Raw genomic sequence first — 144,179 nt, forward strand, 5'->3', positions numbered from 1 at the left:
TGCTTCAAAACATAGACAGTAAGATGTGTCAGTTTTCTTGTACTTGAGTCGGCATTGTGAATTTTGTATTCGATTCCGATGCAATTTCTTCTTTTCGTCGTCAATAGGAAGGTCCACGGGATACAGTAAACCTGAAGTGAAGCATCGGAATCTAAAACCGGTCTCACAGGACAGGTTCAAATCATAGACAGTAAGAAGAGCCGGTCTTCTTAAACTTGAGTCGGCATTGTGATTTTTGTATTTAATTCCGATGCAATTTCTGTGTTTCATCGTCAATAAGAAGGTCAGAGGGATACAGTAAACCTGAAGTGAAACATCCGAATCCATAACTAGTGTCACAGGAATGTTTCAAAACATAGACAGTAAGAAGAGTCAGTTTTCTTGTACTTAAGTCGGCATTGTGCCTTTTGTATTGAGTTCCGATGCAATTTCTGTGTTTCATCGTCAATAAGAAGGTCAGAGGGATACAGTAAACCTGAAGTGAAGCATCGCAATCTATAACTAGTTTCGCAGGAATGGTTCAAAACATAGACAGTAAGAAGAGCCACTCTTCTTGTACTTGAATCGGCATTGTGCCTTTTGTATTTAATTCCGATGCAATTTCTGTGTTTCATCGTCATTAAGAAGGTGAGAGGGATACAGTAAACCTGAAGTGAAGCATCTGAATCTTAAACTAGTGTCACTGGAGTGGTTCAAAACATAGACAGTAAGAAGAGTCAGTTTTCTTGAACCTAAGTCGGCATTGTGCCTTTTGTATTGAAATCCGATGCAATTTCTGTGTTTCATCGTCAATAAGAAGGTCAGAGGGATACAGTAAACCTGAAGTGAAGCATCGGAATCTATAACTAGTGTCACAGGAATGGTTCAGAATATAGACAGTAAGAAGAGTCAGTTTTCTTGTACTTAAGTCGACATTGTGCCTTTTGTATTGAATTCCGATGCAGTTTCTGTGTTTAATCGTCAATAAGAAGGTCAGAGGGATACAGTAAACCTGAAGTGAAGCATCAAAATCCATAACTAGTGTCACAGGAATGGTTCAAATCATAGACAGTAAGAAGAGTCAGTTTTCTTGTACTTAAGTCTGCATTGTGATTTTTGTATTTAATTCCGATGCAATTTCTGTGTTTCATCGTCAATAAGAAGGTCAGAGGGATACAGTAAACCTGAAGTGAAGCATCGGAATCTAAAACTAGTGTTACAGGAATGGTTCAAAACATAGACAGTAAGAAGAGTCAGTTTTCTTTTACTTAAGTCGGCATTGTGCCTTTTGTATTTAATTCTGATGCAATTTCTGTGTTTCATCGTCAATAAGAAGGACAGAGGGATACACTAAACCTGAAGTGAAGCGTCGGAATCTATTACAAGTGTCACAGGATTGGTTCAAAACAAAGACAGTAAGAAGAGTCAGTTTTCTTGTCCTTAATTCGGCATTGTGCCTTTTGTATTTAATTCCGATGAAATTTCTGTGTTTCATCGCCAATAAGAAGGTCAGAGGGATACAGTAAAACTGATGTGAAGCATCGGAATCTATAACTAGTGTCACAGGAATGGTTCAAAACATAGACATTAAGAAGAGTCAGTTTTCTTGTACTTAAAGCGGCACTGTGCATTTTGTATTTAATTCCGATGAAATTTCTGTGCTTCATCGTCAATATGAAGGTCAGAGGGATGCAGTAAACCTGAAGTGAAACATTGGAATCTATAAATAGTGTCACAGGAATGGTTCAAAACTTTGACAGTAAGAAGAGTCAGGTTTCTTGTTCTTAAGTCGGCATTGTGCCTTTTGTATTGAATTCCGATGCAATTTCTGTGTTCCATCGTCATTAAGAAGTTCCGAGGGATGCAGTAAACCTGAAGTGAAACATCGGAATCTATAACTAGTGTCACAGGAATAGTTCCAAACATAGACAGTAAGAACAGTCAGTTTTCTTGTACTTAAGTCGGTATTGTGCCTATTGTATTTAATTCCGATGTAATTTCTGTGTTTCATCGTCAATAAGAAGGTCAGAGGTATACAGTAAACCTGAAGTGAAGGATCGAATCTATAACTAGTGTCACAGGAGTGGTTCAAAACATAGACTGTAAGAAGAGTCAGTTTTCTTGTTCTTAAGTTGGCATTGTGCCTTTTGTATTTAATTCCGATGCAATTTCTGTGTCGCATCGCCAATAAGAAGGTCAGAGGGATATAGTAAACCTGAAGTGAAGCATCGGAATCAATAAGTAGTGTCACAGGAATGGTTCAAAACATATACAGTAAGAAGAGACATTTTTCTTGTACTTAAGTCGGCATTGTGCTTTTGTATTTAATTCCGATGCAATTTCTGTGTCTCGTCGTCAATAAGAAGGTCCAAGGGATACAGTAATCCTGAAGTGAAGCATCGGAATCTAAAACCTGTCACACAGGAAAGGTTCAAAACGTAGACAGTAAGAAGAGCCAGTCTTCTTGTACTTGAGTCGGCATTGTGATTTTTTGTATTGAATTCCGATGCAATTTCTGTGTTTCGTCGTCAATAAGAAGGTCAGAGGGATACAGTAAACCTGAAGTGAAGCATCGGAATCTATAACTAGTGCCACAGGAATGGTTCAAACATAGACAGTAAGAAGAGTCAGTTTTCTTGTACTTAAGTCGGCATTGTGATTTTTGTATTTAATTCCGATGCAATTTCTGTGTTTCATCGTCAATAAGAAGGTCAGAGGGATACAGTAAACCTGAAGTGAAACATCGGAATCTATAACTAGTGCCACAGGAATGGTTCAAACATAGACAGTAAGAAGAGTCTGTTTTCTTGTACCTAAGTCGGCATTGTGCCTTTTGTATTGAAATCCGATGCAATTTCTGTGTTTCATCGTCAATAAGAAGGTCAGAGGGATACAGTAAACCTGAAGTGAAGCATCGGAATCTATAACTAGCGTCACAGGAATGGTTCTAAACATAGACAGTAAGAAGAGTCAGTTATCTTGTACTTAAGTCGGCATTGTGTTTTTTCTATTTAATTCCGATGCAATTTCTGTGTTTCATCGTCAATAAGAAGGTCAGAGGGATACAGTAAACCTGAAGTGAAGTATCTCAACCTATAACTAGTGTCACAGGAACGGTTCAAATCATAGACAGTAAGAAGAGTCAGTTATCTTGTACTTAAGTAGGCATTGTGCCTTTCGTATTTAATTCCGATGCAATCTCTGTGTTTCATCGTCAATACGAAGATCGGAGGGATACAGTAAACCTGAAGTGAAGCATCGGAATCTATTACTAGTGTCACAGGAATGGTTCAAAACATAGACAGTAAGAACAGACAGTTTTCTTGTACTTAAGTCGGCATTGTGCATTTTGTATTTAATTCCGATGAAATTTCTGTGTTTCATCGTCAATAAGAGGGTCAGAGGGATAAAGTAAACCTGAAGTGAAGTATCGGAATCTATAACTAGTGTCACAGGAATGGTTCAAAACTTAGACAGTAAGAAGAGTCAGTTTTCTTGTACTTAACTCGGCATTGTGCCTTTTGTATTCAATTCCGATGCAATTTCTGTGTTTCATCGTCAATAAGAAGGTCGGAGGGATACAGTAAACCTGAAGTGAAGCATCGGAATCTATAACTAGTGTCACAGGAATGGTTCAAAACATAGACAGTAAGAAGAGTCAGTCTTCTTGTACTTAATTCGGCATTGAGCCTTTTGTATTTAATTCCGAGGCAATTTCTGTGTTTCATCGTCAATACGAAGGTCGGAGGGATACAGTAAACCTGAAGTGAAGCATCGAAATCTATAACTAGTGTCACAGGAATGGCTCAAAACATAGACAATAAGAGGAATCAGTTTGCTTGTACTTAAGTAGGCATTGTGCTTTTTGCATTGAATTCCGAGGCAATTTCTGTGTTTCGTCGTCAATAAGAAAGTCAGAGGGATACAGTAAGCCTGAAGTGAAGCATCGGAATCTACAACTAGTGTCACAGGAATGGTTCAAAACATAGACAGTAAGAAGAGTCAGTTTACTTGTACGTAAGGCGGCATTGTGCCCTTTGTATTTTATTCCGATGCAATTTCTGTGTTTAATCGTCAATAACAAGGTCAGAGTTATACAGTGAACCTAAAGTGAAGCATCAGAATCTGTAACTAATGTCACAGGAATGGTTCAAATCATAGACAGTAAGAGGAGTCAGTTTTCTTGTACTTAAATCGGCATTGTGCCTATTCTATTTAATTCCGATGCAATTTCTGTGTTTCATCCTCAATACGATGGTCACAGGGATACAGTAAACCTGAAGTGAAGCATCGGAATCTATAACTAGTGTCACTGGAGTGGTTCAAAACATAGACAGTAAGAAGTGTCAATGTTCTTGTCCTTAAGTCGGAATTGTGCCTTTTGTATTTAATTCCGTTGCAATTTCTGTGTTTCATCGTCAATACGAAGGTCAGAGGGATACAGTAAACCTGAAGTGAAGCATCGGAAACTATAACTAGTGTCACAGGAATAGTTCAAAACATATACAGTAAGAAGAGTCAGTTTTCTTGTACTTAAGTCGGCATTGTGACTTTCCTATTTAATTCCCGTGCAATATCTGTGTTTCATCGTCAAGAAGAAGGTCAGAGGGATACAGTAAACCTGAAGTGAAGCAACGGAATCCATAACTAGTGTCACAGGAATGATTCAAATCATAGACAGTAAGAAGAATCAGTTTTCTTGTCCTTGAGAAGAAGGCATTGTGCCTTTTGTATTGAATTTCCATGCAATTTCTGTGTTTCGTCTTCAATAAGAAGGTCAGAGGGATATAGTAAACCAGAAGTGAAGCATCAGAATCTATAACTAGTGTCACAGGAATGGTTCAAAACATAGACAGTAAGAAGAATCAGTTTCTAGTACTTAAATAGGCATTGTGCCTTTTGTATTGAAATTCGATGCAATTACTGTGTTTCGTCGTTAATAAGAAGGTCAAAGGGATACAGTAAACCTGAAGTGAAGCATCGGAATCTCTAACTAGTGTCACAGGTATGGCTCGAAACATAGACATTAAGAAGAGTCAGTTTTCTTGTACTTAAGTCGGCATAGTGCCTATTGTATTTAATTCCGATGCAATCTCTGTGTTTCATCGTCAATAAGAAGGTCAATGGGATACAGTAAACCTGAAGTGAAGCATCTGAATCTATAACTAGTGTCACAGGAGTGGTTCAAAACATAGACAGTAAGAAGAGTCATTTTTCTTGTTCTTAAGTCGACATTGTGCCTTTTGTATTTAATTCCGATGCAATTTCTGTGTTTCAACGTCAATACGAAAGACAGAGGGATTCAGTAAACCTGAAGTGAAGCATCGGAAACTATAACTAGTGTCACAGGAGTGGCCCAAAACATAGACAGTAAGAAGAGTCAGTTTTCTTGTACTTAAGTCGGCATTGTGACTTTCCTATTCAATTCCGATGCAATTTCTGTGTTTCATCGTCAACAAGAAGGTCAGAGGGATACATTAAACCTGAAGTGAAGCAACAGAATTTATAACTAGTGTCACAGGAATGGTTCAAAATATAGACAGTAAGATGAGCCAGCCTTCTTGTACTTGAGTCGGCATTGTGCCTTTTGTATTTAATTCCGATACAATTTCTGTGTTTCATCGTCAATAAGGAGGTCAGAGGGATACAGTGAACCTGAAGTGAAGCATCGGAATCTATATCTAGTGTCACAGGAATGGTTCAAAACATAGACAGTAAGAAGAGCCAGTCTTCTTGTACTTGAGTCGGCATTGTGCCTTTAGTATTTAATTCAGAGGCAATTTCTGTGTTTCATCGTCAATACGAAGGTCAGAGGGATACAGTGAACCTGAAGTCAGGCACCGGAATCTATATCTAGTGTCACAGGAATGGTTCAAAACATAGACAGTAAGAAGAGCCAGTCTTCTTGTACTTGAGTCGGCATTGTGCCTTTAGTATTTAATTCAGATGCAATTTCTGTGTTTTATCGTCAATAAGAAGGTCAGAGGGATACAGTAAACCTGAAGTGAAGCATCGGAATCTATAACTAGTGTCACAGGAATGGTTCAAAACATAGACAGTAAGAAAAGTCAGTTCACTTGTACTTAAGTCGGCATTGTGCCTTTTGTATTTAATTCCGACGCAATTTCTGTGTTTCATCGTCAATAGGAAGGTCAGAGTAAAACAGTCAACCTGAAATGAAGCATCGGAATCTATAACTAGTGTCACATTAATGGTTCAAAACATAGACAATAAGAACAGTCAGTATTCTTGTACTTAAGTCGGCATTGTGCCTATTCTATTTAATTCCGATGCAATTTCTGTGTTTCATCGTCAATAGGAAGGTCAGAGGGATACAGTAAACCTGAAGTGAAGCATCGGAATCTATAACTAGTGTCACAGGAATGGTTCAAATCATAGACTATAAGAACAGTCAGTATTCATGTACTTAAGTCGGCATTGTGCACTTTGTATTTAATTCCGATGCAATTTCTGTGTTTCATCGTCAACAAGAAGGTCAGAGTTATACAGTAAACCTGAAGTGAAGTATCAAAATCTGTAACTAATGTCACAGGAATGGTTCAAATCATAGACAGTAAGAAGAGTCAGTTTTCTTGTACTTAAGTCTGCATTGTGATTTTTGTATTTAATTCCGATGCAATTTCTGTGTTTCATCGTCAATAAGAAGGTCAGAGGGATACAGTAAACCTGAAGTGAAGCATCGGAATCTAAAACTAGTGTTACAGGAATGGTTCAAAACATAGACAGTAAGAAGAGTCAGTTTTCTTTTACTTAAGTCGGCATTGTGCCTTTTGTATTTAATTCTGATGCAATTTCTGTGTTTCATCGTCAATAAGAAGGACAGAGGGATACACTAAACCTGAAGTGAAGCGTCGGAATCTATTACAAGTGTCACAGGATTGGTTCAAAACAAAGACAGTAAGAAGAGTCAGTTTTCTTGTCCTTAATTCGGCATTGTGCCTTTTGTATTTAATTCCGATGAAATTTCTGTGTTTCATCGCCAATAAGAAGGTCAGAGGGATACAGTAAAACTGATGTGAAGCATCGGAATCTATAACTAGTGTCACAGGAATGGTTCAAAACATAGACATTAAGAAGAGTCAGTTTTCTTGTACTTAAAGCGGCACTGTGCATTTTGTATTTAATTCCGATGAAATTTCTGTGCTTCATCGTCAATATGAAGGTCAGAGGGATGCAGTAAACCTGAAGTGAAACATTGGAATCTATAAATAGTGTCACAGGAATGGTTCAAAACTTTGACAGTAAGAAGAGTCAGGTTTCTTGTTCTTAAGTCGGCATTGTGCCTTTTGTATTGAATTCCGATGCAATTTCTGTGTTCCATCGTCATTAAGAAGTTCCGAGGGATGCAGTAAACCTGAAGTGAAACATCGGAATCTATAACTAGTGTCACAGGAATAGTTCCAAACATAGACAGTAAGAACAGTCAGTTTTCTTGTACTTAAGTCGGTATTGTGCCTATTGTATTTAATTCCGATGTAATTTCTGTGTTTCATCGTCAATAAGAAGGTCAGAGGTATACAGTAAACCTGAAGTGAAGGATCGAATCTATAACTAGTGTCACAGGAGTAGTTCAAAACATAGACTGTAAGAAGAGTCAGTTTTCTTGTTCTTAAGTTGGCATTGTGCCTTTTGTATTTAATTCCGATGCAATTTCTGTGTCGCATCGCCAATAAGAAGGTCAGAGGGATATAGTAAACCTGAAGTGAAGCATCGGAATCAATAAGTAGTGTCACAGGAATGGTTCAAAACATATACAGTAAGAAGAGACATTTTTCTTGTACTTAAGTCGGCATTGTGCTTTTGTATTTAATTCCGATGCAATTTCTGTGTCTCGTCGTCAATAAGAAGGTCCAAGGGATACAGTAATCCTGAAGTGAAGCATCGGAATCTAAAACCTGTCACACAGGAAAGGTTCAAAACGTAGACAGTAAGAAGAGCCAGTCTTCTTGTACTTGAGTCGGCATTGTGATTTTTTGTATTGAATTCCGATGCAATTTCTGTGTTTCGTCGTCAATAAGAAGGTCAGAGGGATACAGTAAACCTGAAGTGAAGCATCGGAATCTATAACTAGTGCCACAGGAATGGTTCAAACATAGACAGTAAGAAGAGTCAGTTTTCTTGTACTTAAGTCGGCATTGTGATTTTTGTATTTAATTCCGATGCAATTTCTGTGTTTCATCGTCAATAAGAAGGTCAGAGGGATACAGTAAACCTGAAGTGAAACATCGGAATCTATAACTAGTGCCACAGGAATGGTTCAAACATAGACAGTAAGAAGAGTCTGTTTTCTTGTACCTAAGTCGGCATTGTGCCTTTTGTATTGAAATCCGATGCAATTTCTGTGTTTCATCGTCAATAAGAAGGTCAGAGGGATACAGTAAACCTGAAGTGAAGCATCGGAATCTATAACTAGCGTCACAGGAATGGTTCTAAACATAGACAGTAAGAAGAGTCAGTTATCTTGTACTTAAGTCGGCATTGTGTTTTTTCTATTTAATTCCGATGCAATTTCTGTGTTTCATCGTCAATAAGAAGGTCAGAGGGATACAGTAAACCTGAAGTGAAGTATCTCAACCTATAACTAGTGTCACAGGAACGGTTCAAATCATAGACAGTAAGAAGAGTCAGTTATCTTGTACTTAAGTAGGCATTGTGCCTTTCGTATTTAATTCCGATGCAATCTCTGTGTTTCATCGTCAATACGAAGATCGGAGGGATACAGTAAACCTGAAGTGAAGCATCGGAATCTATTACTAGTGTCACAGGAATGGTTCAAAACATAGACAGTAAGAACAGACAGTTTTCTTGTACTTAAGTCGGCATTGTGCATTTTGTATTTAATTCCGATGAAATTTCTGTGTTTCATCGTCAATAAGAGGGTCAGAGGGATAAAGTAAACCTGAAGTGAAGTATCGGAATCTATAACTAGTGTCACAGGAATGGTTCAAAACTTAGACAGTAAGAAGAGTCAGTTTTCTTGTACTTAACTCGGCATTGTGCCTTTTGTATTCAATTCCGATGCAATTTCTGTGTTTCATCGTCAATAAGAAGGTCGGAGGGATACAGTAAACCTGAAGTGAAGCATCGGAATCTATAACTAGTGTCACAGGAATGGTTCAAAACATAGACAGTAAGAAGAGTCAGTCTTCTTGTACTTAATTCGGCATTGAGCCTTTTGTATTTAATTCCGAGGCAATTTCTGTGTTTCATCGTCAATACGAAGGTCGGAGGGATACAGTAAACCTGAAGTGAAGCATCGAAATCTATAACTAGTGTCACAGGAATGGCTCAAAACATAGACAATAAGAGGAATCAGTTTGCTTGTACTTAAGTAGGCATTGTGCTTTTTGCATTGAATTCCGAGGCAATTTCTGTGTTTCGTCGTCAATAAGAAAGTCAGAGGGATACAGTAAGCCTGAAGTGAAGCATCGGAATCTACAACTAGTGTCACAGGAATGGTTCAAAACATAGACAGTAAGAAGAGTCAGTTTACTTGTACGTAAGGCGGCATTGTGCCCTTTGTATTTTATTCCGATGCAATTTCTGTGTTTAATCGTCAATAACAAGGTCAGAGTTATACAGTGAACCTAAAGTGAAGCATCAGAATCTGTAACTAATGTCACAGGAATGGTTCAAATCATAGACAGTAAGAGGAGTCAGTTTTCTTGTACTTAAATCGGCATTGTGCCTATTCTATTTAATTCCGATGCAATTTCTGTGTTTCATCCTCAATACGATGGTCACAGGGATACAGTAAACCTGAAGTGAAGCATCGGAATCTATAACTAGTGTCACTGGAGTGGTTCAAAACATAGACAGTAAGAAGTGTCAATGTTCTTGTCCTTAAGTCGGAATTGTGCCTTTTGTATTTAATTCCGTTGCAATTTCTGTGTTTCATCGTCAATACGAAGGTCAGAGGGATACAGTAAACCTGAAGTGAAGCATCGGAAACTATAACTAGTGTCACAGGAATAGTTCAAAACATATACAGTAAGAAGAGTCAGTTTTCTTGTACTTAAGTCGGCATTGTGACTTTCCTATTTAATTCCCGTGCAATATCTGTGTTTCATCGTCAAGAAGAAGGTCAGAGGGATACAGTAAACCTGAAGTGAAGCAACGGAATCCATAACTAGTGTCACAGGAATGATTCAAATCATAGACAGTAAGAAGAATCAGTTTTCTTGTCCTTGAGAAGAAGGCATTGTGCCTTTTGTATTGAATTTCCATGCAATTTCTGTGTTTCGTCTTCAATAAGAAGGTCAGAGGGATATAGTAAACCAGAAGTGAAGCATCAGAATCTATAACTAGTGTCACAGGAATGGTTCAAAACATAGACAGTAAGAAGAATCAGTTTCTAGTACTTAAATAGGCATTGTGCCTTTTGTATTGAAATTCGATGCAATTACTGTGTTTCGTCGTTAATAAGAAGGTCAAAGGGATACAGTAAACCTGAAGTGAAGCATCGGAATCTCTAACTAGTGTCACAGGTATGGCTCGAAACATAGACATTAAGAAGAGTCAGTTTTCTTGTACTTAAGTCGGCATAGTGCCTATTGTATTTAATTCCGATGCAATCTCTGTGTTTCATCGTCAATAAGAAGGTCAATGGGATACAGTAAACCTGAAGTGAAGCATCTGAATCTATAACTAGTGTCACAGGAGTGGTTCAAAACATAGACAGTAAGAAGAGTCATTTTTCTTGTTCTTAAGTCGACATTGTGCCTTTTGTATTTAATTCCGATGCAATTTCTGTGTTTCAACGTCAATACGAAAGACAGAGGGATTCAGTAAACCTGAAGTGAAGCATCGGAAACTATAACTAGTGTCACAGGAGTGGCCCAAAACATAGACAGTAAGAAGAGTCAGTTTTCTTGTACTTAAGTCGGCATTGTGACTTTCCTATTCAATTCCGATGCAATTTCTGTGTTTCATCGTCAACAAGAAGGTCAGAGGGATACATTAAACCTGAAGTGAAGCAACAGAATTTATAACTAGTGTCACAGGAATGGTTCAAAAAATAGACAGTAAGATGAGCCAGCCTTCTTGTACTTGAGTCGGCATTGTGCCTTTTGTATTTAATTCCGATACAATTTCTGTGTTTCATCGTCAATAAGGAGGTCAGAGGGATACAGTGAACCTGAAGTGAAGCATCGGAATCTATATCTAGTGTCACAGGAATGGTTCAAAACATAGACAGTAAGAACAGACAGTTTTCTTGTACTTAAGTCGGCATTGTGCATTTTGTATTTAATTCCGATGAAATTTCTGTGTTTCATCGTCAATAAGAGGGTCAGAGGGATAAAGTAAACCTGAAGTGAAGTATCGGAATCTATAACTAGTGTCACAGGAATGGTTCAAAACTTAGACAGTAAGAAGAGTCAGTTTTCTTGTACTTAACTCGGCATTGTGCCTTTTGTATTCAATTCCGATGCAATTTCTGTGTTTCATCGTCAATAAGAAGGTCGGAGGGATACAGTAAACCTGAAGTGAAGCATCGGAATCTATAACTAGTGTCACAGGAATGGTTCAAAACATAGACAGTAAGAAGAGTCAGTCTTCTTGTACTTAATTCGGCATTGAGCCTTTTGTATTTAATTCCGAGGCAATTTCTGTGTTTCATCGTCAATACGAAGGTCGGAGGGATACAGTAAACCTGAAGTGAAGCATCGAAATCTATAACTAGTGTCACAGGAATGGCTCAAAACATAGACAATAAGAGGAATCAGTTTGCTTGTACTTAAGTAGGCATTGTGCTTTTTGCATTGAATTCCGAGGCAATTTCTGTGTTTCGTCGTCAATAAGAAAGTCAGAGGGATACAGTAAGCCTGAAGTGAAGCATCGGAATCTACAACTAGTGTCACAGGAATGGTTCAAAACATAGACAGTAAGAAGAGTCAGTTTACTTGTACGTAAGGCGGCATTGTGCCCTTTGTATTTTATTCCGATGCAATTTCTGTGTTTAATCGTCAATAACAAGGTCAGAGTTATACAGTGAACCTAAAGTGAAGCATCAGAATCTGTAACTAATGTCACAGGAATGGTTCAAATCATAGACAGTAAGAGGAGTCAGTTTTCTTGTACTTAAATCGGCATTGTGCCTATTCTATTTAATTCCGATGCAATTTCTGTGTTTCATCCTCAATACGATGGTCACAGGGATACAGTAAACCTGAAGTGAAGCATCGGAATCTATAACTAGTGTCACTGGAGTGGTTCAAAACATAGACAGTAAGAAGTGTCAATGTTCTTGTCCTTAAGTCGGAATTGTGCCTTTTGTATTTAATTCCGTTGCAATTTCTGTGTTTCATCGTCAATACGAAGGTCAGAGGGATACAGTAAACCTGAAGTGAAGCATCGGAAACTATAACTAGTGTCACAGGAATAGTTCAAAACATATACAGTAAGAAGAGTCAGTTTTCTTGTACTTAAGTCGGCATTGTGACTTTCCTATTTAATTCCCGTGCAATATCTGTGTTTCATCGTCAAGAAGAAGGTCAGAGGGATACAGTAAACCTGAAGTGAAGCAACGGAATCCATAACTAGTGTCACAGGAATGATTCAAATCATAGACAGTAAGAAGAATCAGTTTTCTTGTCCTTGAGAAGAAGGCATTGTGCCTTTTGTATTGAATTTCCATGCAATTTCTGTGTTTCGTCTTCAATAAGAAGGTCAGAGGGATATAGTAAACCAGAAGTGAAGCATCAGAATCTATAACTAGTGTCACAGGAATGGTTCAAAACATAGACAGTAAGAAGAATCAGTTTCTAGTACTTAAATAGGCATTGTGCCTTTTGTATTGAAATTCGATGCAATTACTGTGTTTCGTCGTTAATAAGAAGGTCAAAGGGATACAGTAAACCTGAAGTGAAGCATCGGAATCTCTAACTAGTGTCACAGGTATGGCTCGAAACATAGACATTAAGAAGAGTCAGTTTTCTTGTACTTAAGTCGGCATAGTGCCTATTGTATTTAATTCCGATGCAATCTCTGTGTTTCATCGTCAATAAGAAGGTCAATGGGATACAGTAAACCTGAAGTGAAGCATCTGAATCTATAACTAGTGTCACAGGAGTGGTTCAAAACATAGACAGTAAGAAGAGTCATTTTTCTTGTTCTTAAGTCGACATTGTGCCTTTTGTATTTAATTCCGATGCAATTTCTGTGTTTCAACGTCAATACGAAAGACAGAGGGATTCAGTAAACCTGAAGTGAAGCATCGGAAACTATAACTAGTGTCACAGGAGTGGCCCAAAACATAGACAGTAAGAAGAGTCAGTTTTCTTGTACTTAAGTCGGCATTGTGACTTTCCTATTCAATTCCGATGCAATTTCTGTGTTTCATCGTCAACAAGAAGGTCAGAGGGATACATTAAACCTGAAGTGAAGCAACAGAATTTATAACTAGTGTCACAGGAATGGTTCAAAATATAGACAGTAAGATGAGCCAGCCTTCTTGTACTTGAGTCGGCATTGTGCCTTTTGTATTTAATTCCGATACAATTTCTGTGTTTCATCGTCAATAAGGAGGTCAGAGGGATACAGTGAACCTGAAGTGAAGCATCGGAATCTATATCTAGTGTCACAGGAATGGTTCAAAACATAGACAGTAAGAAGAGCCAGTCTTCTTGTACTTGAGTCGGCATTGTGCCTTTAGTATTTAATTCAGAGGCAATTTCTGTGTTTCATCGTCAATACGAAGGTCAGAGGGATACAGTGAACCTGAAGTCAGGCACCGGAATCTATATCTAGTGTCACAGGAATGGTTCAAAACATAGACAGTAAGAAGAGCCAGTCTTCTTGTACTTGAGTCGGCATTGTGCCTTTAGTATTTAATTCAGATGCAATTTCTGTGTTTTATCGTCAATAAGAAGGTCAGAGGGATACAGTAAACCTGAAGTGAAGCATCGGAATCTATAACTAGTGTCACAGGAATGGTTCAAAACATAGACAGTAAGAAAAGTCAGTTCACTTGTACTTAAGTCGGCATTGTGCCTTTTGTATTTAATTCCGACGCAATTTCTGTGTTTCATCGTCAATAGGAAGGTCAGAGTAAAACAGTCAACCTGAAATGAAGCATCGGAATCTATAACTAGTGTCACATTAATGGTTCAAAACATAGACAATAAGAACAGTCAGTATTCTTGTACTTAAGTCGGCATTGTGCCTATTCTATTTAATTCCGATGCAATTTCTGTGTTTCATCGTCAATAGGAAGGTCAGAGGGATACAGTAAACCTGAAGTGAAGCATCGGAATCTATAACTAGTGTCACAGGAATGGTTCAAATCATAGACTATAAGAACAGTCAGTATTCATGTACTTAAGTCGGCATTGTGCACTTTGTATTTAATTCCGATGCAATTTCTGTGTTTCATCGTCAACAAGAAGGTCAGAGTTATACAGTAAACCTGAAGTGAAGTATCAAAATCTGTAACTAATGTCACAGGAATGGTTCAAATCATAGACAGTAAGAGGAGTCAGTGTTCTTGTACTTAGGTCGGCATTGTGCCTTTTGTATTGAATTCCGATGCAATTTCTGTGTTTCGTCGTCAATAAGAAGGTCGGAGGGATACAGTAAACATGAAGTATCTCAATCTATAACTAGTGTCATAGGAAAGGTTCAAATCATAGACAGTAAGAAGAGTCATTTTTCTTGTTCTTAAGTCGGCATTGTGCCTTTTGTATTTAATTCCGATGCAATTTCTGTGTTTCAACGTCAATACGAAAGACAGAGGGATTCAGTAAACCTGAAGTGAAGCATCGGAAACTATAACTAGTGTCACAGGAGTGGCTCAAAACATAGACAGTAAGAAGAGTCAGTTTTCTTGTACTTAAGTCGGCATTGTGACTTTCCTATTCAATTCCGATGCAATTTCTGTGTTTCATCGTCAACAAGAAGGTCAGAGGGATACATTAAACCTGAAGTGAAGCAACAGAATTTATAACTAGTGTCACAGGAATGGTTCAAAATATAGACAGTAAGATGAGCCAGCCTTCTTGTACTTGAGTCGGCAATGTGCCTTTTGTATTTAATTCCGATGCAATTTCTGTGTTTCATCGTCAATAAGGAGGTCAGAGGGATACAGTGAACCTGAAGTGAAGCATCGGAATCTATATCTAGTGTCACAGGAATGGTTCAAAACATAGACAGTAGGAAGAGCCAGTCTTCTTGTACTTGAGTCGGCATTGTGCCTTTAGTATTTAATTCAGAGGCAATTTCTGTGTTTCATCGTCAATACGAAGGTCAGAGGGATACAGTGAACCTGAAGTGAGGCACCGGAATCTATATCTAGTGTCACAGGAATGGTTCAAAACATAGACAGTAAGAAGAGCCAGTCTTCTTGTACTTGAGTCGGCATTGTGCCTTTAGTATTTAATTCAGATGCAATTTCTGTGTTTTATCGTCAATAAGAAGGTCAGAGGGATACAGTAAACCTGAAGTGAAGCATCGGAAATTATAACTAGTGTCACAGGAATGGTTCAAAACATAGACAGTAAGAAAAGTCAGTTCACTTGTACTTAAGTCGGCATTGTGCCTTTTGTATTTAATTCCGACGCAATTTCTGTGTTTCATCGTCAATAGGAAGGTCAGAGTAAAACAGTCAACCTGAAATGAAGCATCGGAATCTATAACTAGTGTCACAGGAATGGTTCAAAACATAGACAATAAGAACAGTCAGTATTCTTGTACTTAAGTCGGCATTGTGCCTATTCTATTTAATTCCGATGCAATTTCTGTGTTTCATCGTCAATAGGAAGGTCAGAGGGATACAGTAAACCTGAAGTGAAGCATCGGAATCTATAACTAGTGTCACAGGAATGGTTCAAATCACAGACAATAACAACAGTCAGTATTCATGTACTTAAGTCGGCATTGTGCACTTTGTATGTAATTCCGATGCAATTTCTGTGTTTCATCGTCAAGAAGAAGGTCAGAGGGATCCAGTAAACCTGAAGTGAAGCATCGGAAACTATAAGTAGTGTCACAGGAATGGCTCAAAACATAGACAGTAAGAAGAGTCAGTTTTCTTGTACTTAAGTCGGCATTGTGACTTTCCGATTTAATTCCGATGCAATTTCTGTGTTTCATCGTCAATCAGAAGGTCAGAGGGATACAGTGGACCTGAACTGAGGCATCGGAATCTATATCTAGTGTCACAGGAATGGTTCAAAACATAGACAGTAAGAAGAGCCAGTCTTCTTGTACTTGAGTCGGCATTGTGCCTTTAGTATTTAATTCAGATGCAATTTCTGTGGTTCATCGTCAATAAGAATGTCAGAGGGATACAGTAAAAATGAAGTGAAGCATCGGAATCTATAACTAGTGTCACAGGAATGGTTCTAAACATAGACAGTAAGAAGAATCAGTTTTCTTGTGCTTAAGTAGGCATTGTGCCTTTTGTATTGAATTCCGATGCAATTTCTGAGTTTCGTCGTCAATAAGATGGTCAGAGGGATACAGCAAACCTGAAGTGAAGCATCGGAATCTATAACTAGTGTCACAGGAATGGTTCAAATCATAGAGAGTAAGAAGAATCAGTTTTCTTGTACTTAAGTAGGCATTGTGCCTTTTGTATTGAATTCCGATGCAATTTCTGTGTGTCGTCGTCAATAAGAAAGTCAGAGGGATACAGTAAACCTGAAGTGAAGCATCGGAATCTATAACTAGTGGCACAGGAATGGTTCAAATCATAGACAGTAAGAAGAGTCAGTTTACTTGGACTTAAGTCGGCATTGTGCCTTTTGTATTTAATTCCGATGCAATTTCTGTGTTTCATCGTCAATAGGAAGGTCAGAGGAATACAGTAAACCTGAAGTGAAGCATCGGAATCTATAACTAGTGTCACAGGAATGGTTGAAAACATAGACATTAAGAACAGTCAGTATTCTTGCACTTAAGTAGGCATTGTGCACTTTGTATTTAATTCCGATGCAATTTCTGTGTCTGATCGTCAACAAGAAGATCAGAGTTATACAGTAAACCTGAAGTGAAGTATCAGAATCTGTAACTAATGTCACAGGAATGGTTCAAATCATAGACAGTAAGAGGAAACAGTCTTCTTGTACTTAAATCGGCATTGTGCCTATTCTATTTAATTCCGATGCAATTTCTGTGTTTCATCGTCAATAAGAAGGTCAGAGGGATACAGTAAACCTGAAGTGAAGCATCGGAATCTATAACTAGTGTTACAGGAATGGTTCAAAACATAGACAGTAAGAAGAGTCAGTTTACTTGTACTTAAGTCGGCATTGTACCTTTTCTATTTAATTCCGATGCAACTTCTGTGTTTCATCCTCAATACGATGGTCACAGGGATACAGTAAACCTGAAGTGAAGCATCGGAATCTATAACTAGTGTCACAGGAATGGTTCAAAACATAGACAGTAAGAAGAATCAGTTTTCTTGTACTTAAGTAGGCATTGTGCCTTTTGTATTGAATTTCGATGCAATTTCTGTGTTTCATCGTCAAGAAGAAGGTCAGAGGGATACAGTAAACCTGAAGTGAAGCCACGGAATCTATAATTAGTGTCACAGGAATGGTTCAAATCATAGACAGTAAGAAGAATCAGTTTTCTTGTCCTTGAGAAGAAGGCATTGTGCCTTTTGTATTGAATTTCGATGCAATTTCTGTGTTTCGTCTTCAATAAGAAGGTCAGAGGGATACAGTAAACCTGAAGTGAGGCATCGGAATCTATAACTAGTGTCACAGGAATGGTTCAAAACATAGACATTAAGAAGAGTCAGTTTTCTTGTACTTAAGTCGGCATTGTGCCTATTGTATTTAATTCAGATGCAATTTCTGTGTTTCATCGTCAATAAGAAGGTCAATGGAATACAGTAAACCTGAAGTGAAGCATCGGAATCTATAACTAGTGTCACAGGAATGGTTCAAAACATAGACAGTCAGAAGAGTCAGTCTTCTTGTACTTAAGTCGTCACTGTGCCTGTTGTATTTAATTCCGATGCAATTTCTGTGTTTCATCGTCAATACGAAGGTCAGAGGGATTCAGTAAACCTGAAGTGAAGCATCGGAAACTATAACTAGTGTCACAGGAATGGTTCAAAACATAGACAGTAAGAAGAGTCAGTTTACTTGTACTTATGTCGGCATTGTGACTTTCCTATTTATTTCCGATGCAATTTCTGTGTTTCATCGTCAATAAGAAGGTCAAATGTATACAGTAAACCTGAAGTGAAGCAACAGAATTTATAACTAGTGTCACAGGAATGATTCAAAATATAGACAGGAAGATGAGCCAGCCATCTTGTACTTGAGTCGGCATTGTGCCTTTAGTATTTAATTCAGATGCAATTTCTGTGTTTCATCGTCAATAAGAAGGTCAGAGGGATACAGTAAACTCGAAGTGAAGCATCGGAATCTATAGCTAGTGTCACAGGAATGGTTCAAAACATAGACAGTGAGAAGAGTCAGTTTTCTTGTACTTAAGCAGGCATTGTGCCTTTTGTATTGAATTTCGATGCAATTACTGTGTTTCGTCGTTAATAAGAAGGTCAAAGGGATACAGTAAACCTGAAGTGAAGCATCGGAATCTATAACTAGTGTCACAGGAGTGGTTCAAAACATGGACAGTAAGAGGAGTCAGTTTTCATGTTCATAAGTCGGCATTGTGCCTTTTTTATTTAATTCCGATAAAATTTCTGTGTTTCATCGTCAATAAGAAGGTCCATGGGATACAGTAAACCTGAAGTGAAGCATCGGAATCTATAACTAGTGTCACAGGAGTGGTTCAAAACATAGACAGTAAGAAGAGTCAATTTTCTTGTCCTTAAGTCGGAATTGTTCCTTTTGTATTTAATTCCGATGCAATTTCTGTGTTTCATCGTCAATACGAAGGTCAGAGGGATACAGTAAACCTGAAGTGAAGCATCGGAAACTATAACTAGTGTCACAGGAATGGTTTAAAACATAGACAGTAAGATGAGTCAGTTTTCTTGTACTTAAGTCGGCATTGTGAATTTTCTATTTAATTCCGATGCAATTTCTGTGTTTCATCGTCAAGAAGAAGGTCAGAGGGATTCAGTAAACCTGAAGTGAAGCAACGGAATCTATAACTAGTGTCACAGGAATGGTTCAAATCATAGACAGGAAGAAGAATCAGTTTTCTTGTCCTTGAGAAGAAGGCATTGTGCCTTTTGTATTGAATTTCGATGCAATTTCTGTGTTTCGTCTTCAATAAGAAGGTCAGAAGGATACAGTAAACCTGAAGTGAAGCATCGGAATCTATAAATAGTGTCACAGGAATGGTTCATAACATAGACAGTAAGAAGAGTCAGTGTTCTTGTACTTAAGTCGGCATTGTGCATTTTGTATTGAATTCCGATGCAATTTTTGTGTTTCGTCGTCAATAAGAAGGTCAGAGGGATACAGTAAACCTGAAGTGAAGTATCTCAATCTATAACTAGTGTCACAGGAAAGGTTCAAATCATAGACAGTAAGAAGAGTCAGTTTTCTTGTACTTAAGTCGGCATTGTGCCTTTTGTATTTAATTCCGATGCAATCTCTGTGTTTCATCGTCAATAAGAAGATCAGAGGGATACAGTATACCTGAAGTGAAGCATCGGAATCTATTACTAGTGTCACAGGAATGGTTCAAAACATAGACTGTAAGAACAGACAGTTTTCTTGTACTTAAGTCGGCATTGTGCCTTTTGTATTTAATTCCGATGAAATTTCTGTGCTTCATCGTCAATAAAAAGGTCAGAGGGATAAAATAAACCTGAAGTGAAGTCTCGGAATCTATAACTAGTGTCACAGGAATGGTTCAAAGCATAGCCCGTAAGAAGAGTCAGTTTTCTTGTACTTAAGTCGGCATTGTGACTTTTCTATTTAATTCTGATGCAATATCTGTGTTTCATCATCAAGAAGAAGGTCAGAGGGATTCAGTAAACCTGAAGTGAAGCAACGGAATCAATAACTAGTGTTACAGGAATGGTTCAAATCATAGACAGGAAGAAGAATCAGTTTTCTTGTCCTTGAGAAGAAGGGATTGTGCTTTTGTATTGAATTTCGATGCAATTTCTGTGTTTCATCCTCAATACGATGGTCACAGGGATACAGTAAACCTGAAGTGAAGCATCGGAATCTAAAACTAGTGTCACAGGAATGGTTCAAAACATAGACAGCAAGAAGATTCAGTTTTCTTGTACTTAAGTAGGCCTTGTGCATTTTGTATTGAATTTCGATGCAATTACTGTGTTTCGTCGTTAATAAGAAGGTCAGAGGGATACTGTAAAACTGCAGTGAAGCATCGGAAACTATAACTAGTGTCACAGGAATGGTTCAAAACATAGACAGTAAGAAGAGTCAGTTTTCTTGTACTTAAGTCGGCATTTTGACTTTCCTATTTAATTCCGATGCAATTTCTGTGTTTCATCGTCAAGAAGAAGGTCAGAGGGATACAGTAAACCTGAAGTGAAGCAACGGAATCTATAACTAGTGTCACAGGAATGGTTCAAAACATAGACAGTGAGAAGAATCAGTTTTCTTGTACTGAAGTAGGCATTGTGCCTTTTGTATTGAATTTCGATGCAATTACTGTGTTTCGTCGTTAATAAGAAGGTCAAAGGGATACAGTAAACCTGAAGTGAAGCATCGGAATCTATAACTAGTGTCACAGGAATGGTTCAAAACTTAGACATTAAGAAGAGTCAGTTTTCTTGTACTTAAGTCGGCATAGTGCCTATTGTATTTAATTCCGATGCAATTTCTGTGTTTCATCGTCAATAAGAAGGTCAATGGGATACAGTAAACCTGAAGTGAAGCATCGGAATCTATAAGTAATGTCACAGGAGTGGTTCAAAACATAGACAGTAAGAAGAGTCAGTTTTCATTTTCTTAAGTCGGCATTGTGCATTTCTATTTAATTACGATTCAATTTCTGTGTTTCATCGTCAATATGAAGGGCCATGGGATGCAGTAAACCTGAAGTGAAGCATCGGAATCTATAACTAGTGTCACAGGAGTGGTTCAAAACATAGACAGTTAGAAGAGTCAATTTTCTTGTCCTTAAGTCGGAATTGTGCCTCTTGTATTTAATTCCGATGCAATTTCTGTGTTTCATCGTCAATACGATGGTCAGAGGGATACAGTAAACCTGAAGTGAAGCATCGGAAACTATAACTAGTGTCACAGGAATGGTTCAAAGCATAGACAGTAAGATGAGTCAGTTTTCTTGTACTAAAGTCATCATTGTGACTTTTCTATTTAATTCCGATGCAATTTCTGTGTTTCATCGTCAAGAAGAAGGTCAGAGGGATACAGTAAACCTGAAGTGAAGCAACGGAATCTATAACTAGTGTCACAGGATTGGTTCAAATCATAGACAGTAAGAAGAATCAGTTTTCTTGTCCTTGAGAAGAAGGCATTGTGCCTTTTGTATTGAATTTCGATGCAATTTCTGTGTTTCGTCTTCAATAAGAAGGTCAGAGGGATACAGTAAACCTGAAGTGAAGCATCGGAATCTATAACTAGAGTCACAGGAATGGTTCAAAACAGAGACTGTAAGAAGAATCATTTTTCTTGTACTTAAGTAGGCATTGTGCCTTTTGTATTGAATTTCGATGCAATTACTGTGTTTCGTCATTAATAAGAAGGTCAAAGGGATACAGTAAACCTGAAGTGAAGCATCGGAATCTATAACTAGTGTCACAGGAATGGTTCAAAACATAGACATTTTGAAGAGTCAGTTTTCTTGTACTTAAGTCGGCATTGTGCCTATTGTATTTAATTCCGATGCAATTTCTGTGTTTCATCGTCAATACGAAGGTCAGAGGGATTCAGTAAACCTGAAGTGAAGCATCGGAAACTATAACTAGTGTCACAGGAATGGTTCAAAATATAGACAGTAAGATGAGCCAGCCTTCTTGTACTTGAGACGGCATTGTGCCTTTTGTATTTAATTCCGATGCAATTTCTGTATTTCATCGTCAATAAGGAGGTCAGAGGGATACAGTGAACCTGAAGTGAAGCATCGGAATCTATATCTAGTGTCACAGGAATGGTTCAAAACATAGACAGTAAGAGGAGCCAGTCTTCTTGTACTTGAGTCGGCATTGTGGCTTTAGTATTTAATTCAGATGCAATTTCTGTGCTTCATCGTCAATAAGAAGGTCAGAGGGATACAGTAAACCTGAAGTGAAGCATCGGAATCCATAACTAGTGTCACAGGAATGGTTCAAAACATAGACCGAAAGAAGAGTCAGTCTTCTTGTACATAAGTCGGTATTGTGCCTATTGTATTTATTTCCGATGCAATTTCTGTGTTTCATCGTCAATAAGAAAGTCAGAGGGATCCAGTAAACCTGAAGCGAAGCTTTGGAATCTATAACTAGTGTCACAGGAATGGTTAAAAACATAGACAGTAAGAAGAGTCAGTGTTCTTGTACTTAAATGGGCATTGTGATTTTTACATTTAATTCCAATGGAATTTCTGCGTTTCATCTTCAATAAGTAGGTCAGAGGGATACAGTAAACCTGAAGTGATGCATCAGAATCTATAACTAGTGTCACAGGAATAATTCAAAGCATAGACAGTAAGAAGAGTCAGTTTTCTTGTACTTATGTCGGAATTGTGCCTTTTGTATTTAATTCCGATGCAATTTCTGTGTTTCATCGTCAATAAGATGGTCAGAGGGATACAGTAAATCTGAAGTGAAGCATCGGAATCTATAACTAGTGTCACAGGAGTGGTTCAAAACATAGACAGTAAGTAGAGTCCGTTTTCTTGTACTTAAGTCGGCATTGTGTCTATTGTATTTAATTCCGATGCAATTTCTGTGTTTCATCGTCAATAAGAAGGTCAGAGGGATACAGTAAACCAGAAGTGAAGCATCGGAATCCATACCTAGTGTCACAGGAAAGGTTAAAAACATAGACAGTAAGAAGAGTCAGTCTTCTCGTACTTATTTCGGCATTGAGCCTTTTGTATTTAATTCCGAGGCAATTTCTGTGTTTCATCGTCAATACGAAGGTCGGAGGGATACAGTAAACCTGAAGTGAAGCATCGGAATCTATAACTAGTGTCACAGGAACGGTTCTAAACATAGACAGTAAGAAGAATCAGTTTGCTTGTACTTAAGTAGGCATTGTGCCTTTTGTATTGAATTCCGATGCAATTTCTGTGTTTTGTCGTCAATAAGAAGGTCAGAGGGATACAGTAAACCTCAAGTGAAGCATCGAAATTTTTAACTAGTGTCACAGGATTGGTTCAAAACATAGAGAGTAAGAAGAATCAGTTTTCTTGTACTTAAGTAGGCATTGTCCCTTTTGTATTGAATTCCGATGCAATTTCTGTGTTTCGTCGTCAATAAGAAAGTCAGAGGGATACAGTAAGCCTGAAGTGAAGCATCGGAATCTATTACTAGTGTCACAGGTATGGTTCAAAGCATAGACAGTAAGAAGAGTCAGTTTACTTGTACTTAAGTCGGCATTGTGCCTTTTGTATTTAATTCCGATGCAATTTCTGTGATTCATCGTCAATAGGAAGGTCAGAGGGATACAGTAAACCTGAAGTGAAGCATCGGAATCTATGACTAGTGTCACAGGAATGGTTCAAAACATAGACAATAAGAACAGTCAGTATTCTTGTACTTAAGTCGGCATTGTGCCCTTTGTATTTAATTCCGATGCAATTTCTGTGTTTAATCGTCAATAAGAAGGTCACAGTTATACAGTAAACCTGAAGTGAAGCATCAGAATCTGTAACTAATGTCACAGGAATGGTTCAAATCATAGACAGTAAGAGGAGTCAGTCTTCTTGTACTTAAATCGGGATTGTGCCTATTCTATTTAATTCCGATGCAATTTCTGTGTTTCATCGTCAATATGAAGGTCAGAGGGATACAGTAAACCTGAAGTGAAGCATCGGAATCTATAACTAGTGTTACAGGAATGGTTCAAAACATAGACAGTAAGAAGTCAGTTAACTTGTACTTAAGTCGGCATTGTGCCTTTTCTATTCAATTCCTAATGCAATTTCTGTGTTTCATCCTCAATACGATGGTCACAGGGATACAGTAAACCTGAAGTGAAGCATCGGAATCTATAACTAGTGTCACAGGAATGGTTCAAAACATAGACAGTAAGAAGAATCAGTTTTCTTGTACTTAAGTAGGCCTTGTGCATTTTGTATTGAATTTCGATGCAATTACTGTTTTCGTCGTTAATAAGAAGGTCAGAGGGATACAGTAAACCTGCGGTGAAGCATCGGAAACTATGACTAGTGTCACAGGAATGGTTGAAAACATAGACTGTAAGAAGAGTCAGTTTTCTTGTACTTCAGTCGGCATTTTGGCTTTCCTATTTAATTCCGATGCAATTTCTGTGTTTCATCGTCAAGAAGAAGGTCAGAGGGATACAGTAAACCTGAAGTGAAGCAACGGAATCTATAACTAGTGTCACAGGAATGGTTAAAATCATAGACAGTAAGAAGAATCAGTTTTCTTGTCTTTGAGAAGAAGGCAATTTGCCTTTTGTATTGAATTTCGATGCAATTTCTGTGTTTCGTCTTCAATAAGAAGGTCAGAGGGATACAGTAAACCTGAAGTGAAGCATCGGAATCTATAACTAGTGTCACAGGAATGGTTCAAAACTTAGACATTAAGAAGAGTCAGTTTTCTTGTACTTAAGTCGGCATAGTGCCTATTGTATTTAATTCCGATGCAATTTCTGTGTTTCATCGTCAATAAGAAGGTCAATGGGATACAGTAAACCTGAAGTGAAGCATCGGAATCTATAACTAGTGTCACAGGAGTGGTTCAAAACATAGACAGTAAGAAGAGTCAGTTTTCATGTTCTTAAGTCGGCATTGTGCCTTTTTTATTTAATTCCGATTCAATTTCTGTGTTTCATCGTCAATAAGAAGGTCCATGGGATGCAGTAAACCTGAAGTGAAGCATCGGAATCTATAACTAGTGTCACTGGAGTGGTTCAAAACATAGACAGTTAGAAGAGTCAATTTTCTTGTCCTTAAGTCGGAATTGTGCCTTTTGTATTTAATTCCGATGCAATTTCTGTGTTTCATCGTCAATACGAAGGTCAGAGGGATACAGTAAACCTGAAGTGAAGCATCGGAAACTATAACTAGTGTCACAGGATGGTTCAAAACATAGACAGTTAGATGAGTCAGTTTTCTTGTACTTAAGTCGGCATTGTGACTTTTCTATTTAATTCCGATGCAATTTCTGTGTTTCATCGTCAAGAAGAAGGTCAGAGGGATGCAGTAAACCTGAAGTGAAGCAACGGAATCTATAACTAGAGTCACAAGAATGGTTCAAAACAGAGACTGTAAGAAGAATCAGTTTTCTTGTACTTAAGTAGTCATTGTGCCTTTTGTATTGAATTTCGATGCAATTACTGTGTTTCGTCATTAATAAAAAGGTCAAAGGGATACAGTAAACCTGAAGTGAAGCATCGGAATCTATAACTAGTGTCACAGGAATGGTTCAAAACATAGACATTATGAAGAGTCAGCTTTCTTGTACTTAAGTCGGCATTGTGCCTATTGTATTTAATTCCGATGCAATTTCTGTGTTTCATCGTCAATAAGAAATTCAATGCGATACAGTAAACCTCAAGTGAAGCATCGGAATCTATAACTAGTGTCACAGGAGTGGTTCAAAACATAGACAGTAAGAAGAGTCAGTTTTCTTGTTCTTACGTCGGCATTGTGCCTTTTGTATTTAATTCCGATGCAATTTCTGTGTTTCATCGTCAATACGAAGGTCAGAGGGATTCAGTAAACCTGAAGTGAAGCATCGGAAACTATAACTAGTGTCACAGGAATGGTTCAAAATATAGACAGTAAGATGAGTCAGCCTTCTTGTACTTGAGTCGGCATTGTGCCTCTTGTATTTAATTCCAATGCAATTTCTGTATTTCATCGTCAATAAGGAGGTCAGAGGGATACAGTGAACCTGAAGTGAAGCATCGGAATCTATATCTAGTGTCACAGGAATGGTTCAAAACATAGACAGTAAGAGGAGCCAGTCTTCTTGTACTTGAGTCGGCATTGTAGCTTTAGTATTTAATTCAGATGCAATTTCTGTGTTTCATCGTCAATAAGAAGGTCAGAGGGATACAGTAAACCTGAAGTGAAGCATCGGAATCTATAACTAGTGTCACAGGAATGGTTCAAAACATAGACCGAAAGAAGAGTCAGTCTTCTTGTACATAAGTCGGCATTGTGCCTATTGTATTTATTTCCGATGCAATTTCTGTGTTTCATCGTCAATAAGAAAGTCGGAGGGATCCAGTAAACCTGAAGCGAAGCTTTGGAATCTATAACTAGTGTCACAGTAATGGTTAAAAACATAGACAGTAAGAAGAGTCAGTGTTCTTGTACTTAAATGGGCATTGTGATTTTTACATATAATTCCAATGGAATTTCTGCGTTTCATCTTCAATAAGTAGGTCAGAGGGATACAGTAAACCTGAAGTGAAGCAATGGAATCTATAACTAGTGTCACAGGAATGGTTCAAATCATAGACAGTAAGAAGAATCAGTTTTCTTGTCCTTGAGAAGAAGGCATTGTGCCTTTTGTATTGAATTTCAATGCAATTTCTGTGTTTCGTTTTCAATAAGAAGGTCAGAGGGATACAGTAAACCTGAAGTGAAGCATCGGAATCTATAACTAGTGTCACAGGAATGGTTCAAAACATAGACTGTAGGAAGAATCAGTTTTCTTGAACTTAAGTAGGCATTGTGCCTTTAGTATTGAATTTCGATGCAATTACTGTGTTTCGTCGTTAATAAGAAGGTCAAAGGGATACAGTAAACCTGAAGTGAAGCATCGGAATCTATAACTAGTGTCACAGGAATGGTTCAAATCATAGACATTAAGAAGAGTCAGTTTTCTTGTACTTAAGTCGGCATTGTGCCTATTGTATTTAAGTCCGATGCAATTTCTGTGTTTCATCGTCAATAAGAAATTCAATGCGATACAGTAAACCTGAAGTGAAGCATCGGAATCTATAACTAGTATCACAGGAGTGGTTCAAAACATAGACAGTAAGAAGAGTCAGTTTTCTTGTTCTTACGTCGGCATTGTGCTTTTTGTATTTAATTCCGATGCAATTTCTGTGTTTCATCGTTAATACGAAGGTCAGAGGGATTCAGTAAACCTGAAGTGAAGCATCGGAAACTATGACTAGTGTCACAGGATTGGTTCGAAACATAGACAGTAAAAAGAGTCAGTTTTCTTGTACTCAAGTCGGCATTGTAACTTTCCTATTTAATTCCGATGCAATTTCTGTGTTTCATCGTCAATAAGAAGGTCAGAGGAATACAGTAAACCTGAAGTGAAGCAACAGAATTTATAACTAGTGTCACAGGAATGGTTCAAAATATAGACAGTAAGATGAGCCAGCCTTCTTGTACTTGAGTCGGCATTGTGCCTTCAGTATTTAATTCCGATGCAATTTCTGTGTTTCATCGTGAATAAGAAAGTCAGAGGGATACAGTAAACCAGAAGTGAAGCATCGGAATCTATAACTAGTGTCACAGGAATGGTTCAAAGCATAGACAGTAAGAAGAGTCAGTGTTCTTGTACTTAAGTCGGCATTGTGATTTTTGTATTTAATTCCGATGGAATTTCTGCGTTTCATCTTCAATAAGTAGGTCAGAGGGATACAGTAAACCTGAAGTGATCCATCGGAATCTATAACTAGTGTCACAGGAATGGTTCATAGCATAGACAGTAAGAAGAGTCAGTTTTCTTGTACTTAAGTCGGAATTGTGGCTTTTGTATTTAAATCCGATGCAATTTCTGTATTCGTCGTCAATAAGAAGGTCCATGGGATGCAGTAAACCTGAAGTGAAGCATCGGAATCTATAACTAGAGACACAGGAATGGTTCAAAACATAGACAGTAAGAAGAGTCAGTTTATTTGTATTTAGGCCTGCATTGTCCCTTTTGTATTTATTTCCGATGCAATTTCTGTGTTTCGTCATCAATAAGAAGGTCCAAGGGATACAGTAAACCTGAAGTGAATCATCGGAATCTAAAACCGGTCTCACAGGAAAGGTTCAAAACGTAAACAGTAAGAAGAGCCAGTCTTCCTGTACTTCGGTCATCATTGATCGTTTTGTATTTAATTCCGATCCAATGTCTGTGTTTCATCGTCAATAAGATGGTCAGAAGGATACAGTAAACCTGAAATGAAGCATCGGAATCTATAACTAGTGGCACAGGAATGGTTCAAAACATAGACAGTAGGAAGAGTCAGTTTTCTTGTACTTAAGTCGGCATTGTGCCTTTTGTATTTAATTCCGATGCAATTTCTGTGTTTCATCGTCAATAAGAAGGTCAGATGGAGACAGTAAACCTGAAGTGTAGTATCGGAATCTATAACTAGTATCACAGGAATGGTTCAAATTATAGACAGTAAGAAGTGTCAGTTTTCTTGTACTTAAGTCGGCATTGTGCCTATTGTACTTAATTCCGATACAATTTCTGTGTTTAATCGTCAATAAGAAAGTCACAGTTATACAGTAAACCTGAAGTGAAGCATCAGAATCTGTAACTAATGTCACAGGAATGGTTCAAATCATAGACAGTAAGTTGAGTCAGTCTTCTTGTACTTAAATCGGCATTGTGCCTATTCTATTTAATTCCGATGCAATTTCTGTGTTTCATCGTTAATATGAAGGTCAGAGGGATACAGTAAACCTGAAGTGAAGCATCGGAATCTATAACTAGTGTTACAGGAATGGTTCAAAACATAGACAGTAAGAAGTCAGTTTACTTGTACTTAAGTCGGCATTGTGCCGTTTCTATTTAATTACGATGCAATTTCTGTGTTTCATCCTCAATACGATGGTCACAGGGATACAGTAAACCTGAAGTGAAGCATCGGAATCTAAAACTAGTGTCACAGGAATGGTTCAAAACATAGACAGTAAGAAGATTCACTTTTCTTGTACTTAAGTAGGCCTTGTGCATTTTGTATTGAATTTCGATGCAATTACTGTGTTTCGTCGTTAATAAGAAGGTCAGAGGGATACTGTAAAACTGCAGTGAAGCATCGGAAACTATAACTAGTGTCACAGGAATGGTTCAAAACATAGACAGTAAGAAGAGTCAGTTTTCTTGTACTTAAGTCGGCATTTTGACTTTCCTATTTAATTCCGATGCAATTTCTGTGTTTCATCGTCAAGAAGAAGGTCAGAGGGATACAGTAAACCTGAAGTGAAGCAACGGAATCTGTAACTAGTGTCACAGGAATGGTTAAAATCATAGACAGTAAGAAGAATCAGTTTTCTTGTCTTTGAGAAGAAGGCATTTTGCCTTTTGTATTGAATTTCTATGCAATTTCTGTGTTTCGTCTTCATTAAGAAGGTCAGAGGGATACAGTAAACCTGAAGTGAAGCATCGGAATCTATAGCTAGTGTCACAGGAATGGTTCTAAACATAGACAGTGAGAAGAATCAGTTTTCTTGTACTGAAGTAGGCATTGTGCCTTTTGTATTGAATTTCGATGCAATTACTGTGTTTCGTCGTTAATAAGAAGGTCAAAGGGATACAGTAAACCTGAAGTGAAGCATCGGAATCTATAACTAGTGTCACAGGAATGGTTCAAAACTTAGACATTAAGAAGAGTCAGTTTTCTTGTACTTAAGTCGGCATAGTGCCTATTGTATTTAATTCCGATGCAATTTCTGTGTTTCATCGTCAATAAGAAGGTCAATGGGATACAGTAAACCTGAAGTGAAGCATCGGAATCTATAACTAGTGTCACAGGAGTGGTTCAAAACATAGACAGTAAGAAGAGTCAGTTTTCATGTTCTTAAGTCGGCATTGTGCCTTTCCGATTTAATTACGATTCAATTTCTGTGTTTCATCGTCAATATGAAGGTCCATGGGATGCAGTAAACCTGAAGTGAAGCATCGGAATCTATAACTAGTGTCACAGGAGTGGTTCAAAACATAGACAGTTAGAAGAGTCAATTTTCTTGTCCTTAAGTCGGAATTGTGCCTCTTGTATTTAATTCCGATGCAATTTCTGTGTTTCATCGTCAATACGAAGGTCAGAGGGATACAGTAAACCTGAAGTGAAGCATCGGAAACTATAACTAGTGTCACAGGAATGGTTCAAAGCATAGACAGTAAGATGAGTCAGTTTTCTTGTACTTAAGTCATCATTGTGACTTTTCTATTTAATTCCGATGCAATTTCTGTGTTTCATCGTCAAGAAGAAGGTCAGAGGGATACAGTAAACCTGAAGTGAAGCAACGGAATCTATAACTAGTGTCACAGGATTGGTTCAAATCATAGACAGTAAGAAGAATCAGTTTTCTTGTCCTTGAGAAGAAGGCATTGTGCCTTTTGTATTGAATTTCGATGCAATTTCTGTGTTTCGTCTTCAATAAGAAGGTCAGAGGGATACAGTAAACCTGAAGTGAAGCATCGGAATCTATAACTAGAGTGACAGAAATGGTTCAAAACCGAGACTGTAAGAAGAATCATTTTTCTTGTACTTAAGTAGGCATTGTGCCTTTTGTATTGAATTTCGATGCAATTACTGTGTTTCGTCATTAATAAGAAGGTCAAAGGGATACAGTAAACCTGAAGTGAAGCATCGGAATCTATAACTAGTGTCACAGGAATGGTTCAAAACATAGGCATTTTGAAGAGTCAGTTTTCTTGTACTTAAGTCGGCATTGTGCCTATTGTATTTAATTCCGATGCAATTTCTGTGTTTCATCGTCAATACGAAGGTCAGAGGGATTCAGTAAACCTGAAGTGAAGCATCGGAAACTATAACTAGTGTCACAGGAATGGTTCAAAATATAGACAGTAAGATGAGCCAGCCTTCTTGTACTTGAGTCGGCATTGTGCCTTTTGTATTTAATTCCGATGCAATTTCTGTATTTCATCGTCAATAAGGAGGTGGGAGGGATACAGTAAACCTGAAGTGAAGCATCGGAATCTATAACTAGTGTCACAGGAATGGTTCAAATCATAGACCGAAAGAAGAGTCAGTCTTCTTGTACATAAGTCGGCATTGTGCCTATTGTATTTATTTCCGATGCAATTTCTGTGTTTCATCGTCAATAAGAAAGTCAGAGGGATCCAGTAAACCTGAAGCGAAGCTTTGGAATCTATAACTAGTGTCACAGGAATGGTTAAAAACATAGACAGTAAGAAGAGTCAGTGTTCTTGTACTTAAATGGGCATTGTGATTTTTACATTTAATTCCAATGGAATTTCTGCGTTTCATCTTCAATAAGTAGGACAGAGGGATACAGTAAACCTGAAGTGATGCATCGGAATCTATAACTAGTGTCACAGGAATAATTCAAAACATAGACAGTAAGAAGAGTCAGTTTTCAAGTACTTATGTCGGAATTGTGCCTTTTGTATTTAATTCCGATGCAATTTCTGTGTTTCATCGTCAATAAGAAGGTCAGAGGGATACAGTAAATCTGAAGTGAAGCATCGGAATCTATAACTAGTGTCACAGGAGTGGTTCAAAACATAGACAGTAAGTAGAGTCCGTTTTCTTGTACTTAAGTCGGCATTGTGTCTATTGTATTTAATTCCGATGCAATTTCTGTGTTTCATCGTCAATAAGAAGGTCAGAGGGATACAGTAAACCAGAAGTGAAGCATCGGTATCCATACCTAGTGTCACAGGAAAGGTTAAAAACATTGACAGTAAGAAGAGTCAGTCTTCTCGTACTTACTTCGGCATTGAGCCTTTTGTATTTAATTCCGAGGCAATTTCTGTGTTTCATCGTCAATACGAAGGTCGGAGGGATACAGTAAACCTGAAGTGAAGCATCGGAATCTATAACTAGTGTCACAGGAACGGTTCTAAACATAGACAGTAAGAAGAATCAGTTTGCTTGTACTTAAGTAGGCATTGTGCCTTTTGTATTGAATTCCGATGCAATTTCTGTGTTTTGTCGTCAATAAGAAGGTCAGAGGGATACAGTAAACCTCAAGTGAAGCATCGGAATCTTTAACTAGTGTCACAGGATTCGTTCAAAACATAGAGAGTAAAAAGAATCAGTTTTCTTGTACTTAAGTAGGCATTGTCCCTTTTGTATTGAATCCGATGCAATTTCTGTGATTCATCGTCAATAGGAAGGTCAGAGGGATACAGTAAACCTGAAGTGAAGCATCGGAATCTATAACTAGTGTCACAGGAATGGTTCAAAACATACACAATAAGAACAGTCACTATTCTTGTACTTAAGTCGGCATTGTGCCCTTTGTATTTAATTCCGATGCAATTTCTGTGTTTAATCGTCAATAAGAAGGTCACAGTTATACAGTAAACCTGAAGTGAAGCATCAGAATCTGTAACTAATGTCACAGGAATGGTTCAAATCATAGGCAGTAAGAGGAGTCAGTCTTCTTGTACTTATATCGGGATTGTGCCTATTCTATTTAATTCCGATGCAATTTCTGTGTTTCATCGTCAATATGAAGGTCAGAGGGATACAGTAAACCTGAAGTGAAGCATCGGAATCTATAACTAGTGTTACAGGAATGGTTCAAAACATAGACAGTAAGAAGTCAGTTTACTTGTACTTAAGTCGGCATAGTGCCTTTTCTATTTAATTCCTAATGCAATTTCTGTGTTTCATCCTCAATACGATGGTCACAGGGATACAGTAAACCTGAAGTCAAGCATCGGAATCTATAACTAGTGTCACAGGAATGGTTCAAAACACAGACAGTGAGAAGAATCAGTTTTCTTGTACTGAAGTAGGCATTGTGCCTTTTGTATTGAATTTCGATGCAATTACTGTGTTTCGTCGTTAATAAGAAGGTCAAAGGGATACAGTAAACCTGAAGTGAAGCATCGGAATCTATAACTAGTGTCACAGGAATGGTTCAAAACTTAGACATTACAAGAGTCAGTTTTCTTGTACTTAAGTCGGCATAGTGCCTATTGTATTTAATTCCGATGCAATTTCTGTGTTTCATCGTCAATAAGAAGGTCAATGGGATACAGTAAACCTGAAGTGAAGCATCGGAATCTATAACTAGTGTCACAGGAGTGGTTCAAAACATAGACAGTAAGAAGAGTCAGTTTTCTTGTCCTTAAGTCGGAATTGTGCCTTTTGTATTTAATTCCGATGCAATTTCTGTGTTTCATCGTCAATACGAAGGTCAGAGGGATACAGTAAACCTGAAGTGAAGCATCGGAAACTATAACTAGTGTCACAGGAATGGTTCAAAACATAGACAGTAAGATGAGTCAGTTTTCTTGTACTTAAGTCGGCATTGTGACTTTTCTATTTAATTCCGATGCAATTTCTGTGTTTCATCGTCAAGAAGAAGGTCAGAGGGATACAGTAAACCTGAAGTGAAGCAACGGAATCTATAACTAGTGTCACAGGAATGGTTCAAATCATAGACAGTAAGAAGAATCAGTTTTCTTGTCCTTGAGAAGAAGGCATTGTGCCTTTAGTATTGAATTTCGATGCAATTTCTGTGTTTCGTCTTCAATAAGAAGGTCAGAGGGATACAGTAAACCTGAAGTGAAGCATCGGAATCTATAACTAGTGTCACAGGAATGGTTCAAAACATAGACATTATGAAGAGTCAGCTTTCTTGTACTTAAGTCGGCATTGTGCCTATTGTATTTAATTCCGATGCAATTTCTGTGTTTCATCGTCAATAAGAAATTCAATGCGATACAGTAAACCTTAAGTGAAGCATCGGAATCTATAACTAGTGTCACAGGAAAGGTTCAAAGCATAGACAGTAAGAAGAGTCAGTTTTCTTGTTCTTACGTCGGCATTGTGCCTTTTGTATTTAATTCCGATGCAATTTCTTTGTTTCATCGTCAATACGAAGGTCAGAGGGATACAGTAAACCTGAAGTGAAGCATCGGAAACTATAACTAGTGTCACAGGAATGGTTCAAAACATAGACAGTAAGATGAGTCAGCCTTCTTGTACTTGAGTCGGCATTGTGCCTTTTGTATTTAATTCCGATGCAATTTCTGTATTTAATCGTCAATAAGGAGGTCAGAGGGATACAGTGAACCTGAAGTGAAGCATCGGAATCTTTATCTAGTGTCACAGGAATGGTTCAAAACATAGACAGTAAGAGGAGCCAGTCTTCTTGTACTTGAGTCGGCATTGTAGCTTTAGTATTTAATTCAGATGCAATTTCTGTGTTTCATCGTCAATAAGAAGGTCAGAGGGATACAGTAAACCTGAAGTGAAGCATCGATTCTATAACTAGTGTCACAGGAATGGTTCAAAACATAGACCGAAAGAAGAGTCAGTCTTCTTGTACATAAGTCGGCATTGTGCCTATTGTATTTATTTCCGATGCAATTTCTGTGTTTCATCGTCAATAAGAAAGTCGGAGGGATCCAGTAAACCTGAAGCGAAGCTTTGGAATCTATAACTAGTGTCACAGTAATGGTTAAAAACATAGACAGTAAGAAGAGTCAGTGTTCTTGTACTTAAATGGGCATTGTGATTTTTACATATAATTCCAATGGAATTTCTGCGTTTCATCTTCAATAAGTAGGTCAGAGGGATACAGTAAACCTGAAGTGATGCATCGGAATCTATAACTAGTGTCACAGGAATAATTCAAAACATAGACAGTAAGAAGAGTCAGTTTTCTTGTACTTATGTCGGAATTGTGCCTCTTGTATTTCATTCCGATGCAATTTCTGTGTTTCATCGTCAATAAGAAGGTCCAAGGGATACAGTAAACCTGAAGTGAATCATCGGAATCTAAAACCGGTCTCACAGGAAAGGTTCAAAACGTAAACAGTAAGAAGAGCCAGTCTTCCTGTACTTCGGTCATCATTGATCGTTTTGTATTTAATTCCGATCCAATGTCTGTGTTTCATCGTCAATAAGATGGTCAGAAGGATACAGTAAACCTGAAGTGAAGCATCGGAATCTATAACTAGTGGCACAGGAATGGTTCAAAACATAGACAGTAGGAAGAGTCAGTTTTCTTGTACTTAAGTCGGCATTGTGCCCTTTGTATTGAATTTCGATGCAATTACTGTGTTTCGTCGTTAATAAGAAGGTCAAAGGGATACAGTAAACCTGAAGTGAAGCATCGGAATCTCTAACTAGTGTCACAGGAATGGTTCAAAACATAGACATTAAGAAGAATCAGTTTTCTTGTACTTAAGTCGGCATAGTGCCTATTGTATTTAATTCCGATGCAATTTCTGTGTTTCATCGTCAGTAAGAACTTCAATGGGATACAGTAAACCTGAAGTGAAGCATCGGAATCTATAACTAGTGTCACAGGAGTGGTTCAAAACATAGTCAGTAAGAAGAGTCAGTTTTCATGTTCTTAAGTCGGCATTGTGCCTTTTCTATTTAATTCCGATTCAATTTCTGTGTTTCATCGTCAATAAGAAGGTCCATGGGATACAGTAAACCTGAAGTGAGCATCGGAATCTAAAACTAGTGTCACAGGAGTTGTTCAAAACATAGACAGTAAGAAGAGTCAATTTTCTTGTTCTTAAGTCGGAATTGTGCCTTTTGTATTTAATTCCGATGCAATTTCTGTGTTTCATCGTCAATACGAAGGTCAGAGGGATACAGTAAACCTGAAGTGAAGCATCGGAAACTATAACTAGTGTCACAGGAATGGTTCAAAACATAGACAGTAAGAAGAGTGAGTTTTCTTGTACTTAAGTCGGCATTGTGACTTTTCTATTTAATTCCGATGCAATTTCTGTGTTTCATCGTCAAGAAGAAGGTCAGAGGGATACAGTACACCTGAAGTGAAGCAATGGAATCTATAACTAGTGTCACAGGAATGGTTCAAATCATAGACAGTAAGAAGAATCAGTTTTCTTGCCCTTGAGAAGAAGGCATTGTGCCTTTTGTATTGAATTTCGATGCAATTTCTGTGTTTCGTTTTCAATAAGAAGGTCAGAGGGATACAGTAAACCTGAAGTGAAGCATCGGAATCTATAACTAGTGTCACAGGAATGGTTCAAAACATAGACTGTAAGAAGAATCAGTTTTCTTGAACTTAAGTAGGCATTGTGCCTTTAGTATTGAATTTCGATGCAATTACTGTGTTTCGTCGTTAATAAGAAGGTCAAAGGGATACAGTAAACCTGAAGTGAAGCATCGGAATCTATAACTAGTGTCACAGGAATGGTTCAAATCATAGACATTAAGAAGAGTCAGTTTTCTTGTACTTAAGTCGGCATTGTGCCTATTGTATTTAAGTCCGATGCAATTTCTGTGTTTCATCGTCAATAAGAAATTCAATGCGATACAGTAAACCTGAAGTGAAGCATCGGAATCTATAACTAGTGTCACAGGAGTGGTTCAAAACATAGACAGTAAGAAGAGTCAGTTTTCTTGTTCTTACGTCGGCATTGTGCTTTTTGTATTTAATTCCGATGCAATTTCTGTGTTTCATCGTCAATACGAAGGTCAGAGGGATTCAGTAAACCTGAAGTGAAGCATCGGAAACTATGACTAGTGTCACAGGATTGGTTCGAAACATAGACAGTAAAAAGAGTCAGTTTTCTTGTACTCAAGTCGGCATTGTAACTTTCCTATTTAATTCCGATGCAATTTCTGTGTTTCATCGTCAATAAGAAGGTCAGAGGGATACAGTAAACCTGAAGTGAAGCAACAGAATTTATAACTAGTGTCACAGGAATGGTTCAAAATATAGACAGTAAGATGAGCCAGCCTTCTTGTACTTGAGTCGGCATTGTGCCTTCAGTATTTAATTCCGATGCAATTTACGTGTTTCATCGTGAATAAGAAAGTCAGAGGGATACAGTAAACCTGAAGTGAAGCATCGGAATCTATAACTAGTGTCACAGGAATGGTTCAAAGCATAGACAGTAAGAAGAGTCAGTGTTCTTGTACTTAAGTCGGCATTGTGATTTTTGTATTTAATTCCGATGGAATTTCTGCGTTTCATCTTCAATAAGTAGGTCAGAGGGATACAGTAAACCTGAAGTGATCCATCGGAATCTATAACTAGTGTCACAGGAATGGTTCATAGCATAGACAGTAAGAAGAGTCAGTTTTCTTGTACTTAAGTCGGAATTGTGGCTTTTGTATTTAAATCCGATGCAATTTCTGTATTCGTCGTCAATAAGAAGGTCCATGGGATACAGTAAACCTGAAGTGAAGCATCGGAATCTATAACTAGAGACACAGGAATGGTTCAAAACATAGACAGTAAGAAGAGCCAGTTTTCTTGTATTTAGGTCTGCATTGTCCCTTTTGTATTAATTTCCGATGCAATTTCTGTGTTTCGTCATCAATAAGAAGGTCCAAGGGATACAGTAAACCTGAAGTGAATCATCGGAATCTAAAACCGGTCTCACAGGAAAGGTTCAAAACGTAAACAGTAAGAAGAGCCAGTCTTCCTGTACTTCGGTCATCATTGATCGTTTTGTATTTAATTCCGATCCAATGTCTGTGTTTCATCGTCAATAAGATGGTCAGAAGGATACAGTAAACCTGAAGTGAAGCATCGGAATCTATAACTAGTGGCACAGGAATGGTTCAAAACATAGACAGTAGGAAGAGTCAGTTTTCTTGTACTTAAGTCGGCATTGTGCCTTTTGTATTTAATTCCGATGCAATTTCTGTGTTTCATCGTCAATAAGAAGGTCAGATGGATACAGTAAACCTGAAGTGTAGTATCGGAATCTATAACTAGTATCACAGGAATGGTTCAAATTATAGACAGTAAGAAGTGTCAGTTTTCTTGTACTTAAGTTCGCATTGTGCCTATTGTACTTAATTCCGATACAATTTCTGTGTTTCAACGTCAATAAGATGGGCAGAGGGATACAGTAAACCTGAAGTGAAGCATCGGAATCTATAACTAGTGTAACAGGAATGGTTCAAATCATAGACAGTAAGAAGAGTCAGTTTACTTGTACTTAATTCGGCTTTGTGCCTTTTGTATTTAATTCCGCTGCAATTTCTGTGTTTCGTCGTCAATAAGAAGGTCAGAGGGATACAGTAAACCGGAAGTGAAGCATCGGAATCTATGGCTATAGACACAGGAATGGTTCAAAACATAGACAGTAAGAAGAGTCAGTTTTCTCGTACATAGGTCTGCATTGTAACTTTTGTATTTAATTCCGATGCAATTTCTGTGTTTCGTCGTCAATAAGAAGGTCCAAGGGATACAGTAAAGCTAAAGTGAAGCATCGGAATCTAAAACCGGCCTCACAGGAAAGGTTCAAAACGTAGATAGTAAGAGGAGTCAGTCTTCTTGTACTTGAGTCGGCATTGATCGTTTTGTATTTAATTCCGATGCAATGTCTGTGTTTCATCGTCAATAAGATGGTCAGAGGGATGCAGTAAACCTGAAGTGTAGTATCGGAATCTATAACTAGTATCACAGGAATGGTTCAAATTAAAGACAGTAAGAAGTGTCAGTTTTCTTGTACTTAAGTCGGCATTGTGCCTTTTGTACTTAATTCCGATACAATTTCTGTGTTTCATCGTCAATAAGAAGGTCAGAGGGATACAGTAAACCTGAAGTGAAGCATCGTAATCTATAACTAGTGGCACAGGATTGGCTCAATACATAGACAGTATGAAGTGTCCGTTTTCTTGTACTTAAGTCGGCATTGTGCCTTTTGTATTTAATTGCGATGCAATTTCTGTGTTTCATCGTCAATAAGAAGGTCAGAGGGATACAGTAAACCTGAAGAGAAGCAACGGAATCTATAACTAGTGTCACAGGAATGGTTCAAATCATAGACAGTAAGAAGAATCAGTTTTCTTGTCCTTGAGAAGAAGGCATTGTGCCCTTTGTATTGAATTTCGATGCAATTTCTGTGTTTCGTCTTCAATAAGAAGGTCAGAGGGATACAGTAAACCTGAAGTGAAGCATCGGAATCTATAGCTAGTATCACAGGAATGGTTCAAAACATAGACAGTGAGAAGAATCAGTTTTCTTGTACTAAAGTAGGCATTGTGCCTTTTGTATTGAATTTCGATGCAATTACTGTGTTACGTCGTTAATAAGAAGGTCAAAGGGATACAGTAAACCTGAAGTGAAGCATCGGAATCTATAACTAGTGTCACAGGAATGGTTCAAAACTTAGACATTAAGAAGAGTCAGTTTTCTTGTACTTAAGTCGGCATAGTGCCTATTGTATTTAATTCCGATGCAATTTCTGTGTTTCATCGTCAATAAGAAGGTCAATGGGATACAGTAAACCTGAAGTGAAGCATCGGAATCTATAACTAGTGTCACAGGAGTGGTTCAAAACATAGACAGTAAGAAGAGTCAGTTTTCATGTTCTTAAGTCGGCATTGTGCCTTTTTTATTTAATTCCGATTCAATTTCTGTGTTTCATCGTCAATAAGAAGGTCCATGGGATGCAGTAAACCTGAAGTCAAGCATCGGAATCTATAACTAGTGTCACAGGAGTGGTTCAAATCATAGACTGTTAGAAGAGTCAATTTTCTTGTCCTTAAGTCGGAATTGTGCCTTTTGTATTTAATTCCGATGCAATTTCTGTGTTTCATCGTCAATACGAAGGTCAGAGGGATACAGTAAACCTGAAGTGAAGCATCGAAAACTATAACTAGTGTCACAGGAATGGTTCAAAACATAGACAGTAAGATGAGTCAGTTTTCTTGTACTTAAGTCGGCATTGTGACTTTTCTCTTTAATTCCGATGCAATTTCTGTGTTTCATCGTCAAGAAGAAGGTCAGAGGGATACAGTAAACCTGAAGTGAAGCAACGGAATCTATAACTAGCGTCACAGGAATGGTTCAAATCATAGACAGTAAGAAGAATCAGTTTTCTTGTCCTTGAGAAGAAGGCATTGTGCCTTTTGTATTGAATTTCGATGCAATTTCTGTGTTTCGTCTTCAATAAGAAGGTCAGATGGATACAGTAAACCTGAAGTGAAGCATCGGAATCTATAACTAGAGTCACAGGAATGGTTCAAAACAGAGACTGTAAGAAGAATCAGTTTTCTTGTACTTAAGTAGGCATTGTGCCTTTTGTATTGAATTTCGATGCAATTACTGTGTTTCGTCATTAATAAGAAGGTCAAAGGGATACAGTAATCCTGAAGTGAAGCATCGGAATCTATAACTAGTGTCACAGGAATGGTTCAAAACATAGATATTATGAAGAGTCAGTTTTCTTGTACTTAAGTCGGCATTGTGCCTATTGTATTTAATTCCGATGCAATTTCTGTGTTTCATCGTCAATAAGAAATTCAATGCGATACAGTAAACCTGAAGTGAAGCATCGGAATCTATAACTAGTGTCACAGGAGTGGTTCAAAACATAGACTGTAAGAAGAGTCAGTTTTCTTGTTCTTACGTCGGCATTGTGCCTTTTGTATTTAATTCCGATGCAATTTCTGTGTTTCATCGTCAATACGAAGGTCAGAGGGATTCAGTAAACCTGAAGTGAAGCATCGGAAACTATAACTAGTGTCACAGGAATGGTTCAAAATATAGACAGTAAGATGAGCCAGCCTTCTTGTACTTGAGTCGGAATTGTGCCTTTTGTATTTAATTCCGATGCAATTTCTGTATTTCATCGTCAATAAGGAGGTCAGAGGGATACAGTGAACCTGAAGTGAAGCATCGGAATCTATATCTAGTGTCACAGGAATGGTTCAAAACATAGACAGTAAGAGGAGCCAGTCTTCTTGTACTTGAGTCGGCATTGTGGCTTTAGTATTTAATTCAGATGCAATTTCTGTGTTTCATCGTCAATAAGAAGGTCAGAGGGATACAGTAAACCTGAAGTGAAGCATCGGAATCTATAACTAGTGTCACAGGAATGGTTCAAAACATAGACCGAAAGAAGAGTCAGTCTTCTTGTACATAAGTCGGCATTGTGCCTATTGTATTTATTTCCGATGCAATTTCTGTGTTTCATCGTCAATAAGAAAGTCAGAGGGATCCAGTAAACCTGAAGCGAAGCTTTGGAATCTATAACTAGTGTCACAGGAATGGTTAAAAACACAGACAGTAAGAAGAGTCAGTGTTCTTGTACTTAAATGGGCATTGTGATTTTTACATTTAATTCCAATGGAATTTCTGCGTTTCATCTTCAATAAGTAGGTCAGAGGGATACAGTAAACCTGAAGTGATGCATCGGAATCTATAACTAGTGTCACAGGAATAATTCAAAACATAGACAGTAAGAAGAGTCAGTTTTCTTGTACTTATGTCGGAATTGTGCTTTTTGTATTTAATTCCGATGCAATTTCTGTGTTTCATCGTCAATAAGAAGGTCCGAGGGATACAGTAAATCTGAAGTGAAGCATCGGAATCTATAACTAGTGTCACAGGAGTGGTTCAAAACATAGACAGTAAGTAGAGTCCGTTTTCTTGTACTTAAGTCGGCATTGAGCCTATTGTATTTAATTCCGATGCAATTTCTGTGTTTCATCGTCAATAAGAAGGTCAGAGGGATACAGTAAACCAGAAGTGAAGCATCGGAATCCATACCTAGTGTCACAGGAAAGGTTAAAAACATAGACAGTAAGAAGAGTCAGTCTTCTCGTACTTATTTCGGCATTGAGCCTTTTGTATTTAATTCCGAGGTAATTTCTGTGTTTCATCGTCAATACGAAGGTCGGAGGGATACAGTAAACCTGAAGTGAAGCATCGGAATCTATAACTAGTGTCACAGGAACGGTTCTAAACATAGGCAGTAAGAAGAATCAGTTTGCTTGTACTTAAGTAGGCATTGTGCCTTTTGTATTGAATTCCGATGCAATTTCTGTGTTTTGTCGTCAATAAGAAGGTCAGAGGGATACAGTAAACCTCAAGTGAAGCATCGGAATCTTTAACTAGTGTCACAGGAATGGTTCAAAACATAGAGAGTAAGAACAGTCAGTATTCTTGTACTTAAGTCGGCATTGTGCCCTTTGTATTTAATTCCGATGCAATTTCTGTGTTTAATCGTCAATAAGAAGGTCACAGTTATACAGTAAACCTGAAGTGAAGCATCAGAATCTGTAACTAATGTCACAGGAATGGTTCAAATCATAGACAGTAAGAAGAGTCAGTCTTCTTGTACTTAAATCGGCATTGTGCCTATTCTATTTAATTCCGATGCAATTTCTGTCTTTCATCGTCAAGAAGAAGGTCAGAGGGATACAGTAAACCTGAAGTGAAGCAACGGAATCTATAACTAGTGTCACAGGAATGGTTAAAATCATAGACAGTAAGAAGAATCAGTTTTCTTGTCTTTGAGAAGAAGGCATTTTGCCTTTTGTATTGAATTTCGATGCAATTTCTGTGTTTCGTCTTCAATAAGAAGGTCAGAGGGATACAGTAAACCTGAAGTGAAGCATCGGAATCTATAACTAGTGTCACAGGAACGGTTCTAAACATAGGCAGTAAGAAGAATCAGTTTTCTTGTACTTAAGTAGTCATTGTCCCTTTTGTATTGAATTCCGATGCAATTTCTGTGTTTCGTCGTCAACAAGAAAGTCAGAGGGATACAGTAAGCCTGAAGTGAAGCATCGGAATCTATTACTAGTGTCACAGGTATGGTTCAAAACATAGACAGTAAGAAGAGTCAGTTTACTTGTACTTAAGTCGGCATTGTGCCTTTTGTATTTAATTCCGATGCAATTTCTGTGATTCATCGTCAATAGGAAGGTCAGAGGGATACAGTAAACCTGAAGTGAAGCATCGGAATCTATAACTAGTGTCACAGGAATGGTTCAAAACATAGACAATAAGAACAGTCAGTATTCTTGTACTTAAGTCGGCATTGTGCCCTTTGTATTTAATTCCGATGCAATTTCTGTGTTTAATCGTCAATAAGAAGGTCACAGTTATACAGTAAACCTGAAGTGAAGCATCAGAATCTGTAACTAATGTCACAGGAATGGTTCAAATCATAGACAGTAAGAAGAGTCAGTCTTCTTGTACTTAAATCGGCATTGTGCCTATTCTATTTAATTCCGATGCAATTTCTGTCTTTCATCGTCAAGAAGAAGGTCAGAGGGATACAGTAAACCTGAAGTGAAGCAACGGAATCTATAACTAGTGTCACAGGAATGGTTAAAATCATAGACAGTAAGAAGAATCAGTTTTCTTGTCTTTGAGAAGAAGGCATTTTGCCTTTTGTATTGAATTTCGATGCAATTTCTGTGTTTCGTCTTCAATAAGAAGGTCAGAGGGATACAATAAACCTGAAGTGAAGCATCAGAATCTATAGCTAGTGTCACAGGAATGGTTCAAAACATAGACAGTGAGAAGAATCAGTTTTCTTGTACTGAAGTAGGCATTGTGCCTTTTGTATTGAATTTCGATGCAATTACTGTGTTTCGTCGTTAATAAAAAGGTCAAAGGGATACAGTAAACCTGAAGTGAAGCATCGGAATCTATAACTAGTGTCAGAGGAATGGTTCAAAACTTATACATTAAGAAGTGTCAGTTTTCTTGTACTTAAGTCGGCATAGTGCCTATTGTATTTAATTCCGATGCAATTTCTGTGTTTCATCGTCAATAAGAAGGTCAATGGGATACAGTAAACCTGAAGTGAAGCATCGGAATCTATAACTAGTGTCACAGGAGTGGTTCAAAACATAGACAGTAAGAAGAGTCAGTTTTCATGTTCTTAAGTCGGCATTGTGCCTTTTTTATTTAATTCCGATTCAATATCTGTGTTTCATCGTCAATAAGAAGGTCCATGGGATGCAGTAAACCTGAAGTGAAGCATCGGAATCTATAACTAGTGTCACAGGAGTGGTTCAAAACATAGACAGTTAGAAGAGTCAATTTTCTTGTCCTTAAGTCGGAATTGTGCCTTTTGTATTTAATTCCGATGCAATTTCTGTGTTTCATCGTCAATACGAAGGTCAGAGGGATACAGTAAACCTGAAGTGAAGCAACGGAATCTATAACTAGTGTCACAGGAATGGTTCAAATCATAGACTGTAAGAAGAATCAGTTTTCTTGTCTTTGAGAAGAAGGCATTGTGCCTTTTGTATTGAATTTCGATGCACTTTCTGTGTTTCGTCTTCAATAAGAAGGTCAGAGGGATACAGTAAACCTGAAGTGAAGCATCGGAATCTATAACTAGAGTCACAGGAATGGTTCAAAACAGAGACTGTAAGAAGAATCAGTTTTCTTGTACTTAAGTAGGCATTGTGCCTTTTGTATTGAATTTCGATGCAATTACTGTGTTTCGTCATTAATAAGAAGGTCAAAGGGATACAGTAAACCTGAAGTGAAGCATCGGAATCTATAACTAGTGTCACAGGAATGGTTCAAAACATAGACATTATGAAGAGTCAGTTTTCTTGTACTTAAGTCGGCATTGTGCCTATTGTATTTAATTCCGATGCAATTTCTGTGTTTCATCGTCAATAAGAAATTCAATGCGATACAGTAAACCTGAAGTGAAGCATCGGAATCTATAACTAGTGTCACAGGAGTGGTTCAAAACATAGACAGTAAGAAGAGTCAGTTTTCTTGTTCTTACGTCGGCATTGTGCCTTTTGTATTTAATTCCGATGCAATTTCTGTGTTTCCTCGTCAATACGAAGGTCAGAGGGATTCAGTAAACCTGAAGTGAAGCATCGGAAACTATAACTAGTGTCACAGGAATGGTTCAAAATATAGACAGTAAGATGAGCCAGCCTTCTTGTACTTGAGTCGGCATTGTGCCTTTTGTATTTAATTCCGATGCAATTTCTGTATTTCATCGTCAATAAGGAGGTCAGAGGGATACAGTGAACCTGAAGTGAAGCATCGGAATCTATATCTAGTGTCACAGGAATGGTTCAAAACATAGACAGTAAGAGGAGCCAGTCTTCTTGTACTTGAGTCGGCATTGTGGCTTTAGTATTTAATTCAGATGCAATTTCTGTGTTTCATCGTCAATAAGAAGGTCAGAGGGATACAGTAAACCTGAAGTGAAGCATCGGAATCTATAACTAGTGTCACAGGAATGGTTCAAAACATAGGCCGAAAGAAGAGTCAGTCTTCTTGTACATAAGTCGGCATTGTGCCTATTGTATTTATTTCCGATGCAATTTCTGTGTTTCATCGTCAATAAGAATGTCAGAGGGATCCAGTAAACCTGAAGCGAAGCTTTGGAATCTATAACTAGTGTCACAGGAATGGTTAAAAAACATAGACAATAAGAAGAGTCAGTGTTCTTGTACTTAAATGGGCATTGTGACTTTTACATTTAATTCCAATGGAATTTCTGCGTTTCATCTTCAATAAGTAGGTCAGAGGGATACAGTAAACCTGAAGTGATGCATCGGAATCTATAACTAGTGTCAGAGGAATAATTCAAAGCATAGACAGTAAGAAGAGTCAGTTTTCTTGTACTTATGTCGGAATTGTGCCTCTTGTATTTAATTCCGATGCAATTTCTGTGTTTCGTCGTCAATAAGAAGGTCAGAGGGATACAGTAAACCTGAAGTGAAGCATCGGAATCTATAACTAGAGACACAGGAATGGTTCAAAACATAGACAGTGAGAAGAGTCAGTTTTCTTGTATTTAGGTCTGCATTGTCCCTTTGTATTTAATTCCGATGCAAATTCTGTGTTTCGTCGTCAATAAGACGGTCCAAGGGATACAGTAAACCTGAAGTGAAGCATCGGAATCTAAAACCGGCCTCACAGTAAAGGTTCAAAACGTAAACAGTAAGAAGAGCCAGTCTTCCTGTACATGAGTCGGCATTGATCGTTTTGTATTTAATTCCGATGCAATGTCTGTGTTTCAACGTCAATAAGATGGTCAGAAGGATACAGTAAACCTGATGTGAAGCATCGGAATCTATAACTAGTGTCACAGGAATGGTTCAAAACATAGACAGTAAGAAGAGTCAGTTTTCTTGTACTTAAGTCGGCATTGTGCCTTTTATATTTCATTCCGATGCAATTTCTGTGTTTCATCGTCAATAAGAAGGTCAGAGGGATACAGTAAACCTGAAGTGAAGCATCGGAATCTATAACTAGTGTTACAGGAATGGTTCAAAACATTGACAGTGAGAAGAGTTAGTTTACTTGTACTTAAGTCGGCATTGTGCCTTTTCTATTTAATTCCGATGCAATTTCTGTGTTTCATCCTCAATACGATGGTCACAGGGATACAGTAAACCTGAAGTGAAGCATCGGAATCTATAACTAGTGTCACAGGAATGGTTCAAAACATAGACAGTAAGAAGAATCAGTTTTCTTGTACTTAAGTAGGCATTGTGCCTTTTGTATTGAATTTCGATGCAATTACTGTGTTTCGTTGTTAATAAGAAGGTCAAAGGGATACAGTAAACCTGAAGTGAAGCATCGGAATCTATAACTAGTGTCACAGGAATGGTTCAAAACATAGACATTAAGAAGAAACAGTTTTCTTGTACTTAGGTCGGCATAGTGCCTATTTATTTAATTCCGATGCAATTTCTGTGTTTCATCGTCAATAAGAAGGTCCATGGGATACAGTAAACCTGAAGTGAGCATCGGAATCTCTAACTAGTGTCACAGGAGTGGTTCAAAACATAGACAGTAAGAAGAGTCAATTTTCTTGTTCTTAAGTCGGAATTGTGCCTTTTGTATTTAATTCCGATGCAATTTCTGTGTTTCATCGTCAATACGAAGGTCAGAGGGATACAGTAAACCTGAAGTGAAGCAACGGAATCTATAACTAGTGTCACAGTGTAACAAATAAAAAATATTAAAATAAAATAATAGTAAAATATAATAATAATAATTTGTAATAATAATAATTGTTAGTTTGGATAAGTAATTGAGGGATTAAAATTTTACGCCGTGAATTTATCGAGCTTCGCACGTCCGAAGATGTACGGAACGTAGCCAGGGCTCATTATGTATTTTTTTTTGTAGACAGAGTCTGATATCTGACCTCAGCTTCAATCATGAAGATGGAGTGACTAAAACTACTAAAACAAAGCAAGGCATAAGATTAAATAAACATATATTCATTTCAACACATACATTACGATATAAATTACACTTACGTAAAATTCTAGATAAATAATGCAGATCATTCACAAATGAGAGCGACTTATTAATTCTGCGCCTCTTTTCTGCTAATAAATATCAATATGGCTAACTGTGGAGCCGCACAAAATATTAAATCCTTCTAGGACAACGAATGACATGAGAGTGTTGATGCCTACTCGCTGTGACAAGAGAGCGGTGTTAATTGCTTTATTTTGCATTCTCTTGTCTTAAAAAAATCGATACATATAATCTAAGTTAACTAACTTAAATATTATCTGTGCTCTAGTGCAATGGTTCCTTAAACTGCCCCCCCAAATTGCGAGAGCAAAGGTGTACCACCTGCAGCTGAGCAATTTGTTGACGTATTTTCTTTATTTGTCATGTCATGAATCATAAGTTATTACGTATCTTGTTTCACAGATTCAACATACTTAAAATATCATAAAATGTCATACATCCACAAAAATACATAATAATAATTACATACAAGATCAATGAAAGTGAAAGAAAAAATAAAAATATTCGCTTCCTAGCAGTATTGAACTCAGGAACTGCAGTATCAGAGACTAGCGAAGTGGCTCATCGCTATCACTGCTAGCGTGCATACAGTTCTCAGTTTTATGTAACAGTTCTACACAGACTGTAACGAATTTTCATAGTTCGTATTCACTTGTGCTGTTACTTTGTAAAAATTTTGTTGGCATATAGTCCGTTGTTCTCTTTCACTTCAAAATGTTATTACACATGTTCATTCAATAAATAAAATTAATTAATGGTTTTGTGCATATTCAGAGATATGTGAACATATTCTCTTTAGAATGTCACTTGGTAGTAAAGGTTTATACTGTGCTAAAGTCTTTGCACTTTAAAAGAAATGTCACGTGTCACACGTTTAGTTTACATTGAGACGAAAGTTCTTGAAGAAACAAGTTGGAGATCAAGAATCTCGCAACGAAGCGTGCTTTGGAAGACATAGTTAAAAATGTGGTTTCGTCATGGTAGGAATTCATGGTGTCAGTGGGTTCCATACTGACCAGTCCGTGTTACATCTACTCAATAACCTCCATATTTCGTCTTCCAAAAGCGTATGTCGTCTCCTGGATATTGTGTCGTCGTTTCGTCGAAAAGTGTGCCGTGGTTTTGCTACTCACGTCACCTATAGTGTCCCATCATGAGCGCAGTGATTCGTTTTTTTTTTATATTTGCACACAACTTGTTCATACATTGTTCGTTGCAAAACAAAATGTTCGTTCACAACAGAGAGCACAAAACATAACACATATCACTTCACTTTGAGTACAGTTTTCTGTTACATATTTACATAGATATAAAAACTTTCTGTGAAACATGTATCTATACATTTACACTACATTGTTTCGTAATACATATACATATTTTATATTTTTCAATTGCATTAAACTAGATATTTTACAAGTACATATGGGTCAGACATAAAAAAAAAAATTATCTAATGGGTTCAGTGTATTGTGATACATTCAGAAAATCCATTTTCTTTTATAGGTCTCTTCCCCTTTTTAATAAAGTTTTCCTATTAAGTATATTTTCCTTTACATCAGTACTACACGTTAAGTGTTCTTCCTCATTAAATGTTTCCTGCAACATAAACTTTCATAATAGGTTAGAAAACATCCTTGAGATGATCTGTCCTGAAAGTCATGATTACAATAAGACACGACACGTCACATCCACAATCAATTCAAATTAGCACATGCACAAAGTATCATTTACAAATAAAATAAATTATATAGCCTTGCTCAATTAATCTCATTTGTCATTTCATGTAGAGTGGTTTTTTTTTTTTTTTTTTTTTTTTTTTGTGCATGTTGTGTTCATGTGGATTGTGGTGTGAGTGTGAATAGCAAATCAAGTGTCTATCATGCCAATTAATGTATCAGGTTCAGAGCAGCAATTGTCTCCGGTCATTTAGTCTGTCAGCTTGTCTGCAAGGTATTAACAAATATAATCAGTAACTGTGCTTTGCATGAAAATTGTTAGTTCTTCCTGTGTCTTATCTTCTTGCTGCTGCTGCTGCTGCTGTTACTGCTGGTGCTGTAAAATGTAGATACTTAAGATTATAGCTTATATCTTCTTCTTCTTCCAGCATGAAGTACCAGATGTGACTTACCTTGTTTTTCTATCAGCATACTCTGCTAAGGGCTAAAAGTTTTCAAATCTTTGTGAGGGTACAAACCTAAAATTCTCTTATTCTTGGGGTTTTGTAACAGATATGCTCCAGGATGTGGTATATCAATGATTGTGTAAGGACCTTCATATAGCGGACGCCACTTAACATTACGTTTTAGAGGTAATGACGATTTGTAGTGGGTCTTAAGTAAAACTTGCATGCCTATTGTAAAGTTTTGCCTTCTTTTCAAATTAGCACCATAGTTCTTATTTCTAATGTCAGCTTGTTCAGTAATTGCCATGAGTACTTCCCTTACCTTTTCCTCGTGTGAAGGTTTGGTGTCAGAAAATTTTGGTAGTGGGTTGCTCCATTCATTAGTTTCCTTTGTGTCAAACATGATTTCTCTGGGAGTGTAGGGTGTGTTGTATATATTTAAATTGTTGTGTATTTCCTCAAAAAGTGCTAGGTAATGTATCCAGTTTGTGTGCTGTGTTGAGGTATAAGTTCTCATGAATCTATTTAATTCTCTAAAAACTCTCTCACAAGGGTTGGCTGATGCATGAAACTTTGAAATAAAGATGCTCTTAATGTTATTGTCCTTTAGAAATTTTCTCCAGGTGAATCCTGCATAATACTTGGCGTTATCTGATAGAATGGCTTTAGGTTTTCCACAGTATGGCATGTAATCATTTGTGAATCTTCTGATGATGGTGTTTGCTGTGGGTGACTTAATGGCAAAAAGTTTGATGTGCTTAGAAAATATGTCATAAGATGCTAGAATGTATTTGCAACCTCCGATGCTAGTTGGATGAGGTCCGCTAACATCTGTACAAAGTATCTCTCTAGGTCCAGTAGGTAAGATAGAGTGCAAATCTGTTTTGGTGGATTGATTTTGTGGCTTGGATTTTTGACATATGAGACATTTGCTTATAACATCATGTATTTTTCTTCTCATGTTTGGAAAATAGCAATATGTATGTAACTTGTTTAGACATTTCTTTGTTCCGTAGTGTCCCCAAACTGTGTGAGTGTGTGCAACGAGATTGTGTACAAGGTATTAACAAATATAATCAGTAACTGTGCTTTGCATGAAAATTGTTAGTTCTTCCTGTGTCTTATCATCTTGCTGCTGCTGCTGCTGCTGTTACTGCTGGTGCTGTAAAATGTAGATACTTAAGATTATAGCTTATATCTTCTTCTTCTTCCAGCATGAAGTACCAGATGTGACTTACCTTGTTTTTCTATCTGCATACTCTGCTAAGGGCTAAAAGTTTTCAAATCTTTGTGAGGGTACAAACCTAAAATTCTCTTATTCTTGGGGTTTTGTAACCTATTATGAAAGTTTATGTTGCAGGAAACATTTAATGAGGAAGAACACTTAACGTGTAGTACTGATGTAAAGGAAAATATACTTAAAAGGAAAACTTTATTAAAAAGGGGAAGAAACCTATAAAAGAAAATGGATTTTCTGAATGTATCACAATACACTGAACCTATTAGATAATTTTTTTTATGTCTGACCCATATGTACTTGTAAATATCTAGTTTAATGCAATTGAAAAATATAAAATATGTATATGTATTACGAAACAATGTAGTGTAAATGTATAGATACATGTTTCACAGAAAATTTTTATATCTATGTAAATATGTAACAGAAAACTGTACTCAAAGTGAAGTAATATTTGTTATGTTTTGTGCTCTCTGTTGTGAACGAACATTTTGTTTTGCAACGAACAATGTATGAACAAGTTGTGTGCAAATATAAAAAAAACGGTTCACTGCGCTCATGATGGGACACTATAGGTGACGTGAGTAGCAAAACCACGGCACACTTTTCGACGAAACGACGACACAATATCCAGGAGACGACATACGCTTTTTGGAAGACGAAATATGGAGGTTATTGAGTAGATGTAACACGGACTGGTCAGTATGGGACCACTGACACCATGAATTCCTACCACGACGAAACCACATTTTAACTATGTCTTCCAAAGCACGCTTCGTTGCGAGATTCTTGATCTCCAAATTGTTTCTTCAAGAACTTTCGTCTCAATGTAAACAAAACGTGTGACACGTGACATTTATTTTAAAGTGCAAAGACTTTAGCACAGTATAAACCTTTACTACCAAGTGACATTCTAAAGAGAATATGTTCACATATCTCTGAATATGCACAAAACCATTAATTAATTTTATTTATTGAATGAACATGTGTAATAACATTTGGAAGTGAAAGAGAACAACGGACTATATGCCCAACAAAATTTTTACAAAGTAACAGCACAAGTGAATACGAACTATGAAATTCGTTACAGTCTGTGTAGAACTGTTACATAAAAGTGAGAACTGTATGCACGCTAGCAGTGATAGCGCTGAGCCACTTCGCTAGTCTCTGATACTGCAGTTCCTGAGTTCAATACTGCTCGGAAGCGAATATTTTTATTATCTCTTTTCACTTTCATTGATCTTGTATGTAATTATTATTTATGTATTTTTGTGGATGTATGACATTTTATGATATTTTAAGTATGTTGAATCTGTGGAACAAGATACATAATAACTTATGATTCATGACATGACAAATAAAGAAAATATGTCAACAAATTGCTCAGCTGCAGGTGGTACACCTTTGCTCTCGCAATTTGGGGGGCAGTTTAAGGAACCATTTGCACTAGAGCACAGATAATATTTAAGTTAGTTAACTTAGATTATATGTATCGATTTTTTAAGACAAGAGAATGCAAAATAAAGCAATTAACACCGCTCTCTTGTCACAGCGAGTAGGCATCAACACTCTCATGTCATTCGTTGTCCTAGAAGGATTTAATATTTTGTGCGGCTCCACAGTTAGCCATATTGATATTTATTAGCAGAAAAGAGGCGCAGAATTAATAAGTCGCTCTCATTTGTGAATGATCTGCCATTATTTATCTAGAATTTTACGTAAGTGTAATTTATATCGTAATGTATGTGTTGAAATGAATATATGTTTATTTAATCTTATGCTTTGCTTCGTTTTAGTAGTATTAGTCACTCCATCTTCATGATTGAAGCTGAGGTCAGATATCAGACTCTGTCTACAAAAACAATACATAATGAGCCCTGGCTACGTTCCGTACATCTTCGGACGTGCGAAGCTCGATAAATTCACGGCGTAACATTTTAATCCCTCAATTACTTATCCAAACTAACAATTATTATTATTACAAATTATTATTATTATATTTTATTATTATTTTATTTTAATATTTTTTATTTGTTACAACAGGAATGGTTCAAATCATAGACAGTAAGAAGAATCAGTTTTCTTGTCCTTGAGAAGAAGGCATTGTGGCTTTTGTATTGAATTTCGATGCAATTTCTGTGTTTCGTATTCAATAAGAAGGTCAGAGGGATACAGTAAACCTGAAGTGAAGCATCGGAATCTATAACTAGTGTCACAGGAATGGTTCAAAACATAGACTGTAAGAAGAATCAGTTTTCTTGAACTTAAGTAGGCATTGTGCCATTAGTATTGAATTTCGATGCAATTACTGTGTTTCGTCGTTAATAAGAAGGTCAAAGGGATACAGTAAACCTGAAGTGAAGCATCGGAATCTATAACTAGTGTCACAGGAATGGTTCAAATCATAGACATTAAGAAGAGTCAGTTTTCTTGTACTTAAGTCGGCATTGTGCCTATTGTATTTAATTCCGATGCAATTTCTGTGTTTCATCGTCAATAAGAAATTCAATGCGATACAGTAAACCTGAAGTGAAGCATCGGAATCTATAACCAGTGTCACAGGAGTGGTTCAAAACATAGACAGTAAGAAGAGTCAGTTTTCTTGTTCTTACGTCGGCATTGTGCTTTTTGTATTTAATTCCGATGCAATGTCTGTGTTTCATCGTCAATACGAAGGTCAGAGGGATTCAGTAAACCTGAAGTGAAGCATCGGAAACTATAACTAGTGTCACAGGATTGGTTCAAAACATAGACAGTAAAAAAGAGTCAGTTTTCTTGTACTCAAGTCGGCATTGTGACTTTCCTATTTAATTCCGATGCAATTTCTGTGTTTCATCGTCAATAAGAAGGTCAGAGGGATACAGTAAATCTGAAGTGAAGCAACAGAATTTATAACTAGTGTCACAGGAATGGTTCAAAATATAGACAGTAAGATGAGCCAGCCTTCTTGTACTTGAGTCGACATTGTGCCTTTAGTATTTAATTCCGATGCAATTTCTGTGTTTCATCGTCCAAAAAAAAAAGTCAGAGGGATACAGTAAACCTGAAGTGAAGCATCGGAATCTATAACTAGTGTCACAGGAATGGTTCAAAACATAGACAGTAAGAAGAGTCAGTGTTCTTGTACTTAAGTCGGCATTGTGATTTTTGTATTTAATTCCGATGGAATTTCTGCGTTTCATCTTCAATAGGTAGGTCAGAGGGATACAGTAAACCTGAAGTGATGCATCGGAATCTATAACTAGTGTCACAGGAATGGTTCAAAGCATAGACAGTAAGAAGAGTCAGTTTTCTTGTACTTAAGTCGGAATTGTGGCTTTTGTATTTAATTCCGATGCAATTTCTGTATTCGTCGTCAATAAGAAGGTCCATGGGATACAGTAAACCTGAAGTGAAGCATCGGAATCTATAACTAGAGACACAGGAATGGTTGAAAACATAGACAGTAAGAAGAGTCAGTTTTCTTGTATTTAGGTCTGCATTGTCCCTTTTGTATTTAATTCCGATGCAATTTCTGTGTTTCGTCATCAATAAGAAGGTCCAAGGGATACAGTAAACCTGAAGTCAATCATCGGAATCTAAAACCGGTCTCACAGGAAAGGTTCAAAACGTAAACAGTAAGAAGAGCCAGTCTTCCTGTACTTCAGTCATCATTGATCGTTTTGTATTTAATTCCGATCCAATGTCTGTGTTTCATCGTCAATAAGATGGTCAGAAGGATACAGTAAACCTGAAGTGAAGCATCGGAATCTATAACTAGTGGCACAGGAATGGTTCAAAACATAGACAGTAGGAAGAGTCAGTTTTCTTGTACTTAAGTCGGCATTGTGCCTTTTGTATTTAATTCCGATGCAATTTCTGTGTTTCATCGTCAATAAGAAGGTCAGATGGATACAGTAAACCTGAAGTGTAGTATCGGAATCTATAACTAGTATCACAGGAATGGTTCAAATTCTAGACAGTAAGAAGTGTCAGTTTTCTTGTACTTAAGTCGGCATTGTGCCTATTGTACTTAATTCCGATACAATTTCTGTGTTTCAACGTCAATAAGATGGGCAGAGGGATACAGTAAACCTGAAGTGAAGCATCGTAATCTATAACTAGTTTCACAGGAATGGCTCAATACATAGACAGTATGGAGTGTCCGTTTTCATGTACTTAAGTCGGCATTGTGCCTTTTGTATTTAATTCCGATGCAATTTCTGTGTTTCATCGTCAATAAGAAGGTCAGAGGGGTACAGTAAACCTGAAGTGAAGCATCGGAATCTATAACTAGTGTTACAGGAATGGTTCAAATCATAGACAGTAAGAAGAGTCAGTTTACTTGTACTTAATTCGGCTTTGTGACTTTTGTATTTAATTCCGATGCAATTTCTGTGTTTCATCGTCAATAAGAAGGTCAATGGGATACAGTAAACCTGAAGTGAAGCATCGGAATCTATATCTACTGTCACAGGAGTGGTTCAAAACATAGACAGTAAGAAGAGTCAGTTTTCTTGTCCTTACGTCGGCATTGTGCATTTTGTATTTAATTCCGATGCAATTTCTGTGTTTCATCGTCAATAAGGAGGTCAGAGGGATACAGTGAACCTGAAGTGAAGCATCGGAATCTATATCTAGTGTCACAGGATGGTTCAAAGCATAGTCAGTAAGAAGAGCCAGTCTTCTTGTACTTGAGTCGGCATTGTGCCTTTAGTATTTAATTCAGATGCAATTTCTGTGTCTCATCGTCAATACGAAGGTCAGAGGGATACAGTAAACCTGAAGTGAAGCATCGGAATCTATAACTAGTGTCACAGGAATGGTTCAAAACATAGACAGAAAGAAGAGTCAGTCTTCTTGTACATAAGTCGGCATTGTGCCTGTTGCAATTTATTCCGATGTAATTTCTGTGTTTCTTCGTCAATAATAAAGTCAGAGTTATCCAGTAAACCTGAAGTGAAGCTTTGGAATCTATAACTAGTGTCACAGGAATGGTTCAAAACATAGACAGTAAGAAGAGTCAGTGTTCTTGTACTTAAGTCGGCATTGTGATTTTTGTATTTAATTCCGATGCAATTTCTGCGTTTCATCTTCAATAAGTATATCAGAGAGATACAGTAAACCTGAAGTGAAGCATCGGAATCTATAACTAGTGTCACAGGAATGGTTCAAATCATAGACATTAAGAAGAGTCAGTTTTCTTGTGCTTAAGTCGGCATTGTGCCTATTGTATTTAATTCCGATGCAATTTCTGTGTTTCATCGTCAATAAGTAATTCAATGCGATACAGTAAACCTGAAGTGAAGCATCCTAATCTATAACCAGTGTCACAGGAGTGGTTCAAAACATAGACAGTAAGAAGAGTCAGTTTTCTTGTTCTTACGTCGGCATTGTGCTTTTTGTATTTAATTCCGATGCAATGTCTGTGTTTCATCGTCAATACGAAGGTCAGAGGGATTCAGTAAACCTGAAGTGAAGCATCGGAAACTATAACTAGTGTCACAGGATTGGTTCAAAACATAGACAGTAAAAAAGAGTCAGTTTTCTTGTACTCAAGTCGGCATTGTGACTTTCCTATTTAATTCCGATGCAATTTCTGTGTTTCATCGTCAATAAGAAGGTCAGAGGGATACAGTAAACCTGAAGTGAAGCAACAGAATTTATAACTAGTGTCACAGGAATGGTTCAAAATATAGACAGTAAGATGAGCCAGCCTTCTTGTACTTGAGTCGGCATTGTGCCTTTAGTATTTAATTCCGATGCAATATCTGTGTTTCATCGTCAATAAGAAAGTCAGAGGGATACAGTAAACCTGAAGTGAAGCATCGGAATCTATAACTAGTGTCACAGGAATGGTTCAAAACATAGACAGTAAGAAGAGTCAGTGTTCTTGTACTTAAGTCGGCATTGTGATTTTTGTATTTAATTCCGATGGAATTTCTGCGTTTCATCTTCAATAAGTAGGTCAGAGGGATACAGTAAACCTGAAGTGATGCATCGGAATCTATAACTAGTGTCACAGGAATGGTTCAAAGCATAGACAGTAAGTAGAGTCAGTTTTCTTGTACTTAAGTCGGAATTGTGGCTTTTGTATTTAATTCCGATGCAATTTCTGTATTCGTCGTCAATAAGAAGGTCCATGGGATACAGTAAACCGGAAGTGAAGCATCGGAGTCTATAACTAGAGACACAGGAATGGTTGAAAACATAGACAGTAAGAAGAGTCAGTTTTCTTGTATTTACGTCTGCATTGTCCCTTTTGTATTTAATTCCGATGCAATTTCTGTGTTTCGTCATCAATAAGAAGGTCCAAGGGATACAGTAAACCTGAAGTGAATCATCGGAATCTAAAACCGGTCTCACAGGAAAGGTTCAAAACGTAAACAGTAAGAAGAGCCAGTCTTCCTGTACTTCAGTCATCATTGATCGTTTTGTATTTAATTCCGATCCAATGTCTGTGTTTCATCGTCAATAAGATGGTCAGAAGGATACAGTAAACCTGAAGTGAAGCATCGGAATCTATAACTAGTGGCACAGGAATGGTTCAAAACATAGACAGTAGGAAGAGTCAGTTTTCTTGTACTTAAGTCGGCATTGTGCCTTTTGTATTTAATTCAGATGCAATTTCTGTGTTTCAACGTCAATAAGATGGGCAGAGGGATACAGTAAACCTGAAGTGAAGCATCGTAATCTATAACTAGTGTCACAGGAATGGCTCAATACATAGACAGTATGGAGTGTCCGTTTTCATGTACTTAAGCCGGCATTGTGCCTTTTGTATTTAATTCCGATGCAATTTCTGTGTTTCATCGTCAATAAGAAGGTCAGAGGGGTACAGTAAACCTGAAGTGAAGCATCGGAATCTATAACTAGTGTAACAGGAATGGTTCAAATCATTGACAGTAAGAAGAGTCAGTTTACTTGTACTTAATTCGGCTTTGTGACTTTTGTATTTAATTCCGATGCAATTTCTGTGTTTCATCGTCAATAAGAAGGTCAATGGGATACAGTAAACCTGAAGTGAAGCATCGGAATCTATATCTAGTGTCACAGGAGTGGTTCAAAACATAGACAGTAAGAAGAGTCAGTTTTCTTGTTCTTACGTCGGCATTGTGCATTTTGTATTTAATTCCGATGCAATTTCTGTGTTTCATCGTCAATAAGGAGGTCAGAGGGATACAGTGAACCTGAAGTGAAGCATCGGAATCTATATCTAGTGTCACAGGATGGTTCAAAGCATAGTCAGTAAGAAGAGCCAGTCTTCTTGTACTTGAGTCGGCATTGTGCCTTTAGTATTTAATTCAGATGCAATTTCTGTGTCTCATCGTCAATACGAAGGTCAGAGGGATACAGTAAACCTGAAGTGAAGCATCGGAATCTATAACTAGTGTCACAGGAATGGTTCAAAACATAGACAGAAAGAAGAGTCAGTCTTCTTGTACATAAGTCGGCATTGTGCCTGTTGCAATTTATTCCGATGTAATTTCTGTGTTTCTTCGTCAATAATAAAGTCAGAGGGATCCAGTAAACCTGAAGTGAAGCTTTGGAATCTATAACTAGTGTCACAGGAATGGTTCAAAACATAGACAGTAAGAAGAGTCAGTGTTCTTGTACTTAAGTCGGCATTGTGATTTTTGTATTTAATTCCGATGCAATTTCTGCGTTTCATCTTCAATAAGTATATCAGAGAGATACAGTAAACCTGAAGTGAAGCATCGGAATCTATAACTAGTGTCACAGGAATGGTTCAAAACATAGACAGTAAGAAGAGTCAGTTTTCTTGTACTTAAGTCGGAATTGTGCCTTTTGTATTTAATTCCGCTGCAATTTCTGTGTTTCGTCGTCAATAAGAAGGTCAAAGGGATACAGTAAACCGGAAGTGAAGCATCGGAATCTATAGCTATAGACACAGGAATGGTTCAAAACATAGACAGTAAGAAGAGTTAGTTTTCTCGTACTTAGGTCTGCATTGTAACTTTTGTATTTAATTCCGATGCAATTTCTGTGTTTCGTCGTCAATAAGAAGGTCCAAGGGATACAGTAAACCTAAAGTGAAGCATCGGAAACTAAAGCCGGGATCACAGGAAAGGTTCAAAACGTAGATAGTAAGAGGAGTCAGTCTTCTTGTACTTGATTCGGCATTGTGCATTTAGTATTTAATTCAGATGCAATTTCTGAGTTTCGTCGTCAATAAGAAGGTCCAAGGGATACAGTAAACCTGAAGTGAAGCATCGGAATCTAAAACCGGTCTCACAGGAAAGGTTCAAAACGTAAATAGTAAGAGGAGTCAGTCTTCTTGTACTTGAGTCGGCATTGATCGTTTTGTATTTAATTCCGATGCCATGTCTGTGTTTCATCGTCAATAAGATGGTCAGAGGGATACAGTAAACCTGAAGTGAAGCATCGCAAACTATAACTAGAGTCACAGGAATGGTTCAAAACATAGACAGTAAGATGAGTCAGCCTTCTTGTACTTGAGTCGGCATTGTGCCTTTTGTATTTAATTCCGATGCAATTTCTGTGTTTCATCGTCAATAAGAAGGTCAGAGGGATACAGTAAACCAGAAGTGTAGTATCGGAATCTATAACTAGTATCACAGGAACGGTTCAAATAATAGACAGTAAGAAGTGTCAGTTTTCTTGTACTTAAGTCGGCATTGTGCGTTTTGTACTTAATTCCGATGCAATTTCTGTGTTTCATCGTCAATAAGAAGGTCAGAGGGATACAGTAAACCTGAAGTGAAGCATCGGAATCTATAACTAGTGTCACAGGAATGGTTCAAAACATAGACAGTAAGAAGAGTCAGTTTACTTGTACTTAAGTCGGCATTGGGCCTTTCGTACATCATTCCGATGCAATCTCTGTGTTTCATCGTCAAAAAGAAGGTCAGAGGGATACAGTGAACCTGAAGTGAAGCATCGGAATCTATAACTAGTGTAACGGGAATGGTTCAAAACATAGACAGTAAGAAGAGTCAGATTTCTTGTACTTAAGTCGGCATTGTGCCCTTTGTTTTTAATTCCGATGCAATTTCTATGTTTTATCGTCAATAAGAAGGTCAGAGGGATACAGTAAACCTGAAGTGAAGCATCAGAATCTGTAACTAATGTCACAGGAATGGTTCAAAACATAGACAGTAAGAAGAGTCAGTTTTCTTGTACTTAAGTCGGCATTGTGCCTTTTGTACTGAATTCCGATGCAAATTCTGTGTTTCGTCGTCAATAAGAATGTCAGAGGGATACAGTAAACCTGAAGTGAAGCATCGGAATCTATAACTAGTGTCACAGGAATGGTTCAAAACATAGACAGTAAGAAGAGTCAGTTTCCTTTTACTTAAGTCGGCATTGTGCCTTTTCTATTCAATTCCGATGCCATTTCTGTGTTTCGTCGTCAATAGGAAGGTCAGAGGGATACAGTAAACCTGAAGTGAAGCATCAGAATCTATAACTAGTGTCACAGGTATGGTTCAAAACATAGACAATAAGAAGAGTCAGTTTACTTGTACTTAAGTCGGCATTGTGTCTTTTGTATTTAATTCCGATGCAATTTCTGTGTTTCATCGTCAATAGGTAGGTCAGAGGGATACAGTAAACTTGAAGTGAAGCATCGGAATCTCTAACTAGTGTCACAGGAATGTATAAAGGCACATTTGCATGCCGAGCGTGAGTTTCCTCGGAAACGCGAAATATTAATTAAATAAATAATCAGTGACAAATAAATATAGCCTATGGCACACAACTGCAGCGCTGTGTCGCTGATAAAACAAAAGCACAATTACGTTACTCGTATGTTTCATTAAGAAAGAGAGCTCTGGTTGAAGTGGTGCGAGAAGCACGTATTTTAGTTTATTGTCTGGCACACCGCCATATTTCATGTTATAGAAAATTACTGCGAGTTGCAACCATAATAGGCGCTCGATTCTGAAAAGAATTTATATTTATCAAAGTAAGTAGGATTATGAACTGTAGGCTTATTCATTGAATATATCTGATTTAACTAATTGTAATATTGAGATTTAGATTATGAGTCCGCACCTACCGCAGCAGTCCTTGGAAACGATTTAATTACGAAGTCCGATTATTTCAGTTTTATTTCACGGTCAACTACGAGTTACATTGCCTTTACGAAAAAGCCATTGTCAAGCGTCTGATACCGAATAATTAAAACCTGACGACTCATAGGAGAGACAACCATACAGATAAAATAATTAATATTTTATTTTATTTTATTTTATTTTATTAATTTTATATTGGCGACTGCGTGTCGGACTTGTTATTTTGTCATTTGTTACATTGTTCTCTTTGTTTCATGTGAAAAATCAACTTTCTGGATCTGGACTTGACTATATGAGAAATAACAAAAATCAGAAGATATTTGCCAATTATAAAATTTTGCGGGAAGACGCAAAGAAGCTTCCAGCAAAATAAGGTAAGACGCAGCATCTTTGCATTAGCAGGTTTGACCAGACGTATAATTCAGTGTATTAGCTTTTCAGTAAAATTCTGTAGTGTTTCTTTTCCGCATAACAGTTTCAGTGATAAATTTCATTCTCAGTACTTTTCCCTAAACAATAACGTATGCAACAATACCATTACACGAGTGTACAATATGGCCGACTTCTGTACGATATCATGTAACATGGCCAGCAGCCATTACCAATAATCTCAAATTCAGTTTATATTTTTAAATTAACAAACAACCATTGTTGCTACGACCGATTCATGCTCAACTGCATTTTATTTTAAAATCAGTGTCAAATATTTTCTTGAAACATATATCACGTGTGGCATGGTAATAACTAGAAAACAATACGCAAAAATGGAACAGCAAAGACGTACTATTCAGACGCAATCCGACTCGGACGAGAGACAAATGTTAGAAAATGACTTTACGACAGCAACCGGTAGTGACGATTCATCAAACATTGACGCAAGTGTTGACGAAAATTTTGACAATAGGCCTTCCACCACAAAAATTTCAAAGTCTCAATCAGAGCCCATGTTAATGCATGACGTCACGTCTAATGACGCGGCGGGGGCAGAGACCTTGCAAACGGCAAACATTGCCGACATGTTACAAATGCTAATGAAACAGAACGCCGAAAACATGGCAACCTTAAGGACACAAAATGAACAGTTAAAGACACAAAATGACGGAATCAAATCTGATCTCATAGCACTCAAGACAGGTAATGACACTTTATGTAAGCGTGTGGAACTTATAGACGCCACACTGACCAAACAGATGACTGAACTCAGTACAAAATTTTCCCAGCTTAATACGAGACAAGAAAAGACTACAACTGACGTAGCACTTTTACAGACACAAGTAAAAAACCTTAATGTCACGTGTGAAGTTCTTACTGAACAAATTCAAACATATCCTTCAGTACATGACAACCTTGAAAAACGAATTACTGACGTACAGAATAAATTTGACAATGTTGAACAACACCTGACTGACATCTTACAATCTGATGCCACAGCTCATTTTCAAAATATTAATAAAGAATTTCATGATTGGGTAGTCAACAAAGACAAACATTTTGATAGATGCTTACGTGAAAATTTACCAACAATTGTGCACGACTCCGTAGTGCAATACATTACTAATAACAAACAGCTGATCAGTGACGCAGTACAATCCGTCGCTGCACCCATGAGACAATTCACCGATCGACCACAGTCTGAATGTAACGAAAATATCAGTCAAAATGCACAGTTCAGGAACCAATATACATTCGAGTATGACACACACATACCGCACACGACAAACACACAAGAACAAAACACACCACAACTACAACACATACCACGATGTGCAAACACAAACACAAGCTATTATCATGGTAAACCACAGCAACATTATCGTAATTACTCGCCAGCTGGACATAGCAGTAATTACAGTGGGACAAATCCATATCATAATGCAAAGGAAGACGAAAGCTTAATGAAACACAGGGAATTTCAGATTTTTATCCCAGAAAAACGAACCATTCATCCGGTGATTTTTCTCAAATCTTTTAGTAACGCATTTCCACGCACTTGGAGTGACCGGAAAAAGATTTCATATATTGTCGGTTACATCCAAGGCGATGCAGCTGTCTGGGCATACAGTCAAGCTGACGTATGTACCACGTACAGTGAGTTTGAGCGAGCTTTTCTGAACAAATTCTGGTCGCAATCCGTTCAGGAGCGACTCAGAAGACAAATTTTAGAACCTGAAACTTTTAACAGTAAAAATGGTAACTTACGCAGATATTTTGAAAAATACTTGAACATGGGACACTTTTTAGACGAACCAGTCGCAACGCGAGATATACTCCGTGCGTTGACGGCCAAATTGCCTTTCAACATTAAAGAAAAACTCCTACATATCCCGGATGACGATTCAGATTATTTTTTAACAGCTTTAGATTCGGTTGACATGTTACTTGGAGATCAGCGCTTCGCGCGGCAAAACAGCAGCCACAATGTTTACACTAGTGGTATGCAAAACATGCAGGCTTGCCAACACAATTCTGGCGCGCTCACAGTTGGATACGCGGTACGACAAAAACAGCAAACTCACATGCCGTCTCAATACGGAAATCAAAATCAACACGCGTATTCCAATACAAACAATAGTTACAACAGTAATAACATTTCATGCGGCAATCCATACAAAAGGCACCGCGGTAATAACTACAACGGTAACAACGGATACAAAGGTAATAACAAAAACACAAACAGAAATAGAAATAATAACTACGAGCCAAGACAGCATCAAGGTTGGACTCGTAACGATCAGTACTTTCATTCAAACTCTGCTTTACCACAGCAGCCACCAGGACAAAATTGGAGCATACCTTACGACCGACAGCTAAGTTATAATGCGCAACAGCAACAACAACCGCAAAAGTTTGGAGATCATAATAGGCAATATCCGAATGTGAATATAATAGAAATGACACCTGATGCACAACCTCAATCTGTGTCAGTACCTAGTACAAATGCTAATCCAACAAACTAGAAACAGTCACTACTTTGCCCCAGGTCGTGGCTGAAGAATTCTTGGGGGGCGGCTTCAATGTTAATCAGTTATTTGACACCACACTTGAACAACAGAATAATGATATGCCGAGTAATTCTAAACAAAAACTACCTGTTTTATTTATAATATACAACCACTATAACAATACATCAGATGAACTTTTACAAGACAGTACACAATGTCGTTTAAACACAAATGAAATTGTTTTAGCATCCACTACTGGTGTAGTAGGTGGGATTCCAACTACTATTATCCTAGATACAGGTGCAGCTGTGAGCGCTTTATCTTTTAATTTTTATAAAAAGATGTGTGAATTGGAACCTGTGCCTGAGTTTCCTGCCCAAAACTGTAAAATAACTACTGCACTAGGTAATAAGTCATGTAGGGTTACGAAGCAAGTTTTTGTAAACGTTAAAATAGGTAATGGAATGGTACAATGGCCATTCCTGGTTGTACAAAACCTTGTGACAAATTGCATATTAGGAATAGATATTATGAGCGAGAAGGACTGCATTATAGACTTCTCCAAAGGTAAATGTATTTTAAATGATAAAAGCAGGGTAATTATTATTGATTTGGACAGGAGAACTATAAAGCATGACAAACACTGTACAGGATACAAGGTTCAGTTAGTACTTGACAAAGACATTCAAGACATGCAAACACACTCATCTGACGCAGAGCTAATGGACTTGAAAACATTGCTTGATCATAAGATAAGTGAAGCTACAGCTCTCAGTGTACATGAACGTATAAAACTACAGGAAGTGTTATCCAAATATTTACAAGTTTTTACCAAACGATTAGGTGTTATCAACACGTATGTGTACAAGATTGAAGTTAAGCCTCACAAGATCTTCTACCATAAGACATATAACGTACCGTTATCTCAACGACCTGCTGTGTGGCAAGAATTAAAACAAATGTTAGACTGGAAGGTCATTGAACCATCCACCTCACCTTACTGTAGTCCTCTACTTGTTGTCAAAAAATCAAATGGAAGCATTAGGTTAGTGTTAGACGCACGAGCTATTAATGAAATAATTTTACCGGTTCACACAAAACCTGAAAATTTAGAAGAGCAATTACAGAAATTTCTAGATGCAAAATATTTTTCCACAATAGATCTCGCTAATTCGTTTTGGCAGGTGGGTATCACTCCTGATTCTCGGAAATATACTGCATTTATGTTCGGGGGGCGAACCTATCAGTTTTGTGTTCTACCCTTCGGACTGAATGTCAGCTCTGGGGTATTCATTACAGCCCTGGATACCGTGCTTGGCGACGATTTAGTTGAGACAGTCACACACTATGTAGATGATATACTGATAGCTACACAATCCTGGAATGAACACATTGACACACTTCAAAGAATTTTAGGAAAATTTGCACAAGCTGGAGTCACAGCCAATCTTAGAAAATCAAAGTTTGGTTGCAGTGAGATAAAGTATTTAGGACATATCATTAATTCACAGGGCATACGTCCGGATCCCAGTAAATTAGATGCTATCAGAAACTTTCCTAGCCCTCGAACTAAAAAGCAGTTAAAATCATTCCTTGGGCTATGTTCATTTTTCAGACGTTTTTTGCCACAACCACTTTTGAACAGTAACATCTGCTAAATCTACTCAGAAAGAATCAAGTTTGGATCTGGTCGGAACAGTGCCAGAATGACTTTAATACAATTAAACATGCTTTAGTGAATGCTAACATATTGAGCCATCCAGATTTCAATTTAGATTTTTGTATGACTTGTGACGCTTCACGTACTGGCTTGGGCTGTTGCTTATTTCAAGTTGTAAAGAATAAAGAGGATGAACAGATAAGAATTATTGGGTTTGCGAGTCGCACTCTAACTGAATGTGAGCGTACATACTCCACTACTGAGTTAGAAACACTTTCCATAGTATGGGCATTCAAGAAATTCAATTATTATTTATTTGGAAAACATACAGTAATTTACACCGATCACCAGGCCCTGACATTTTTGTTAACTTGTAAACTTGTACATCCTAGACTATCACGATGGGCAGTTACACTTCAGAACTACTGTTTTGAAATTAAGTACATAAGAGGTAAGGACAACACCATTGCAGACGCTTTGTCTAGACTTCCACAAGGTATGAATGATACCAACAGTGACTTAGAAAATATAAATGACTACAGGATTCTCTTAATGCAAGACAAACAGTATCACCAATATTATATGGATATGTGCAGAAACATGGCTGAATTACAAAAATCTGATCCTCACTGTTATAAAATAATAACATTACTGGTAGAAAAACACAATCATCCTTTGACTAAGTATTACAAGTTACACAATGATGTGCTATTTTTCCGCCGACATCCAAATGCTACCAACTGGTGTGTATACATTCCCAAAGAGTCTGAACGTAATTTAATTTGGCACACACACTTAGTTTGGGGTCATTATGGGACAAAAAAGTGTTTAGCGAAGCTCAGTACATACTGTTATTTTAGCAATATGAGAAGAAAAATTTACAGGGAACTGAAAACATGTGTCATATGTCAAAAATCAAAACCTCAGAATTTATCCACAAAAACAGATTTACATTCTATTTTACCTAGTAAACCCCTGGAAATTCTGTGTACTGACATCAGTGGACCGCATCCAGCAAGCTCTGGAAGCGTCAAATATATCTTAGCTTTTTACGATATATTTTCTAAACATGTTAAACTTTATGCTTTAAAATCCGCTACTGCAAGTGCTATAATACGAAGATTCTCAAGTGATTACCTGACGCGCGTGGGAAAACCTAAAGCAATTCTGTCAGATAATGCAGCATACTACTCTGGGTACAAATGGAGAAATTTCTTGAAGGACAATAACATTAAAAGTATATTTATTTCGAGGTTTAGTCCACAATGTAACGCGACTGAGAGACTTTTCCGAGAATTAAATCGTTTCATGAGGACCTATATTTCATCAAAACATACTAATTGGGTGTCCTACCTAAGTCTTTTCGAAGACGTACACAATAACTTAAATATTTACGATACAAATTACACACCTAACGAGATCATGTCAATTGCAAACAGAACGATCAGTGGATAGAACCATTACCTAAGTTGTCAGACAAGTAAATCACACCTGAACAGAAAATAAAAGAAGTATTGACTACATTGACACATCACGCACAAATACGAAACAAACATCACAGAAACATAATAAAAAGAAAACAAAAATTCGAGGTAGGAATGCTTGTACTACTTCGTACTCGTCATAAATCTGTTGCACTCAAACGACGCAACGCTAAGTGGCGTCTGCTATATGAAGGACCTTATATAATTGTTAACATACCGCACCCTGGTGCGTATCTGTTACAACATCGTAGAACTAACAAAATTATTGGGCTATACGCACACCGAGATCTTAGAGCATTTCATGCTGAATAATGTCAAAGTCATACCCATCAAAATATTGCTAAGCAACTCGAAAAACTCTGTTGCTACAACACAGATAATAAGTAGTATAGAAATTTTCATTTCAGCGTTCCAGAGTCGCAGTTGAAGACAGAAGAACTTTTCTTTCAACGCCGCGGCTCCACCGAGAAGACTGAATATTAAAGTAAAATTTATGATTACGTAGCAGTGAATGACATATTAATTTTTCACGGAACATTTGTTATTGTAGGTACCACTGACTTGGTATGACACCTGACGAACTGACAGACGTCATCTGTGAAGCGATCTTTTACTTTGAGAAATAGATTAGACGCACATCTCTCAACACAAAAAGCATCTATCAGTAGTCAAGGCCACACAGACACTCTCCACACACGCACAAAAAACGCGAGGAATCGAACATTTTCTCTCTCTTACTATTTTGTATATTTATTGAGTAGTGAAAACGCCTGGTCTTGCCTACTGATGTAATGAATGTTGTGTCTAACCTATCTTAATTTCAGATGACATCACAAAAAACATCGATAATATCCCAGCAAAACCGCTAAAGAGGACGTACATATCTGCAGTTCATGTAATCAAATGTGACACAATGTAATAACCTATAGCTATGTAATGATGATGTAAACATGATTATGTGCAACTGTATTATGTTTATACTAAGAAAATATGTGACGTGTGTATGTATAATTACTTTTTCTTTTTAACTGACGTATCACGTGAATGTTACTATGTAAAATTTTGAACAAAACGAGTGCCAAAAAGACATTGCATAGTGAACCTCTGTTCATGGACATTAACGAACATTACTAACTCTGCAACTACGCAGAAACCTATGTGAAGGAAACGGTTAATGCCATTCATTATGCATCGTACCTATGTAAACGCGATGAACGATTTCCTTGATTAATAACTACGAACATTTAGGTGAGCTATATTCAGCAGAAAACTGGAAATGTGAAGTGCATAATTCGTGCATCGTCTAGTGACATTACTACAGTACCCAACTTCAAGATGTTAACTGGATTAAATGGACACAAAGTGCCTGTCCAGAAAACAACACGACGGGTGGAAGAATTTTGGTTGGAACTTCAGGGAATGAAATGTTCTCGAAATGTGACGGACACTCTTACCTGGACTGTCAAAGGATCGACGCCAGCTATGTGCCGTCCGAGGTTCTGCAACCAAGCTTCCACGGAATGTAAAAAACGAACTGCACGTGGACCAATTACTCGACGGGTCACGTCTGATCTGTAATAAGCAATGCTTTTACTCACAACGAACTGCATCACAACGACTATAATGGAAATGGGAAATGGACACGCTTATGTATTAATCACGTTGTTATACAACGATGTTACTGTGATCAAAAAACTTTACCACGACGATACTAACCTGTAAAAAAAATTATTGTGCAGCAGATGAATATGAACTGTAATAACGACACGATGTGTATAGGTCAAAGCACCTGAAAAATACGGACATTTTTCTTTGAAGTATTTCAAAACAATACTATGTAACTAAGAACATTCAACAATCTAAGTTGTATTGTGTTATAACGAATATTGTAAATTTAAAACTAAGTTACCTGTCATAGAATGTAGTCTTCATATGTAATCTTGGTTGAATATTTTCTTTGTGCAACGACTGAGGAACGCGCGCACACGAACAATATGAACTGCAATACTGTGCCGCGTGATCTAACAGTACGACATAACGGCTGTCACACAGACGCTTCTGCGCATGCGCGCACTCTATCTGCCAACATTAGAACTTTTACGGCGCACCCGCGTCATTCAAATTTTGTATATAATGTGTATAATGTGTAATGTAAGTCATGTAAATAGTCGTAGATAACTTAGATTTTCTTGTGCCTTTAGGTGAATTGCTCGCCTGCAGGTGTGTCCTTTCGCCTCGCAATTCAGGGGGCAATATAAAGGCACAATTGCATGCCGAGAGTGAGTATCCTCGGAAACGCGAAATATTAATTAAATAAATAATCAGTGACAAATAAATAAAGCCTATGGCACACAACTGCAGCGCTGTGTCGCTGATAAAACAAAAGCACAATTACGTTACTCTTATGTTTGATTAAGAAAGAGAGAGCTCTGGTTGAAGTGGTGCGAGAAGCACGTATTTTATTTTATTGTCTGGCACACCGCCATATTTCATGTTATAGAAGAATACTGCGAGTTGCAACCACACTAGGCACTCGATTCCGTAAAGAATTTATATTTATAAAAGTAAGTAGGATTATGAACTGTACTCTTATTCATTGAATATATCTGATTTAACTAACTGTGTAATTTTTTTGTTTAGTAGACAATCACCTCTGTACGACGTTTTGGCATGGCTGGCTAATTATTGTAATATTGAGATTTATATTATGAGTCCACACCTACCGCAGCAGTCTTTGGAAACGATTTAATTACGAAGTCCGATTATTTCAGTTTTATTTCTCGGTCAAATACGAGTAACATTGCCTTTACGAAAAAGCCATTGTCAAGCGTCTGATACCGAATAATTAAAACCTGAAGACTCATAGGAGAGACAACCATACAGATAAAATAATTAATATTTTATTTTATTTTATTTTATTTTATTAATTTTATAAATGGTTCAAATCATAGACAGTAAGAAGAGTCAGTTTTCTTGTACTTAACACGGCATTGTGCCTTTTCTATTTAATTCCGAAGCAATTTCTGTGTTTTGTCGTGAATAAGAAGGTCCAAGGGATACAGTAAACCTGAAGTGAAGCATCGGAATCTAAAACCGGTCTCACAGGAACGGTTCAAAACATAGACAGTAAAAAGAGCCAGTCTTCTTGTACTTGAATCTGCATTGTGCCTTTTTTATTTAATTCCGATGCAATTTCTGTGTTTCATCGTCAATAAGACGGTCAGAGGGATACAGTAAACCAGAAGTGAAGCATCGGAATCTATAACTAGTGTAACAGGAATGGTTCAAAACATAGACAGTAAAAAGGAGTCAGTTTCCTTGTACTTAAGTAGGCATTGTGCCTTTTGTATTCAATTCCGATGCAATTTCTGTGTTTCATCGTCAATAAGAAGGTCAGAGGGATACAGTAAACCTGAAGTGAACCATCGGAAACTATAACTAGTGTTAAAGGAATGGTTCAATACATAGACAGTAAGAAAAGTCAGTTTTAATGTACTTAGGTCTGCATTGTCCCTTTTGTATTTAATTCCGATGCAATTTCTGTGTTTCGTCGTCAATAAGAAGGTCCAAGGGATACAGTAAACCTGAAGTGAAGCATCGGAATCTAAAACCGGTCTCACAGGAAAGGTTCAAAACGTAAACAGTAAGAAGAGCCAGTCTTCTTGTACTTGAGTCGGCATTGATCCTTTTGTATTTAATTCCGATGCAATTTCTGTGTTTCATCGTCAATAAGAAGGTCAGAGGGATACAGTAAACATGAGGTGATTCATCGGAATCTATAACTAGTGTCACAGGAATGGTTCAAAACATAGACAGTAAGAAGAGTCAGTTTCCTTGTACTTATGTCGGCATTGTGCCTTTTGTATTTAATTCAGATGCAATTTCTGTGTTTCATCGTCAATAAGAAGGTCAGAGGGATACAGTGAACCTGAAGTGAAGCATCGGAATCTATAACTAGTGTCACAGGAATGGTTCAAAACATAGAGAGTAAGAAGAGTCAGTTTACTTGTACTTAATTCGGCTTTGTGACTTTTGTATTTCATTCCGATGCAATTCCTGTGTTTCATCGTCAATAAGAAGATCAGAGGGATAGAGTAAACCTGAAGCGAAGCATCGGAATCTATAACTAGTCTCACAGGAAAGGTCAAAGCATAGACAGTAAGAAGAGTAAGTCTTCTTGTACTTAAGTCGTCATTGTGCCTTTTGTATTTAATTCCGAAACAATTCCTGTGTTTCAACGTCAATACGAACGTCAGAGGGATACAGTAAACCTGAAGCGAAGCATCGGAATCTAAAACTAGTGTCTCAGGAATGGTTCAAAACATAGACAGTAAGAAGAGTCAGTTTACTTGTACTTAAGTCGGCATTGTGCCTTTCGTATTTAATTCCGATACAATTTCTGTGTTTCATCGTCAATAAGAAGGCCAGAGGGATACAGAAAACCTGAAGTGAAGCTTCAGAATCTGTAACTAATGTCACAGGTTGTTTAATACATAGACAGTAAAAAGAGTCAGTTTTCTTGTACTTAAATCGGCATTGTGCCTTTTGTATTTAATTCCGATGCAATATCTGTGTTTCGTCGTCAATAAGAAGGTCAGAGGGATACATTAAACATGAAGTGAAGCATCGGAATCTGTAACTACTGTCACAGGAATGGTTCAAAACATAGACAGTAAGAAGAGTCAGTTTGCTTTTACTTAAGTCGGCATTGTGCCTTTTCTACTGAATTCCGATGCAATTTCTGTGTTTCGTCGTCAATAAGAAGGTCAGAGAGATACAGTAAACCTGAAGTGAAGCATCGGAATCTAAAACCAATCTCATAGGAAAGGTTCAATACATAGACAGTAAGAAGAGTCAGTTTTCTTATACTTAAGTCGGCATTGTGACTTTTCTATTTAATTCCGATGCAATTTCTGTGTTTCATCGTCAAGAAGAAGGTCAGAGGGATACAGTAAACCTGAAGTGAAGCATCGGAATCTAAAACCGGTCTCACAGGAAAGGTTCTAAACGTATACTGTAAGACGACCCAGTCTTCTTGTACTTGAGTCGGCATTGATCGTTTTGTATTTAATTCCGATGCAATGTCTGTGTTTCATCGTCAATCAGAAGGTCAGAGGGATACAGTAAACCTGAAGTGAAGCTTCGGAATCTATAACTAGTGTCACAGGAATGGTTCAAAACATAGAGAGTAAGAAGAGTCAGTTTTCTTGTACTTAAGTCGGCATTGTGCCTTTTGTATTTAATTCCAATGAAATTCTGTGTTCCATCGTCAATAAGAAATTCAGAGGGATACAGTAAACCTGAAGTGTAGTATCGGAATCTATAACTAGTGTCACAGGAATGGTTCAAATTATAGACAGTAAGAAGTGTCAGTTTTCTAGTACTAAAGTCGGCATTGTGCCTTTTGTATTTAATTCCGATACAATTTCTGTGTTTCATCGTCAATAAGAAGGGCAGAGGGATACAGTAAACCTGAAGTGCAGCATCGGATTCTATAACTAGTGTTGCAGGAATGGTTCAAAACATTGACAGTAAGAAGAGTCAGGTTTCTTGTACTTAAGTCGGCATTGTGCCTTTTGTATTTATTTCCGATGAAATTTCTGAGTTTCATCGTCAATAAGAAGGTCAGAGGGATACAGAAAACCTGAAGTGAAGCATCGTAATCTATAACTAGTGTCACAGGAATGGCTCAATACATAGACAGTAAGAAGTGTCCGCTTTCTTGTACTTATGTCGGCATTGTGCCTTTTGTATTTAATTCTGATGCAATTCCTGTGTTTCATCGTCAATAAGGAGGTCAGAGGGATACAGTAAACCTGAAGTGAAGCATCGGAATCTATAACTAGTGTAACAGTAATGGTTCAAAGCATAGACAATAAGAAGAGTCAGTTTACTTGTACTTATTTTGGCTATGTGACTTTTGTATTTCATTCCGATGCAATTTCTGTGTTTCATCGTCAATAAGAAGGTCAGAGGGGTACAGTAAACCTGAAGTGAAGCATCGGAATCCATAACTAGTGTCACAGGAATGGTTCAAAGCATAGACAGTAAGAGGAGTCAGTCTTCTTGTACTTATGTCGTCATTGTGCCATATGTATTTAATTCCGAAACAATTCCTGTGTTTCATCGTCAATAAGAAGGTCAGAGGGATACAGTAAACCTGACGTGAGGCATCGGAATCTATAACTAGTGTCACTGGAATGGTTCAAAACATAGACAGTAGGAAGAGTCAGTTTTCTTGTACTTAACCCGGCATTGTGCCTTTTCTATTTAATTCCGATGAATTTTTGTGTATTTCGTCGTGAATCAGAAGGTCCAAGGGATACAGTAAACCTGAAGTGAACCATCGGAAACTATAACTAGTGTTAAAGGAATGGTTCAATACATAGACAGTAAGAAAAGTCAGTTTTAATGTACTTAGGTCTGCATTGTCCCTTTTGTATTTAATTCCGATGCAATTTCTGTGTTTCGTCGTCAATAAGAAGGTCCAAGGGATACAGTAAACCTGAAGTGAAGCATCGGAATCTAAAACCGGTCTCACAGGAAAGGTTCAAAACGTAAACAGTAAGAAGAGCCAGTCTTCTTGTACTTGAGTCGGCATTGATCCTTTTGTATTTAATTCCGATGCAATTTCTGTGTTTCATCGTCAATAAGAAGGTCAGAGGGATACAGTAAACATGAGGTGATGCATCGGAATCTATAACTAGTGTCACAGGAATGGTTCAAAACATAGACAGTAAGAAGAGTCAGTTTCCTTGTACTTATGTCGGCATTGTGCCTTTTGTATTTAATTCAGATGCAATTTCTGTGTTTCATCGTCAATAAGAAGATCAGAGGGATACAGTGAACATGAAGTGAAGCATCGGAATCTATAACTAGTGTCACAGGAATGGTTCAAAATATAGACAGTAAGAAGAGTCAGTTTACTTGTACTTAATTCGGCTTTGTGACTTTTGTATTTCATTCTGATGCAATTTCTGTGTTTCATCGTCAATAAGAAGGTCAGAGGGATAGAGTAAACCTGAAGCGAAGCATCGGAATCTATAACTAGTCTCACAGGAAAGGTCAAAGCATAGACAGTAAGAAGAGTAAGTCTTCTTGTACTTAAGTCGTCATTGTGCCTTTTGTATTTAATTCCGAAACAATTCCTGTGTTTCATCGTCAATACGAAGGTCAGAGGGATACAGTAAACCTGAAGCGAAGCATCGGAATCCAAAACTAGTGTCTCAGGAATGGTTCAAAACATAGACAGTAAGAAGAGTCAGTTTACTTGTACATAAGTCGGCATTGTGCCTTTCGTATTTAATTCCGATACAATTTCTGTGTTTCATCGTCAATAAGAAGGTCAGAGGGATACAGAAAACCTGAAGTGAAGCTTCAGAATCTGTAACTAATGTCACAGGTTGTTTAATACATAGACAGTAAAAAGAGTCAGTTTTCTTGTACTTAAATCGGCATTGTGCCTTTTGTATTTAATTCCGATGCAATATCTGTGTTTCGTCGTCAATAAGAAGGTCAGAGGGATACATTAAACATGAAGTGAAGCATCGGAATCTGTAACTACTGTCACAGGAATGGTTCAAAACATGGACAGTAAGAAGAGTCAGTTTGCTTTTACTTAAGTCGGCATTGTGCCTTTTCTACTGAATTCCGATGCAATTTCTCTGTTTCGTCGTCAATAAGAAGGTCAGAGGGATACAGTAAACCTGAAGTGAAGCATCGGAATCTAAAACCAATCTCATAGGAAAGGTTCAATACATAGACAGTAAGAAGAGTCAGTTTTCTTATACTTAAGTCGGCATTGTGACTTTTCTATTTAATTCCGATGCAATTTCTGTGTTTCATCGTCAAGAAGAAGGTCAGAGGGATACAGTAAACCTGAAGTGAAGCATCGGAATCTAAAACCGGTCTCACAGGAAAGGTTCAAAACGTATACTGTAAGACGACCCAGTCTTCTTGTACTTGAGTCGGCATTGATCGTTTTGTATTTAATTCCGATGCAATGTCTGTGTTTCATCGTCAATCAGAAGGTCAGAGGGATACAGTAAACCTGAAGTGAAGCTTCGGAATCTATAACTAGTGTCACAGGAATGGTTCAAAACATAGAGAGTAAGAAGAGTCAGTTTTCTTGTACTTAAGTCGGCATTGTGCCTTTTGTATTTAATTCCAATGAAATTCTGTGTTTCATCGTCAATAAGAAGGTCAGAGGGATACAGTAAACCTGAAGTGTAGTATCGGAATCTATAACTAGTGTCACAGGAATGGTTCAAATTATAGACAGTAAGAAGTGTCAGTTTTCTAGTACTAAAGTCGGCATTGTGCCTTTTGTATTTAATTCCGATACAATTTCTGTGTTTCATCGTCAATAAGAAGGTCAGAGGGATACAGTAAACCTGAAGTGAAGCATCGGAATCTATAACTAGTGTAACAGGAATGGTTCAAAGCATAGACAATAAGAAGAGTCAGTTTACTTGTACTTATTTTGGCTATGTGACTTTTGTATTTCATTCCGATGCAATTTCTGTGTTTCATCGTCAATAAGAAGGTCAGAGGGGTACAGTAAACCTGAAGTGAAGCATCGGAATCCATAACTAGTGTCACAGGAATGGTTCAAAGCATAGACAGTAAGAGGAGTCAGTCTTCTTGTACTTATGTCGTCATTGTGCCATATGTATTTAATTCCGAAACAATTCCTGTGTTTCATCGTCAATAAGAAGGTCAGAGGGATACAGTAAACCTGAAGTGAAGCATCGGAATCTATAACTAGTGTCACAGGAATGGTTCAAAACATAGTCAGTAAGAAGAGTCAATTTACTTGTACTTAAGTCGGCATTGGGCCTTTCGTATTTAATTCCGATGCAATTTCTGTGTTTCAACGTCAATAAGAAGGTCAGAGGGATATAGTGAACCTGAACTGAAGCATCGGAATCTATAACTAGTGTAACAGGGGTGGTTCAATGCATAGACAGTAAGAAGAGTCAGATTTCTTGTACTTAAGTCGGCATTGTGGCCTTTGTTTTTAATTCCGATGCAATTTCTATGTTTCATCGTCAATAAGAAGGTCAGAGGGATACAGTAAACCTGAAGTGAAGCATCAGAATCTGTAACTAATGTCACAGGAATGGTTCAAAACATAGACAGTAAGAAGAGTCAGTTTTCTTGTACTTAAGTCGGCATTGTGCCTTTTGTATTTAATTCCGATGCAATTTCTGTGCTTCATCGTCAATAAGAAGGTCAGAGGGATACAGAAAAACCTGAAGTGAAGCATCGGAATCTATAACTAGTGTCACAGGAATGGTTCAAAACATAGACAGTAAGAGGTGTCAGTTTTCTTGTACTTAAGTCGGCATTGTGCCTTTTGTACTGAATTCCGATGCAAATTCTGTGTTTCGTCGTCAATAAGAAGGTCAGAGGGATACAGTAAACCTGAAGTGAAGCATCGGAATCTATATCTAGTGTCACAGGAATGGTTCAAAACATAGACAGTAAGAAGAGTCAGTTTACTTGTACTTAAGTCCGCATTGTGTCTTTTCTATTTATTTCCGATGCAATTTCTGTGTTTCATCGTCAATAGGTGGGTCAGAGGGATACAGTAAACCTGAAGTGAAGAATCGGAATCTATAAGTAGTGTCACAGGAATGGTTCAAATCACAGACAGTAAGAAGAGTCAGTTTTCTTGTACTTAAGTCGGCATTGTGCCTTTTGTGTTTAATTCAGATGCAATTTCTGTGTTTCATCGTCAATAAGAAGGTCAGAGGGATGCAGTAAACCTGAAGTGTAGTATCGGAATCTATAACTAGTGTAACAAGAATGGTTCAAAGCATAGACAGTAAGAAGAGTCAGTTTACTTGTACTTAATTCGGCTTTGTGGCTTTTATATTTTATTCCGATGCAATTTCTGTGTTTCATAGTCAATAAGAAGGTCAGAGGGATACAGTAAACCTGAAGTGAAGCATCGGAATCTATAACTAGTGTCACAGGAAAGGTCAAAGCATAGACAGTAAGAAGTGTCAGTCTTCTTGTACTTAAGTCGTCATTGTGCCTTTTGTATTTAATTCCGAAACAATTCCTGTGTTTCATCGTCAATACGAAGGTCAGAGGGATACAGTAAACCTGAAGCGAAGCATCGGAATCTATAACTAGTGTCTCAGGAATGGTTCAAAACATAGACAGTAAGAAGAGTCAGTTTACATGTACTTAAGTCGGCAATGTGCCTTTCGTATTTAATTCCGATACAATTTCTGTGTTTCATCGTCAATAAGAAGGTCAGAGGGATACAGTGAACCTGAAGTGAAGCATCGGAATCTATAACTAGTGTAACAGGAATGGTTCAAAACATAGACAGTGAGAAGAGTCAGTTTTCTTGTACTTAAGTCGGCATTGTGCCCTTTGTTCTTAATTCCGATGAATTTTCTGTGTTTCATCGTCAATAAGAAGGTCAGAGGGACACAGAAAACCTGAAGTGAAGCTTCAGAATCTGTAACTAATGTCACAGGTTGTTTAATACATAGACAGTAAGAAGAGTGAGTTTTCTTGTACTTAAGTCGGCATTGTGAATTTTCTATTTAATTCCGATGCAAATTCTGTGCTTCATCGTCAAGAAGAAGGTCAGAGGGATACAGTAAACCTGAAGCGAAGCATCGGAATCTATAACTAGTGTCTAAGGAATGGTTCAAAACATAGACAGTAAGAAGAGTCAGTTTTCTTATACTTAACCCGACATTGTGCCTTTTCTACTTAATTCCGATGCAATTTCTGTATTTCGTCGTGAATCAGAAGGTATAAGGGATACAGTAAACCCGAAGTGAACCATTGGAAACAATAACTAAGTTACAGGAATGGTTCAAAACATAGACAGTAAGAAGAGTCAGTTTTCATGTACTTAGGTCTGCATTATCCCTTTTGTATTTAATTCCGATGCAATGTCTGTGTTTCATCGTCAATGAGAAAGGATACAGTAAACCTGACGTGAAGCATCAGAATCTGTAACTAATATCACAGGAATGGTTCAAAACATAGACAGTAAGAAGAGTCAGTTTTCTTGTGCTTGAGTCGGCATTGATACTTTTGTATTTAATTCCGATGCAGTTTCTGTGTTTCATCGTCAATAAGAAGGTCAGAGGGATACAGTAAACCTGAAGTGTAGTATCGGAATCTATAACTAGTGTCACAGGAAAGGTTCAAAGCATAGACAGTAAGAAGAGTCAGTCTTCTTGTACTTAAGTCGTCATTGTGACTTTTGTATTTAATTCCGAAACAATCCTGTGCTTCATCGTCAATGCGAAGGTCAGAGGCATACAGTAAACCTGAAGCGAAGCATCGGAATCTATAACTAGTGTCTAAGGAATGGTTCAAAACATAGACAGTAAGAAGAGTCAGTTTACTTGTACTTAAGTCGGCATTGTGCCTTTCGTATTTAATTCCTATGCAATTTCCGTGTTTCATCGTCAATAAGAATGTCAGAGGGATACAGTGAACCTGAAGTGAAGCATCGGAATCTATAACTAGTGTAACAGGAATGATTCAAAACATCGACAGAAAGAGGAGTCAGTTTTCTTGTACTTAAGTCGGCATTGTGCTCTTTGTTTTTAATTCCGATGCAATTTCTGTGTTTCATCGTCAATAAGAAGGTCAGAGGGATACAGTAAACCTGAAGTGTATTATCGGAATCTATAACTAGTGTAACAGGAATGGTTCAAAGCATTGACAGTAAGAAGAGTCAGTGTACTTGTACTTAATTCGGCTTTGTGACTTTTGTATTTCATTCCGATGCAATTTCTGTGTTTCATCGTCAATAAGAAGGGCAGAGGGATAGAGTAAACCTGAAGTGAGGCATCGGAATCTATAACTAGTGTAACAGGAATGGTTCAAAGCATAGACAATAAGAAGAGTCAGTTTACTTGTACTTATTTTGGCTATGTGACTTTTGTATTTCATTCCGATGCAATTTCTGTGTTTCATCGTCAATAAGAAGGTCAGAGGGGTACAGTAAACCTGAAGTGAAGCATCGGAATCCATAACTAGTGTCACAGGAATGGTTCAAAGCATAGACAGTAAGAGGAGTCAGTCTTCTTGTACTTATGTCGTCATTGTGCCATATGTATTTAATTCCGAAACAATTCCTGTGTTTCATCGTCAATAAGAAGGTCAGAGGGATACAGTAAACCTGAAGTGAAGCATCGGAATCTATAACTAGTGTCACAGGAATGGTTCAAAACATAGTCAGTAAGAAGAGTCAATTTACTTGTACTTAAGTCGGCATTGGGCCTTTCGTATTTAATTCCGATGCAGTTTCTGTGTTTCAACGTCAATAAGAAGGTCAGAGGGATATAGTGAACCTGAACTGAAGCATCGGAATCTATAACTAGTGTAACAGGGGTGGTTCAAAGCATAGACAGTAAGAAGAGTCAGATTTCTTGTACTTAAGTCGGCATTGTGGCCTTTGTTTTTAATTCCGATGCAATTTCTATGTTTCATCGTCAATAAGAAGGTCAGAGGGATACAGTAAACCTGAAGTGAAGCATCAGAATCTGTAACTAATGTCACAGGAATGGTTCAAAACATAGACAGTAAGAAGAGTCAGTTTTCTTGTACTTAAGTCGGCATTGTGCCTTTTGTATTTAATTCCGATGCAATTTCTGTGTTTCATCGTCAATAAGAAGGTCAGAGGGATACAGAAAAACCTGAAGTGAAGCATCGGAATCTATAACTAGTGTCACAGGAATGGTTCAAAACATAGACAGTAAGAGGTGTCAGTTTTCTTGTACTTAAGTCGGCATTGTGCCTTTTGTACTGAATTCCGATGCAAATTCTGTGTTTCGTCGTCAATAAGAAGGTCAGAGGGATACAGTAAACCTGAAGTGAAGCATCGGAATCTATATCTAGTGTCACAGGAATGGTTCAAAACATAGACAGTAAGAAGAGTCAGTTTACTTGTACTTAAGTCCGCATTGTGTCTTTTCTATTTATTTCCGATGCAATTTCTGTGTTTCATCGTCAATAGGTGGGTCAGAGGGATACAGTAAACCTGAAGTGAAGAATCGGAATCTATAAGTAGTGTCACAGGAATGGTTCAAATCACAGACAGTAAGAAGAGTCAGTTTTCTTGTACTTAAGTCGGCATTGTGCCTTTTGTGTTTAATTCAGATGCAATTTCTGTGTTTCATCGTCAATAAGAAGGTCAGAGGGATACAGTAAACCTGAAGTGTAGTATCGGAATCTATAACTAGTGTAACAGGAATGGTTCAAAGCATAGACAGTAAGAAGAGTCAGTTTACTTGTACTTAATTCGGCTTTGTGGCTTTTATATTTTATTCCGATGCAATTTCTGTGTTTCATAGTCAATAAGAAGGTCAGAGGGATACAGTAAACCTGAAGTGAAGCATCGGAATCTATAACTAGTGTCACAGGAAAGGTCAAAGCATAGACAGTAAGAAGTGTCAGTCTTCTTGTACTTAAGTCGTCATTGTGCCTTTTGTATTTAATTGCGAAACAATTCCTGTGTTTCATCGTCAATACGAAGGTCAGAGGGATACAGTAAACCTGAAGCGAAGCATCGGAATCTATAACTAGTGTAACAGGAATGGTTCAAAACATAGACAGTGAGAAGAGTCAGTTTTCTTGTACTTAAGTCGGCATTGTGCCCTTTGTTCTTAATTCCGATGAATTTTCTGTGTTTCATCGTCAATAAGAAGGTCAGAGGGACACAGAAAACCTGAAGTGAAGCTTCAGAATCTGTAACTAATGTCACAGGTTGTTTAATACATAGACAGTAAGAAGAGTGAGTTTTCTTGTACTTAAGTCGGCATTGTGAATTTTCTATTTAATTCCGATGCAAATTCTGTGCTTCATCGTCAAGAAGAAGGTCAGAGGGACACAGTAAACCTGAAGCGAAGCATCGGAATCTATAACTAGTGTCTAAGGAATGGTTCAAAACATAGACAGTAAGAAGAGTCAGTTTTCTTATACTTAACCCGACATTGTGCCTTTTCTACTTAATTCCGATGCAATTTCTGTATTTCGTCGTGAATCAGAAGGTATAAGGGATACAGTAAACCTGAAGTGAACCATTGGAAACAATAACTAAGTTACAGGAATGGTTCAAAACATAGACAGTAAGAAGAGTCAGTTTTCATGTACTTAGGTCTGCATTATCCCTTTTGTATTTAATTCCGATGCAATGTCTGTGTTTCATCGTCAATGAGAAAGGATACAGTAAACCTGACGTGAAGCATCAGAATCTGTAACTAATATCACAGGAATGGTTCAAAACATAGACAGTAAGAAGAGTCAGTTTTCTTGTGCTTGAGTCGGCATTGATACTTTTGTATTTAATTCCGATGCAGTTTCTGTGTTTCATCGTCAATAAGAAGGTCAGAGGGATACAGTAAACCTGAAGTGTAGTATCGGAATCTATAACTAGTGTCACAGGAAAGGTTCAAAGCATAGACAGTAAGAAGAGTCAGTCTTCTTGTACTTAAGTCGTCATTGTGACTTTTGTATTTAATTCCGAAACAATTCCTGTGCTTCATCGTCAATGCGAAGGTCAGAGGCATACAGTAAACCTGAAGCGAAGCATCGGAATCTATAACTAGTGTCTAAGGAATGGTTCAAAACATAGACAGTAAGAAGAGTCAGTTTACTTGTACTTAAGTCGGCATTGTGCCTTTCGTATTTAATTCCTATGCAATTTCCGTGTTTCATCGTCAATAAGAATGTCAGAGGGATACAGTGAACCTGAAGTGAAGCATCGGAATCTATAACTAGTGTAACAGGAATGATTCAAAACATCGACAGAAAGAGGAGTCAGTTTTCTTGTACTTAAGTCAGCATTGTGCTCTTTGTTTTTAATTCCGATGCAATTTCTGTGTTTCATCGTCAATAAGAAGGTCAGAGGGATACAGTAAACCTGAAGTGTATTATCGGAATCTATAACTAGTGTAACAGGAATGGTTCAAAGCATTGACAGTAAGAAGAGTCAGTGTACTTGTACTTAATTCGGCTTTGTGACTTTTGTATTTCATTCCGATGCAATTTCTGTGTTTCATCGTCAATAAGAAGGGCAGAGGGATAGAGTAAACCTGAAGTGAGGCATCGGAATCTATAACTAGTGTCACAGGAATGGTTCAAAACATAGACAGTAAGAAGAGTCAGTTTACTTGTACTTAAGTCGGCATTGTGTCTTTTGTATTTACTTCCGATGCATTTTGTGTGTTTCATCGTCATTTGGTAGTTCAGAGGGATACAGTAAACCTAAAGTGAAGCATGGGAATCTATAACTAGTGTCACAGGAATGGTTCAAAACATAGACAGTAAGAAGAGTCAGTCCTCTTGTACTTAAGTCGGCACTGTGCCTTTTCTATTTAATTCCGATGCAATTTCTGTGTTTCGTCGTCAATAAGAAGGGTCATAGGATACAGTAAACCTGAAGTGAAGCATCGGAATCTAAAACCGGTCTCATAGGAATGGTTCAATACATAGACAGTAAGAAGAGCCAGTCTTTTTGTACTTGAGTCGGCATTGTGCCTATTGTATTTAATTCCGATGCAATTTCTGTGTTTCATCGTCAATAAGATAGTCAGAGGGTTACAGTAAACCTGAAGTGAAGCATCGGAATCAATAACTAGTGTCACAGGAATGGTTCAAAACGTAGACAGTAAGAAGAGTCAGTCTTCTTGTACTTAAGTGGGCATTGTGCCTAACGTATTTAATTCCGAAGCAATTTTTGTGTTTCATCGTCAATAAGAAGGTCAGAATGATACAGTGACACTGAAGGGGAGCATCGGAATCTATAACTAGTGTCACAAGACTGGTTCAAACATAGACAGTAAGAAGAGTCAGTTTTTTTGTGCTTGAGTCGGCATTGATCCTTTTGTATTTAATTCCGATGCAGTTTCTGTGTTTCATCGTCAATAAGAAAGTCACAGGGATACAGTAAACCTAAAGTGAAACATCGGAATCTATAACTAGTGTCACAGGAATGGTTCAAAACATAGACAGTAAAAAGAATCAGTTTTCTTGTATTTAACTCGGCATTGTGCATTTTCTATTTAATTCCGATGCAATTTCTGTGTTTCGTCGTGAATCAGAAGGTCCAAGGGATACAGTAAACCTGAAGTGAACCATCGGAAACTATAACTAGGGTCACAGGAATGGTTCAAAGCATAGTCAGTAAGAAGAGTCAGTTTACTTGTACTTAATTCGGCTTTGTGACTTTGTATTTACATTCCGATGCAATTTCAGTGTTTCATCGTCAATAAGAAGGTCACAGGGATACAGTAAACCTGAAGTGAAGCATCGGAATCTATAACTAGTGTCACAGGAAAGGGTCAAAACATAGACAGTAAGAAGAGTCAGTTTTCTTGTACTTAGGTCTGCATTTTCCCTTTTGTATTTAATTCCGAAGCAAATTTCTGTGTTTCGTCGTCAATTAGTAGGTCCAAGGGATACAGTAAACCTGAAATGAAGCATCGGAAACTAAAACCGGTCTCACAGGAAAGGTTCAAAACGTAAACAGTAAGAAGAGCCATTGTTCTTGTGCTTGAGTCGGCATTGATCCTTTTGTATTTAATTCCGATGCAATGTCTGTGTTTCATCGTCAATGAGAAGGGATACAGTAAACCTGACGTGAAGCATCAGAATCTGTAACTAATGTCACAGGAATGGTTCAAAACATAGACAGTAAGAAGAGTCAGTTTTCTTGTGCTTGAGTCGGCATTGATACTTTTGTATTTAATTTCCGATGCAGTTTCTGTGTTTCATCGTCAATGAGAAGGTCAGAGGGATACAGTAAACTTGAAGTGTAGTATCGGAAACTATAACTAGTGTCACAGGAAAGGTTCAAAGCATAGACAGTAAGAAGAGTCAGTCTTCTTCTACTTAAGTCGTCATTGTGCCTTTTGTATTTAATTCCGAAACAATTCCTGTGTTTCATCGTCAATGCGAAGGTCAGAGGGATTACAGTAAACCTGAAGCGAAGCATCGGAATCTATAACTAGTGTCTCAGGAATGGTTCAAAACATAGACAGTAAGAAGAGTCAGTTTACTTGTACTTAAGTCGGCATTGTGCCTTTCGTATTTAATTCCTATGCAATTTCCGTGTTTCATCGTCAATAAGAATGTCAGAGGGATACAGTGAACCTGAAGTGAAGCCTCGGAATCTATAACTAGTGTAACAGGAATGATTCAAAACATAGACAGTAAGAGGAGTCAGTTTTCTTGTACTTAAGTCGGCATTGTGGTCTTTGTTTTTTAATTCCGATGCAATTTCTGTGTTTCATCGTCAATAAGAAGGTCACAGGGATACAGTAAACCTGAAGTGTATTATCGGAATCTATAACTAGTGTAACAGGAATGGTTCAAAGCATTGACAGTAAGAAGAGTCAGTGTACTTGTACTTAATTCGGCTTTGTGACTTTTGTATTTCATTCCGATGCAATTTCTGTGTTTCATCGTCAATAAGAAGGGCAGAGGGATAGAGTAAACCTGAAGTGAGGCATCGGAATCTATAACTAGTGTCACAGGAATGGTTCAAAACATAGACAGTAAGAAGAGTCAGTTTACTTGTACTTAAGTCGGCATTGTGTCTTTTGTATTTACTTCAGATGCAATTTGTGTGTTTCATCGTCAATTGGTAGTTCAGAGGGATACAGTAAACCTAAAGTGAAGCATGGGAATCTATAACTAGTGTCACAGGAATGGTTCAAATCATAGTCAGTAAGAAGAGTCAGTTTTCTTGTACTTAAGTCGGCACTGTGCTTTTCTATTTAATTCCGATGCAATTTCTGTGTTTCGTCGTCAATAAGAAGGGTCATAGGATACAGTAAACCTGAAGTGAAGCATCGGAATCTAAAAACCGGTCTCATAGGAAAGGTTCAATACATTGACAGTAAGAAGAGCCAGTCTTTTTGTACTTGAGTCGGCATTGTGCCTATTGTATTTAATTCCGATGCAATTTCTGTGTTTCATCGTCAATAAGATAGTCAGAGGGATACAGTAAACCTGAAGTGAAGCATCGGAATCAATAACTAGTGTCACAGGAATGGTTCAAAACGTAGACAGTAAGAAGAGTCAGTCTTCTTGTACTTAAGTGGGCATTGTGCCTATTGTATTTAATTCCGAAGCAATTTTTGTGTTTCATCGTCAATAAGAAGGTCAGAGGGATACAGTGACACTGAAGGGGAGCATCGGAATCTATAACTAGTGTCACAAGACTGGTTCAAACATAGACAGTAAGAAGAGTCAGTTTACTTGTGCTTAATTCGGCTTTGTGACTTTATTATTTCATTCCGATGCAATTTCAGTGTTTCATCGTCAATAAGAAGGTCACAGGGATACAGTAAACCTGAAGTGAAGCATTGGAATCTATAACTAGCGTCACAGGAAAGGTTCAAAACATAGACAGTAAGAAGAGTCAGTTTTCTTGTACTTAGGTCTGCATTTTCCCTTTTGTATTTAATTCCGAAGCAAATTTCAGTGTTTCGTCGTCAATTAGTAAGGTCCAAGGGATACAGTACACCTGAAGTGAAGCATCGGAATCTAAAACCGGTCTCACAGGAAAGGTACAAAACGTAAACAGTAAGAAGAGCCAGTGTTCTTGTGCTTGAGTCGGCATTGATCCTTTTGTATTTAATTCCGATGCAATGTCTGTGTTTCATCGTCAATGAGAAGGGATACAGTAAACCTGACGTGAAGCATCAGAATCTGTACCTAATGTCACAGGAATGGTTCAAAACATAGACAGTAAGAAGAGTCAGTTTTCTTGTGCTTGAGTCGGCATTGATCCTTTTGTATTTAATTCCGATGCAGTTTCTGTGTTTCATCGTCAATAAGAAGGTCAGAGGGATACAGTAAACCTAAAGTGAAACATCGGAATCTGTAACTAATGTCACAGGAATGGTTCAATACATAGACAGTAAGAAGAGTCAGTTTTCTTGTACTTAAGTCGGCATTGTGCCTTTTGTATTTAATTCCGATGCAGTTTTCTGTGTTTCATCGTCAATAAGAGGTCACAGGGATACACTAAACCAGAAGTGTAGTATCGGAATCTATAACTAGTGTAACAGGAATGGTTCAAAGCATAGACAGTAAGAAGAGTCAGTTTACTTGTACTTAATTCGGCTTTGTGACTTTTGCATTACATTCCGATGCAATTGCTGTGTTTCATCGTCAATAAGAAGGGCAGACGGATACAGTAAACCTGAAGTGAAGCATCGGAATCTATAACTAGTGTCACAGGAAAGGTTCAAAGGATAGACAGTAAGAAGAGTCAGTTTACTTGTACTTAATTCGGCTTTGTGACTTTTGTATTTCCTTCCGATGCAATTTCTGTGTTTCATCGTCAATAAGAAGGGTCATAGGATACAGTAAACCAGAAGTGAAGCATCGGAATCTAAAACCGGTCTCATAGGAAAGGTTCAATACATAGACAGTAAGAAGAGCCAGTCTCTTTGTACTTGAGTCGGCATTGTGCCTTTTGTATTTAATTCCGATGCAATTTCTGTGTTTCATCGTCAATAAGATAGTCAGAGGGATACAGTAAACCTGAAGTGAAGAATCGGAATCAATAACTAGTGTCACAGGAATGGTTCAAAACGTAGACAGTAAGAAGAGTCAGTCTTCTTGTACTTAAGTCGGCATTGTGCCTTTTGTATTTAATTCCGAAGCAATTTCTGATTTTCATCGTCAATAAGAAGGTCAGAGGGATACAGTAACCCTGAAGTGAAGCATCGGAAACTATAACTAGTGCCTCAGGAATGGTTCAAAGCATAGACAGTAAGAAGAGTCAGTTTACTTGTACTTAATTCTGCTTTGTGACATTTGTATTTCATTCCGATGCAATTTCAGAGTTTCATCGTCAATAAGAAGGTCAGAGGGATACAGCAAACATGAAGTGAACCATCGGAATCTATAACTAGTGTCACAGGAAAGGTTCAAAACATAGACAGTAAGAAGAGTCAGTTTTCTTGTACTTAGGTCTGCATTGTCCCTTTTGTATTTAATTCCGATGCAATTTCTGTGTTTCGTCGTCAATAAGAAGGTCCAAGGATACAGTAAACCTGAAGAGAAGCATCGGAATCTAAAACCGGTCTCACAGGAAAGGTTCAAAACGTAAACAGTAAGAAGAGCCAGTCTTCTTGTACTTGATTCGGCATTGATCCTTTTGTATTTAATTCCGATGCAATGTCTGTGTTTCATCGTCACTAAGAAGGTCGGAGGGATACAGGAAACCTGAAGTGAAGCATCGGAATCTATAACTAGTGTCACAGGAATGGTTCAAAACATAGACAGTAAGAAGAGTCAGTTTTCTTGTACATAAGTCGTCATTGTGCCTTTTGTATTTAATTCCGATGCAATTTCTGTGTTTCATCGCAATAAGAAGGTCAGAGGGATACAGTAAACCTGAAGTGAAGCACCGGAATCTATAACTAGTGTAACAGGAATGGTTCAAAGCATAGACAGTAAGAAGAGTCAGTTTACTTGTATTTAATTCGGCTTTGTGACTTTTGTATTTCATTCCGATGCAATTTCTGTGTTTCATCGTAAATCAGAAGGTCAAGGGATACAGTAATCCTGAAGTGAAGCATCGGAATCTATAACTAGTGTCACAGGAAAAGTTCAATGCATAGACAGTAAGGACAGTCAGTCTTCTTGTACTTAAGTCGTCATTGTGCCATTTTTATTTAATTCCGAAACAATTCCTGTGATTCATCGTCAATATGAAGGTCAGAGGGATACAGTGAACCTGAAGTGAAGCATCGGAATCTATAACTAGTGTAACAGGAATGGTTCAAAACATAGACAGTAAGAAGAGGTAATTTTCTTGTACTTAAATCGACATTGTACCTTTTGTATTTAATTACGATGCAATTTCTGTGTTTCATCGTCAATAGGAAGGTCAGAGGGATACGGTAAAGCTGAAGTGAAGCATCGCAATCTATTACTAGTGTCACAGGAATGGTTCAAAACATAGACAGTAAGAAGAGTCAGTTTTCTTGTACTTAAGTCGGCATTGTGCCTTTGGTATTGAATTCCGATGCAATTTCTGTATTTCGTCGTCAATAAGAAGGTCAGAGGGATACAGTAAACCAGAAGTGAAGCATCGGAATCTATAACTAGTGTCACAGGAAAGCTTCAAAACTTAGACAGTAAGAAGAGTCAGTCTTCTTGTACTTAAGTCGTCATTGTGCCTTTTGTATTTAATTCCTAAACAATTCCTGTGTTTCATCGTACATAAGAAGGTCAGAGGGATACAGTAAACCTGAAGTGAATCATCGGAATCTATAACTAGTGTCACAGGAATGGTTCAAAACGTAGACAGTAAGAAGAGTCAGTTTACTTGTACTTAAGTCGGCATTGTGCATTTCGAATTTAATTCCGATGCAATTACTGTGTTTCATCGTCAATAAGAAGGTCAGAGGGATACAGTGAACCTGAAGTGAAGCATCGGAATCTATAACTAGTGTAACAGGAATGGATCAAAACATAGACAGTAAGGAGAGTCAGTTTTCTTGCACTTAAGTCGGCATTGTGCCCTTTGTTTTTAATTCCGATGCAATTTCTGTGTTTAATCGTCAATAAGAAAGTCAGAGGGATACAGTAAACCTGAAGTGAAGCATCAGAATCTGTAACTAATGTCACAGGAATGGTTCAAAACATAGACAGTAAGAAGAGTCAGTTTTCTTGTACTTAAATCGGCATTGTGCCTTTTGTATTGAATTCCAATGCAATTTCTGTGTTTCGTCGTCAATAAGAAGGTCAGAGGGATACAGTAAACGTGAAGTGAAGCATCGGAATCTATATCTAGTGTCACAGGAATGGTTCAAAGCATAGACAGTAAGAAGAGTCAGTTTCCTTTTACTTAAGTCGGCATTGTGCCTTTTCTATTGAATTCCGATGCAATTGCTGTGTTTCGTCGTCAATAAGAAGGTCAGAGGGATACAGTAAACCTGAAGTGAAGCATCGGAATCTACAACTAGTGTCACTGGAATAGTTCAAAGCATAGACAGTAAGAAGAGTCAGTTTTCTTGTACTTAAATCGGCATTGGGCCTTTTGTATTTAATTCCGATGCAATATCTGTGTTTCATCGTCAATAAGAAGGTCAGAGGGATACAGTAAACCTGAAGTGAAGCATCGGAATTTATAACTAGTGTCACAGGAATGGTTCAAAACATAGACAGTAAAAAGAGCTAGTCTTCTTGTCCTTGAGTCTGCATTGTGCCTTTTGTATTTAATTCCGATGCAATTTCTGTGTTTCATCGTCAATAAGAAGGTCAGAGGGATACAGTAAACCAGAAGTGAATCATCGGAATCTATAACTAGTGTCACAGGAAAAGGTTCAAAACATAGACAGTAAGAATACTCAGTTTACTTGTACTTAAGTCGGCATTGTGCCTTTCGTATTTAATTCCGATGCAATTTCATTGTTTCATCGTCAATAAGGTCAGAGGGATACAGTGAACCTAAAGTGAAGCATCGGAATCTATAACTAGTGTAACAGGAATAGTTCAAACATAGACAGTAAGAAGAGTCAGTTTTCTTGCACTTAAGTCGGCATTGTGCCCTTTGTTTTTAATTCCGATGCAATTTCTGTGTTTCATTGTCAATGAGAAGGTCAGAGGGATACACTAAAACCTGAAGTGGAACATCGGAATCTATTACTAGTGTCACAGGAATGGTTCAAATCATAGACAGTAAGAAGAGTCAGTTTTCTTGTACTTAACCCGGCATTGTGCCTTTTCTATTTAATTCCGATGCAATTTCTGTGTTTCGTCGTGAATCAGAAGTTCCAAGGGATACAGTAAACCTGAAGTGAACCATCGGAAACTATTACTAGTGTCACAGGAATGGTTCAAAGCATAGACAGTAAGAAGAGTCAGTTTACTTGTACTTAATTCGGCTTTGTGACTTTTGTATTTCATTCCAAAGCAATTTCAGTGTTTCATCGGCAATAAGAAGGTCAGAGGGATACAGTAAACCTGAAGTGAAGCATCGGAATCTAAAACTAGTGCCACAGGAAAGGTTCAAAGCATAGACAGTAAGAAGAGTCAGTTTTCTTGTACTTAGGTCTGCATTGTCCGTTTTGTATTTAATTCCGATCCAATTTCTGTGTTTCGTCGTCAATAAGAAGGTCCAAGGTATACAGTAAACCTGAAGTGAAGCATCGGAATCTAAAACTGGTCTCACAGGAAAGGTTCAAAACGTAAACAGTAAGAAGATCCAGTCTTCTTGTACTTGAGTCGGCATTGATCCTTTTGTATTTAATTCCGATGCAATGTCTGTGTTTCATTGTCAATAAGAAGGTCGGAGGGATACAGGAAACCTGAAGTGAAGCATCGGAATCTATAACTAGTGTCACAGGAATGGTTCAAAACATAGACAGTAAGAAGAGTCAATTTTCTTGTACATAAGTCGGCATTGTGCCTTTTGTATGTAATTCCGATGCAATTTCTGTGTTTCATCGTCATTAAGAAGGTCAGTGGGATACAGTAATCCTGAAGTGTAGTATCGGAATCTATATCTAGTGTCACAGGTATGGTTCAAATCATAGACAGTAAGAAGTGTCAGTTTTCTTGTACTTAAGTTGGTATTGTGCCTTTTGTATTTAATTCCGAAACAATTTCTGTGTTTCATCGTCAATAAGAAGGTCAGAGGGATATAGTAAACCTGAAGTGAAGCATCGGAATCTATAACTAGTGTCACAGGAATGGTTCAAAACATAGACAGTAAGAAGTGTCCGTTTTCTTGTACTTAAGTCGGCATTGTGCCTTTTGTATTTAATTCCGATGCAATTTCTGTGTTTCATCGTCAATAAGAAGGTCAAAGGGATACAGTGAACCTCAAGTGAAGCATCGGAATCTATAACTAGTGTAACAGGAATGGTTCAAAGCATAGACAGTGAGAAGAGTCAGTATACTTGTACTTAATTCGGCTTTGTGACTTTTATATTTCATTCCGATGCAATTTCTGTGTTTCATCGTCAATAAGAAGGTCAAAGGGATACAGTAAACCTGAAGTGAAGCATCGGAATCTATAACTAGTGTCACAGGAAAGGTTCAAAACATAACCAGTAAGAAGCGTCAGTCTTCTTGTACTTAAGTCGTCATTGTGCCATTTGTATTTAATTTCAAAACAATTCCTGTGTTTCATCGTCAACAAGAAGGTCAGAGGGATACAGTAAACCAGAAGTGAAGCATCAGAATCTATAACTAGTGTCACAGGAATGGTTCAAAACATAGACAGTAAGAAGGCTCAGTTTACTTGTACTTAAGTCGGCATTGTGCCTTTCGTATTTAATTCCGATGCAATTTCTGTGTTTCATCGTCAATAAGAAGGTCAGAGGGATACAGTGAACCTGAAGTGAAGCATCGGAATCTATAACTAGTGTAACAGGAATAGTTCAAAACATAGACAGTAAAAAGAGTCAGTTTTCTTGTACTTAAGTCGGCATTGTGACCTTTGTTTTTAATTCCGATGCAATTTCTGTGTTTCATCGTCAATAAGAAGGTCAGAGGGATACAGTAAACCTGTTTTTAAACATCAGAATCTGTAACTAATGTCACAGGAATGGTTCAAAACATAGACAGTAAGAAGAGTTAATTTTCTTGTGCTTAAATTGGCATTGTACCTTTTGTATTTAATTCCGATGCAATTTCTGTGTTTCATCGTCAATAAGAAGGACAGAGGGATACAGTAAACCTGAAGTGAAGCATCGGAATCTATTACTTGTGTCACAGGAATGGTTCACAACATAGACAGTAAGAAGAGTCAGTTTTCTTGTACTTAAGTCGGCATTGTGCCTTTTGTATTGAATTCCGATGCAATTTCTGTGTTTTGTCGTCAATAAGAAGGTCAGAGGGATACAGTAAACCTGAAGCGAAGCATCGGAATCTTTCCGAAACAATTCCTGTGTTTCATCGTAAGTAAGAGGGTCAGAGGGATACAGTAACCATGAAGTGAAGCATAAGAATCTATAACTAGTGTCACACGAATGGTTCACAACATAGACAGTAAGTAGAGTCAGTTTTCTTGTACTTAAGTCGGCATTGTGCATTTCGTATTTAATTCCGAAGCAATTTCTGTGTTTCATCGTCAATAAGAAGGTCAGAGGGATACAGTGAACCGGAAGTGAAGCATCGGAATCTATAACTATTGTCCCTGGAATGGTTCAAATCATAGACAGTAAGAAGAGTCAGTTTTCTTGTACTAAAGTCGGCATTGTGTCTTTTGTATTTAATTCCGATGCAATTTCTGTGTTTCATCGTCAATAGGTAGGTCAGAGGGATACAGTAAACCTCAAGTGAAGCATCGGAATCTATAACTAGTGTCGCAGGAATGGTTCAAAACGTAGACAGTAAGGACAGTCAGTTTTCTTGTATTTAAGTCGGCATTGTGCCTTTTGTATTTAATTCCGAAACAGTTCTTGTGTTTCATCGTCAATAAGAAGGTCAGAGGGATACAGTAAACCTGAAGTGAAGCATCGGAATCCTTAAGTAGTGTCACAGGATTGGTGCAAAACATAGACAGTAAGAAGAGTCAGTTTACGTGTACTTAAGTCGGCATTGTGCCTTTCGTATTTAATTCCGATGCAATTTCTGTGTTTCATCGTCAATAAGAAGGTCAGAGGGATACAGTGAACCTGAAGTGAAGCATCAGAATCTGTAACTAATGTCACAGGAATGGTTCATAACATAGACAGTAAGAAGAGTCAGTTTTCTTGTACTTAAATCGGAATTGTGCCTTTTGTATTTAATTCCGATGCCATATCTGTGTTTCATCGTCAATAAGAAGGTCAGAGGGATACAGTAAACCTGAAGTGAAGCATCGGAATTTATAACTAGTGTCACAGGAATGGTTCAAAACATAGACAGTAAAAAGAGCTAGTCTTCTTGTCCTTGAGTCTGCATTGTGCCTTTTGTATTTAATTCCGATGCAAATTCTGTGTTTCATCGTCAATAAGAAGGTCAGAGGGATACAGTAAACCAGAAGTGAAGCATCGGAATCTATAACTAGTGTCACAGGAAAAGGTTCAAAACATAGACAGTAAGAATACTCAGTTTACTTGTACTTAAGTCGGCATTGTGCCTTTCGTATTTAATTCCGATGCAATTTCATTGTTTCATCGTCAATAAGGTCAGAGGGATACAGTGAACCTAAAGTGAAGCATCGGAATCTATAACTAGTGTAACAGGAATAGTTCAAACATAGACAGTAAGAAGAGTCAGTTTTCTTGTACTTAAGTCGGCATTGTGCCCTTTGTTTTTAATTCCGATGCAATTTCTGTGTTCCATTGTCAATAAGAAGGTCAGAGGGATACAGTAAACCTGAAGTGGAACATCGGAATCTATTACTAGTGTCACAGGAATGGTTCAAATCATAGACAGTAAGAAGAGTCAGTTTTCTTGTACTTAACCCGGCATTGTGCCTTTTCTATTTAATTCCGATGCAATTTCTGTGTTTCGTCGTGAATCAGAAGTTCCAAGGGATACAGTAAACCTGAAGTGAACCCTCGGAAACTATTACTAGTGTCACAGGAATGGTTCAAAGCATAGACAGTAAGAAGAGTCAGGTTACTTGTACTTAATTCGGCTTTGTGACTTTTGTATTTCATTCCAAAGCAATTTCAGTGTTTCATCGGCAATAAGAAGGTCAGATGGATACAGTAAACCTGAAGTGAAGCATCGGAATCTATAACTAGTGTCACAGGAAAGGTTCAAAGCATAGACAGTAAGAATAGTCAGTTTTCTTGTACTTAGGTCTGCATTGTCCCTTTTGTATTTAATTCCGATGCAATTTCTGTGTTTCGTCGTCAATAAGAAGGTCCAAGGTATACAGTAAACCTGAAGTGAAGCATCGGATTCTAAAACTGGTCTCACAGGAAAGGTTCAAAACGTAAACAGTAAGAAGAGCCAGTCTTCTTGTACTTGAGTCGGCATTGATCCTTTTGTATTTAATTCCAATGCAATGTCTCTGTTTCATTGTCAATAAGAAGGTCGGAGGGATACAGGAAACCTGAAGTGAAGCATCGGAATCTATAACTAGTGTCACAGGAATGGTTCAAAACATAGACAGTAAGAAGAGTCAATTTTCTTGTACATAAGTCGGCATTGTGCCCTTTGTTTTTAATTCCGATGCAATTTCTGTGTTTCATCGTCAATAAGAAGGTCAGAGGGATACAGTAAACCTGAAGTGAAGCATCAGAATTTATAACTAGTGTCACAGGAATGGTTCAAAACATAGATAGTAAGAAGAGTTAGTTTTCTTGTACTTAAGTCGGCATTATGCATTTTGTATTGAATTCCGATGCAATTTCTGTGTTTCGTCGTCAATAAGAAGGTCAGAGGGATACAGTAAACCTGAAGTGAAGCATCGGAATCTATATCTAGTGTCACAGGAACGGTTCAAAACTTAGACAGAAAGAAGAGTCAGTTTCCTTTTACTTAAGTCGCCATTGTGCCTTTTCTATTGAATTCCGATGCAATTTCTGTGTTTCCTCGTCAATAAGAAGGTCAGAGTGATACAGTAAACCTGAAGTGAAGCATCGGAATCTATAACTAGTGTCACTGGAATGGTTCAAAACATAGACAGTAAGAAGAGTCAGTTTACTTGTACTTAACCCGGCATTGTGCGTTTTCTATTTACTTCCGATGCAATTTCTGTGTTTTGTCGTGAATAAGAAGGTCCAACGGATACAGTAAACCTGAAGTGAAGCATCGGAATCTAAAACCGGTCTCACAGGAATGGTTCAAAACATACACACTAAGAAGTGCCGGTCTTTTTGTACTTGACTCTGCATTGTGCCCCTTGTATTTAATTCCGATGCAATTTCTGTGTATCATCGTCAATAAGACGGTCAGAGGGATACAGTAAACCTGAAGTGAAGCAGCGGAATCTATAACTTGTGTCACAGGAATGGTTCAAAACATAGGGAGTAAGAAGAGACAGTTTTCTTGTACTTAAGTCGGCATTGTGCCTTTTCTATTTAATTCCGATGCAATTTCTGTGTTTCGTCGTCAATAAGAAGGACCAAGGGATACAGTAAACCTGAATTGATGCATCGGAATCTATAACTAGTGTCACAGGAAAGGTTCAAAGCATAGACAGTAAGAAGAGTCAGTCTTCTTGTACTTAAGTCGTCATTGTGCCTTTTGTATTTAATTCCGAAACAATTCCTGTGTTTCATCGTACATAAGAAGGTCAGAGGGATACAGTAAACCTGAAGTGAAGCATCGGAATCTGTAACTAGTGTCACAGGAAGGGTTCAAAACGTAGACAGTAAGAAGAGTCAGTTTACTTGTACTTAAGTCGGCATTGTGCATTTCGAATTTAATTCCGATGCAATTACTGTGTTTCATCGCCAATAAGAAGGTCAGAGGGATACAGTGAACCTGAAGTGAAGCATCGGAATCTATAACTAGTGTAACAGGAATGGATCAAAACATAGACAGTAAGGAGAGTCAGTTTTCTTGCACTTACGTCGGCATTGTGCCCTTTGTTTTTAATTCCGATGCAATTTCTGTGTTTAATCGTCAATAAGAAAGTCAGAGGGATACAGTAAACCTGAAGTGAAGCATCAGAATCTGTAACTAATGTCACAGGAATGGTTCAAAACGTAGACAGTAAGAAGAGTCAGTTTTCTTGTACTTAAATCGGCATTGTGCCTTTTGTATTGAATTCCGATGCAATTTCTGTGTTTCGTCGTCAATAAGAAGGTCAGAGGGATACAGTAAACGTGAAGTGAAGCATCGGAATCTATATCTAGTGCCACAGGAATGGTTCAAAGCATAGACAGTAAGAAGAGTCAGTTTCCTTTTACTTAAGTCGGCATTGTGCCTTTTCTATTGAATTCCGATGCAATTGCTGTGTTTCGTCGTCAATAAGAAGGTCAGAGGGATACAGTAAACCTGAAGTGAAGTATCGGAATCTATAACTAGTGTCACTGGAATAGTTCCAAACATAGACAGTAAGAAGAGTCAGTTTTCTTGTACTTAAATCGGCATTGGGCCTTTTGTATTTAATTCCGATGCAATATCTGTGTTTTATCGTCAAAAAGAAGGTCAGAGGGATACAGTAAACCTGAAGTGAAGCATCGGAATTTATAACTAGTGTCACAGGAATGGTTCAAAACATAGACAGTAAAAAGAGCTAGTCTTCTTGTCCTTGAGTCTGCATTGTGCCTTTTGTATTTAATTCCGATGCAAATTCTGTGTTTAATCGTCAATAAGAAGGTCAGAGGGATACAGTAAACCAGAAGTGAAGCATCGGAATCTATAACTAGAGTAACAGGAATAGTTCAAACATAGACCGTAAGAAGAGTCAGTTTTCTTGTACTTAAGTCGGCATTGTGCCCTTTGTTTTTAATTCCGATGCAATTTCTGTGTTTCATTGTCAATAAGAAGGTCAGAGGGATTCAGTAAACCTGAAGTGGAAGATCGGAATCTATTACTAGTGTCACAGGAATGGTTCAAATCATAGACAGTAAGACGAGTCAGTTTTCTTGTACTTAACCCGGCATTGTGCCTTTTCTATTTAATTCCGATGCAATTTCTGTGTTTCGTCGTGAATCAGAAGTTCCAAGGGATACAGTAAACCTGAAGTGAACCCTCGGAAACTATTACTAGTGTCACAGGAATGGTTCAAAGCATAGACAGTAAGAAGAGTCAGTTTACTTGTACTTAATTCGGCTTTGTGACTTTTGTATTTCATTCCAAAGCAATTTCAGTGTTTCATCGGCAATAAGAAGGTCAGATGGATACAGTAAACCTGAAGTGAAGCATCGGAATCTATAACTAGTGTCACAGGAAAGGTTCAAAGCATAGACAGTAAGAATAGTAAGTTTTCTTGTACTTAGGTCTGCATTGTCCCTTTTGTATTTAATTCCGATGCAATTTCTGTGTTTCGTCGTCAATAAGAAGGTCCAAGGTATACAGTAAACCTGAAGTGAAGCATCGGAATCTAAAACTGGTCTCACAGGAAAGGTTCAAAACGTAAACAGTAAGAAGAGCCAGTCTTCTTGTACTTGAGTCGGCATTGATCCTTTTGTATTTAATTCCGATGCAATGTCTGTGTTTCATTGTCAATAAGAAGGTCGGAGGGATACAGGAAACCTGAAGTGAAGCATCGGAATCTATAACTAGTGTCACAGGAATGGTTCAAAACATAGACAGTAAGAAGAGTCAATTTTCTTGTACATAAGTCGGCATTGTGCCTTTTGTATGTAATTCCGATGCAATTTCTGTGTTTCATCGTCATTAAGAAGGTCAGTGGGATACAGTAATCCTGAAGTGTAGTATCGGAATCTATATCTAGTGTCACAGGTATGGTTCAAATCATAGACAGTAAGAAGTGTCAGTTTTCTTGTACTTAATTCGGCTTTGTGACTTTTGTATTTCATTCCGATGCAATTTCTGTGTTTCATCGTCAATAAGAAGGTCAAAGGGATACAGTAAACCAGAAGTGAAGCATCGGAATCTATAACTAGTGTCACAGGAAAGGTTCAAAACATAACCAGTAAGACGAGTCAGTCTTCTTGTACCTAAGTCGTCATTGTGCCTTTTGTATTTAATTTCAAAACAATTCCTGTGTTTCATCGTCAATAAGAAGGTCAGAGGGATACAGTAAACCAGAAGTGAAGCATCAGAATCTATAACTAGTGTCACAGGAATGGTTCAAACCTAGACAGTAAGAAGGCTCAGTTTACTTGTACTTAAGTCGGCATTGTGCCTTCCGTATTTAATTCCGATGCAATTTCTGTGTTTCATCGTCAATAAGAAGGTCAGAGGGATACAGTGAACCTGAAGTGAAGCATCGGAATCTATAACTAGTGTAACAGGAATAGATCAAAACATAGACAGTAAAAAGAGTCAGTTTTCTTGTACTTAAGTCGGCATTGTGACCTTTGTTTTTAATTCCGATGCAATTTCTGTGTTTCATCGTCAATAAGAAGGTCAGAGGGATACAGTAAACCTGTTGTTAAACATCAGAATCTGTAACTAATGTCACAGGAATGGTTCAAAACATAGACAGTAAGAAGAGTTAATTTTCTTGTGCTTAAATTGGCATTGTACCTTTTGTATTTAATTCCGATGCAATTTCTGTGTTTCATCGTCAATAAGAAGGACAGAGGGATACAGTAAACCTGAAGTGAAGCATCGGAATCTATTACTTGTGTCACAGGAATGGTTCAAAACATAGACAGTAAGAAGAGTCAGTTTTCTTGTACTTAAGTCGGCATTGTGCCTTTTGTATTGAATTCCGATGCAATTTCTGTGTTTTGTCGTCAATAAGAAGGTCAGAGGGATACAGTAAACCTGAAGCGAAGCATCGGAATCTTTCCGAAACAATTCCTGTGTTTCATCGTAAGTAAGAGGGTCAGAGGGATACAGTAAACATGAAGTGAAGCATCAGAATCTATAACTAGTGTCACAGGAATGGTTCACAACATAGACAGTAAGAAGAGTCAGTTTTCTTGTACTTAAGTCGGCATTGTGCATTTCGTATTTAATTCTGATGCAATATCTGTGTTTCATCGTCAATAAGAAGGTCAGAGGGATACAGTAAACCTGAAGTGAAGCATCGGAATTTATAACTAGTGTCACAGGAATGGTTCAAAACATAGACAGTAAGAAGAGTCAGTTCTCTTGTACTTAAGACGGCATTGTGCCTTTTGTATTGAATTCCGATGCAATTTCTGTGTTTCGTCGTCAATAAGACGGTCTGAGGGATACAGTAAACCTGAAGCGAAGCATCGGAATCTATATCTAGTGTCACAGGAATGGTTCAAAACATAGACAGTAAGAAGAGTCAGTTTCCTTTTACTTAAGTCGGCTTTGTGCCATTTCTATTGAATTCCCATGCAATTGCTGTGATTCGTCGTCAATAAGAAGGTCAGAGGGATACAGTAAACCTAAAGTGAAGCATCGGAATCTATAACTATTGTCCCTGGAATGGTTCAAATCATATTCAGTAAGAAGAGTCAGTTTTCTTGTACTTAAGTCGGCATTGTGTCTTTTGTATTTAATTCCGATGCAATTTCTGTGTTTCATCGTCAATAGGTAGGTCAGAGGGATACAGTCAACCTCAAGTGAAGCATCGGAATCTATAACTAGTGTCGCAGGAGTGGTTCAAAACGTAGACAGTAAGGACAGTCAGTTTTCTTGTACTTAAGTCGGCATTGTGCCTTTTGTATTGAATTCCGATGCAATTTCTGTGTTTCCTCGTTAATGAGAAGGTCTGAGGGATACAGTTAACCTGAAGTGAAGCATCAGAATCTATAACTAGTGTCACAGGAAAGCTTCAAAGCATAGACAGTAAGAGGAGTCAGTCTTCTTGTACTTAAGTCGTCATTGTGCCTTTTGTATTTAATTCCGAAACAGTTCTTGTGTTTCATCGTCAATAAGAAGGTCAGAGGGATACAGTAAACCTGAAGTGAAGCATCGGAATACTTAAGTAGTGTTACAGGATTGGTTCAAAACATAGACAGTAAGAAGAGTCAGTTTACTTGTACTTAAGTCGGCATTGTGCCTTTCGTATTTAATTCCGATGCAATTTCTGTGTTTCATCGTCAATAAGAAGATCAGAGGGTTACAGTGAACCTGAAGTGAAACTTCGGAATCTATAAATAGTGTAACAGGAATGGCTCAAACATAGACAGTAAGAAGAGTCAGTTTTCTTGTACTTAAATCGGCACTGGGCCTTTTGTATTTAACTCTGATGCAATATCTGTGTTTCATCGTCAATAAGAAGGTCAGAGGGATACAGTAAACCTGAAGTGAGGCATCGAAATCTATAACTAGTGTCAGTGGAATGGTTCAAAAAATAGACAGTAGGAAGAGTCAGTTTTCTTGTACTTAACCCGACATTGTGCCTTTTCTATTTAATTCCGTTGCAATTTCTGTATTTCGTCGTGAACAGAAGGTCCAAGGGATGGAGTAAACCTGAAGTGAACCATCGGAAACTATAACTAGTTTTACAAAAATGGTTTCTAAACATAGACAGTAAGAAGAGTCAGTTTTCATGTACTTAAGTCGGCATTGTGCATTTTGTATTTAATTCCGATGCAATTTCTGTGTTTCATTGTCAATAAGAAGGTCAGAGGGATACAGTAAACCTTTAGTGTAGTATCGGAATGTATAACTAGTGTAACAGGAATGGTTCAAAGCATAGGCAGTAAGAAGGGTCAGTTTACTTGTACTTAATTCGGCTTTGTGACTTTTGTATTTCATTCCGATGCAATTTCTATGTTTCATCGACAACAAGAAGGGCACAGGGATACAGTAAACCTGAAGTGAAGCATCGGAATCTATAACTAGTGTCACAGGAAAGGTTCAAAGCATAGACAGTAAGAAGAGTCAGTCTTCTTGTACTTAAGTCGTCATTGTGCCTTTTGTATTTAATTCCGAAACAATTCCTGTGTTTCATCGTCAATAAGAAGGTCCAACGGATACAGCAAACCTGAAGTGAAGCATCGGAATCTAAAACCGGTCTCACAGGAATGGTTCAAAACATACACAGTAAGAAGTGCCGGTCTTCTTGTACTTGACTCTGCATTGTGCCCCTTGTATTTAATTCCGATGCAATTTCTGTGTTTCATCGTCAATAAGATGGTCAGAGGGATACAGTAAACCTGAAGTGAAGCAGCGGAATCTATAACTTGTGTCACAGGAATGGTTCAAAACATAGGGAGTAAGAAGAGTCAGTTTTCTTGTACTTAAGTCGGCATTGTGCCTTTTCTATTTAATTCCGATGCAATTTCTGTGTTTCGTCGTCAATAAGAAGGACCAAGGGATACAGTAAACCTGAAGTGATGCATCGGAATCTATAACTAGTGTCACAGGAAAGGTTCAAAGCATAGACAATAAGAAGAGTCAGTCTTCTTGTACTTAAGTCGTCATTGTGCCTTTTGTATTTAATTCCGAAACAATTCCTGTGTTTCATCGTACATAAGAAGGTCAGAGGGATACAGTAAACCTGAAGTGAAGCATCGGAATCTGTAACTAGTGTCACAGGAATGGTTCAAAACGTAGACAGTAAGAAGAGTCAGTTTACTTGTACTTAAGTCGGCATTGTGCATTTCGAATTTAATTCCGATGCAATTACTGTGTTTCATCGCCAATAAGAAGGTCAGAGGGATACAGTGAACCTGAAGTGAAGCATCGGAATCTATAACTAGTGTAACAGGAATGGATCAAAACATAGACAGTAAGGAGAGTCAGTTTTCTTGCACTTAAGTCGGCATTGTGCCCTTTGTTTTTAATTCCGATGCAATTTCTGTGTTTAATCGTCAATAAGAAAGTCAGAGGGATACAGTAAACCTGAAGTGAAGCATCAGAATCTGTAACTAATGTCACAGGAATGGTTCAAAACATAGACAGTAAGAAGAGTCAGTTTTCTTGTACTTAAATCGGCATTGTGCCTTTTGTATTGAATTCCGATGCAATTTCTGTGTTTCGTCGTCAATAAGAAGGTCAGAGGGATACAGTAAACGTGAAGTGAAGCATCGGAATCTATATCTAGTGCCACAGGAATGGTTCAAAGCATAGACAGTAAGAAGAGTCAGTTTCCTTTTACTTAAGTCGGCATTGTGCCTTTTCTATTGAATTCCGATGCAATTGCTGTGTTTCGTCGTCAATAAGAAGGTCAGAGGGATACAGTAAACCTGAAGTGAAGTATCGGAATCTATAACTAGTGTCACTGGAATAGTTCAAAACATAGACAGTAAGAAGAGTCAGTTTTCTTGTACTTAAATCGGCATTGGGCCTTTTGTATTTAATTCCGATGCAATATCTGTGTTTCATCGTCAATAAGAAGGTCAGAGGGATACAGTAGACCTGAAGTGAAGCATCGGAATTTATAACTAGTGTCACAGGAATGGTTCAAAACATAGACAGTAAAAAGAGCTAGTCTTCTTGTCCTTGAGTCTGCATTGTGCCTTTTGTATTTAATTCCGATGCAAATTCTGTGTTTCATCGTCAATAAGAAGGTCAGAGGGATACAGTAAACCAGAAGTGAAGCATCGGAATCTATAACTAGTGTCACAGGAAAAGGTTCAAAACATAGACAGTAAGAATGCTCAGTTTACTTGTACTTAAGTCGGCATTGTGCCTTTCGTATTTAATTCAGATGCAATTTCATTGTTTCATCGTCAATAAGGTCAGAGGGATACAGTGAACCTAAAGTGAAGCATCGGAATCTATAACTAGTGTAACAGGAATAGTTCAAACATAGACAGTAAGAAGAGTCAGTTTTCTTGTACTTAAGTCGGCATTGTGCCCTTTGTTTTTAATTCCGATGCAATTTCTGTGTTTCATTGTCAATAAGAAGGTCAGAGGGATACAGTAAACCTGAAGTGGAACATCGGAATCTATTACTAGTGTCACAGGAATGGTTCAAATCATAGACAGTAAGAAGAGTCAGTTTTCTTGTACTTAACCCGGCATTGTGCCTTTTCTATTTAATTCCGATGCAATTTCTGTGTTTCGGCGTGAATCAGAAGTTCCAAGGGATACAGTAAACCTGAAGTGAACCATCGGAAACTATTACTAGTGTCACAGGAATGGTTCAAAGCATAGACAGTAAGAAGAGTCAGTTTACTTGTACTTAATTCGGCTTTGTGACTTTTGTATTTCATTCCAAAGCAATTTCAGTGTTTCATCGGCAATAAGAAGGTCAGAGGGATACAGTAAACCTGAAGTGAAGCATCGGAATCTATAACTAGTGTCACAGGAAAGGTTCAAAGCATAGACAGTAAAAAGAGTCAGTTTTCTTGTACTTAGGTCTGCATTGTCCCTTTTGTATTTAATTCCGATGCAATTTCTGTGTTTCGTCGTCAATAAGAAGGTCCAAGGTATACAGTAAACCTGAAGTGAGCATCGGAATCTAAAACTGGTCTCACAGGAAAGGTTCAAAACGTAAACAGTAAGAAGAGCCAGTCTTCTTGTACTTGAGTCGGCATTGATCCTTTTGTATTTAATTCCGATGCAATGTCTGTGTTTCATTGTCAATAAGAAGGTCGGAGGGATACAGGAAACCTGAAGTGAAGCATCGGAATCTATAACTATTGTCACAGGAATGGTTCAAAACATAGACAGTAAGAAGAGTCAATTTTCTTGTACATAAGTCGGCATTGTGCCTTTTGTATGTAATTCCGATGCAATTTCTGTGTTTCATCGTCATTAAGAAGGTCAGTGGGATACAGTAATCCTGAAGTGTAGTATCGGAATCTATATCTAGTGTCACAGGTATGGTTCAAATCATAGACAGTAAGAAGTGTCAGTTTTCTTGTACTTAAGTTGGTATTGTGCCTTTTGTATTTAATTCCGAAACAATTTCTGTGTTTCATCGTCAATAAGAAGGTCAGAGGGATACAGTAAACCTGAAGTGAAGCATCGGAATCTATAACTAGTGTCACAGGAATGGTTCAAAACATAGACAGTAAGAAGTGTCCGTTTTCTTGTACTTAAGTCGGCATTGTGCCTTTTGTATTTAATTCCGATGCAATTTCTGTGTTTCATCGTCAATAAGAAGGTCAAAGGGATACAGTGAACCTGAAGTGAAGCATCGGAATCTATAACTAGTGTAACAGGAATAGTTCAAACATAGACAGTAAGAAGAGTCAGTTTTCTTGTACTTAAGTCGGCATTGTGCCCTTTGTTTTTAATTCCGATGCAATTTCTGTGTTTCATTGTCAATAAGAAGGTCAGACGGATACAGTAAACCTGAAGTGGAACATCGGAATCTATTACTAGTGTCACAGGAATGGTTCAAATCATAGACAGTAAGAAGAGTCAGTTTTCTTGTACTTAACCCGGCATTGTGCCTTTTCTATTTAATTCCGATGCAATTTCTGTGTTTCGGCGTGAATCAGAAGTTCCAAGGGATACAGTAAACCTGAAGTGAACCATCGGAAACTATTACTAGTGTCACAGGAATGGTTCAAAGCATAGACAGTAAGAAGAGTCAGTTTACTTGTACTTAATTCGGCTTTGTGACTTTTGTATTTCATTCCAAAGCAATTTCAGTGTTTCATCGGCAATAAGAAGGTCAGAGGGATACAGTAAACCTGAAGTGAAGCATCGGAATCTATAACTAGTGTCACAGGAAAGGTTCAAAGCATAGACAGTAAGAAGAGTCAGTTTTCTTGTACTTAGGTCTGCATTGTCCCTTTTGTATTTAATTCCGATGCAATTTCTGTGTTTCGTCGTCAATAAGAAGGTCCAAGGTATACAGTAATTCTGAAGTGAAGCATCGGAATCTAAAACTGGTCTCACAGGAAAGGTTCAATACGTAAACAGTAAGAAGAGCCAGTCTTCTTGTACTTGAGTCGGCATTGATCCTTTTGTATTTAATTCCGATGCAATGTCTGTGTTTCATTGTCAATAAGAAGGTCGGAGGGATACAGGAAACCTGAAGTGAAGCATCGGAATCTATAACTATTGTCACAGGAATGGTTCAAAACATAGACAGTAAGAAGAGTCAATTTTCTTGTACATAAGTCGGCATTGTGCCTTTTGTATGTAATTCCGATGCAATTTCTGTGTTTCATCGTCATTAAGAAGGTCAGTGGGATACAGTAATCCTGAAGTGTAGTATCGGAATCTATATCTAGTGTCACAGGTATGGTTCAAATCATAGACAGTAAGAAGTGTCAGTTTTCTTGTACTTAAGTTGGTATTGTGCCTTTTGTATTTAATTCCGAAACAATTTCTGTGTTTCATCGTCAATAAGAAGGTCAGAGGGATACAGTAAACCTGAAGTGAAGCATCGGAATCTATAACTAGTGTCACAGGAATGGTTCAAAACATAGACAGTAAGAAGTGTCCGTTTTCTTGTACTTAAGTCGGCATTGTGCCTTTTGTATTTAATTCCGATGCAATTTCTGTGTTTCATCGTCAATAAGAAGGTCAAAGGGATACAGTGAACCTGAAGTGAAGCATCGGAATCTATAACTAGTGTAACAGGAATGGTTCACAGCATAGACAGTGAGAAGAGTCAGTATACTTGTACTTAATTCGGCTTTGTGACTTTTGTATTTCATTCCGATGCAATTTCTGTGTTTCATCGTCAATAAGAAGGTCAAAGGGATACAGTAAACCTGAAGTGAAGCATCGGAATCTATAACTAGTGTCACAGGAAAGGTTCAAAACATAACCAGTAAGAAGAGTCAGTCTTCTTGTACCTAAGTCGTCATTGTGCCTTTTGTATTTAATTTCAAAACAATTCCTGTGTTTCATCGTCAATAAGAAGGTCAGAGGGATACAGTAAACCAGAAGTGAAGCATCAGAATCTATAACTAGTGTCACAGGAATGGTTCAAAACATAGACAGTAAGAAGGCTCAGTTAACTTGTACTTAAGTCGGCATTGTGCCTTCCGTATTTAATTCCGATGCAATTTCTGTGTTTCATCGTCAATAAGAAGGTCAGAGGGATACAGTGAACCTGAAGTGAAGCATCGGAATCTATAACTAGTGTAACAGGAATAGTTCAAAACATAGACAGTAAAAAGAGTCAGTTTTCTTGTACTTAAGTCGGCATAGTGACCTTTGTTTTTAATTCCGATGCATTTTCTGTGTTTCATCGTCAATAAGAAGGTCAGAGGGATACAGTAAACCTGTTGTTAAACATCAGAATCTGTAACTAATGTCACAGGAATGGTTCAAAACATAGACAGTAAGAAGAGTTAATTTTCTTGTGCTTAAATTGGCATTGTACCTTTTGTATTTAATTCCGATGCAATTTCTGTGTTTCATCGTCAATAAGAAGGACAGAGGGATACAGTAAACCTGAAGTGAAGCATCGGAATCTTTTACTTGTGTCACAGGAATGGTTCAAAACATAGACAATAAGAAGAGTCAGTTTTCTTGTACTTAAGTCGGCATTGTGCCTTTTGTATTGAATTCCGATGCAATTTCTGTGTTTTGTCGTCAATAAGAAGGTCAGAGGGATACAGTAAACCTGAAGCGAAGCATCGGAATCTTTCCGAAACAATTCCTGTGTTTCATCGTAAGTAAGAGGGTCAGAGGGATACAGTAAACATGAAGTGAAGCATCAGAATCTATAACTAGTGTCACAGGAATGGTTCACAACATAGACAGTAAGAAGAGTCAGTTTTCTTGTACTTAAGTCGGCATTGTGCATTTCGTATTTAATTCCGAAGCAATTTCTGTGTTTCATCGTCAATAAGAAGGTCAGAGGGATACAGTGAACCGGAAGTGAAGCATCGGAATCTATAACTAGTGCAACAGGAATGTTACAAAACATAGACAGTAAAAAGAGTCAATTTTCTTGTACTTAAGTCGCCATTGTGCCCTTTGTTTTTAAATTCGATGCAATTTCTGTGTTTCATCGTCAATAAGAAGGTCAGAGGGATACAGTAAACCTGAAGTGAAGCATCAGAATCTGTAACTAATGTCACAGGAATGGTTCAAATCATAGACAGTAAGAAGAGTCAATTTTCTTGTACTTAAATCGGCATTGGGCCTTTTGTATTTAATTCTGATGCAATATCTGTGTTTCATCGTCAATAAGAAGGTCAGAGGGATACAGTAACCCTGAAGTGAAGCATCGGAATTTATAACTAGTGTCACAGGAATGGTTCAAAACATAGACAGTAAGAAGAGTCAGTTCTCTTGTACTTAAGACGGCATTGTGTCTTTTGTATTGAATTCCGATGCAATTTCTGTGTTTCGTCGTCAATAAGAAGGTCTGAGGGATACAGTAAACCTGAAGTGAAGCATCGGAATCTATATCTAGTGTCACAGGAATGGTTCAAAACATAGACAGTAAGAAGAGTCAGTTTCCTTTTACTTAAGTCGGCTTTGTGCCTTTTCTATTGAATTCCCATGCAATTGCTGTGATTCGTCGTCAATAAGAAGGTCAGAGGGATACAGTAAACCTAAAGTGAAGCATCGGAATCTATAACTATTGTCCCTGGAATGGTTCAAATCATAGACAGTAAGAAGAGTCAGTTTTCTTGTACTTAAGTCGGCATTGTGTCTTTTGTATTTAATTCCGATGCAATTTCTGTGTTTCATCGTCAATAGGTAGGTCAGAGGGATACAGTAAACCTCAAGTGAAGCATCGGAATCTATAACTAGTGTCGCAGGAATGGTTCAAAACGTAGACAGTAAGGACAGTCAGTTTTCTTGTACTTAAGTCAGCATTGTGCCTTTTGTATTGAATTCCGATGCAATTTCTGTGTTTCCTCGTTAATGAGAAGGTCTGAGGGATACAGTTAACCTGAAGTGAAGCATCAGAATCTATAACTAGTGTCACAGGAAAGCTTCAAAGCATAGACAGTAAGAGGAGTCAGTCCTCTTGTACTTAAGTCGTCATTGTGCCTTTTGTATTTAATTCCGAAACAGTTCTTGTGTTTCATCGTCAATAAGAAGGTCAGAGGGATACAGTAAACCTGAAGTGAAGCATCGGAATCCTTAAGTAGTGTCACAGGATTGGTTCAAAACATAGACAGTAAGAAGAGTCAGTTTACTTGTACTTAAGTCGGCATTGTGCCTTTCGTATTTAATTCCGATGCAATTTCTGTGTTTCATCGTCAATAAGAAGATCAGAGGGTTACAGTGAACCTGAAGTGAAGCTTCGGAATCTATAAATAGTGTAACAGGAATGGCTCAAACATTGACAGTAAGAAGAGTCAGTTTTCTTGTACTTAAATCGGCATTGTGCCCTTTGTTTTTAATTCCGATGCAATTTCTGTGTTTCATCGTCAATAAGAAGGTCAGAGGGATACAGTGAACCTGAAGTGAAGCATCAGAATCTGTAACTAATGTCACAGGAATGGTTCATAACATAGACAGTAAGAAGAGTCAGTTTTCTTGTACTTAAATCGGAATTGTGCCTTTTGTATTTAATTCCGATCTGTGTTTCATCGGCAATAAGAAGGTCACAGGGATACAGTAAACCTGAAGTGAAGCATCGGAATTTATAACTAGTGTCACGGGAATGGTTCTAAACATAGACAGTAAGAAGAGTCAGTTTTCTTGTACTGAAGTCGGCATTGTGCCTTTTGTATTGAATTCCGATGCAATTTCTGTGTTTCGTCGTCAATAAGAAGGTCAGAGAGATACAGTAAGCCTGAATTGAAGCATCGGAATCTATAACTAGTGTCACTGGAATGGTTCAAATCATAGACAGTAAGAAGAGTGAGTTTACTTGTACTTAAGTCGGCATTGTGTCTTTTGTATTTAATTCCGATGCCATTTCTGTGTTTCATCGTCAATAGGATGGTAAGAGGGATACAGTAAACCTAAAGTGAAGCATCTGAATCTATAACTAGTGTCACAGGAATGGTTCAAATCATAGACAGTAAGAAGAGTCAGTTTTCTTGTACTTAACCCGGCAACGTGCCTTTTCTATTTAATTCCGATGCAATTTCTGTGTTTTGTCGTGAATAAGAAGGTCCAAGGGATACAGTAAACCTGAAGTGAAGCATCGGAATCTAAAAACGGTCTCACAGGAATGGTTCAAAACATAGACAGTTAGAAGAGCCAGTCTTCTTGTACTTGAGGCTGCATTGTGTCTTTTGTATTTAATTCCGATGCAATTTCTGTGTTTCATCGTCAATAAGACGGTCAGAGGGATACAGTAAACCTGAAGTGAAGCATCGGAATCTATAACTAGTGTAACAGGAATAGTTCAAAACATAGACAGTAAAAAGTAGTCAGTTCCTTGTACTTAAGTAGGCATTGTGCCTTTTGTATTAATTCCGATGCAATTTCTGTGTTTCATCGTCAATAAGAAGGTCTGAGGGATACAGTAAACCTGAAGTGAGGCATCGAAATCTATAACTAGTGTCAGTGGAATGGTTCAAAAAATAGACAGTAGGAAGAGTCAGTTTTCTTGTACTTAACCCGACATTGTGCCTTTTCTATTTAATTCCGATGCAATTTCTGTATTTCGTCGTGAATCAGAAGGTCCAAGGGATGGAGTAAACCTGAAGTGAACCATCGGAAACTATAACTAGTGTTACAAAAATGGTTTCTAAACATAGACAGTAAGGAGAGTCAGTTTTCATGTACTTAAGTCGGCATTGTGCGTTTTGTATTTAATTCCGATGCAATTTCTGTGTTTCATTGTCAATAAGAAGTACAGAGGGATACAGTAAACCTTTAGTGTAGTATCGGAATGTACAACTAGTGTAACAGGAATGGTTCAAAGCATAGGCAGTAAGAAGGGTCAGTTTACTTGTACTTAATTCGGCTTTGTGACTTTTGTATTTCATTCCGATGCAATTTCTATGTTTCATCGAGAATAAGAAGGGCACAGGGATACAGTAAACCTGAAGTGAAGCATCGGAATCTATAACTAGTGTCACAGGAAAGGTTCAAAGCATAGACAGTAAGAAGAGTCAGTCTTCTTGAACTTAAGTCGTCATTGTGCCTTTTGTATTTAATTCCGAAACAATTCCTGTGTTTCATCGTCAATAAGAAGGTCCAACGGATACAGTAAACCTGAAGTGAAGCATCGGAATCTGTAACTAGTGTCACAGGAATGGTTCAAAACGTAGACAGTAAGAAGAGTCAGTTTACTTGTACTTAAGTCGGAATTGTGCATTTCGAATTTAATTCCGATGCAATTACTGTGTTTCATCGCCAATAAGAAGGTCAGAGGGATACAGTGAACCTGAAGTGAAGCATCGGAATCTTTAACTAGTGTAACAGGAATGGATCAAAACATAGACAGTAAGGAGAGTCAGTTTTCTTGCACTTAAGTCGGCATTGTGCCCTTTGTTTTTAATTCCGATGCAATTTCTGTGTTTAATCGTCAATAAGAAAGTCAGAGGGATACAGTAAACCTGAAGTGAAGCATCAGAATCTGTAACTAATGTCACAGGAATGGTTCAAAACATAGACAGTAAGAAGAGTCAGTTTTCTTGTACTTAAATCGGCATTGTGCCTTTTGTATTGAATTCCGATGCAATTTCTGTGTTTCGTCGTCAATAAGAAGGTCAGAGGGATACAGTAAACGTGAAGTGAAGCATCGGAATCTATATCTAGTGCCACAGGAATGGTTCAAAGCATAGACAGTAAGAAGAGTCAGTTTCCTTTTACTTAAGTCGGCATTGTGCCTTTTCTATTGAATTCCGAAGCAATTGCTGTGTTTCGTCGTCAATAAGAAGGTCAGAGGGATACAGTAAACCTGAAGTGAAGCATCGGAATCTATAACTAGTGTCACTGGAATAGTTCAAAACATAGATAGTAAGAAGAGTCAGTTTTCTTGTACTTAAATCGGCATTGGGCCTTTTGTATTTAATTCCGATGCAATATCTGTGTTTCATCGTCAATAAGAAGGTCAGAGGGATACAGTAAACCTGAAAGGAAGCATCGGAATTTATAACTAGTGTCACAGGAATGGATCAAAACATAGACAGTAAAAAGAGCTAGTCTTCTTGTCCTTGAGTCTGCATTGTGCCTTTTGTATTTAATTCCGATGCAAATTCTGTGTTTCATCGTCAATAAGGTCAGAGGGATACAGTGAACCTAAAGTGAAGCATCGGAATCTATAACTAGTGTAACAGGAATAGTTCAAACATAGACAGTAAGAAGAGTCAGTTTTCTTGTACTTAAGTCGGCATTGTGCCCTTTGTTTTTAATTCCGATGCAATTTCTGTGTTTCATTGTCAATAAGAAGGTCAGAGGGATACAGTAAACCTGAAGTGGAACATCGGAATCTATTACTAGTGTCACAGGAATGATTCAAATCATAGACAGTAAGAAGAGTCAGTTTTCTTGTACTTAACCCGGCATTGTGCCTTTTCTATTTAATTCCGATGCAATTTCGGTGTTTCGTCGTGAATCAGAAGTTCCAAGGGATACAGTAAACCTGAAGTGAACCATCGGAAACTATTACTAGTGTCACAGGAATGGTTCAAAGCATAGACAGTAAGAAGAGTCAGTTTACTTGTACTTAATTCGGCTTTGTGACTTTTGTATTTCATTCCAAAGCAATTTCAGTGTTTCATCGGCAATAAGAAGGTCAGAGGGATACAGTAAACCTGAAGTAAAGCATCGGAATCTATAACTAGTGTCACAGGAAAGGTTCAAAGCATAGACAGTAAGAAGAGTCAGTTTTCTTGTACTTAGGTCAGCATTGTCCCTTTTGTATTTAATTCCGATGCAATTTCTGTGTTTCGTCGTCAATAAGAAGGTCCAAGGTATACAGTAAACCTGAAGTGAAGCATCGGAATCTAAAACTGGTCTCACAGGAAAGGTTCAAAACGTAAACAGTAAGAAGAGCCAGTCTTCTTGTACTTGAGTCGGCATTGATCCTTTTGTATTTAATTCCGATGCAATGTCTGTGGTTCATTGTCAATAAGAAGGTCGGAGGGATACAGGAAACCTGAAGTGAAGCATCGGAATCTATAACTAGTGTCATAGGAATGGTTCAAAACATAGACAGTAAGAAGTGTCAGTTTTCTTGTACTTAAGTTGGTATTGTGCCTTTTGTATTTAATTCCGAAACAATTTCTGTGTTTCATCGTCAATAAGAAGGTCAGAGGGATACAGTAAACCTGAAGTGAAGCATCGGAATCTATAACTAGTGTCACAGGAATGGTTCAAAGCATAGACAGTAAGAAATGTCCGTTTTCTTGTACTTAAGTCGGCATTGTGCCTTTTGTATTTAATTCCGATGCAATTTCTGTGTTTCATCGTCAATAAGAAGGTCAAAGGGATACAGTGAACCTGAAGTGAAGCATCGGAATCTATAACTAGTGTAACAGGAATGGTTCAAAGCATAGACAGTGAGAAGAGTCAGTATACTTGTACTTAATTCGGCTTTGTGACTTTTGTATTTCATTCCGATGCAATTTCTGTGTTTCATCGTCAATAAGAAGGTCAAAGGGATACAGTAAACCTGAAGTGAAGCATCGGAATCTATAACTAGTGTCACAGGAAAGGTTCAAAACATAACCAGTAAGAAGAGTCAGTCTTCTTGTACCTAAGTCGTCATTGTGCCTTTTGTATTTAATTTCAAAACAATTCCTGTGTTTCATCGGCAATAAGAAGGTCAGAGGGATACAGTAAACCAGAAGTGAAGCATCAGAATCTATAACTAGTGTCACAGGAATGGTTCAAAACATAGACAGTAAGAAGGCTCAGTTTACTTGTACTTAAGTCGGCATTGTGCCTTCCGCATTTAATTCCGATGCAATTTCTGTGTTTCATCGTCAATAAGAAGGTCAGAGGGATACAGTGAACCTGAAGTGAAGCATCGGAATCTATAACTAGTGTAACAGGAATAGTTCAAAACATAGACAGTAAAAAGAGTCAGTTTTCTTGTACTTAAGTCGGCATTGTGACCTTTGTTTTTAATTCCGATGCAATTTCTGTGTTTCATCGTCAATAAGAAGGTCAGAGGGATACAGTAAACCTGTTGTTAAACATCAGAATCTGTAACTAATGTCACAGGAATGGTTCAAAACATAGACAGTAAGAAGAGTTAATTTTCTTGTGCTTAAATTGGCATTGTACCTTTTGTATTTAATTCCGATGCAATTTCTGTGTTTCATCGTCAATAAGAAGGACAGAGGGATACAGTAAACCTGAAGTGAAGCATCGGAATCTATTACTTGTGTCACAGGAATGGTTCAAAACATAGGCAGTAAGAATAGTCAGTTTTCTTGTACTTAAGTCGGCATTGTGCCTTTTGTATTGAATTCCGATGCAATTTCTGTGTTTTGTCGTCAATAAGAAGGTCAGAGGGATACAGTAAACCTGAAGCGAAGCATCGGAATCTTTCCGAAACAATTCCTGTGTTTCATCGTAAGTAAGAGGGTCAGAGGGATACAGTAAACATGAAGTGAAGCATCAGAATCTATAACTAGTGTCACAGGAATGGTTCACAACATAGACAGTAAGAAGACTCAGTTTTCTTGTACTTAAGTCGGGATTTTGCATTTCGTATTTAATTCCGAAGCAATTTCTGTGTTTCATCGTCAATAAGAAGGTCAGAGGGATACAGTGAACCGGAAGTGAAGCATCGGAATCTATAACTATTGCAACAGGAATGGTACAAAACATAGACAGTAAGAAGAGTCAGTTTTCTTGTACTTAAGTCGCCATTGTGCCCTTTGTTTTTAAATTCGATGCAATTTCTGTGTTTCATCGTCAATAAGAAGGTCAGAGGGATACAGTAAACCTGAAGTGTGGTATCGGAATCTATAACTAGTGTAACAGGAATGGTTCAAAGCATAGACAGTAAGAAGAGTCAGATTACTTGTACTTAATTCGGCTTTGTGACTTTTGTATTTAATTCCGATGCAATTTCTGTGTTTCATCGTCAATAAGAAGGTCAGAGGGATACAGTAAACCTGAAGTGTGGTATCGGAATCTATAACTAGTGTCACAGGAAAGCTTCAAAGCATAGACAGTAAGAGGAGTCAGTCTTCTTGTACTTAAGTCGTCATTGTGCCTTTTGTATTTAATTCCGAAACAGTTCTTGTGTTTCATCGTCAATAAGAAGGTCAGAGGGATACAGTAAACCTCAAGTGAAGCATCGGAATCTATAACTAGTGTCGCAGGAATGGTTCAAAACGTAGACAGTAAGGACAGTCAGTTTTCTTGTACTTAAGTCGGCATTGTGCCTTTTGTATTGAATTCCGATGCAATTTCTGTGTTTCCTCGTTAATGAGAAGGTCTGAGGGATACAGTTAACCTGAAGTGAAGCATCAGAATCTATAACTAGTGTCACAGGAAAGCTTCAAAGCATAGACAGTAAGAGGAGTCCGTCTTCTTGTACTTAAGTCGTCATTGTGCCTTTTGTATTTAATTCCGAAACAGTTCTTGTGTTTCATCGTCAATAAGAAGGTCAGAGGGATACAGTAAACCTGAAGTGAAGCATCGGAATCCTTAAGTAGTGTCACAGGATTGGTTCAAAACATAGACAGTAAGAAGAGTCAGTTTACTTGTACTTAAGTCGGCATTGTGCCTTTCGTATTTAATTCCGATGCAATTTCTGTGTTGCATCGTCAATAAGAAGATCAGAGGGTTACACTGAACCTGAAGTGAAGCTTCGGAATCTATAAATAGTGTAACAGGAATGGCTCAAACATAGACAGTAAGAAGAGTCAGTTTTCTTGTACTTAAGTCGGCATTGTGCCTTTTGTATTGAATTCCGATGCAATTTCTGTGTTTCCTCGTTAATGAGAAGGTCTGAGGGATACAGTTAACCTGAAGTGAAGCATCAGAATCTATAACTAGTGTCACAGGAAAGCTTCAAAGCATAGACAGTAAGAGGAGTCAGTCTTCTTGTACTTAAGTCGTCATTGTGCCTTTTGTATTTAATTCCGAAACAGTTCTTGTGTTTCATCGTCAATAAGAAGGTCAGAGGGATACAGTAAACCTGAAGTGAAGCATCGGAATCCTTAAGTAGTGTCACAGGATTGGTTCAAAACATAGACAGTAAGAAGAGTCAGTTTACTTGTACTTAAGTCGGCATTGTGCCTTTCGTATTTAATTCCGATGCAATTTCTGTGTTGCATCGTCAATAAGAAGATCAGAGGGTTACACTGAACCTGAAGTGAAGCTTCGGAATCTATAAATAGTGTAACAGGAATGGCTCAAACATAGACAGTAAGAAGAGTCAGTTTTCTTGTACTTAAATCGGCATTGTGCCCTTTGTTTTTAATTCCGATGCAATTTCTGTGTTTCATCGTCAATAAGAAGGTCAGAGGGATACAGTGAACCTGAAGTGAAGCATCAGAATCTGTAACTAATGTCACAGGAATGGTTCATAACATAGACAGTAAGAAGAGTCAGTTTTCTTGTACTTAAATCGGAATTGTGCCTTTTGTATTTAATTCCGATCTGTGTTTCATCGTCAATAAGAAGGTCAGAGGGATACAGTAAACCTGAAGTGAAGCATCGGAATTTATAACTAGTGTCACGGGAATGGTTCTAAACATAGACAGTAAGAAGAGTCAGTTTTCTTGTACTGAAGTCGGCATTGTGCCTTTTGTATTGAATTCCGATGCAATTTTTGTGTTTCGTCGTCAATAAGAAGGTCAGAGAGATACAGTAAACCTGAAGTGAAGCATCGGAATCTATATCCAGTGTCACAGGAATGGTTCAAAACATAGACAGTAAGAAGAGTCAGTTTCCTTTTACTTAAGTCGGCGTTGTGCCTTTTCTATTGAATTCCGATGCAATTTCTGTAATTCGTCGTCAATAAGAAGGTCAGTGGGATACAGTAAGCCTGAATTGAAGCATCGGAATCTATAACTAGTGTCACTGGAATGGTTCAAATCATAGACAGTAAGAAGAGTCAGTTTACTTGTACTTAAGTCGGCATTGTGTCTTTTGTATTTAATTCCGATGCAATTTTTGTGTTTCATCGTCAATAGGATGGTAAGAGGGATACAGTAAACCTAAAGTGAAGCATCTGAATCTATAACTAGTGTCACAGGAATGGTTCAAATCATAGACAGTAAGAAGAGTCAGTTTTCTTGTACTTAACCCGGCAACGTGCCTTTTCTATTTAATTCCGATGCAATTTCTGTGTTTTGTCGTGAATAAGAAGGTCCAAGGGATACAGTAAACCTGAAGTGAAGCATCGGAATCTAAAAACGGTCTCACAGGAATGGTTCAAAACATAGACAGTAAGAAGACCCAGTCTTCTTGTACTTGAGGCTGCATTGTGTCTTTTGTATTTAATTCCGATGCAATTTCTGTGTTTCATCGTCAATAAGACGGTCAGAGGGATACAGTAAACCTGAAGTGAAGCATCGGAATCTATAACTAGTGTAACAGGAATAGTTCAAAACATAGACAGTAAAAAGTAGTCAGTTCCTTGTACTTAAGTAGGCATTGTGCCTTTTGTATTAATTCCGATGCAATTTCTGTGTTTCATCGTCAATAAGAAGGTCTGAGGGATACAGTAAACCTGAAGTGAGGCATCGAAATCTATAACTAGTGTCAGTGGAATGGTTCAAAAAATAGACAGTAGGAAGAGTCAGTTTCTTGTACTTAACCCGACATTGTGTCTTTTCTATTTAATTCCGATGCAATTTCTGTATTTCGTCGTGAATCAGAAGGTCCAAGGAATGGAGTATACCTGAAGTGAACCATCGGAAACTATAACTAGTGTTACAAAAATGGTTTCTAAACATAGACAGTAAGAAGAGTCAGTTTTCATGTACTTAAGTCGGCATTGTGCCTTTTGTATTTAATTCCGATGCAATTTCTGTGTTTCATTGTCAATAAGAAGGTCAGAGGGATACAGTAAACCTTTAGTGTAGTATCGGAATGTATAACTAGTGTAACAGGAATGGTTCAAAGCATAGGCAGTAAGAAGGGTCAGTTTACTTGTACTTAATTCGGCTTTGTGACTTTTGTATTTCATTCCGATGCAATTTCTATGTTTCATCGACAATAAGAAGGGCACAGGGATACAGTAAACCTGAAGTGAAGCATCGGAATCTGTAACTAGTGTCACAGGAAAGGTTCAAATCATAGACAGTAAGAAGAGTCAGTCTTCTTGTACTTAAGTCGTCATTGTGCCTTTTGTATTTAATTCCGAAACAATTCCTGTGTTTCATCGTCAATAAGAAGGTCAGAGGGATACAGTAAACCTGAAGTGAAGCATCGGAATCTATAACTAGTGTCACAGGAAAGGTTCAAAGCATAGACAGTAAGAAGAGTCAGTTTTCTTGTACTTAGGTCAGCATTGTCCCTTTTGTATTTAATTCCGATGCAATTTCTGTGTTTCGTCGTCAATAAGAAGGTCCAAGGTATACAGTAAACCTGAAGTGAAGCATCGGAATCTAAAACTGGTCTCACAGGAAAGGTTCAAAACGTAAACAGTAAGAAGAGCCAGTCTTCTTGTACTTGAGTCGGCATTGATCCTTTTGTATTTAATTCCGATGCAATGTCTGTGTTTCATTGTCAATAAGAAGGTCGGAGGGATACAGGAAACCTGAAGTGAAGCATCGGAATCTATAACTAGTGTCATAGGAATGGTTCAAAACATAGTCAGTAAGAAGTGTCAGTTTTCTTGTACTTAAGTTGGTATTGTGCCTTTTGTATTTAATTCCGAAACAATTTCTGTGTTTCATCGTCAATAAGAAGGTCAGAGGGATACAGTAAACCTGAAGTGAAGCATCGGAATCTATAACTAGTGTCACAGGAATGGTTCAAAACATAGACAGTAAGAAATGTCCGTTTTCTTGTACTTAAGTCGGCATTGTGCCTTTTGTATTTAATTCCGATGCAATTTCTGTGTTTCATCGTCAATAAGAAGGTCGGAGGGATACAGTGAACCTGAAGTGAAGCATCGGAATCTATAACTAGTGTAACAGGAATGGTTCAAAGCATAGACAGTGAGAAGAGTCAGTATACTTGTACTTAAGTCGGCATTGTGCCTTCCGTATTTAATTCCGATGCAATTTCTGTGTTTCATCGTCAATAAGAAGGTCAGAGGGATACAGTGAACCTGAAGTGAAGCATCGGAATCTATAACTAGTGTAACAGGAATAGTTCAAAACATAGACAGTAAAAAGAGTCAGTTTTCTTGTACTTAAGTCGGCATTGTGACCTTTGTTTTTAATTCCGATGCAATTTCTGTGTTTCATCGTCAATAAGAAGGTCAGAGGGATACAGTAAACCTGTTGTTAAACATCAGAATCTGTAACTAATGTCACAGGAATGGTTCAAAACATAGACAGTAAGAAGAGTTAATTTTCTTGTGCTTAAATTGGCATTGTACCTTTTGTATTTAATTCCGATGCAATTTCTGTGTTTCATCGTCAATAAGAAGGACAGAGGGATACAGTAAACCTGAAGTGAAGCATCGGAATCTATTACTTGTGTCACAGGAATGGTTCAAAACATAGGCAGTAAGAAGAGTCAGTTTTCTTGTACTTAAGTCGGCATTGTGCCTTTTGTATTGAATTCCGATGCAATTTCTGTGTTTCCTCGTTAATGAGAAGGTCTGAGGGATACAGTTAACCTGAAGTGAAGCATCAGAATCTATAACTAGTGTCACAGGAAAGCTTCAAAGCATAGACAGTAAGAGGAGTCCGTCTTCTTGTACTTAAGTCGTCATTGTGCCTTTTGTATTTAATTCCGAAACAGTTCTTGTGTTTCATCGTCAATAAGAAGGTCAGAGGGATACAGTAAACCTGAAGTGAAGCATCGGAATCCTTAAGTAGTGTCACAGGATTGGTTCAAAACATAGACAGTAAGAAGAGTCAGTTTACTTGTACTTAAGTCGGCATTGTGCCTTTCGTATTTAATTCCGATGCAATTTCTGTGTTGCATCGTCAATAAGAAGATCAGAGGGTTACACTGAACCTGAAGTGAAGCTTCGGAATCTATAAATAGTGTAACAGGAATGGCTCAAACATAGACAGTAAGAAGAGTCAGTTTTCTTGTACTTAAGTCGGCATTGTGCCTTTTGTATTGAATTCCGATGCAATTTCTGTGTTTCCTCGTTAATGAGAAGGTCTGAGGGATACAGTTAACCTGAAGTGAAGCATCAGAATCTATAACTAGTGTCACAGGAAAGCTTCAAAGCATAGACAGTAAGAGGAGTCAGTCTTCTTGTACTTAAGTCGTCATTGTGCCTTTTGTATTTAATTCCGAAACAGTTCTTGTGTTTCATCGTCAATAAGAAGGTCAGAGGGATACAGTAAACCTGAAGTGAAGCATCGGAATCCTTAAGTAGTCTCACAGGATTGGTTCAAAACATTGACAGTAAGAAGAGTCAGTTTACTTGTACTTAAGTCGGCATTGTGCCTTTCGTATTTAATTCCGATGCAATTTCTGTGTTGCATCGTCAATAAGAAGATCAGAGGGTTACACTGAACCTGAAGTGAAGCTTCGGAATCTATAAATAGTGTAACAGGAATGGCTCAAACATAGACAGTAAGAAGAGTCAGTTTTCTTGTACTTAAATCGGCATTGTGCCCTTTGTTTTTAATTCCGATGCAATTTCTGTGTTTCATCGTCAATAAGAAGGTCAGAGGGATACAGTGAACCTGAAGTGAAGCATCAGAATCTGTAACTAATGTCACAGGAATGGTTCATAACATAGACAGTAAGAAGAGTCAGTTTTCTTGTACTTAAATCGGAATTGTGCCTTTTGTATTTAATTCCGATCTGTGTTTCATCGTCAATAAGAAGGTCAGAGGGATACAGTAAACCTGAAGTGAAGCATCGGAATTTATAACTAGTGTCACGGGAATGGTTCTAAACATAGACAGTAAGAAGAGTCAGTTTTCTTGTACTGAAGTCGGCATTGTGCCTTTTGTATTGAATTCCGATGCAATTTTTGTGTTTCGTCGTCAATAAGAAGGTCAGAGAGATACAGTAAACCTGAAGTGAAGCATCGGAATCTATATCCAGTGTCACAGGAATGGTTCAAAACATAGACAGTAAGAAGAGTCAGTTTCCTTTTACTTAAGTCGGCGTTGTGCCTTTTCTATTGAATTCCGATGCAATTTCTGTAATTCGTCGTCAATAAGAAGGTCAGTGGGATACAGTAAGCCTGAATTGAAGCATCGGAATCTATAACTAGTGTCACTGGAATGGTTCAAATCATAGACAGTAAGAAGAGTCAGTTTACTTGTACTTAAGTCGGCATTGTGTCTTTTGTATTTAATTCCGATGCAATTTTTGTGTTTCATCGTCAATAGGATGGTAAGAGGGATACAGTAAACCTAAAGTGAAGCATCTGAATCTATAACTAGTGTCACAGGAATGGTTCAAATCATAGACAGTAAGAAGAGTCAGTTTTCTTGTACTTAACCCGGCAACGTGCCTTTTCTATTTAATTCCGATGCAATTTCTGTGTTTTGTCGTGAATAAGAAGGTCCAAGGGATACAGTAAACCTGAAGTGAAGCATCGGAATCTAAAAACGGTCTCACAGGAATGGTTCAAAACATAGACAGTAAGAAGACCCAGTCTTCTTGTACTTGAGGCTGCATTGTGTCTTTTGTATTTAATTCCGATGCAATTTCTGTGTTTCATCGTCAATAAGACGGTCAGAGGGATACAGTAAACCTGAAGTGAAGCATCGGAATCTATAACTAGTGTAACAGGAATAGTTCAAAACATAGACAGTAAAAAGTAGTCAGTTCCTTGTACTTAAGTAGGCATTGTGCCTTTTGTATTAATTCCGATGCAATTTCTGTGTTTCATCGTCAATAAGAAGGTCTGAGGGATACAGTAAACCTGAAGTGAGGCATCGAAATCTATAACTAGTGTCAGTGGAATGGTTCAAAAAATAGACAGTAGGAAGAGTCAGTTTCTTGTACTTAACCCGACATTGTGTCTTTTCTATTTAATTCCGATGCAATTTCTGTATTTCGTCGTGAATCAGAAGGTCCAAGGGATGGAGTATACCTGAAGTGAACCATCGGAAACTATAACTAGTGTTACAAAAATGGTTTCTAAACATAGACAGTAAGAAGAGTCAGTTTTCATGTACTTAAGTCGGCATTGTGCCTTTTGTATTTAATTCCGATGCAATTTCTGTGTTTCATTGTCAATAAGAAGGTCAGAGGGATACAGTAAACCTTTAGTGTAGTATCGGAATGTATAACTAGTGTAACAGGAATGGTTCAAAGCATAGGCAGTAAGAAGGGTCAGTTTACTTGTACTTAATTCGGCTTTGTGACTTTTGTATTTCATTCCGATGCAATTTCTATGTTTCATCGACAATAAGAAGGGCACAGGGATACAGTAAACCTGAAGTGAAGCATCGGAATCTGTAACTAGTGTCACAGGAAAGGTTCAAAGCATAGACAGTAAGAAGAGTCAGTCTTCTTGTACTTAAGTCGTCATTGTGCCTTTTGTATTTAATTCCGAAACAATTCCTGTGTTTCATCGTCAATAAGAAGGTCAGAGGGATACAGTAAACCTGAAGTGAAGCATCGGAATCTATAACTAGTGTCACAGGAAAGGTTCAAAGCATAGACAGTAAGAAGAGTCAGTTTTCTTGTACTTAGGTCAGCATTGTCCCTTTTGTATTTAATTCCGATGCAATTTCTGTGTTTCGTCGTCAATAAGAAGGTCCAAGGTATACAGTAAACCTGAAGTGAAGCATCGGAATCTAAAACTGGTCTCACAGGAAAGGTTCAAAACGTAAACAGTAAGAAGAGCCAGTCTTCTTGTACTTGAGTCGGCATTGATCCTTTTGTATTTAATTCCGATGCAATGTCTGTGTTTCATTGTCAATAAGAAGGTCGGAGGGATACAGGAAACCTGAAGTGAAGCATCGGAATCTATAACTAGTGTCATAGGAATGGTTCAAAACATAGTCAGTAAGAAGTGTCAGTTTTCTTGTACTTAAGTTGGTATTGTGCCTTTTGTATTTAATTCCGAAACAATTTCTGTGTTTCATCGTCAATAAGAAGGTCAGAGGGATACAGTAAACCTGAAGTGAAGCATCGGAATCTATAACTAGTGTCACAGGAATGGTTCAAAACATAGACAGTAAGAAATGTCCGTTTTCTTGTACTTAAGTCGGCATTGTGCCTTTTGTATTTAATTCCGATGCAATTTCTGTGTTTCATCGTCAATAAGAAGGTCGGAGGGATACAGTGAACCTGAAGTGAAGCATCGGAATCTATAACTAGTGTAACAGGAATGGTTCAAAGCATAGACAGTGAGAAGAGTCAGTATACTTGTACTTAAGTCGGCATTGGGCCTTCCGTATTTAATTCCGATGCAATTTCTGTGTTTCATCGTCAATAAGAAGGTCAGAGGGATACAGTGAACCTGAAGTGAAGCATCGGAATCTATAACTAGTGTAACAGGAATAGTTCAAAACATAGACAGTAAAAAGAGTCAGTTTTCTTGTACTTAAGTCGGCATTGTGACCTTTGTTTTTAATTCCGATGCAATTTCTGTGTTTCATCGTCAATAAGAAGGTCAGAGGGATACAGTAAACCTGTTGTTAAACATCAGAATCTGTAACTAATGTCACAGGAATGGTTCAAAACATAGACAGTAAGAAGAGTTAATTTTCTTGTGCTTAAATTGGCATTGTACCTTTTGTATTTAATTCCGATGCAATTTCTGTGTTTCATCGTCAATAAGAAGGACAGAGGGATACAGTAAACCTGAAGTGAAGCATCGGAATCTATTACTTGTGTCACAGGAATGGTTCAAAACATAGGCAGTAAGAAGAGTCAGTTTTCTTGTACTTAAGTCGGCATTGTGCCTTTTGTATTGAATTCCGATGCAATTTCTGTGTTTTGTCGTCAATAAGAAGGTCAGAGGGATACAGTAAACCTGAAGCGAAGCATCGGAATCTTTCCGAAACAATTCCTGTGTTTCATCGTAAGTAAGAGGGTCAGAGGGATACAGTAAACATGAAGTGAAGCATCAGAATCTATAACTAGTGTCACAGGAATGGTTCACAACATAGACAGTAAGAAGACTCAGTTTTCTTGTACTTAAGTCGGCATTGTGCATTTCGTATTTAATTCCGAAGCAATTTCTGTGTTTCATCGTCAATAAGAAGGTCAGAGGGATACAGTGAACCGGAAGTGAAGCATCGGAATCTATAACTAGTGCAACAGGAATGGTACAAAACATAGACAGTAAGAAGAGTCAGTTTTCTTGTACTTAAGTCGCCATTGTGCCCTTTGTTTTTAAATTCGATGCAATTTCTGTGTTTCATCGTCAATAAGAAGGTCAGAGGGATACAGTAAACCTGAAGTGTGGTATCGGAATCTATAACTAGTGTAACAGGAATGGTTCAAAGCCTAGACAGTAAGAAGAGTCAGATTACTTGTACTTAATTCGGCTTTGTGACTTTTGTATTTAATTCCGACGCAATTTCTGTGTTTCATCGTCAATAAGAAGGTCAGAGGGATACAGTAAACCTGAAGTGTGGTATCGGAATCTATAACTAGTGTCACAGGAAAGCTTCAAAGCATAGACAGTAAGAGGAGTCAGTCTTCTTGTACTTAAGTCGACATTGTGCCTTTTGTATTTAATTCCGAAACAGTTCTTGTGTTTCATCGTCAATAAGAAGGTCAGAGGGATACAGTAAACCTCAAGTGAAGCATCGGAATCTATAACTAGTGTCGCAGGAATGGTTCAAAACGTAGACAGTAAGGACAGTCAGTTTTCTTGTACTTAAGTCGGCATTGTGCCTTTTGTATTGAATTCCGATGCAATTTCTGTGTTTCCTCGTTAATGAGAAGGTCTGAGGGATACAGTTAACCTGAAGTGAAGCATCAGAATCTATAACTAGTGTCACAGGAAAGCTTCAAAGCATAGACAGTAAGAGGAGTCAGTCTTCTTGTACTTAAGTCGTCATTCTGCATTTTGTATTTAATTCCGAAACAGTTCTTGTGTTTCATCGTCAATAAGAAGGTCAGAGGGATACAGTAAACCTGAAGTGAAGCATCGGAATCCTTAAGTAGTGTCACAGGATTGGTTCAAAACATAGACAGTAAGAAGAGTCAGTTTACTTGTACTTAAGTCGGCATTGTGCCTTTCGTATTTAATTCCGATGCAATTTCTGTGTTGCATCGTCAATAAGAAGGTCAGAGGGATACAGTGAACCTGAAGTGAAGCATCAGAATCTGTAACTAATGTCACAGGAATGGTTCATAACATAGACAGTAAGAAGAGTCAGTTTTCTTGTACTTAAATCGGCATTGTGCCCTTTGTTTTTAATTCCGATGCAATTTCTGTGTTTCATCGTCAATAAGAAGGTCAGAGGGATACAGTGAACCTGAAGTGAAGCATCAGAATCTGTAACTAATGTCACAGGAATGGTTCATAACATAGACAGTAAGAAGAGTCAGTTTTCTTGTACTTAAATCGGAATTGTGCCTTTTGTATTTAATTCCGATCTGTGTTTCATCGTCAATAAGAAGGTCAGAGGGATACAGTAAACCTGAAGTGAAGCATCGGAATTTATAACTAGTGTCACGGGAATGGTTCTAAACATAGACAGTAAGAAGAGTCAGTTTTCTTGTACTGAAGTCGGCATTGTGCCTTTTGTATTGAATTCCGATGCAATTTTTGTGTTTCGTCGTCAATAAGAAGGTCAGAGAGATACAGTAAACCTGAAGTGAAGCATCGGAATCTATATCTAGTGTCACAGGAATGGTTCAAAACATAGACAGTAAGAAGAGTCAGTTTCCTTTTACTTAAGTCGGCGTTGTGCCTTTTCTATTGAATTCCGATGCAATTTCTGTAATTCGTCGTCAATAAGAAGGTCAGTGGGATACAGTAAGCCTGAATTGAAGCATCGGAATCTATAACTAGTGTCACTGGAATGGTTCAAATCATAGACAGTAAGAAGAGTCAGTTTACTTGTACTTAAGTCGGCATTGTGTCTTTTGTATTTAATTCCGATGCAATTTTTGTGTTTCATCGTCAATAGGATGGTAAGAGGGATACAGTAAACCTAAAGTGAAGCATCTGAATCTATAACTAGTGTCACAGGAATGGTTCAAATCATAGACAGTAAGAAGAGTCAGTTTTCTTGTACTTAACCCGGCAACGTGCCTTTTCTATTTAATTCCGATGCAATTTCTGTGTTTTGTCGTGAATAAGAAGGTCCAAGGGATACAGTAAACCTGAAGTGAAGCATCGGAATCTAAAAACGGTCTCACAGGAATGGTTCAAAACATAGACAGTAAGAAGACCCAGTCTTCTTGTACTTGAGGCTGCATTGTGTCTTTTGTATTTAATTCCGATGCAATTTCTGTGTTTCATCGTCAATAAGACGGTCAGAGGGATACAGTAAACCTGAAGTGAAGCATCGGAATCTATAACTAGTGTAACAGGAATAGTTCAAAACATAGACAGTAAAAAGTAGTCAGTTCCTTGTACTTAAGTAGGCATTGTGCCTTTTGTATTAATTCCGATCCAATTTCTGTGTTTCATCGTCAATAAGAAGGTCTGAGGGATACAGTAAACCTGAAGTGAGGCATCGAAATCTATAACTAGTGTCAGTGGAATGGTTCAAAAAATAGACAGTAGGAAGAGTCAGTTTCTTGTACTTAACCCGACATTGTGTCTTTTCTATTTAATTCCGATGCAATTTCTGTATTTCGTCGTGAATCAGAAGGTCCAAGGGATGGAGTATACCTGAAGTGAACCATCGGAAACTATAACTAGTGTTACAAAAATGGTTTCTAAACATAGACAGTAAGAAGAGTCAGTTTTCATGTACTTAAGTCGGCATTGTGCCTTTTGTATTTAATTCCGATGCAATTTCTGTGTTTCATTGTCAATAAGAAGGTCAGAGGGATACAGTAAACCTTTAGTGTAGTATCGGAATGTATAACTAGTGTAACAGGAATGGTTCAAAGCATAGGCAGTAAGAAGGGTCAGTTTACTTGTACTTAATTCGGCTTTGTGACTTTTGTATTTCATTCCGATGCAATTTCTATGTTTCATCGACAATAAGAAGGGCACAGGGATACAGTAAACCTGAAGTGAAGCATCGGAATCTGTAACTAGTGTCACAGGAAAGGTTCAAAGCATAGACAGTAAGAAGAGTCAGTCTTCTTGTACTTAAGTCGTCATTGTGCCTTTTGTATTTAATTCCGAAACAATTCCTGTGTTTCATCGTCAATAAGAAGGTCAGAGGGATACAGTAAACCTGAATTGAAGCATCGGAATCTATAACTGGTGTCTCAGGAATGGTTCAAAGCATAGACAGTAAGAAGAGTCAGTTTTCTTGTACTTAAGTCGGCATTGTGCCTTTCATATTTAATTCCGATGCATTTTCTGTGTTTCATCATCAATAAGAAGGTCAGAGGGATACAGTAAACCTGAAGTGAAGCATCGGAATCTATATCTAGTGTCACAGGAATGGTTCAAAACATAGACAGTAAGAAGAGTCAGTCCTTTTACTTAAGTCGGCATTGTGCCTTTTCTATTGAATTCCGATGCAATTTCTGTGTTTCGTCGTCAACAAGAAGGTCAGTGCGATACAGTAAACCTGAAGTGAAGCATCGGAATCTATAACTAGTGTCACTGGAATGGTTCAAAACATAGACAGTAAGAAGAGTCAGTTTACTTGTACTTAAGTCGGCATTGTGTCTTTTGTACTTAATTCCGATGCAATTTCTGTGTTTCGTCGTCAATAGGTAGGTCAGAGGGAAACAGTAAGCCTGAAGTGAAGCATCAGAATCTATAACTACTGTCACAGGAATGGTTCAAATCATAGACAGTAAGAAGAGTCAGTTTTCTTGTACTTAACCCTGCATGGTGCCTTTTCTATTTAATTCCGATGCAATATCTCTGTTTTGTCGTGAATAAGAAGGTCCAAGGGATACAGTAAACCTGAAGTGAAGCATCGGAATCTAAAAACGGTCTCCCAGGAATGGTTCAAAACATAGACAGTAAGAAGAGCCAGTCTGCTTGTACTTGAGTCTGCATTGTGCCTTTTGTATTTAATTACGATGCAATTTCTGTGTTTCATCGTCAATAAGACGGTCAGAGGGATACAGTAAACCTGAAGTGAAGCATCGGAATCTATAACTAGTGTAACAGGAATAGTTCAAAACATAGACAGTAAAAAGGAATCAGTTTCTTGTACTTAAGTAGGCATTGTGCCTTTTGTATTAATTCCGATGCAATTTCTGTGTTTCATCGTCAATACGAAGGTCTGAGGGATACAGTAAACCTGAAGTGAGGCATCGGTATCTATAACTAGTGTCAGTGGAATAGTTAAAACATAGACAGTAGGAAGAGTCAGTTTTCTTGTACTTAACCCGACATTGTACCTTTTCTATTTAATTCCGATGCAAATTCTGTATTTCGTCGTGAATCAGAAGGTCCAAGGGATACAGCAAACCTGAAGTGAACCATCGGAAACCACAACTAGTGTTACAAAAATGGTTCAAAACATAGACAGTAAGAAGAGTCAGTTTTCATGTACTTAGGTCTGCATTGTCCCTTTTGTATTGAATTCCGATGCAATTTCTGTGTTTCGTCGTCAATAAGAAGATCCAAGGGATACAGTAAATCTGAAGTGAAGCATCGGAATCTAAAACCGGTCTCACAGGAAAGGTTCAAAACGTAAACAGTAAGAAGAGCCAGTGTTCTTGTACTTGAGTCGGCATTGATCCTTTTGTATTTAATTCCCGATGCAATGTCTGTGTTTCATCGTCAATAAGAAGGTCAGAGGGATACAGTGAACCTGAAGTGAAGCATCGGAATCTATAAGTAGTGTAAGAGGAATGGTTCAAAACATAAACAGTAAGAAGAGTCAGTTTTCTTGTACTTAAGTCGGCATTGTGCCCTTTGTATTTAATTCCGATGCAATTTCTGTGTTTCATCGTCAATAAGAAGGTCCGAGGGATACAGTAAACCTGAAGTGTGGTATCGGAATCTATAACTAGTGTAACAGGAATGGTTCAAAGCATAGACAGTAAGAAGAGTCAGTTTACTTGTACTTAATTCGGCTTTGTGACTTTTGTATTTAATTCCGATGCAATTTCTGTGTTTCATCGTCAATAAGAAGGTCAGAGGGATACAGTAAACCTGAAGTGTGGTATCGGAATCTATAACTAGTGTCTCAGGAATAATTCAAAGCATAGACAGTAAGAAGAGTCAGTTTACGTGTACTTAATTCGGCTTTGTGGCTTTCGTATTTCATTCCGATGCATTTTCTGTGTTTCATCGTCAATAAGATGGTCAGAGGGATACAGTAAGCCTGAAGTGAAGAATCGGAATCTATAACTAGTGTCACAGGAAAGGTTCAAAGCATTGACAGTAAGTAGAGTCAGTGTTCTTGTACTTAAGTCGTCAATGTGCCTTTTGTATTTATTTCCGAAACAATTCCTGTGATTCATCGTCAATTAGAAGGTCAGAGGGATACAGTAAACCAGAAGTGAAGCATCGGAATCTATAACTAGTGTCACAGGAATGGTTCAAACATAGACAGTAAGAAGAGTCAGTTAACTTGTACTTAAGTCGGAATTGTGATGTTTGTATTTAATTTCGATGCAATTTCTGTGTTTCATCGTCAATAAGAAGGTCAGAGGGATGCAGTAAACCTGAGTTGAAGCATCGGAATCTATAACTAGTGTCACTGGAATGGTTCAAATCATAGACAGTAAGAAGTGTCAGTTTTCTTGTACTTAAGTCGGCATTGTGCCTTTTGTATTTATTTCCGACGAAATTTCTGTGTTTCATCGTCAATACGAAGGTCAGAGGGATACAGTAAATCTGAAGTGAAGCATCGGAATCTATAACTAGTGTAACATTCATGGTTCAAAACATAGACAGTAAGAAGAGTCAGTTTTCTTGTACTTAAGTCGGCATTGTGCGCTTTGTCTTTAATTCCGATGCAATTTCTGTGTTTCATTGTCAATAAGAAGGTCAGAGTGATACAGTAAACCTGAAGTGAAGCATCAGAATCTGTAACTAATGTCACAGGAATGGTTCAAAACATAGACAGTAAGAAGAGTTAGTTTTCTTGAACTTAAATCGGCACTGTGCCTTTTGTATTTAATTCCGATGCAATTTCTGTGTTTCATCGTCAATAAGGAGGACCGAGGGATACAGTAAACCTGACGTGAAGCTTCGGAATCTATAACTAGTGTCGCAGGATTGGTTCAAAACATAGACAGTAAGAAGAGTCAGTTTTCTTGTACTTAAGTCGGCATTGTGCCTTTTGTATTGAATTCCGATGTAATTTCTGTGTTTCGTCGTCAATAAGTAGGTCAGAGGGATACAGTAAACCTGAAGTGAAGCATCGGAATCTATAACTAGTGTCTCAGGAATAATTCAAAGCATAGACAGTAAGAAGAGTCAGTTTACGTGTACTTAATTCGGCTTTGTGACTTTCGTATTTCATTCCGATGCAATTTCTGTGTTTCATCGTCAATAAGATGGTCAGAGGGATACAATAAGCCTGAAGTGAAGCATCGGAATCTATAACTAGTGTCACAGGAAAGGTTCAAAGCATAGACAGTAAGTAGAGTCAGTGTTCTTGTATTTAAGTCGTCAATGTGCCTTTTGTATTTATTTCCGAAACAATTCCTGTGATTCATCGTCAATAAGAAGGTCAGAGGGATACAGTAAACCTGAAGTGAAGCACCGGAATTTATAACTAGTGTCACAGGAATGGTTCAAAGGATAGACAGTAAGAAGTGTCAGTTTACTTGTACTTAAGTCGGCATTGTGCCTTTCGTATTTATTTCCGATGCAATTTCTGTGTTTCATCGTAAATAAGAAGGTCAGAGGGATACAGTGAAACTGAAGTGAAGCATCGGAATCTATAACTAGTGTAACAGGCATGGTTCAAAACATAGACAGTAGGAAGAGTCAGTTTTCTTGTACTTAAGTCGGCATTGTGCGCTTTGTCTTTAATTCCGATGCAATTTCTGTGTTTCATTGTCAATAAGAAGGTCAGAGTGATACAGTAAACCTGAAGTGAAGCATCAGAATCTGTAACTAATGTCACAGGAATGGTTCAAAACATAGACAGTAAGAAGAGTCAGTTTTCTTGAACTTAAATCGGCACTGTGCCTTTTGTATTTAATTCCGATGCACTTTCTGTGTTTCATCGTCAATAAGGAGGACAGAGGGATACAGTAAACCTGACGTGAAGCTTCGGAATCTATAACTAGTGTCGCAGGACTGGTTCAAAACATAGACAGTAAGAAGAGTCAGTTTTCTTGTACTTAAGTCGGCATTGTGCCTTTTGTATTGAATTCCGAAGTAATTTCTGTGTTTCGTCGTCAACAAGAAGGTCAGAGGGATACAGTAAACCTCAAGTGAAGCATCGGAATCTATAACTAGTGTCACAGGAATGGTTCAAAACATAGACAGTAAGAAGAGTCAGTTTCCTTTTACTTAAGTCGGCATTGTGCCTTTTATATTGAATTCCGATGCAATTTCTGTGTTTCGTCGTCAATAAGTAGGTCAGAGGGATACAGTAAACCTGAAGTGAAGCATCGGAATCTATAACTAGTGTCACAGGAATGGTTCAAAACATAGACAGTAAGAAGAGTCAATTTACTTGTACTTAAGTCGGCATTGTGTCTTTTGTATTTAATTCCGATGCAATTTCTGTGTTTCATAGTCAATAGGTTGGTCAGAGGGATACAGTAAACCTGAAGTGAAGCATCGGAATGTATAACTAGTGTCACAGGAATGGTTCAAATCATAGACAGAAAGAAGAGTCAGATTTCTTGAACTTAACCCGGCATTGTGCCTGTTCTATTTAATTCCAATGCAATTTCTGTGTTTTGTCGTGAATTAGAAGGTCCAAGTGATACAGTAAACCTGAAGTGAAGCATCGGAATCTATAACTAGTGTCACAGGAATGGTTCAAAACATTGACAGTAAGAAGAGTCACTTTTCATGTACTTAAGTCGGCATTGTGCCTTTTCTATTTAATTCCGATGCAATTTCTGTGTTTCGTCGTCAATAAGAAGCGCCAAGCTATACAGTAAACCTGAGGTGAAGCATCGGACCCTAAAACCGGTCTCATAGGAAAGGTTCAATTCATAGACAGTAAGAAGAGCCAGTCTTTTTGTACTTGAGTCGGCATTGTGACTTTTGTATTTAATTCCGATGCAATTTCTGTGTTTCATCGTCAATAAGAAGGTCAGAGGTATACAGTAAACATGAAGTGTAGTATCGGAATCTATAACTAGTGTCACAGGAATGGTTCAAATCATAGGCAGTAAGAAGTGTCAGTTTTCGTGTACTTAAGTCGGCATTGTGCCTTTTGTATTTATTTCCGAGGAAATTTCTGTGTTTCATTGTCAATAAGAAGGTCAGATCGATACAGTAAATCCGAAGTGAAGCATTGGAATCTATAACTAGTGTCACAGGAATGGTTCAAAGGATAGACAGTAAGAAGTGTCAGTTTACTTGTACTTAAGTCGGCATTGTGCCTTTCGTATTTATTTCCGATGCAATTTCTGTGTTTCATCGTCAATAAGAAGGTCAGAGGGATACAGTGAAACTGAAGTGAAGCATCGGAATCTATAACTAGTGTAACAGGAATGGTTCAAAACATAGACAGTAAGAAGAGTCAGTTTTCTTGTACTTAAGTCGGCATTGTGCGCTTTGTCTTTAATTCCGATGCAATTTCTGTGTTTCATTGTCAATAAGAAGGTCAGATTGATACAGTAAACCTTAAGTGAAGCATCAGAATCTGTAACTAATGTCACAGGAATGGTTCAAAACATAGACAGTAAGAAAAGTCAGTTTTCTTGTACTTAAATCGGCACTGTGCCTTTTGTATTTAATTCCGATGCAATTTCTGTGTTTCATCGTCAATAAGGAGGTCAGAGGGATACAGTAAACCTGAAGTGAAGCTTCGGAATCTATAACTAGTGTCACAGGAATGGTTCAAACATAGACAGTAAGAAGAGTCAGTTTACTTGTACTTAAGTCGGAATTGTGATGTTTGTATTTAATTTCGATGCAATTTCTGTGTTTCATCGTCAATAAGAAGGTCTGAGGGATGCAGTAAACCTGAAGTGAAGCATCGGAATCTATAACTAGTGTAACAGGAATGGTTCAAAACATAGACAGTAAAAAGAGTCAGTTTTCTTGTACAATAGTCGGCATTGTGCCCTTTGTATTTAATTCCGATGCAATTTCTGTGTTTCATCGTCAATAAGTAGGGATACAGTAAACCTGACGTGAAGCATCAGAATCTGTAACTAATGTCATGGGAATGGTTCAAAACATAGACAGTAAGAGGAGTCAGTTTTCTTGTACTTAAATCGGCATTGTGCATTTTGTATGCAATTCCGAAGCAATTTCTGTGTTTCATCTTCAATAAGAAGGTCAGAGGGATACAGTAAACCTGAAGTGTAGTATCGGAATCTATAACTAGTGTCACTGGAATGGTTCAAATCATAGACAGTAAGAAGTGTCAGTTTTCTTGTACTTAAGTCGGCATTGTGCCTTTTGTATTTATTTCCGATGAAATTTCTGTGTTTCATCGTCAATACGAAGGTCAGAGGGATACAGTAAATCTGAAGTGAAGCATTGGAATCCGTAACTAGTGTCACAGGAATGGTTCAAAACATAGACAGCAGGAAGTGTCCGTTTTCTTGTACTTAAGTCGGCATTGTAGCTTTTGTATTTAAATCCGATGCAATTTCTGTGTTTCATTGTCAATAAGAATGTCAGAGGGATACAGTAAATCTGAAGTGAAGCATCGGAATCTATAACTAGTGTAACAGGCATGGTTCAAAACATAGACAGTAAGAAGAGTCAGTTTTCTTGTACTTATGTCGGCATTGTGCGCTTTGTCTTTAATTCCGATGCAATTTCTGTGTTTCATTGTCAATAAGAAGGTCAGAGTGATACAGTAAACCTGAAGTGAAGCATCAGAATCTGTAACTAATGTCACAGGAATGGTTCAAAACATAGACAGTAAGAAGAGTCAGTTTTCTTGAACTTAAATCGGCACTGTGCCTTTTGTATTTAATTCCGATGCAATTTCTGTGTTTCATCGTCAATAAGGAGGACAGAGGGATACAGTAAACCTGACGTGAAGCTTCGGAATCTATAACTAGTGTCGCAGGATTGGTTCAAAACATAGACAGTAAGAAGAGTCAGTTTTCTTGTACTTAAGTCGGCATTGTGCCTTTTGTATTGAATTCCGATGTAATTTCTGTGTTTCGTCGTCAATAAGTAGGTCAGAGGGATACAGTAAACCTGAAGTGAAGCATCGGAATCTATAACTAGTGTCACAGGAATAATTCAAAGCATAGACAGTAAGAAGAGTCAGTTTACGTGTACTTAATTCGGCTTTGTGTCTTTCGTATTTCATTCCGATGCAATTTCTGTGTTTCATCGTCAATAAGATGGTCAGAGGGATACAGTAAGCCTGAAGTGAAGCATCGGAATCTATAACTAGTGTCACAGGAAAGGTTCAAAGCATAGACAGTAAGTAGAGTCAGTGTTCTTGTACTTAAGTCGTCAATGTGCCTTTTGTATTTATTTCCGAAACAATTCCTGTGATTCATCGTCAATAAGAAGGTCAGAGAGATACAGTAAACCTGAAGTGAAGCACCGGAATTTATAACTAGTGTCACAAGAATGGTTCAAAGGATAGACAGTAAGAAGTGTCTGTTTACTTGTACTTAAGTCGGCATTGTGCCTTTCGTATTTATTTCCGATGCAATTTCTGTGTTTCATCGTAAATAAGAAGGTCAGAGGGATACAGTGAAACTGAAGTGAAGCATCGGAATCTATAACTAGTGTAACAGGCATGGTTCAAAACATAGACAGTAGGAAGAGTCAGTTTTCTTGTACTTAAGTCGGCATTGTGCGCTTTGTCTTTAATTCCGATGCAATTTCTGTGTTTCATTGTCAATAAGAAGGTCAGAGTGATACAGTAAACCTGAAGTGAAGCATCAGAATCTGTAACTAATGTCACAGGAATGGTTCAAAACATAGACAGTAAGAAGAGTCAGTTTTCTTGAACTTAAATCGGCACTGTGCCTTTTGTATTTAATTCCGATGCACATTCTGTGTTTCATCGTCAATAAGGAGGACAGAGGGATACAGTAAACCTGACGTGAAGCTTCGGAATCTATAACTAGTGTCGCAGGACTGGTTCAAATCATACACAGTAAGAAGAGTCAGTTTTCTTGTACTTAAGTCGGCATTGTGCCTTTTATATTGAATTCCGATGCAATTTCTGTGTTTCGTCGTCAATAAGTAGGTCAGAGGGATACAGTACACCTGAAGTGAAGCATCGGAATCTATAACTAGTGTCACAGGAATGGTTCAAAACATAGACAGTAAGAAGAGTCAATTTCCTTGTACTTAAGTCGGCATTGTGTCTTTTGTATTTAATTCCGATGCGATTTCTGTGTTTCGTCGTCAATAAGAAGGACCAAGGGATACAGTAAACCTGAAGTGAAGCATCGGAATCTATAACTAGTGTCACAGGAAAAGTTCAAAGCATAGACAGTAAGAAGAGTCAGTCTTCTTGTACTTAAGTCGTCATTGTGCCTTTTGTATTTAATTCCGAAACAATTCCTGTGTTTCATCGTCAAAAAGAAGGTCAGAGGGATACAGTAAACCTGAAGCGAGCAGCGGAATCTATAACTAGTGTCACAGGAATGGTTCAAAACATAGAGAGTAAGAAAAGTCAGTTTTCTTGTACTTAAGTCGGCATTGTGCCTTTTCTATTTAATTCCGATGCAATTTCTGTGTTTCCTCGTCAATAAGAAGGACCAAGGGATACAGTAAACCTGAAGTGAAGCATCGGAATCTATAACTAGTGTCACAGGAATAGTTCAAAGCATAGACAGTAAGAAGAGTCAGTCTTCTTGTACTTAAGTCGTCATTGTGTCTGTTGTATTTAATTCCGAAACAATTCCTGTGTTTCATCGTCAAAAAGAAGGTCAGAGGGATACAGTAAACCAGAAGTGAAGCATCGGAATCTATAACTAGTGTCACAGGAATGGTTCAAACATAGACAGTAAGAAGAGTCAGTTTACTTGTACTTAAGTCGGAATTGTGATGTTTGTATTTAATTTCGATGCAATTTCTGTGTTTCATCGTCAATAAGAAGGTCAGAGGGATGCAGTAAACCTGAAGTGAAGCATCGGAATCTATAACTAGTGTAACAGGAATGGTTCAAAACATAGACAGTAAAAAGAGTCAGTTTTCTTGTACAATAGTCGGCATTGTGCCCTTTGTATTTAATTCCGATGCAATTTCTGTGTTTCATCGTCAATAAGTAGGGATACAGTAAACCTGACGCGAAGCATCAGAATCTGTAACTAATGTCATGGGAATGGTTCAAAACATAGACAGTAAGAGGAGTCAGTTTTCTTGTACTTAAATCGGCATTGTGCATTTTGTATGCAATTCCGAAGCAATTTCTGTGTTTCATCTTCAATAAGAAGGTCAGAGGGATACAGTAAACCTGAAGTGTAGTATCGGAATCTATAACTAGTGTCACTGGAATGGTTCAAATCATAGACAGTAAGAAGTGTCAGTTTTCTTGTACTTAAGTCGGCATTGTGCCTTTTGTATTTATTTCCGATGAAATTTCTGTGTTTCATCGTCAATACGAAGGTCAGAGGGATACAGTAATTCTGAAGTGAAGCATAGGAATCCGTAACTAGTGTCACAGGAATGGTTCAAAACATAGACAGCAGGAAGTGTCCGTTTTCTTGTACTTAAGTCGGCATTGTAGCTTTTGTATTTAAATCCGATGCAATTTCTGTGTTTCATTGTCAATAAGAAGGTCAGAGGGATACAGTAAATCTGAAGTGAAGCATCGGAATCTATAACTAGTGTAACAGGCATGGTTCAAAACATAGACAGTAAGAAGTGTCAGTTTACTTGTACTTAAATCGGCATTGTGCCTTTCGTATTTATTTCAGATGTAATTTCTGTGTTTCATCGTAAATAAGAAGGTCAGAGGGATACAGTGAAACTGAAGTGAAGCATCGGAATCTATAACTAGTGTAACAGGCATGGTTCAAAACATAGACAGTAGGAAGAGTCAGTTTTCTTGTACTTAAGTCGGCATTGTGCGCTTTGTCTTTAATTCCGATGCAATTTCTGTGTTTCATTGTCAATAAGAAGGTCAGAGTGATACAGTAAACCTGAAGTGAAGCATCAGAATCTGTAAGTAATGTCACAGGAATGGTTCAAAACATAGACAGTAAGAAGAGTCAGTTTTCTTGAACTTAAATCGGCACTGTGCCTTTTGTATTTAATTCCGATGCACTTTCTGTGTTTCATCGTCAATAAGGAGGACAGAGGGATACAGTAAACCTGACGTGAAGCTTCGGAATCTATAACTAGTGTCGCAGGACTGGTTCAAAACATAGACAGTAAGAAGAGTCAGTTTTCTTGTACTTAAGTCGGCATTGTGCCTTTTGTATTGAATTCCGAAGTAATTTCTGTGTTTCGTCGTCAACAAGAGGGTCAGAGGGATACAGTAAACCTGAAGTGAAGCATCGGAATCTATAACTAGTGTCACAGGAATGGTTCAAAACATAGACAGTAAGAAGAGTCAGTTTCCTTTTACTTAAGTCGGCATTGTGCCTTTTATATTGAATTCCGATGCAATTTCTGTGTTTCGTCGTCAATAAGTAGGTCAGAGGGATACAGTAAACCTGAAGTGAAGCATCGGAATCTATAACTAGTGTCACAGGAATGGTTCAAAACATAGACAGTAAGAAGAGTCAATTTACTTGTACTTAAGTCGGCATTGTGTCTTTTGTATTTAATTCCGATGCAATTTCTGTGTTTCATAGTCAATAGGTTGGTCAGAGGGATACAGTAAACCTGAAGTGAAGCATCGGAATGTATAACTAGTGTCACAGGAATGGTTCAAATCATAGACAGAAAGAAGAGTCAGATATCTCGAACTTAACCCGGCATTGTGCCTATTCTATTTAATTCCAATGCAATTTCTGTGTTTTGTCGTGAATTAGAAGGTCCAAGTGATACAGTAAACCTGAAGTGAAGCATCGGAATCTATAACTAGTGTCACAGGAATGGTTCAAAACATTGACAGTAAGAAGAGTCACTTTTCATGTACTTAAGTCGGCATTGTGCCTTTTCTATTTAATTCCGATGCAATTTCTGTGTTTCGTCGTCAATAAGAAGCGCCAAGCTATACAGTAAACCTGAGGTGAAGCATCGGACCCCAAAACCGGTCTCATAGGAAAGGTTCAATTCATAGACAGTAAGAAGAGCCAGTCTTTTTGTACTTGAGTCGGCATTGTGACTTTTGTATTTAATTCCGATGCAATTTCTGTGTTTCATCGTCAATAAGACGGTCAGAGGGATACAATAAACCTGAAGTGAAGCATCGGAATCTATAACTAGTGTCACAGGAATGGTTCAAACATAGACAGTAAAAAGAGTCAGTTTACTTGTACTTAAGTCGGAATTGTGATGTTTGTATTTAATTCCGATGCAATTTCTGTGTTTCATCGTCAATAAGAAGGTCATAGGGATACAGTAAACATGAAGTGTAGTATCGGAATCTATAACTAGTGTCACAGGAATGGTTCAAATCATAGACAGTAAGATGTGTCAGTTTTCTTGTACTTAAGTCGGCATTGTGCCTTTTGTATTTATTTCCGAGGAAATTTCTGTGTTTCATTGTCAATAAGAAGGTCAGATCGATACAGTTAATCCGAAGTGAAGCATTGGAATCTATAACTAGTGTCACAGGAATGGTTCAAAGGATAGACAGTAAGAAGTGTCAGTTTACTTGTACTTAAGTCGGCATTGTGCCTTTTGTATTGAATTCCGAAGTAATTTCTGTGTTTCGTCGTCAACAAGAAGGTCAGAGGGATACAGTAAACCTGAAGTGAAGCATCGGAATCTATAACTAGTGTCACAGGAATGGTTCAAATCATAGACAGTAAGAAGAGTCCGTTTCCTTTTACTTAAGTCGGCATTGTGTCTTTTGTATTTAATTCCGATGCAATTTCTGTGTTTCATAGTCAATAGGTAGGTCAGAGCGATACAGTAAACCTGAAGTGAAGCATCGGAATGTATAACTAGTGTCACAGGAATGGTTCAAATCATAGACAGAAAGAAGAGTCAGATTTCTTGTACTTAACCCGGCATTGTGCCTATTCTATTTAATTCCAATGCAATTTCTGTGTTTTGTCGTGAATAAGAAGGTCCAAGGGATACAGTAAACCTGAAGTGAAGCATCGGAATCTATAACTAGTGTCACAAGAATCGTTCAAAACATTGACAGTAAGAAGAGTCAGTTTTCTTGTACTTAAGTCGGCATTGTGTCTTTTGTATTTAATTCCGATGCAATTTCTGTGTTTCGTCGTCAATAAGAAGGGCCAAGCTATGCAGTAAACCTGAAGTGAAGCATCGGAACCTGAAACCGGTCTCATAGGAAAGGTTCAATACATTGACAGTAAGAAGAGTCAGTCTTCTTGTACTTATGTCGGCATTATGCCTTTCGTATTATTTCCGATGCAATTTCTGTGTTTTATCGTCAATAAGAAGGTCAGAGGGATACAGTGAAACTGAAGTGAAGCATCGGAATCCATAACTAGTGCCACAGGAATGGTTCAAAGCATTGCCAGTAAGAACAGTCAGTCTTCTTGTACTTAAGTCGTCATTGTGCCTTTTGTATTTAATTCCGAAACAATTCCTGTGATTCATCGTCGATAAGAAGGTCAGAGGGATACAGTAAACCTGAAGTGAAGTATCGGAATCTATAACTAGTGTCATAGGAATGGTTCAAAACATAGACAGTAAGAAGAGTCAGTTTTCTTGTACTTAAGTCGGCATTGTGCCCTTTGTCTTTAATTCCAATGCAATTTCTGCGTTTCATCGTCAATAAGAATGTCAGAGGGATAGAGTAAATCTGAAGTGAAGCATCGGAACCTTAAACTGGTCTCATACGAAAGGTTCAATACATAGACAGTAAGAAGAGCCAGTCTTTTTGTACTTGAGTCGGCATTTTGCCTTTTGTATTTAATTCCGATGCAATTTCTGTGTTTCATCGTCAATAAGACGGTCAGAGGGATACAGTAAACCTGAAGTGAAGCATCGGAATCTATAACTAGTGTCACAGTGATGGTTCAAAACGTAGACAGTAGGAAGAGTCAGTCTTCTTGTACTTATGTCGGCATTGTGCTTTTGTATTTAATTCCGAAGCAATTTTTTGTGTTTCATCGTCAATAAGAAGGTCAGAGGGATTCAGAAACCTGAAGTGAAGCATCGGAATCTATAACTAGTATCACAGGAATGGTTCAAACATAGACAGTAAGAAGAGTCAGTTTACTTGTACTTATGTCGGAATTGTGCCTTTTGTATTTAATTTCCATGCAATTTCTGCGTTTCATCGTCAATAAAGTCAGAGGGATACAGTAAACCTGAAGTGAAGCATCGGAATCTATAACTAGTGTAACGGAAATGGTTCAAAACATAGACAGTAAGAAGAGTCAGTTTTCTTGTACATAAGACGGCATTGTGCCCTTTGTATTTAATTCCGATGCAATTTCTGTGTTTCATCGTCAATAAGAAGGACAGAGGGATACAGTAAACCTGAAGTGAAGCATCGGAATCTAAAACCGGTCTCACAGGAATGGTTCAAATCATAGACAGTAAGAAGTGCCAGTCTTCTTGTACTTGAGTCGGCATTGTGGATTTTGTATTTAATTCCAATGCTATTTCTGTGCTTCAACGTCAATGACACGGTCAGAGGGATACAGTAAACCTGAAGTGATGCATCGGAATCTATAACTAGTTTCACAGGAATTGTTCAAAACATAGACAGTAGGTAGAGTCAGCTTTTTTGTAGTTAAGTCGGCATTTTGCTTTTCTGTTTAATTCCGATGCAATTTCTGTGTTTCATCGTCAATAAGAAGGTCAGAGGGATACAGTAAACCTGAAGTGAGGCATCGGAATCTATATCTAGTGTCAGAGGAATGGTTCAAACATAGACAGTAAGAAGAGTCAGTTTTCTTGTACTTAACCCGGCATTGTGACTTTTGAATTTAATTCCGATGCAATTTCTGTGTTTCGTCGTGAATCCGAAGGTCCAAGGGATACAGTAAACCTGAAGTGTAGTATCGGAATCTAAAACCGGTCTCACAGGAATGGTTCAAAACATAGACAGTAAGATGGGCCAGTCTTTTAGTACTTGAGTCTCCATTGTGCCTATTGTATTTAATTCCGATGCAATTTCTGTGTTTCATCGTCAATAAGACGGTCAGAGGGATACAGTGTACCTGAAGTGAAGCGTCGGAATCTATAACTAGTGTCACAGGAATGGTTCAAAACATAGACAGTAAGAAGAGTCAGTTTCCTTGTGCTCAAGTCGGCATTGTGCCTTTTGTATTTAATTCCGATACAATTTCTCTGTTTCATCGTCAATAAGAAGGTCCGAGGGATACAGTAAACCTGAAGTGATGCATCGGAATCTATAACTAGTGTCACAGGATTAGTTCAAAACAGAGACAGTAAGGAGAGTCAGTTTTTTGTACTTAAGTCGGCATTGTGCTTTTTCTATTTAATTCCGATGCAATTTCGGTGTTTCATCGTCAATAAGAAGGTCCGAGGGATATAGTAATCCTGAAGTGAAACATTGGAATCTATAACTAGTGTCACAGGAATGGTTCAAAGCATAGACAGTAAGATGAGCCAGCCTTCTTGTACCTGAGTCGGCACTGTGCCTTTGTATTAATTCCGATGCAATTTCTGTGTTTCATCGTCAATAAGAAGGTCTGAGGGATACAGTAAACCTGAAGTGAAGCATCGGAATCTATTACTAGTGTCACAGGAATGGTTCATAAAATAGACAGTAAGATGAGCCAGCTTTCTTGTACTTGAGTCGGCATTGTGCCTTATGTATTTACTTCCAATGCAATTTCCGTGTTTCATCGTCAATACGATGGTCAGAGGTATACTGTAAACCTGAAGTGAAGCATCGGAATCTATAACTAGTTTCACAGGAATGGTTCAAATCATAGACAGTAGGAAGTGTCAGTTTTCTTGAACTTAGGACGGCATTTAGAATTTTGTATTTAATTGCAAAGCAATTTCTGTGTTTCGTCGTCAATAAGAAATTCCAAGGGATACAGTAAACCTGAAGTTAAGCATCGGAATCCAAAACCGGTCTCACAGGAAAGGTTCAAAACATAGACATTAAGAAGAGCCAGTCTTCTTGTACTTGAGTCGGCATTGAGCCATTTTTATTGAATTCCCATGCAATTTCTGTGTTTCATCGTCAATAAGAGGGTCAGAGGGATACAGTCAACCTGATGTGAAGCATCGGAATCTAAAACTAGTGTCACAGGAATGGTTCAAAACATAGACAGTAAGAAGAGTCAGTTTTCTTGTACTTAAGTCGGCATTGTGCCTTTTCTATTTAATTCCGTTGCAATTTCTGTGTTTCATCGTCAATAAGAAGGTCAGAGGGATACAGTAAACCGGAAGTGAAGTATCGGAATCAATAACTAGTGTCATAGGAAAGGTTCAAAACATAGACAGTAAGAAGCGTCAGTTTTCTTGTACTTAAGTCGGCATTGTGCCTTTTGTATTTAATTCCGATGCAATTTCTGTGTTTCATCGTCAATAAGAAGGTCAGAGGGATACAGTAAACCTGAAGTGAAGCATCGGAATCTATAACTAGTGCCACAGGAATGGTTCAAAACATAGACAGTAAGAACAGTCAGTTTTCTTGTACTTAAGTCGGCATTGTGCCTTTTGTATTTAATTCCGATGAAATTTCTGTGTTTCATCGTCAATAAGAAGGTCAGAGGGATACAGTAAACCTGAAGTGAAGCATCGGAATCTGTAACTAGTGTCACAGGAATGGTTCAAAACATAGACAGTAAGTAGATACAGTTTTCTTGTACTTAAGTCGGCATTGTGACTTTGTATTTAATTCCGATGCAATTTCTGTGTTTCATCGTCAATAATAAGGTCTAAGGGATACAGTAAACCTGAAGTCACGCATCGGAATCTAAAACTGGTCTCACAGGAAAGGTTCAAAGCATTGACAGTAAGAAGAGCCAGTCTTCCTGTACTTGAGTCGTCAAAGTGACTTTTGTATTTATTTCCGAGGCAATTTCTGTGTTTCATCGTCAATAAGACGGTCAGAGGGATACAGTAAACCTGAAGTGATGCATCGGGATCTATATCTAGTGTCACAGGAATGGTTAAAAACATAGACAGTAAGAAGAGCCAGTCTTCTTGTACTTGTGTCGGCGTTGTGCCTTTTGTATTTAATTCCGATGCAATTTCTGTGTATCATCGTCAATAAGAAGGTCAGAGGGATACAGTAAACCTGAAGTGAAGTATCGGAGTCTATAACTAGTGTCACAGGAATGGTTCAAAACGTAGACAGTAGGAAGAGTCAGTCTTCTTGTACTTAAGTCGGCATTGTGCCTTTTGTTTGTATTCCGATGCGATCTCTGTGTTTCATGGTCAATAAGAAGGTCAGAGGGATACAGAAAACCTGAAGTCAAGCATCGTAATATATAACTAGTGTCACAGGAATGGTTCAAAGCATAGACAGTAAGAAGAGTCAGTTTCCTTGTTCATATGTCGGTTTTGTGCCTTTTCTATTTAATTCCGATGCAATTTCTGTGATTCGTCGTCAATAAGAAGGACCAAGGGATACAGTAAACCTGATGTCAACCATAAGAATCTAAAACTGGTTTCACAGAAAAGGTTCAAAACATAGACAGAAAGAAGAGCAAGTCTTCTTGTACTTGAGTCGGCATTGTGCCTTTTGTATTTAATTCCGATGCAATTTCTGTGTTTCATCGTCAATAAGAAGGTCAGAGGGATACAGTAAACCTGAAGTGAAGCATCGGAATCTAAAACCGGTCTCACAGGAAAGGATCAAAACATAGACAGTAAGAAGTGCCAGTCTTCTTGTACTTGAGTCGGCATTGAGGATTTTGTATTTAATTCCAATGCAATTTCTGTGCTTCAACGTCAATGACACGGTCAGAGGGATACAGTAAACCTGAAGTGATGCATCGGAATCTATAACTAGTGTCACAGGAATTGTTCAAAACATAGACAGTGGGTAGAGTCAGCTTTTTTGTACTTAAGTCGGCATTTTGCTTTTCTGTTTAATTCCGATGCAATTTCTGTAGTTCGTCGTCAATAAGAATGTCCAAGGGATACAGTAAACCTGAAGTGAAGCATCGGAATCTAAAACCGGTCTCATAGGAAAGGTTCAAAACATAGGCAGTAAGAAGAGCCAGCCTTCTTGTACTTAAGTCGGCATTGTGCCTTTTGTATTTAATTCCGATGCAATTTCTGTGTTTCATCGTCAACAAGAATGTAAGAGGGATACAGAAAACCTGAAGTGAAGCTTCGGAATCTATAACTAATGTCAGAGGAATGGTTCAAAACATAGACAGTAAGAAGAGTCAGTATTCTTGTACTTAAGTCGGCATTGTGCATTTTGTATTTAATTCCGATGCAATTTCTGTGTTTCATCGTCAATAAGAAGGTCAGAGAGATACAGTAAACCTGAAGTGAAGCATCGGAATCTATAACTAGTGTCACAGTAATGGTTCAAAGCATAGACGGTAAGAAGAGTCAGTTTTCTTATACTTGAGTCGGCATTGTGCCTTTTGTATTTAATTCCGATGCAATTTCTGTGTTTCATCGTCAATAAGACGGTCAGAGGGATATAGCAAACCTGAAGTGAAGCATCGGTATCTATAACTAGAGTCAAAGGAATGGTTTAAAACAAAGAGTGTAAGAAGAGTCAGTTTTCTTGTACTTCAGTCGGCATTGTGCTTTTCTATTTAATTCCGATGCAATTTCTGTGTTTCGTCGACAATAAGAAGGTCCAAGGGATACAGTAAACCTGAAGTGAAGCATCGGAAGCTAAAAATGGTCTCACAGGAATGGTTCAAAACACAGACAGTAAGAAGAGCCAGACCTCTTGTAATTGAGTCGGCATTGTGCTTTTTGTATTTAATACCGATGCATTTTCTGTGTTTGATCGTCAATAACCAGGTCAGAGGGATACAGTAAACCTGAGGTAAAGCATCGGAATCTATAACTAGTGTCACAGGAATGGTTCAAAGCATAGATGGTAAGAAGAGTCAGTCTTCCTGTACTTAAGTCGGCATTGTGCCTTTTGTATTTATTTACGATGCTATTTCTGTTTTTCATTGTCAATAAGAATGTCAGAGGGATACAGTAAACCTGAAGTGTAGCATCGGAATCTCTAACTAGTGACACAGGAACGGTTCAAAACATAGACAGTAAAAAGCGTCAGTCTTCTTGTAATTAAGTCGGCATTGTCCCTCTTGTATATAATTCCGATGCACTTTCTGTGTTTCATCGACAATATGAAGGTCAGAGGGATACAGTAAACCTGAAGTGAAGCATCGGAATATATAACTATTGTCACAGAATGGTTCAAAGCATAGACAGTAAGAAGAGTCAGTTTTGTTATAATTGTGTCGATATTGTGCTTTTGTATCTAATTCCGATGCAATTTCTGTGTTTCATCGTCAATAAGAAGGTCAGAGGGATACAGTAACCCTGAAGTGTTGCATCGGAATCTATAACTAGTGTCACAGGAATGGTTCAAAACATAGACAGTAAGAAGAGTCAGTTTTCTTGTACTTAACCCGGCATTGTGCTTTTTCTATTTACTTCCGATGCAATTTCTGTGTTTCATCGTCAATAAGAAGGTCAGAGGGATACAGTAAACCTGAAGTGAAGCATCGGAATCTAAAACCGGTCTCACAGGAAAGGTTTAAAACATAGACTGTAAGAAGAGCCAGTTTTCTTGAACTTGAGTTGGCATTGTTCCTTTTGTATTTAATTCCGATGCAATTTCTGTGTTTCATCGTCAATAAGAAGGTCAGAGTGATACAGGAAACCTGAAGTGAAGCATCGTAATCTATAACTAGTGTCACAGGAATAGTTCAAAACATAGACAGTAAGGAGAGTCAGTCTTCTAGTACTTAAGTCGGCATTGTGAATTTTGTTTGTATTCCGATGCAATATCTGTGTTTCATCGTCATTAAGAAGGTCAGAGGGATACAGTAAACCTGAAGTGAAGCATCGGAATCTATAACTAGTGTCACAGGAATGGTTCAAACATAGACAGTAAGAAGAGTCAGTTTTCTTGTTCTTAAGTCGGCATTGTGTCTTTTCTATTTATTTGCGATGCAATGTCTGTGTCTCGTCGTCAATAAGAAGGTCCAAGGGAAACAGTAAACCTGAAGTCAAGCATCGGAATCTAAAACTGGTCTCACAGGAAAGGTTAAAAACATAGACAGTAAGAAGAGTCAGTCTTCTTGTACTTTAGTCGGCATTGTGC

This window comes from Schistocerca piceifrons, chromosome 2, assembly GCF_021461385.2.
Source record: "Schistocerca piceifrons isolate TAMUIC-IGC-003096 chromosome 2, iqSchPice1.1, whole genome shotgun sequence".
NCBI classification, from domain to species: Eukaryota; Metazoa; Arthropoda; class Insecta; order Orthoptera; family Acrididae; genus Schistocerca; species Schistocerca piceifrons.